General features: G+C 47.4%; 9 protein-coding genes and 2 long non-coding RNA genes across 30 annotated transcripts in view; 7 read left to right on the top strand and 4 right to left on the bottom strand.

The window, feature by feature from the left end:
- UAP1L1 (UDP-N-acetylglucosamine pyrophosphorylase 1 like 1) overlaps positions 1–6336 on the top strand; it is an 18276-nt gene extending 11940 nt beyond the window's left edge. Inside the window, exons 6-9 of the mRNA XM_085239249.1 lie at positions 661–801; positions 2207–2392; positions 3119–3185; positions 3864–6336. Of these exons, the coding sequence (XP_085095375.1) occupies positions 661–801; positions 2207–2392; positions 3119–3185; positions 3864–3950 (481 nt within the window). The 3' untranslated portion in view covers positions 3951–6336. The remainder of the gene's footprint in view (positions 1–660; positions 802–2206; positions 2393–3118; positions 3186–3863) is intronic.
- A 3172-nt stretch (positions 6337–9508) lies between these two features.
- MAN1B1 (mannosidase alpha class 1B member 1) lies at positions 9509–32816 on the top strand. Of its 2 annotated transcripts, none has more exons than XM_085239733.1 (13): positions 9509–9798; positions 10936–11044; positions 11681–11817; positions 12594–12751; positions 14294–14403; positions 16345–16530; positions 20505–20653; positions 21272–21460; positions 22398–22588; positions 23839–23959; positions 26424–26621; positions 26927–27058; positions 27874–32816. In XM_085239733.1, exons 1-13 carry the CDS (start codon positions 9661–9663, stop codon positions 28075–28077), a joined length of 2022 nt encoding a protein of 673 aa, XP_085095859.1. In that variant the 5' UTR covers positions 9509–9660; the 3' UTR covers positions 28078–32816. The 2 variants fall into 2 exon arrangements, with proteins under 2 accessions (XP_085095859.1, XP_085095857.1); XM_085239731.1 differs by having other exon boundaries at positions 9510–9798; positions 12591–12751.
- Positions 32817–33492: 676 nt separating this feature from the next.
- On the bottom strand, positions 33493–53721 carry DPP7 (dipeptidyl peptidase 7). 2 transcript variants are annotated; one of them, XM_085239734.1, is made up of 13 exons: positions 53545–53721; positions 53253–53366; positions 50953–51092; positions 50431–50594; positions 48519–48654; positions 46113–46194; positions 44453–44619; positions 43308–43368; positions 36408–36526; positions 36179–36335; positions 35935–35999; positions 34963–35033; positions 33493–33860 (listed from the first exon to the last, which is right to left on the bottom strand). In XM_085239734.1, exons 1-13 carry the CDS (start codon positions 53612–53614, stop codon positions 33719–33721), a joined length of 1488 nt encoding a protein of 495 aa, XP_085095860.1. In that variant the 5' UTR covers positions 53615–53721; the 3' UTR covers positions 33493–33718. The 2 variants fall into 2 exon arrangements, 1 of the variants encoding a protein (XP_085095860.1); XR_014887355.1 differs by lacking the exon at positions 35935–35999 and having other exon boundaries at positions 33775–33860.
- LOC104913644 (kelch-like protein 9) lies at positions 36780–47727 on the top strand. Its single transcript, XM_010720669.4, has 4 exons — positions 36780–38306; positions 39572–39824; positions 41181–41341; positions 42398–47727. Exons 1-4 carry the CDS (start codon positions 37272–37274, stop codon positions 42773–42775), a joined length of 1827 nt encoding a protein of 608 aa, XP_010718971.1. The 5' UTR covers positions 36780–37271; the 3' UTR covers positions 42776–47727.
- A 7393-nt stretch (positions 53722–61114) lies between the features above and the next one.
- LOC100543691 (dual specificity testis-specific protein kinase 1-like) lies at positions 61115–87566 on the top strand. 7 transcript variants are annotated; one of them, XR_014887273.1, is made up of 11 exons: positions 61123–61219; positions 62521–62586; positions 66244–66501; positions 68626–68747; positions 68889–68937; positions 69354–69503; positions 70558–70731; positions 70888–70971; positions 72590–72676; positions 73320–73518; positions 80942–87566. XR_014887273.1 is itself a non-coding variant. In XM_085239250.1 (10 exons), the coding sequence occupies exons 2-10, from the start codon at positions 62569–62571 to the stop codon at positions 73419–73421; spliced, it is 1044 nt and encodes a 347-aa protein (XP_085095376.1). In that variant the 5' UTR covers positions 61123–61219; positions 62521–62568; the 3' UTR covers positions 73422–77876. The 7 variants fall into 7 exon arrangements, 6 of the variants coding, with proteins under 6 accessions (XP_085095378.1, XP_085095380.1, XP_085095376.1 ...); XM_085239250.1 differs by lacking the exon at positions 80942–87566 and having other exon boundaries at positions 73320–77876; XM_085239251.1 differs by lacking the exons at positions 61123–61219; positions 80942–87566 and adding an exon at positions 61673–61827 and having other exon boundaries at positions 73320–77876.
- On the bottom strand, positions 77857–84946 carry LOC100543537 (ficolin-1-like). The gene is given in 9 exon segments (XM_085239257.1): positions 77857–78109; positions 78826–78955; positions 79305–79434; positions 79881–80001; positions 80475–80526; positions 82448–82483; positions 83374–83427; positions 83956–84069; positions 84868–84946. Coding segments are annotated over 9 exon segments (969 nt in total).
- A 1142-nt stretch (positions 87567–88708) lies between the features above and the next one.
- Positions 88709–115264, top strand: ANKMY1 (ankyrin repeat and MYND domain containing 1). 3 transcript variants are annotated; one of them, XM_085239128.1, is made up of 16 exons: positions 88709–88936; positions 89454–89654; positions 92196–92632; positions 93593–93809; positions 94614–94778; positions 96990–97051; positions 98261–98432; positions 98802–98942; positions 100392–100553; positions 101207–101314; positions 102773–102904; positions 103652–103765; positions 104983–105148; positions 106568–106634; positions 108623–108777; positions 114962–115264. In XM_085239128.1, the coding sequence occupies exons 1-16, from the start codon at positions 88889–88891 to the stop codon at positions 115114–115116; spliced, it is 2502 nt and encodes an 833-aa protein (XP_085095254.1). In that variant the 5' UTR covers positions 88709–88888; the 3' UTR covers positions 115117–115264. The 3 variants fall into 3 exon arrangements, with proteins under 3 accessions (XP_085095254.1, XP_085095252.1, XP_085095253.1); XM_085239126.1 differs by having other exon boundaries at positions 88734–88936; positions 89454–89600; XM_085239127.1 differs by lacking the exon at positions 104983–105148 and having other exon boundaries at positions 88734–88936.
- On the bottom strand, positions 96839–109854 carry LOC104913643 (uncharacterized). The gene is made up of 3 exons (XR_014887214.1): positions 106769–109854; positions 105005–105099; positions 96839–102344 (listed from the first exon to the last, which is right to left on the bottom strand). It is a non-coding gene; the product is annotated as an uncharacterized LOC104913643 (long non-coding RNA).
- Positions 115265–115411: 147 nt separating the features above from the next.
- CFAP119 (cilia and flagella associated protein 119) lies at positions 115412–120251 on the top strand. 9 transcript variants are annotated; one of them, XM_085239131.1, is made up of 8 exons: positions 115412–116600; positions 117051–117082; positions 117375–117435; positions 118204–118349; positions 118430–118500; positions 119036–119113; positions 119200–119314; positions 120085–120251. In XM_085239131.1, exons 1-8 carry the CDS (start codon positions 116305–116307, stop codon positions 120243–120245), a joined length of 960 nt encoding a protein of 319 aa, XP_085095257.1. In that variant the 5' UTR covers positions 115412–116304; the 3' UTR covers positions 120246–120251. The 9 variants fall into 9 exon arrangements, 5 of the variants coding, with proteins under 5 accessions (XP_085095257.1, XP_085095260.1, XP_085095258.1 ...); XM_085239130.1 differs by having other exon boundaries at positions 115598–116600; positions 118997–119113; XM_085239134.1 differs by lacking the exon at positions 118430–118500 and having other exon boundaries at positions 119052–119113.
- An 898-nt stretch (positions 120252–121149) lies between these two features.
- On the bottom strand, positions 121150–124779 carry PRF1 (perforin 1). Its single transcript, XM_010720665.4, has 3 exons — positions 124626–124779; positions 123769–124310; positions 121150–122719 (listed from the first exon to the last, which is right to left on the bottom strand). Exons 2-3 carry the CDS (start codon positions 124299–124301, stop codon positions 121327–121329), a joined length of 1926 nt encoding a protein of 641 aa, XP_010718967.1. The 5' UTR covers positions 124302–124310; positions 124626–124779; the 3' UTR covers positions 121150–121326.
- Positions 124780–131739: 6960 nt separating this feature from the next.
- LOC109370446 (uncharacterized) lies at positions 131740–136455 on the top strand. 2 transcript variants are annotated; one of them, XR_004161642.2, is made up of 4 exons: positions 131740–134961; positions 135238–135576; positions 135806–136011; positions 136328–136455. It is a non-coding gene; the product is annotated as an uncharacterized LOC109370446 (long non-coding RNA). The 2 variants fall into 2 exon arrangements; XR_004161641.2 differs by having other exon boundaries at positions 131740–135576.
- Positions 136456–137857: the final 1402 nt, after the last annotated feature.

Raw genomic sequence — 137857 nt, 5'->3', positions numbered from 1 at the left:
CACTTCAGGGATTTTCAGTAGGAATGTCAGCCATGCTGTATCCCTTTGGACAGTTGGGTGGGGAAGTGGGTGAGGCTGGCAGAGGACTGCACTTTGGAGTTGGGAAACTCCAGTGTGATACCAGGCATTCAGTGAGCAGCTTTCTTCTGTTAGTCATGGCTCTGACCCTGGACTGGAGGTACTGTTTTCTTGTGGGGTTTGTTGCTGTGGGAGGATATGAAACTGATGTAGTCTAAAGGTGTGGGGACAGTTAAGGGAGACCTAATTTCATTTCTATCAATCCTGAGGCAGACAGTATTCCAGAAGAGCTTGATCCCTTTGTGTCTGGATCTGCCCTGCTCCATTTTCATTGTGGTCAAATAACAATTTGGGTTACCTTTTTTCCCTCTGCCTGTGATTGCAGCTGTATACTCCATCACCTTTTGCTTTACCCTATAATGTCATGCTGTGCATTAGGAGTGAAGTGCCTTGGCTGCCTGCCATCCAGGTGTCTGGGCTACTTTGCTCAGTGAAGTGTTTCCTGGACGTGACTTCAAGTCAACATCCACAACAGTTGACATATGACCTGGAATAGTAATAAGCCATCAGCTTCCCAGAGATGTACTTCTCTTTTTTGAGTGGGCACAAAGTAAATGAACTTGTTTGTCCTCCTTTTTGCAGAAAACACGAGTCCCAGCTGAAACACCATGTGGCCATAAAGAAGGTGCCTTACATTGACGAGGAGGGAAATCTGGTAAAACCACTAAAACCGAATGGAATAAAGCTGGAGAAGTTTGTGTTTGATGTGTTCCAGTTCTCTAAGTTAGTGGCAGAAGTGATCTTTTTTTCTCCCTTTTCAATGTCTGTTTGAATGACTTTAAGTTGTAGAAGACCTTGACAGATTGTGTGTAGTTTGTGTTAGAGAGACTGTTGGATCTACCAGGCTTCAGTGTGGCAGTAACTCTGCAGGCACTGACAGAGCGTCCACTGAGTCCTTGTGTGCAGTTCTTTGGGAATCGTTCATTCTGCTGAGGATGGTTTGATTGGCTCTCCCTCTGCTGGCCCTATGAAAGAAAGAAGGCAGGAAACATAGAGCATAGCCAGCATTTAATACAAGAGCGTGTTGGAATGTTCAGATTCTCAGAAATTGGACCTTTCATAATTGTGGTTTCCATGACAACTGCAGCTTTTGTTGGGTTTTAGGTGCATGAGAAGCTGGGGCCGATTTACATCCTTTGTGTTCAGAAAACAGCCCCCTTGGGGATAAGTTCCTGTTGCTGTAGGAACTGGAAAAACTGCCTTGCCAATCTCTAAGACATAGCATAGCTGTGCTGTGGGACTAACACAGTACTTTGTGTTCTGTGAATGTGGACTTTTAATAATTTAGGAATTTACCATAAGTTTATGAATCATCTTTTCCAAGCCTAGAATTCAGCAACAAAGATTCTGTTCTAGGTTGAAATTAACAACAACAGGAAAAAAGAGACCTTAGGCAAACTGAAATATCTTGTTTGGAGATAGTGTTTTTGTTTTAAGAGGATTTACTGTAGGTGAAGGAGATAAGGTTTGAATCCTGGTCTCCATTCCCTGACATGCAATTTGTAAGGAAACATACTTAAAAGCAAAGTCAGCCTGGTGGAAATAATGCAGAGCTATGGATTTTGAAACAACTGCAAACAGTTACTTCATGTTTTTTTCATGTTACTTCATGTACTTTTTTGATAATATGGAAAAAAATTGGCAGATGCTCTTCATGTGTGAAGTACAGAAACACGAAGGTGCTGCTGTGGATTTATTTGCATTCCCTTTTCTGCTAAACTTCTGTATATCCATTTGACTGCATGTCCTCCCGTATTGCTTACTCATACCTGGAAACTGCTGTCCTGAGTCACTGCTTGCCCCCGGGCTCCCAAGCATAGTGACTGTTTCTTTAAGCCAGGGGTGCAGTGCTCTGATGTGAGCAGCACAGCACTGCCATGTATCTAAGCTTCAGGCATTGCACCTCATTCTGTTTTTCTGTCATACAGAAAAAACAGTTCTTATTTGCTTATTTGCTCCTCAGATGGGAGGTGGACTTTCCTTAGCTGCCCCAGGCTGTGTACATCACTGCTTGTTAAAATGTGTATGAGCACTTCCCCATGAAAATTGGTTTTGCATCTTTTTTGAGAACAAAGCTGATAACTAGCTTTGTTTTTCATTATTCTTGTTTTCTCCCCTTTGCTGATAGGAATTTTGTGGCATTTGAAGTTTTGAGAGAAGAGGAGTTCTCGCCATTAAAAAATGCAGATACAGCTGAGAAAGACAATCCTACCACTGCTCGGCAGTCCCTCCTGGCCCAGCACTACCGCTGGGCTCTCAAGGCTGGGGCCAGATTTTTGGATGAAGATGGCTGCAGGATACCAGAGAAGCTCAGGTGTGAACCTCAGTGATGTTCTCTGCCTGTTTTTTGCCTGTGGCTTCCCAAGCCTGATAGCTGGCTGATGGTATGCACACTGTGCTATACAAAACAGAGCATTTGTCTGATCATTTGGTATGAGTTCTGTTCATCTGGCCTTTTCCAAACATCCTCTTACAGCTACTGCTCCATTAGTATTGTGAGCACTTTAGACACTAATGCTTTAACTCTGGCAGAGATTCCTGCCTTGGGGGTCACAAGTCAACTCCTTCTATAGTAACTTGAACACAGTAAGACAACTGCCTTAGATAGAAGCAGACTTTTCTATCACTCAGGATGTTAGCAGCCCAAAGAACTGTAATTTGTGGTCATCCCTGCCTCTTCTGATTGTGATCCCAGTTTTTAAAGCCCAGCAAGAGTCTCAGATGGATATTACAGCAATTGCCAATTCAGACACTTCCTGCTTTTACTACATGGGACAATTACTTCATCAACTGACAGTTCAATAAACCCAGAAGCTGTTCATTTTATTTGGAAAGTACCTTTTAAAAAGCCATGTAATTGTTTTGATGAGAACCTGCTAACTCCCTTTCACTTTCATAGTTTATATTCGAATGATACCTGATGCATGTGAATATGACAAATGTTGTATCCTTCTGGATGTCTTACTCTTGACAAACCTTCAAAGACAACAGTTAGTTTTGTAAGCATAGCAAGAAGTCAACCCGGTGTTCTCTTATTCAGTCTTTCAGGAACCGAAGATCCTCCGGCTGTGTGTGAGATTTCTCCATTAGTATCTTACTTTGGAGAGGTGAGAATAATTACCGATGGAAGTAAAATTTTTAAGAGTATGCAGGAATGCATCTGATTTCTTTACAGAAATGAGATTTCATTAGCCTGTGCTTGCTCAGAAATGGTAAGGTAAAGGGAGCTGGGGGTTGTGTTATGTTTGTAGTTCCATTGTGGCTTATTCTTGAGCAGTTTGCTCAGTCTTCACATATCTCGGTTTTAGCAATTTCTAAAATGAGATATGTAATGAAGTGGTGAAGTTTTGTTAGGACTCATTAGTACTTTGAGATCCATTGAATGAAAACCTTCACATCTTCGCTAAGTTCCTGTCTGCAGGTAGCTGGCTCACCGCAATTGGTGCCTTGTAAGAATAAAACAAAGGTGAAACAATGTGACTTTCTTTGCTAGGCTTGGTGTAGTATGAGTTCAGAACAACCTTGCCCCATGCCTCTCCCTTCTCAGCAGGGCTCGTTCCTGAGGTCCACTGTTTTACAGTTCATCCTCTCCTTCACAAACTCTGGTCATATGGCTGAAGTGCTTTCTACTCTCATTGGGGAACAGTTCTTTGTCTGTCCTTTGTGTGGCCTTTTAACTTTGGGAGTCAGTCATTCTTTGTAAATGTTATAGAGACTTTAAAACAGTACACATGACCAATATGATGTGTTTATGACCCAACCTTACGATTTTCACATGTTCTCAGGGTCTGGAGGTGTACATGAAGAACAAAGACTTCTGTTCTCCGTTTATACTCGATGAAGACAAAGCAGAAATGCTAAGAAGTTCTTGAAGAGGAGGGAGGTCTTCTCCCCCTCAAATCAGATGCTTGTCTGTCAGAGCAATTGTAAGAACTGACCCTACTAAAATGTCATATGAAGTGCCTTATGAAAACTTGCTTTGCAGTATTAGGTTGATGCCAAATCTTTGCAACAGTTGTATATACACATCTGTGCCAACTCACCAGATCTGTTTGGTGACTTTGAAGTCTGAGCCTTTTACCTTAATCTGTTTTGTCAACAATGATATGAATGACAATTAATACTTTCCAGGTACCAGACAGAGTTTATATTTCCTTTCTCTAGTGCATACAGATATATAACAGAGCCAGCTGGAATCTAATCAATCAGCTTTGCATTCATGAAGATTAGATCTCTGCAGTGGCTACTTTTGTACCTTGTTTGTGCTGTTGTTATTTTTTTTGTATGCTTGCTTGTTTGTTTTAAACTGTGCAGAGCTGAAGAAGAATCATTGTGATGCCCCAATCTGAAAAGTATGGAATGACTTTGTGTACTGGACTGTTTCTGTCCAAAGATCAATCTTTGCTGTAATCCTCTGCTGGTCAGGAGATGCAGTTCAGCATTCATATCCTCTAATCAGTGTGTATGGAGGAGTGTGCTGCAGTTGGGGTCCTTCTGTGTTTACGTTTTGCTTGAGATGTGGACCCTGCAGCAGGCAAGACTGGTTTGCATATGTAGGCTCAGTGGTGGCACTCCAAGAAAACTAATTAAATATGCAGCTCAGACTGATTGCTTTTTACAGCTGCAGTGACCTGCAGGGGGGGAAGAGGACAAAGAAGAAGGCTGAGAACTGTTTTCACAACAACCTTCTCTTCTTCTCTTACGATAATCATTTATTTTGCTTTTCATTTTTCTGTTTGACACATATAACATCCCTCAGGGAGGCACTCCTATGAAGTGCCTGAAGGTGACAGTGACAGGAGGAACAAGCTGTGAGGGAGAATTTGAGGCTTAATCCCAACATAAGCAATGTACACAGTAAAACAACTCAGCTTCTACAATTTCTGGCCAAGTGGTTTTCTAGCACTTTTTCAGTTAAGGAAATAACTCTTTAGATGCCTTGCTCTTAACTTAGATTACAGACTATGATATATCAACTAACTAAGGAAGGTAATTTGTAGAATTTCAGTAGCACAGCAGCTCAGCCCTGGTGGAGGGGTCACAGGATGGCCGTGCCTCACAGCTCCTGCTCTGCAACAGCAGATCCTACACACCAAAGTCATTTCACACCTCAGGGGGACTCTTCAGGTGCATTGTTGAGCGGGGTTGGGTTGATGAGCAAACACTGCAGTTCCCCTAGTCAACCGTAAGGAAGGTGATGAATCATAGAATCATAGAATCACAGAATGGCCTGGGTTGCAAAGGCTCACAATGCTCACCCAGTTCCAACCCCCTGCTGTGTGCAGGTCGCCAACCAGCAGCCCAGGCTGCCCAGAGCCACATCCAGCCTGGCCTTGAATGCCTGCAGGGATGGGGCATCCACAGCCTCCTTGGGCAACCTGTTCCAGTGCCTCACCACCCTCTGGGTGAAAAACTTCCTCCTAATATCCAACCTAAACCTCCCCTGTCTCAGTTTAAAACCATTCCCCTTGTTCTATCGCTATCCCCCCTACACTCCCTTCAAGTACCGGAAGGGGAGAAGATGTTTCAGATGAGGCATTTCATGTCTCTGCTTCTACTATAGAATTATCAATGCTGATATTAAGCATTGATCTTTTATATAATTGAATTTCTGAAATTCTTCCTATGAAGCTGCATTCAAAATGTTGGAGAAAATAAAAATAGCTTTGAGAATAATTATCATTTGTAAGTAGGCTCATGTTTTATAGAGAAACTGCCTAAATGCTGATGGCAGAATTTAAAGATATGAAGTGTATCTGCATATACATGAGTAATTAAGCTTTTATATGTGCAGACCAGCTAACTACAGTTCTGGTTATCTCTTGCTGCGTGTGCAACCAGTATTTTTAGCAGAATTTTTAGTATAAATTGAGCATTTGTCTTTGACACTCAGTTCTGTTTTTTTTTATTGTACATTTTTTATGGGTCATTTCTATTCCTGTCAGTTGAGTTTTCCATTCAAGAACTGATTGCATTATATCTTTGAGAGCATTGCTTGTCAGTTCAGGCCCAGGTTGTTTTAAATTGCACTGTGCTATAAAGAAAGAATATTCTTCTATTCTTTCTAGAATGCTTTTTGTAACTGAACTGCAGTTCATTTTCTGTATGCTTTAATCGTGTGAACACTGAACTGCTGATATGTTTTTAGAGATTGTTTTTGAGGAGAAGAGGAATTAGGATGCTGAATGCCTTGTTTTGTTTTGTTTTCCAGAAATTTTTGGACAATGAAGCATTTTCATAATAAAGATGTTACTGTGATTTCTATGTGTCTGTCTGTCTTCCTCGTCTGTGAGGAAATGGAGGTGGTTTTGTCCCTATGCACCACCGTGCTGTCACACAGCTGCAGGACACTGACATGGCACCACTGATGGCACAGCTGGAAGCTGCAGTGGCCATGGCTGATGTACAGGGTGACATGGAACTCAGCAAATACCTGAAGAAGTTTGACACTGTGGGACGTGTTTTTCCATCAGACAGCTAACAGAACACTATTCTCCCCCAAAGTAGTTTTTCCACAGTGACAGGCTGTCCTCTCTTTTGAGGGCTTAGTGCTGAACCCAGCAAAGGTCCAAAGCAGATGTTCTTTCTCCTTTACCTGTTTCATTCCACATTTTTCTCTTGGCACCCATATGAAGGTTGCTGTTGCTGGAGTTTTTTAATGCTTTTTTAAGCTATGTGAATTGGTAGTTTGCTGTGGTAGGAAAATGAATACTAAAATGCGAATGCGTGTGTCAGGATTCTGTTGAATTGTTTCTCTGCTTGTTTGTGCAGTGTTGATACTTACCAGAACAATTTGTTGGGGGCTGTGATTTTTTTTTTTTTAATCTTGAGATGTTAACTTAGTTCTCAGTTTTATCTTGGGGACTCTACCTGAAGTAGAGTCTAAATTTAAAGATTCAAATAATGTCCTTAACATCTAGGCACACCTGGAGGTGAATTCAAGGCCAGCACTTAAAGCTGCTTCCACACCTTTTCTCCCTGTTGGACTGTGAACTTGATGTAAATATAACCTGGTTCCCAACTGGAGGAGATGGCAATGGGTAATACAGAAACACAGGCAATGTGGCTCTAAATGTGTACAGTATTAAATGGTGCTGCCCCTCCTCCTCCCTCATGAAGATGCTCTTTGCAAAGGACATGTGAGAAAGGGCAGAGGGTTTGTGAAGGAGCAGGTAGGGAAGGAATTGTATGGATCCTGCTGTGTACCAAATTAATTTGAAAATCTTTTCAGTCAACTTTGCCCTCTCAGAGTCTCATTCATGCCTTTTCACACCCCTGAGCTCTTAGAGCAGATTTCCCGTGATGTCTGCCCTGGACCACGGCAGGGGGATTAGTGATGCAGGCTGTTAGGATGCATGTTTTAGACTGCTCTGTCCTCTGGGATTCAGCAGAACTTTGGGTCTCCTGTGCCATGCTCAGCTTCCAGGTGGGCTGGAGCAGAGGGTGTGTGCATTGCCCTGGTACCATCCTCCCACCAGGACACTTCCTGACAAGACATGGTGACATCTGCTGCACCCCTCGCACCTACATCCCCACCAGAGCAGCCTACCAGGCAGATGGGAAATGCACCTTCCCAGATGCATTCAGCCTTCTTCCAATTGCTCAGTTACTTTTCTTCTTGTGACTGGTCTGTCCTGTGATCCCACCACACAGAAGAACAGGAGGGCTCTCAGTATCTCCTTTATCTCATTTCCTGTTTAAGATGCTCACATCCTCCTTGGACAAGGTCAGGCCATGTGGTGAGTGAGAGTACGTAGAAGGCAAGGGCTGGCAAGGAGAGGAAAGAAATCCTTACATCCCTGAAGCTCGTCTGACTTGAAAGAAGTGATCATATCAGGGTGACCAGGGGCATTACAGAAAATGGGGGATGTGACAGTAGACGTGGGCAGCAGAGAATCATACCATAGAGTGACCTGGGTTGGAAGGGACCTTTAAAGTCCACCCAGTTCCAAGCTCCCTGCCCTGGACAGAGATACCAACCACTAGATCAGTCTGCCCAGGGGCTCCATTCACATCATTGGGTACCTCCCGGGATGGGGCACCCACAGCTCTAGGCAGCTATGCCAGGGCCTCACCGCCCTCTGAGTAGAGTTTCACCCTAATATCTGACCTAAATCTCCTCTCTTTTAGTTTCAAGCCATTCCTCCTTGTCCAATTCCTATCAGACTGTGTAAAAAAATCTGTCTCTTTATAAACTACTTTTAAGTACCGGAAGGCCACAGTGAGATTTTCCTGGAGCCAGCTATCTCTTTTCACTTATCAGAGAGGGTAGACTCTCCTTGCTCTGTCTCTTCTGACCAGTGTACCTGTAGATTCTCTTCCTGTTATTTTTCAAGTCCCTTGTTCAGCTTCATCTGCACCTTTGCTTTCCTGATCCTAAGTCTGCACATCTGAATGGCATCTATGTATTCTTCCCACCTATCCCTGTTTCCACTGCCTGTACATGTCCTTCCTTCCTCTTAGTTTGACCAGCAGGTCCTTTTTCAGCCATGCTGCTTTCCTGCCTCTGCTTAATTTCTCATGCTGGGGGCAGAATATCATAGAATGGCTTGGATTGGAAGGAACTTAAAAGATTGTCTAATTCCAACCCATCTGTCGTGGACGGGGTTGCCAACCTCTAGATCAAACACCAGCTCAGGCTCTCCAGGCCCCATCCTTGGCCATGAATCCTAGCAATTCCTTATCCACCAAATGGCCCAGACTTCAAATCCATCTCTCTCCAGTTTAGAAATAAGGATGTGGTGCAGGTCCATTGCAAAAACCTCGCAGATCTAGGAAGATGACTCTTCCTTTGTCCACCAATACTGTCACTCCATTATAGAAGGCCACCAGATGGGTGCTGCACGGTCTGACCTTGGTGACACTGTGCTGGCTCAGATACCTGCTCATTCCTCACACGCTCTTAACATGTTTTCTAGGAAGATCTGTAGATCACGGTGCCTTTCTTTTTCACTTTCTCATAAATGGGTGTGATATTTCCCTTTTTCCAGTCCCCAGGGACTTCTCTTTGACAGCCATGACTTCTAATATGATGGAGAGTGGCTCGATAATCATCTCAGCCAGCCTCCCGTGTATGCACGCTGTACGCACTCAGTCTCAAAGTCAGCCTTGGACTCACACTGAGGGCAGACTTTGCTCCCACCCAGAGGTCCACGTATGTGATGGACACAAGAAGCCTGGCTGCCAGTGAAGACTGAGCTAAAATAACTTGCTGAGTACCTCAGCCTGCTCCACGTTGCACGTTTGCAATCTCCCCATTTCTTAACGTAAAGACAGCCTCCCCACGCCGCCCGCCCTGCTTTTCTCTCAGACCCGCACCGCCCCCCAGCTCCCGCTCAGGCCCGGCCCGGCCCGCCGTCGCTATGGCGCGTGCGGCTGTCGCTGGGAGCGCCATAGAGCCCCGGAAGTGCTGCGGGGCTAGAGCGGCACCCGGAAGTGCTGCGCGGTGAGAGAGCGGCACCCGGAAGCGACCGCTGGGTCGTCGCTCGGTGCGGGGAGGCTGCGCGGTGATGGCGGCGGGCGCGTGGGGCGGCGGGGGGCTGGGCGCGGGGCGGACGGGCTGCGGCCTCTGAGGCTGCCGCCATGTACGCTGCCGCCGCCGCCGTCGCCGCCTCGCCGCCCAGGCGGGACTTCATCTCCGTCACTCTTAGCCCGGACGAGGCGACGGGCGCCGGTGGCTACAACAACAGCAAGGCCTGGAGGCGGCGCTCTTGCTGGCGGGTGAGGGCGGCGGGCCGCGGGCTGTGCGGGACGGGGCTGCTGTGCGGGACGGGGCTGCTGTGCGGGACGGGGCTGCTGTGCCGGACGGGGCTGCTGTGCCGGGTGAAGGGAGCGGCGTCCATCGCGGTCGGGATGTCACGGTGGGGAGCTGGAGGCGGCGGAGCAGGAGAAGCGTTCTGTGGGGTGGCATAGTCTGCGTTGGGGCGTTCGCGGCCTCTGGCCCTTATTGAGGGAGGGCTGTAGGAATCGCTGTGAGGTGCGGGGAGGTCCGTAGGAAGCTGCGGGATGTGGCTTTAATGCCAAAGCTTCCTGTTTGCCAAAAGAAACGTTTTGCTTCTGTTTTTAGAAAAAGCAACAAAATGGTAACTTAAGTTAATGTTTAACTCCGACCTCTTTCCCTATGGATTGGAGTTATTGGGTCTGACTTCTCTGTTAGGTTGATGTGGGATTTGATGTCTGGCCCTTAGTGATTTGGTCTAAGTACTTCATTTTTTGTCCTGTTTTGGTTTTGTTCATTATCCTGTTGGCTCACCTTATTTTGTATGGGTTGGTGGCTTTTCTTCTGGTGACAAACTATTATGCATGACAGTTCTACAAATGTGTTTTTTAGATGCAGTGCACCGTGCTTTTCCTGGGCAGCGGCTGATGTGAAGCTTATTTAAAGCTTTTCTTCTTTGCTGCAGTAATATTTTTAGTTTTCCTGCCACGTTTTCCATTTTCATTTTGTGCATCAGTTCTTTAGTATAACTCTGGGCAGGAAGGGATGAGATTTGTGGCGTGTTTCCAAGTTGACATCTGGGCAGATGCTCAGCTCAGCTCAGGCAGGGCTGTGCTGGAAGGCAGCGTGCTGCAGATGCTGCTGCCTGGCAGTCTCAGCATATGGCATTCTCCAGGGCTCTTGCAGCAAGCAGCTCTCCTGTTTCACCATGCCTGCTGTGGTATAGGGCAACATGTTGTATTTCTGTTTTCTCTGTCATTGGAGGAAATAAGCAGTGAACTTCTCCGTTGGAAACAGAGGATAAAATTAAACTTAGTTTTGTGGTCCTTGCTTTGAAGGAACAGACAGGAATTTAGTTTTGGTGGAGTGGGTTCTTAATGTCGTGCTAAATTTTCTTCCTCTTATTTTCTCTCTGGAAGAAATGGAAGCAGCTGTCTCGACTGCAGCGGAGCATAATTCTCTTCCTGTTTGCCTTCTTGACGGTCTGTGGAGCCATTTCATACACAAGTGTGGGGGAACCTTGGAAAAGTACGTGTTCTGTATGGCTGTAAATTATTTGAACATAGTGTTACACTTAAGAGATTTTGGTAGTGCTTCTGAACGGTGTTTATTTTGGTGATAGTGGCTGATTTTGTCCATTGCAGTACAATTATGACGTGTTTCAATGGGCATGCTTAATCAGAAGTATTTTTCATGCCTCTGTGTTATCTTGACTGGAAAACATTTTGTTTTAGTAGATAAGGGTTTGGAGGCTGTGAATGTTCTTTTCATAATGTATGTGTGTAGGTATCAGTAACTCAAACCCAAGCAGCAGGATAAGATGATCCTCTTTTGGTTTTGATTGTCTATAAGATTTGAAGTTCCAAGGTTTTCTACAGTAAAAAGGCATATTTACCTTTGATTTAGTTTTCTTGCGTGTATTGTGAAGGAAGGTTAATGGTAATTACAAAGCATGTGCCTTTCAGCAGCTTCCTTTGACTTCAGGAACTTGTTAATAGTTAATACTTTGCTACTTTGTATCTAAGAATTATAACACGTTCATCCCTGTTTGTTGAAAAGAAACACTGTTTGGAGGAGCTCTCATATGGGAATGCAGGCTGTTAGAAATTCCTAGCCAGAGCCAAAGTTGCTGATTGCCTTTACTGAGCATTTTTATGTGTGTAGGTTTAACAAACAAATCATCAGATGAGCACGGAACAGAACCAGATGCTCCTGGATTAAAGTTGGCGAATCCAGCTGTCCTACCAGCGCCCCAGAAAGCAGATGCCAATCCTGGAGACTATCCAGAGCTTTCACCTCAGGTATGAAGAGAAGAAATGGGATTTATAGACCTGCCAAAGAATTTGTGGAAGATGCAAATAGCGACACTTTCCACTGGTTGTTGTGGAAAGAAATGTTATAACTTTCAGTAAAGACCTGCTGTGGGCTCAGTGCTGTCATCTCAGGAACAGCTTTTGCCATGGTCTATGTCCTGGCTTTAACTTTTTGATCCAACTGTTCAGTTTACTTTTTCATAATCAGTGATACATGTCAGAGTGATAGGACTTTATGTCACGCTGACCTCTAACTTGAGGCTTCGCCTACATGCTCTAATAAATTTGTTTGCACCTGGAGTGCTCTGGATATCAGTGTCACAGCTGTGAGGTGCCTGAATGACGTAGTGACTGGCTGTGACACTGGGTGCAGTCAGTGTCACACTGAATTAGCACAGCTTTTGTGGTAACTGGAAAAATAGCAGCAAACAGAATGGGTGTTCAGTAGGTTTTGAAGGTTTACATTTGTAGGCAGTGTGATGAGAAAGAAACAAGAATTGGCTGTTTGGATTAGCAGAGCAGAGGACTGGTGGGTGCTGCACATATGGTTGTGTTGCTCTTCACATATTTTCCTCGTGAACTGTTAAATGAAGAAATAAACCAGAGCTAGCACCACCACCAACACAAAGATGTTGTAGCATATCTTCCATTCAAGGCAGATTTTGCATGCTGGTATTATACCAGAATTAATGCTTATGGTTTGTATTTTACCATTTGTGTGAAGTACTGAGCACACTTTTTTTCTTTTGTTCTTTTCTCAGAAGAAGCCAAAATTACCACATGGTCGGCGTAATCCTTCCAATTTTCAGATCAAGCCCCCTTGGGGGGATGTGAGGCTGCAAACCCAACATGACACCAGCAAGGCAGTAGAAGAGCCAGTCCAGGCTGATAAACAGGAGAAAACAGAGAAGTCTGTTATCAGGTAGGAGGGTTTCCAGCAAGTTACAGCTTTCTTTTTTCATTCTCTTTTTTTTTTTTTTCTTTTTTAAGATTATTATTATTTAATTTTTTTTTATTCCCCCATTCCCTATTGGTATCCATCAGCTGTTGGAGTGAAAACTGCTTTTTGTTGTCTGTCTGAAGTTGATTTTTTTCTTTCTATGTACTTGTTTGTAAGTTCGGTGTGACAGCTTTTGCTATTGGTAGTTTCATTTATTGAATTAGGGTGAATGTGCAGGTGTTCTTTTTTTATTCTTTGCATTGTAGAACTGCAGGGGATTGGAGCCCCACAAGACATTCTGCATTTCTAATGCCTTTTGACACTGTTAATTCTCTGGAGAATTTTCACCGTGTGTACATTTCTTCCATTCGTTTTACACTTAATGTAACAGCATAAATACAACAACACAACCTCTCTTTTTCTGCAGTAGACATGGGGAAGTGTACAGGTGTCATAGTGTTGGTTAGAGATATTGTGGCAGTCAATAAAGCTAAGCACAAATGGACCTGGTGGAAGCTGTGGATGTGTATGCAGCTGTTTATACGTAACTGTGTTGATATTGATAAAAGGTTATTTCCTAAGATTCCACCGAAATCTTTTGGTTTGGGAATAATTGAAAAGACTTAAGTTGGATGTAGAATAGGCTGCCAGTAGTTCAGCAGATGTGCTTAATTAAGATTTGGGAACAGTAGGCTAGGGTACAGCTCCCAACTGACGCATCCACAGCCTTGGGCGCCTCTAGGGATGGGCACCCACGGCTCTAGGCAGCAGTGCTGGGGCCTCACCACCCCCTGAGGAAAGGATTTCCTCATAACATCTCACCTAAATCTCCCTTGTTTTAATCTAAAATCATTCCATCTCGTCCTATCAGTATCTGCCCGTGTAGTATAGTGAAATCGAAGTTAACGTGTGTACAAACCACAGTGGTTGAGGTGGTTTGATCTTGATGTGGACCTGGCTTGACTTGAAGTGTGTTCTGAAAGACTTTTCCTTCAGGAGATTTTTAATGCAAACCTCTTCCAGTTGATGTAGGCTTCTGTGTTTATGTGCAAACGTGTGTGTAACCCCTTGGTATGAAATGACTGCTGTAAGTGGCCAGTCCCTTGTGTTTATTTGTGAACTTTATTCCTGGTTCTCATTTCTATGGCACTAATCATCAGTGGCTGCTATGATCATTTCAGAATTGGGTTGGTAACAAAATACTTTAATGCAGCAATCTCAAATATCTTAGTGCTTTTAAAAGAAGTTTTTAACTTTATTAAATTCTGTTGTTAAGATCTTAATGAAATTCCAGCAGCCTGTTGTAAGACACTTTTCTTAATCCAGCACAATTTCTCTGGTGCAAATGACTTTTTCTTTTAGTGGAAAAGTTGTCTAGTGGACAACATGGTTGTTTTGACCGTTGATACAAAATCCAACTCCTGTTTTATCAAAGTGTAGTGAAAAATAGTGAGTAAGTCTCATTCATTTGCATGACTTAGTGTGAGTGAATGAAGTATTGATGTCAGCCTCTTGCATTTGCAGCTGGAGAGGAGCGGTGATAGAACCTGACCAAAGCAGTGAACCTCCATCTAGTACAGTAAAGGAACCAGAAAAACCTTCATCTGTGGAAGGTGAAAGCCAGAAAGAACCAGGTAAATAGAGCACTCCTATTCCTGTTCACTTTTACTTTTGAAATTATCCAGTTTCTTTTCTCACATCATTTTTGTTGTCGTTTTTGTTTGGTTTTGATTTTCCTTTATGGAAATAGAATTCTGGCAGAAGGGCACAGGAATGAAAACTGTGGGAAAGATGATTTACCTGTGACATTTACCAAACTTTTCAGTGTCCTCATTCCACCATGACACCTTTCCTGCTCCAATTCACGTTTCAGAATTTTGATTGAGTTGCAAGTCTCAGTTTTCAATGCTGAATAACAATTTTTCTGATGCACATGTAAAACTTAGCTCATGTGTTTGATGCTGTGGCAGGAAACAGACTGCTGTGGCTACAGCAGACAGACTGTATTTGAGTAGCCCGCAGAATTGTATATGTGCTATTCCTTGCAGTTCACTGCTACCTGTGCCTTCTTCAAACAGCCCGTCTGCTTCTGGACATCTTGTCTTTTAGGTGCATAGCTTGTTCTTCGTACATTATCAGGACAATAACTACAGAGGGGCTTATTTACTTATATGCAAACTTCTCCTCCCAAACTGTGTACTTTTGCTGCACAGTTGTTTCCTCTGAAAGTCTGAAGCAAGGTTGTGGTAAGCGAGAGAGGCTTCTGGTTTTGGACTTCTGTATTTCCTTGCCATGAGATGATCCTGATGCACTGAGAGCACTGTGGAGATGTCTCTGGTTTCATCCCTTATCTTCTGAATCTTGGGTGCTTCTCTCTCCCATCAATTTCATCTCAGCACATACAAGAGAAACCAGAAGAATGTACCAAAATATTGGAACTACATGTTTTTCTGCTTTGTTTAGGCACACATTATATTCTTATTTTCTTCCCTAGCTTTTTTGCTTTCCTTAAACAGTTGCAGTAGTATTGAAAACAAATTTTAGTGCCAAACCTTTGTAATCTTTCCTATGGGAGGAGCCAGGAAAGATGGTCCAAAGAGAAACAGCTCGAAGGGGACAGTGTTTTCTTTTCAGCAGTATTTCCTTTTGTTCTGCAAATCCAGGGAAAGTGACTTCCTCCCTGAGTGAAGTTGAACTATTTTTAAGGCTCACCAGGAAGCTGTGGAAGTTGTTTGTGTAGTTACTGTCTTTGTGAAGTCAAGAACCCGTTGTTCTGCTTTCTGAGTTCGTGTAAGGAAGCTCCTGTACGATAAATGTGGCATAGCACAATGTGATGTATTTGGTGTGCACTAATGTGATCTTAATGGGGTTAGTTACACTGCTTGATGTTTCCCACTCTAGAATTTTGTTTATAACTTTCTGAAATTTCAGCTGGTGAGCTTGAAAATTTAGTTGTTCAGTATGGACTGTAAGTTCAATTTTTGTGGCATTGCAAGCTAAGACTTCAGCTGAACTGTGGAAAAAGACGTGGATTTGCCCAAAATAGAAGATATCAATTTTCTTTTTTCTGATTTTAAATGAAAAGCTCTAGAAAAGTGATTTTTTTTCTTCTTTTTTTTTTTTTAGAACTGACTTTAAACGTAGCGGAAATTAATGAATTAGGGAGAGTGAAGAAAAAGTGTGTGTGGTAAATGACATGAGGACTTATTGGTTGGCATACATGTGCAGCAGCTGAATTACAGTTGATTTGAAGTCTTAATTTTGATGTTTCCTGATTTTCACATTTTTTGAGCTTTAGCAATTCTCATCTCACATCTGTGCATGTTATATTTTAACGCAGTATTTGGAGAAATGATGTCAGTGTGTCTTCTCTGTGCCTACTTCACTTGCTGACCACAGATACCGAGTAGTTATCCCACATACAAAAGGTTGTGCTGAAAAGAATAATCTGAGCATGTTTTTTTACAATACAGCTCACAGAGATTTAGAATAAAATTTATTTGGGTAAGATTTAGTGAAATGGTGTTTGATGTTGCTGCAGAAGTCTTGAGCAAGATGCTCTTCTCCTTTTGCAGTGCCAATAAACGAACGTCAGAGGGCTGTGATAGAAGCATTCCGCCACGCATGGAAAGGGTACAAAGATTTTGCCTGGGGCCATGATGAACTGAAGCCATTGTCCAAGTCTTACAGCGAGTGGTTTGGCCTTGGGCTTACCTTAATTGATGCCTTGGATACTATGTGGATTTTAGGCCTGAAAGAAGGTAATCTCTTCTTGCTTCTCTGTTCTCACTCCTGAAATACTTTATTTTCTATTCAAGCAGTGTATGGTTAGAGATCTTTGAGGGGAAGGTTTATTACATGTGGCTGATAGGAGTAGTTTTTCTGTATCATTTCAAATTATCAGTTCAAAACACACACAAACAACATGCGTGTGTGTGTGTGTGTGTGTGTGTGTGTGTATGTGTGTGTGTATATATATATATATATATATAAACCCCACAGCCCTGTATGAACAGACACCATTGCTCTTGGGTTAGTTTTTTTAAACTAGAAAAGAGTATTCAACTATTATGTATAATATGTGTGCTAGAAACTGAGGACTGGGTGGATAGGCCACTTTGTTTTGTTTCTATACTGAAATGCTGGTTCTATCTTGATGCCATTATGCAGCCATCAGCCTTAGGTAGTAAGCCTGAGATCTCCTAGCTTGTGTTTGATCATAGCTAGTATCAGTATTTTGTGTCAGGATTGAAGAAGTTTGTGTAAGGATGGAGGAGGAGGAGGAGTAATTAATACCCCCTTTCTGAACTGCTCTACTGTCTGCATGTTTTTTCTAGGTTATTCTGTAAGTAATGCTGCTTTTATAAGTGTTACAAACAGATTATAAATACTAAGCCAAAAAAACCTGTAATTCTCTTGGAGAAAACATGCTTGATCAATATTTAATTGTGGATGGGTTGTTGTTGTCTAGTTTTTTGTCTTGCTTTTAAGATGGTATTTGAAAATATTTGGAACTGTAGCAATTGAATCTTGGTAGACAGCCCTCTTCGTAAGCTTAGGTAAATCACAGCAATCTCAGTGTCATGGTGGGAAGAGCAGAGCTGCAAGTGAGGGCTCAACAGTGAAATTATACATGGTTCTGTCTTTTTTTCCTTGGAAGTTTGTGCAAAAATACTGTATTAAACAAAGTCTGCATCATATCTGCAGCTGTATCTTGAGCAGATTGTCTTGAAGTTTCATCAAGTTGTCAGCATGCTGCTTTTTCATGAAAAATTAATTGGGAATTGCATAGAGCTTTTAAATTATTAGCAATTTAAATGTGTTGAAAATGGGTTCTCAGATTGCTCTGTTTTACAGCAGTTCTTCTGCTGATTGCCTTAGAAAGCTCTCGAGGTTTCTTCTGAATAACAAATGTTATCTAAATGAATGTTCTGTTTGAGGTAGCTGATTTTTCTTATAGACTGACGGACACTAGTGCCTTTGTGACAGAGGACGTTGTGTTTTTGATTATACTGCTGGATAATAACTGACAGCACAGACTTCTGTGTGATTCTTCTCAAGTAGACTGAGAAGAATATCTACCCCAAATCCCAAACTTGTCAGTGGTAAACACACAAAAATGCTGCATAAACAATTCTGGCTGCTCTGGTTGAAATCCTTTGCTCAATTTAGGTCAGCCCAGGCCTTATTCTAGAACAGAGCACGTGGCCGTTTCACTTTTTTTCTTTTTTCTCCTACTTCCCAAGGACACATAGGTATCCTTTTGCTTAATGGTCTGTGGAATACCTTACATTTCTGGGGAACAGGTTGTTCTGTGACTCATGAGGCACATGATTTAAGATAGCTCAGCCTTTGGGGTTAGAGATGTAAGCCAGCTCACATGGACCATAGAGTCAAACCCTATGCAAAAGCGATCATCAGTTGGTATGGCTGAAAAGCTGACTGTCAAATCCCAGACATCTTTTTTTTTTTTTTTTAATATCTTTCTGAATTAATAGTGTACTAAACAATCATTTTTGTTTCTGTGGAAAAAACTGCAGACAAACTAAAATTCTGTGTGTGGGTTTTCTGAGTTAAATGCTGAGCTAGGAGGCAGGGCTCCCCAGGGTATTGCGAGGCCAGAAGCAGTAATGGCTGTTAATTGGAAAAGTTATGGCTATCTTGATGGATAACAACTTTGGTTTAAAAAGATTTAATTTGAGAATTTCTGAGGATTGTTGGTGGAAGTGTAACAAGTTGTCTGACAAGTCAAGTAGGTGGACTTGAAAGGTCTCAGTTTCAGGACTACCTTGAGCTGGACAGGCTGGAGAAGTGGGTCCATGTGAAACATATGAGGTTCAATAAGGCCAAATGCAGGGTGCTGCACTTGGGTCGGAGCAATCCCAGGTATTTATACAAACTGGGGGAAGATCTCCTTGAGAGCAGCCCTGCGGAGAAGGACTTGGGGGTCCTGGTGGACGAGAAGCTGGACATGAGCCAGCAGTGTGCGCTTGTAGCCCAGAATGCAGCCAGCTGTGTTCTGGGCTGCATTAAAAAGGGGTGGCAGCAGGGAGAGGAAGGTGATCGTCCCCCTCTGCTCGGCTCTTGTGAGGCCCCATCTGCAGCACTGCGTCCAGGCCTGGGGCCCCCGGAGCTCTGGGAGCGGATCCAGAGGAGGCACTGAGATGGTCAGAGGGCTGGAGCAGCTCTGCTGTGAGGAAAAGTTGAGGGAACTGGGCTTGTTCAGCTGGGAGAAGAGAAGGCTGCAGGGAGACCTCAGTGTGGCCTTCAGTGCTTGAAGGGAGCGGATAAACAGGAGGGGAATGGCTGTTTGTGAGGGTGGGTGGTGATAGGACAAGGGGAATGGTTTGAAACTGAGATAGGGGAGGTTTAGATTGGATATGAGGAGGAAGTTTTTCATGCAGAGGGTGGTGAGGCACTGGAACAGGTTGCCCAAGGAGGTTGTGGATGCCCCATCCCTGCAGGCATTCAAGGCCAGGCTGGATGTGGCTCCGGGCAGCCTGTTCTGCTGGTTGGCGACCTGCACATAAAGGGGGGGCGTGGGGGTTGGAACTAGATGACCTTTGAGGTCCTTTTCAACCCAGGTCATTCTATGATTAATAAACTATTCCTCAATTTTTTCAATTTTCTTTTCCTTAAATAATTAGGGTTTTTTATTTTTTTGGCTGATATTTGTCTGTGTATGTCTGTTGTGTGTGTTGAATAAGAACTAAGCTTTTTTGGGCCTGTATGGGAACTGTTGAATCACGGCCTGAACCACTGATTGATCGCCTTAGGCAAGCACTGAGTCAGCCCTGGGAGCACTGGTGATGGCAATTCAGCTGTGGAACAGGAAGGGGTGAGGCCTGGCTGCCCCTCTCCTTGCCTCCATTTAAGGGCTGACTGTCACTAGGGAAGGGTCTCTGCCTGGAGATCGCTTCCTTTGAAGTTTTTCTTTGAGCCCAGGACATGGGTGAACATTTTCATTTATTTTCCGTTATCCCATTCCATCGTGATAATCCTTTTAGTGTTACAACCTGTAAAATACCAGCCTAACCATGCCACTGTGCTAATTGCATATTTGTGGATTGTATATGGCCCCTGATTACAAGAAAGACTTGGAGACCCTGGAGCGTGTCCAGAGATGGGCATGGAGCTGTGAGGGGTCTGGAGCACAAGTGTGATGGGGAGCGGCTGAGGGAGCTGGGATGGGTCAGCGTGGGAAGGGGAGCTCAGGGGAGATCGTATGGTTCTCCACAGTTCCCTGAAAGGAGGCTGTGATGAGATGGGGTCAGCCTCTGCTCCCAGCTAACAACGACAGGACAAGAGGTGATGCCTCAAGCAATGCCAGAGGAGGTTCAGGTTGGGTACTAGGAGACATTTCTTCTCAGAAGGAGTGGTGACTTATTGGCACAGACTGCTCAGGGTAGTGGTGGAATCACCGTCCTTGGAGGTGTTGAAGAACTGTGGTGACGTGGCACTGAGGAACGTTGTTAGTGAGTATTGGTGGGGATGGTTGTATAGTTAGTTGGATTGGATGATCTTAGTGTTTTTTTTCCAACCTTAGCAGTTCTGTAATTCGAAGCTGATGGTAGTCAAACTTGGCCCAGCTCGTGCTCTTTGATTTAGTTTTTCAACTAAATTATGATCACTGTAGACAAATATATAACTGTCAAGTATCATATGCTCATGTCTCTAGTACAGTTGCTGGAACATGCCAGAGATTCATAACTGTACTATATTTTATACTTTGCAGAGTTTGAAGAAGCAAGAAAATGGGTAGCAAACGATTTAGCCTTTGATAAAAATGTGGATGTGAACCTGTTTGAGAGCACTATTCGTATCCTGGGTGGCTTGCTGAGCACCTACCATCTCTCTGGGGATAGCCTCTTCCTGGAAAAAGCTGTGAGTGATTAGTCCTGGAAAGTAAATTGGATTAGTATATCATAGTGGAAGAAGTTGGGGAAGGGTTCATCAGGAAGTTAAATGTTGCCATTTTGCAGCTGTTTCGTAATCAGAATGAGAAGCATTTACCGTTAATTTTTTAAGCCTGTATTTGTTTGCTCTCTGGATCAGCTTAGAGCTCTACTGTGTTGTATCAGGTACTATTTTAGATGTGCCTTTTAGATTCTTCTATTGATGAAGAGCTGACCATTGTAAGGAATTTTATGAAACAAAAGCTTGAATGGCTTTTTCAATGATTTGAAAAGAGTATTTGGTAGATTTTGTCACCTTTTCCCTGCATTTTGGCAGCATCAGCCACCTCCTTAAGTTAGACAAAGTCAATGATTTCAGCATTAAGTCATGTTATATAGGGACTGTAGGCTTGGTTGAGGCATACAGTGCAGGAAGGAGGTAGAAACTAGCTATTCTTCCAAATTAATCTGTGACCATTTTTAATTCTTGTCTTTCTCTCACAATCTAAAGCTAGGCTGCTATTGTCCTCAACTGATTGTTGAAAGAAAACCTGAAAGCTTGCACGTGTCTTTGTTTACTTATCTTTTTTCATCCCGTGTTCTTTAGAAAGACATTGGCAACAGGCTCATGCCAGCATTCAAGACTCCTTCCAAAATCCCATACTCTGATGTCAACATTGGCCGTGGCACCGCACATCCGCCCCGCTGGACGTCTGACAGCACTGTGGCAGAGGTGACCAGTATTCAGCTGGAGTTCAGAGAGCTCTCTCGTCTCACTGGGGATGAAAAATACCAGGTATGGAAAAACCAGTTGACTTTACTCCTATTTTTCTTCTTTTTTTACTCAGTAGTTATCTACGGCATCACCAGCACCTGTAGTCTCCCTGATGTTAAATGAGTTGTGAAACTGTAAGTGATGAAAGGAAAATTCCAATCATTCCAATTATTTTCTTAAGTACCAGAAGGTAATGGTGGAGATAATTATTTTTCTTCCTTGGGAACAGCTTTTTATTTAAAAAAACATCAGGACAACCATCTCCTCGCACCTGTCCCTTCAATCTTAGGATTGGTATTTCGACTTGATGCTACATTATCAAATCTGCAAAAAAATTAAATGTTGGCTCTGAAGCTGTGCGTAACTTACGTTTTTAGAATTCTGCATGTGACTTCTTCATGCCATTATGTAAATTCTAAGAAAAAAATACTCTTGTTGCCCTTCACGGGATTAAAATGGCTATAAATTAGATTCTGTGTCATGGTATAAGCAGAATTTATTTAAAACAAAAATAATGCCATAGAAAAGAATAATTTTCACTGTTATTTTTGGTAATGTTATTCTGTTGTTTTTAAGCTGTATCTGGAGCTCCTGCTTTGAATAGAGCTGTTATTTCATTAGGGATAACGTGGTTCATGCAGTTGTTTTAACTGGAAGACAGATCGTAGTCTCACACTGCAGTACTGGTTTTTGAGTGGGCTTTCTGCACTCAGGAATACACTTGAGCTTTGTATTTGAAAGGGAGAAGGTTTTAATTATTTCAGAGTACTTAGACATACTGAGAACATCAGGCTTTGATAGTCAGAAAGTTTGAAATGCTGTGTTTGTTACATCCTGAGAGCTGAACTTGTGTGCAGAAGGATAACTAAAGATTTGTTACTGGCCAGAAGCTACTGGCCACAGTTTTTTGTGTCATTTGTATGTGTGTAATTTAGGTTTATACTGTTCTTTTTTCTAGAAAGCTGTTGATGAGGTGATGAAGCATGTTCACACCCTTTCAGGGAAAAATGATGGACTGGTGCCTATGTTCATAAACACCAACAGTGGGCAGTTCACTCACTTAGGTGTATATACTCTGGGAGCCAGAGCTGACAGCTACTATGAGTATTTGCTCAAGCAATGGATTCAGGGTGGGAAAACAGAAAATGAGTAAGTTCTTTCTACTTCTCACAGTGATGTGAAAATGATACAAATTGTAAACATTTCTGTTGTGGTTTAATGCTGAAAGAAATATAATTTTTATATATAACAGTCAACTTAAAGTAGCTCACTTTTAGAAACAGGTGTATGATGACCTGTGGTAAGTTGAGGTTAAAACAGCTGGAGAATTGGGCTTGCTCTCAAAATGTCTTCTCCTCACAAATCTTCTTTTCATCATCACATCAGAGGTGATAAATTTTACGGACAGGAGAAGCGATTCAAGTCTTTGCACTAAATATGGAGTATAAACAGGCTGCCTTTGGAAATGATGCTCCCTTTAGAAATTATACTGCCTTTCACCAGCTGTCCAAGTATTCTCTGGGTTTGTTAGGGAAGGACAACTCCTAGATGGTTGTGGTGGGAGGTTTGGTTTATGAGGTGTAACTTTTTAGGAGGTTTAACATTTGTTTAAGCATTATTTGAAGTCTCTTGACTTCCTCCTGTCTGCCCTGGATGAGTGGAAAAGAATATTTTTAAGGAATAGAAAAATTAGGTGTTTGAAGGTTTCCTCCAAAACAAGGGGGGAAAAAAAAATCAAGCAGTTTTTATAAGCTAATTGTGTTGGAAGTGTTTCATATCAATGGGTTCACTTCATCCAGAGAGGCAGTATGCCCCAGTAAGGCACTGTAAGCAGATGTATCTGTCTCTATGTAGTTTGCATCATGACTTTTTACAAGCCATGCCTTACTGTAAACAGAGCCATTGTCTTTAGGCTATGATGGTATTCTGCGAGCCTCAAAAGGGAATTACAAAATGATTTTCTCATATAAAAATATTTAGAACAATGGAAAGTCCAATTAAATACGTGAAGAAGTGATTCATAATGAGTGGTCAAACACTGGAAAAGATTGCTCAAAGTCATTGCCTTGGAGGTGCTCAGAAATTAATGGATAACCCTCCAAACAACCTGATGAAACCTAATCTGCTTCAGAGCAGGAGGCTGCACTACAGATGTCCAAGACATCATTACCAGCTGGGGCTTTCTGTGATTACAGTACTCCTAAGGATTCCTGAAATGATATCTAGTTGTTGTTTGGAAACAGAGTTGGAGTTATGTTTGCTTTATTACTTAGGAGTTTCTTGAAAAACAAACCCAACGTAGCTATGTGATAGCTGTAGCTAATAAATGTACATCATCAGCTGTGATGAAATGGATTCTGTGTGTATGTGAGCCAACTGGGAATGGTTTTAATTTACAGACTGCTGGAGGATTATATGAGAGCCATAGAAGGCGTGAAAAAGCATCTTCTTCAGAGGTCACAACCCAAGAAGCTTACCTTTGTAGGAGAGCTTGCTCATGGCCATTTCAGTGCCAAGATGGTAAGAAAACACCTGCACATAACTACACAAGAAAACAAGAGCAAAACTACCACCACAAAGAAAAAAAAATCAACACATGCAAGTGTGAGGCTGTGATGCTTTCGTGTGAGGCTGTGATGCTTTTCAGACAAAATCTGACCTGCAGCAATCACTTCCTGAGCAAAGATGTTTCCTCTGGCTTTGTGAGCCACTACTGGAAGATGATTAGCAACAGCTTTGACAGTTTACACGTAGCTGAGGTGTAAGGAGCACTGCAGAAAGAGTGGGAGAATTGCTGCAGCTCCACCAGGCTCATTGGCCTGTTTTCAAAGGCTGCAGGCTCTATGGATGTGTGTAGCAATGTAATAACAGTAACTAGTTTGAAGATAATAGTTACCTGGGGACCTTCTCTTTGTCTTATATTTACCCTTTTGAGTTACTCCAGTAAGTGCATTTACATTCATATGAAAGTTAACATTTTGGTGTTGGATTTGAATTCTACCCCAACCCACCCTCCTTTGTCATAGAATCCCAGTGTCTGAAACTGCTGCGACAGTGTCTGTTTTGTTTAATACTTCTTCTCCATAATTTAGAAATTCAGAAATTTAAAAGTACATCTGGCTTTGCAGATTAACCTTGAAAACAAGCAGTTGACCTCATCTTGCTCTGTTAGTACTAAAAAATGAAAAAATGAGAATTTTGGAGGGTTCTGTCTATTCCTGATACTTATTTCTTTTTCTGCATGTATGTTCAGTAGTTGAAGCAGTGTGCCATTTGCTGCTGGGAAAACTTGCTAAGCTGAACTCCCTGCTCTTAATCTGCAAAGTCACGCTCTTTAAAATGTGGTTTTAAAATCTTTCAGTGAAAGATCTTATGCAAATACACAAAGCCTTTTTTTTTTGTGCATTACTGATGTATGTGTGGCCTTGTGTGCACTTTTTCAATACCTGTAGTGAGCTTTAAGGAATTCTTTGGATTGTTTGTTTTCTTTATAGCGTTCAGCTCTGTTTTGCAGCATGATGTCACTCTCCTGTGCTTATGCTGAACCTCAACCAGTACCCATGGAATTGGACAAAGTGTTTAACAGTTCATACCAGTGCTGTCTGAGCACCAGGGCGCGTGTCCTGTGTTCAAGTGGGAAACCAGAGCTTTCATTCCAAATGTTAAGAACCATTTGAAACTCTGTACGTGACCAATAACCTTGTAATAATTTTTACATTCATAATATCAGTGATGGTTTACCCCTGGAAAGAGGACAGTCAAGCTTGTAGTGCAAATTGAAATTTGCTGGAGCTGACTTCTGGGCACTTTATACAGTGCTGTTTTCTAGTGTGTTAAACTGACTTGGGCAACTGAGAAGACTTCGTTGCTTATATACGTGGCTCATCTCTTGTGGAGCTAGCATTCCTTTTGTCCTTTGAAGGCACTGTTTGCTGTAGCGTGGAAAAGCTGAGAAAGGAATGTCCCTGTAATTCTTTCACTCCCATTTTGTGCTGGGGGAGCAAGCAGGAGTGCGCACTCACCCCCAGATGCCTCTCTCCTGTGACACACAGGAGCCAGACGTGCTTTGTTTGCAGAGCCTGGCATGCAGCTAACACTGCAGTGCAGAGGTGGGGCTGGGAGTGGGAGCCAGCTGCTTCCTGTGCTACAAGCATGGTGCTCACCACGCAGGTGAGCATGAAATAACAGACCCCAAATGACAGAAAGGGGTAAGTCTTCAGGCAGAAATACGTTTGAGATCTTGTCTGTGTTTTCCACTTGTACCAGTGCACAGAATGAAGGTGGTTGGGTCTCTGTGAGTGTTGTCTGTGTTGCAATAACACTAAGGTGATTATTTCAGGCCAGGGACTTCTGCCTCTCAGCTCTCCCCATTCCTCAAAGCCTTTTCTTGTGGCTGACTCTTCTCACTCTGTGGTCCCACCTCAGTTTTTGTTCTAAAATATTGACATGTATGTCAATACATGTCTTTACATGTTCTCTATTGAGATCCCTTCAGGTAATCACTGCCTCTCCCCTCCCCCCTACCTGCCACCTTTCTTTCAGATAGTTGACATAAAGACATGGACTTTTTCCAGATTTGGGCTGGTGCTGTCATAATGCTTCCTGTTCTGTGCGTAAGAACTTCTTCACGGTGAGGTGACGGAGCACTGGAACAGGCTGCCCAGGGAGGTTGTGGAGTCTCCTTCTCTGGAGATATTCAAGTCTCGCCTGGACGCCTACCTGTGCGACCTGGTGTAGGGAACCTGCTTTGGCAGGGGGTTGGTCTCGATGATCTCTGGAGGTCCCTTCCAACCCCTACAATTCTGTGATTCTGTGATTCTGTATTGCACTGCAGCAGATTGTTAAAATTTACCCTCAAGATCTTGGTACCTGAAATGTCAAGGGAAAAAAAAATCACAATCTGTGTCTGAGTAGTGTAATATGAATCCCACTTCACTTGATTTATGTGACCTCTCTTCTTAGTAAGAGTTGTCTTGTCTTACAGGATCACTTGGTTTGTTTTCTGCCTGGGACTTTGGCTCTGGGAGCTCACAATGGATTGACTGCTGATCACATGAAGCTGGCCGAAGCTCTGATAGAGACGTGTTACCAGATGTATGCACAAGTAGAGACGGGCCTGAGTCCAGAGATCGTGCACTTCAATCTCCATGCACAAAAGGGCCACAAAGATGTAGAAATCAAGGTGGGCAGCCAACTGGCATCAACTGGAGTTTGATGACCCTTCTTATCTTGATTCTGCTGCTGAATATCCCAACCACACGTTGGTGATGTACTTTGTAAAGTGGCTTGTTGCATTGCTGCATTGCTTTGCAGGTGTACCCTAGCCCTTGTTTTTAATTACCCGTGCAGAGTATTTAGCTTCTAAATTGTGTGCAGAAAACTCTTTTTGGGTTGGATGGGGATGGGAGTTGCTGTTTCTCCCTGTGTGTGATTTTGGAGGAACTACTGGTTTGAATTCTTCTTGGCTTTCTTATTTTTCTCTTGCAGCCTGCAGACAGGCACAACTTACTGCGACCGGAAACTGTGGAAAGCCTTTTTTATATGTACAGATTCACTGGAGATAAGAAATACCAAGACTGGGGCTGGGAAATCTTGCAGAACTTCAATAAATACACACGGGTAAGGTCAGCTCGTAATGCTCTCATTCTTACAGAACTGTATTCACTTGCTCTCTAACAAGAGCTTCTGAAAGCTAGCTTTGTCTCTCAAAGCCACCAAAGATCTGCAGGGCATCTCGTAAGAGCAAAACAAAAGTCAGTTCATGCAGTGTCTTACAGTTGAAGGTTCACAAAATAGTTACAAGTTATTTCAGTGACTGTACTTTTACACTGATTAAAAAGCAAAAGAAAGAAGCTCTGTGCAGACTACCAAAACTTTTCTGTGTCTTCTTGGAAGCTGTTAGAATCTGTGCTGTGATCTTTAGCATTCAGAAGCTGAGAAGGATCTCGTTGGATTGAAACAACACTGTGGTTGCCAGATGCAAACTGCCATGGGAAGTGCATTAATGCCATAATAGAGGTTTTTTGTGTATTCATTCTAATGAGAGCGCTATGAAGAGTCCACTTTGATATGCTGAAAAAGCATAGTGCCAGTGGGGATTAAATATCTTCTTAAGATAAGTGTGGTGTTCTGGCCAACTGTAAGTGCATGTTATTTCCTGTACCTTTGTCCACAAATGTTAGTGCTGTATCTCTTTAAATTGAGCATAAATGGACATTTTGTTTCATTTTGTTCTGGTGGTCTGTTCAGTGATTTGCCTAGAATTCAGTGAATTGCACAGAATTTTTGTAACTGATTTTTATGTGCAAATGAAAAGCAAGAACTAATTCTGCTCACTAGCACTTGTTTTTCTCCAAGAGCACCTGCATGCTAAGAGGTTAAAATAATATTTTAGGTAATAGAAATATACAAAGTGCTTTTTTTTCTTTTTGCAGGTTCCTACAGGTGGTTATACTTCTATTAACAACGTTCAGAACCCCAGTAACCCAGAGCCACGAGATAAGATGGAGAGCTTCTTTCTTGGGGAAACACTCAAATACATGTTTCTGCTGTTTTCAGACGACATAGACTTAATTAATCTTGACAAATACGTATTTAACACAGAAGCTCATCCACTCCCCATCTGGGTGCCAGCATAGACTGGATCACAGCAAGGCTTCCAGTGGTGGTGTTTTTACCTTCAAGTCACTTTACTTTTCAGGGTGTGTGGAGAGATGCTATGTGACACCTTTTCTGGCTTAAACAAAACCTTTGAGAAAGCATCTCTCATTTGGAGATGTCATGTCAGTCTTAAACCTAATCCCTGTGCTTTGGACCTGGGATGAAAAAACTGTGCAATATTAAGCTGCTTTTCCTGGTATTGATGGTGAGGCTCAGAGAACATTCATAGTGTGGACCATGACACAGGGCTCTGGTGGATCAGAACTCCTGTTGTCAGTCTTATTAAATGCTAATTAAATGCCAGGAATGCAGAAAGTTGTCTTAAAGCACAGGAGTGTCTGGAGAGAAGGAATAAGCCTACAGGTTTCTGGTTTATTCCCAACATATGAAGCACCTGGTTATGGCACCACTTGTTCATAAGTGCCTGTGGTGTTTCAGATGGTAAGTGGAATAAACAGTGGATGTTGTCCCAGGTAGAATTAAAGCTGTCAGTGTTGATACTGATAGTCAGATCTCATTCCAAGCAACCAAGCTATGCTGCATCGTGTTAGAAGGAGGAAGGGGCAGCAAAGTGTCTGTTGTACAGCGTCTTAGTTTTATAGAGCACTTTGAACAATCTGTTCAAGTGGTGGCTGAAATGAATGGTGGGAGAGAATTTGCTGCTGGTTTGGCTCAAAATGGTATATAATTTTGTAGACATATTGCAGTTTTTTTAACTTATCTGCAGCAATGCAGGAGACAATGTGAAAAAAGTGAATACACATGCATTTTATGTATTAATTGCATCAGTTAGACTCAGGTATTCTGACTGAAAGCTGCTTTGTGAGGATGGGCACTGGGAAACTTTGTGAGCACATTAGGTATAATTCCATGTCAGCCTCCTCCCATCCCTTCCTGTTCACATCTTGCATTGTGTTTGTTGACTCAGCAGGCTTAGAACTGTATAGCAAACTTCATGTTATTCATCAGTTTTGGACTGTTGAAAAGTTGTCAGGTTTTGGGTTGTTGTTTTTTTTTTTTTTTAATAGGAGTACTTTGGGTAGAAGTATCTCCATGAGGAGCACTACAAGCAGACAGTCTCCACGAGTTATGACAATTTCTGGTCCTAGTAGAATTACTGAAATCTATTCAGTTTGGAAAGAAAGCAGAGCTAGGCTTGCTTCTTAAAGAATCCTATGGGAGCCTTGGGACCTTTTGTTTTTACATGTGCAAGATAGATTTTAAGCCATGAATTTGGAAATCAGTGTTCTGTTTCAGCATTCTGTAGCTTTCTATCTTTTGATTTTGTAACTGTATGGACAGTCTTATATTCACCAATCTCAGAAATGTGCTCATTTGTATTTTTTTTAAAGAGATCCTTCTTTCCAAAACGTCCTTTTTTTCTCTCTAATGAATTAATGGGAGCAGTGGGAAGTATGCAGGTGTGTGGAGGTGGGGGTGAGATACCGTCCCCTCATAATCAAGGGCTTCAAAACAGAACTAATCTCATCTGAGTCCAGTGGTTAATTTCCAGCGGTTTGGGTGTATGCGTGTTTTATAGTCTTTGTAACCTTTGATTTGTAAAGTAAAATACTGCTTTGTTCTGTGCTGACCAATTCTGTTTACTAGATTCAGAACTTGCCCATTGGACCACTCTTAAAGTCCTTTAAAGAACATTTATCATTCCAAGTAGTAACGATGGCTTTTGGGAGTGGGGAAATGGTGCAAATTACACAAATGCACCTTTTTTTCTGTCAGCAAACAGACCCTGAGACTTCCTAGACGGGACAAACCTGTGCAGAAGGTTCACGTTCCTCCTGCTCCAAGGACAGCAGTAACTGTGGAAGGTGTTGCTTGGCCTTGTGCCTCCCACTGCAGCTTGCAGTGATCCCTGAACTGCGGATTTTGCAGTGAAAGATACAAATTCCAGAAGTGGTGTTTTACCTTTGGGGCAAACCCCACAGAGGACGTAAAGATAATTCTTACGATGTGGAATGCATTGAAGAGCTTGCCAGAAGTGAGTTGGTGGAATCTTGTACTAATCTTACCGTAGTTAACTCTACAACTAATTTTCTTTTGTCTCGTGTGAGGGTAACGCTAATCCATTGCAGAATGAGAGGAAGGAATAAGAATAAACATGCACTTTCCCAAACACGCTTCTTGTCTCATAGCTGAGCTTGCTGGTCCAGCTCATTTCTGCTCAGCCTAATTCTTCCTGGGAAACTGAGTTGTCTTTGCAAAGTGTCTCTACTGAACACATCCCTTAAATACGAAGATTGCTCAGCTCTGTTTAGTTTAGAAAGCAAATGTTTGACTTCTTTATCACGCATGAAATGACACAAACCTAAGTAATCTGATAAGAGCTCATCTGCTTCTTCCTGTTCTTTTGCAAAGGTCATTTAAATTGCTTATTTATTTTTATTTCCTTAGATAATATATTGTCAGCCTATAAACTTTGCCCTTCTTACTTCTCCTATACACATCTTCCCTGCTGCCCTCTCTGAAGCCCAACAGAAACTTTGCACACCTTTAAATTCTTTTTCTTTCCCCTGTGGTGTGGGGTTGTACTCTTGTGCTTATTTGAACCAAAGCCTTAACTTTGGGGACTGTAATGCACCCTGGGGTTTTGACACTGTGGTGTGCTTCTGGTGATCAGGTTGAACGTTGGGGAAAAGATATTACTTCAAGCCAAGATTTTCTCCTTTTGCATGAAGAGCTGCCTTGGTTTCTCTCCAAGAGCTTGAGTCCCTTTTCTAATTAAAATAAAGCAAAAAAGTCTAGCCCTTCCCAGTTGTACCATTCACTGAGAAATGGATGGGGTAAGACAGCCATCAAGACCCTCACGTGTAGGGCTGGAGGCATCCTGCTTGCTGTTTAACCTGTTTGCTCAAAGAAAATTCAGTATCTGGATGCGGGCATATTTAGCATCTAATCTGTTCAACCTTCCTTAGCATGGAACTTTCCATATCAGGCATGGAAACTGGCAGCTTGGCAAAGTCCGTGGCATTGGCTTACAGGGAGCTTTCATGTTTCACACCGCTTTCTGATTGTGGGGTTCTCAGCACTGCATGCCAAGCTCAAACACTGCAGCGTTTGCACCTCCCAATACGAGTGACCAGCTTTCTTTCCTATTCCATAGTGTGATGTTGCAGAGATAAGGGATGCATAAAGGATTTATTGCAACTGCCATGTTTGAACAGTTTGTGGCAGTTCTGTTCCTGAAGACTTTTTGAATTATTTATATAACACTTCTTGTGTATCTCTCACACTGGATTCCTTTGGGGCAAGTACTGTCTGCAGGAAGGAAACTGCAGAAGGATTCACGAAGTCCACTGTAAGACTTGAAGTACTTGTATCCCCCTGGAAGGTCAGAAGACACCTTAGGAACCTGTTAATGGGAAGGCTCAAAGCAAGCAACTATCCAAAGGTGGTAAATTGCAAGCTCCTTCTCAAAAGACTGATACTGAACTTGGCTGCTGTAATGCATTGCTGGCTTGGTTTAGAGTGTCTGCTTGCTGGGAGCTGCAATAAGGCAGGGACAAAGGCAATACAGGCAAGACATGATCCTCTGTCTGCACAGACACCTGCTGTTATATGCCTTTTTTATGTGATGCTAATCCTGAACAATTGCTAGGGTAGAGCAGGTCTCAGTGCAGAAGTTGGGGTCTGTGTGCATGGAGGGAGAGTGCCAGACTGCAGCTCAGTGTGGCTGGAGGTGGCAGAGCTGCTTGAGCCATAATTTCAGCAAGACAACCTGAAGCCTGACTTCAATGTGAGCCAAAGGCCTGCTGACAGATCCTAGCAGAGGTACTGCTGACAGATCCTAGCAGAGGTACTGCTGACAGATCCTAGCAGAGGTACTGCTGACAGATCCTAGCAGAGGTACTGCTGACAGATCCTAGCAGAGGTACTGCTGACAGATCCTAGCAGAGGTACTGCTGACAGATCCTAGCAGAGGTACTGCTGACAGATCCTAGCAGAGGTACTGCTGACAGATCCTAGCAGAGGTACTGCTGACAGATCCTAGCAGAGGTAGCAGACTTTCCTACAGCACAAGGGAAAAAAAAAATTCTTACTGAGGTTGTAGTTCTATTAACAGTCATAAAGCCTCTCTGTTTGGGGCTGGTGTTTGCCCAATTGGGTCTTCCGTATGTTGCTCTCCTTTTGTAAATATCTGAATAATTTGATGAATAGGCCATAGGTCCTCGAAGAGAAGCTTTGTCCTTTTGAGCTTAAGAACAGGGAAGTGGTAAGTTGGTCATATGCAAAAAAGCAACAGCAATGAAGAGAAAACATGGACCTTTTATCAGCACCTCAGTATTGTGAAATAACAGTGACCAATAGTCTAACTCTGGGAACCAGTGTACTGTGACAGCAGGGAGGACCTGGTAGTGCAAATACTTGTGTTTAAGCCACATGATGTAAGTTGGAGCAATGCTGTGACGGTGTAAGCAGTGTGGTGAGCAGGAGGCTTCTCCACTAACTCATAAAAGCACAGCACACTGATAAAATGAGGCATCCAACTGATGACCAAAACATGTATTTTTACAGTTCTGCTGGTATTTACTGGCACAGAGTACATCGAGTAGGTGAGAACCTACCCGTTGAAGTGCACAGATAGATGGTTTGCTTCACTTTAAAAAATCAAAACAATCATTTTTTGTTGTCTTCGGTTATACTCACCAAGCCATGAAATTGTCACACATTTAAATAAACTTATTTATTTTGAAGAGCTGAAGCTGTCTCAAGTATAACTGTGCTTTCCTGCTCACTAATGTGTGGCTCCTGAGGGACGGGACAAAACAGGATTTCTGCAAATCAGTTGCTCACCAAGCAGATCTTGTGTCTTCTTATTTTCTTGTGTCTCTTAAGAAACAACAGAAAAAGATAACACCAAAGCCCACAGCACTGAACGGGGCTGAGCATGTGAGGACTGGAGCAGAGCAAAGAGCTGCACAGAGCCCAGCGCAGGGTGAAGAGATGGTGGGGGCCTGGAGCAGCTCCTGATGGGAAAAGGTTGAGAGCCCCAGGACTGTTCAGCTGCAGGAGGGAAGGGGAGAGGGGATCTGATCAATGATTGTCAGTATCTGATGGGCAGGAGTCAACTAAGTGAATGCGGTCAGGCTCTGCTCAGTGACAGGACGAGGGGAGATAGGCACAGACAAACTTGCCTGGATGTCTTCCAGTGCAGCCTGCTCAAAGGAACCTGCTGTAGGATCAAACAGGGATCTTCAGTGGTCCCTCCCAACCCCTACAATTCCGTAATTCTGCGATTTGTGCAGTTGGTCACCTGTGAAGCCACGTATATAATGACCATACCTCTGCTTTTCCTCTAAACAGAGAAAATAAAAAGAGGATGACTAATAATTTACCATCGTCCTACCCGACACATTCTTCAGGACAGCAATGACTCCTGAGCCTTCAGGAAAATTTTATTGTTTCCACTTTCTCATTATGAGCAGGTGAGCATGAAACCCATGCAACGTGATTTGGACTTCAGTCAGTAATTTGCCTTTTTGGTTTTCTTCTGCTGCTTGAATTTCCATTACTGGGGCAGAGGAGGCAACACCTTCTCCAGAAGCAGAGCTCTGCTGCCTCGGGCAGCCCAGCAGCACCTGAGTGTGGCTCCCATGGCTGCACTCACTGCCAGCTGCCGGCTGGCGCTCCGGAGTGCTGCTCCCACGCTCCTTCCATCCTTGCAGATTTCACCCAGCTGCTGATGATACTCGCTTCTAACTTGCGTGCCTCTATGACAGATGGAGGGTCAGCTGGGTTGTGGCCGCTGGGGACAACAGAGAAGCGTCACAAAAACTGAGTATGCCCTCAGCAAGCTTGCAGATGACACCAAACTGAACGGTGCAGTCAATAAACTGGAGGGATGGGAATCCATCCAGAGGGACCTGGACAGGCTGGAGAAGTGGGCCCATGTGAAACATATGAGGTTCAATAAGGCCAAATGCAGGGTGCTGCACTTGGGTCGGAGCAATCCCAGGTATTTATACAAACTGGGGGAAGATCTCCTTGAGAGCAGCCCTGCGGAGAAGGACTTGGGGGTCCTGGTGGACGAGAAGCTGGACATGAGCCAGCAGTGTGCGCTTGTAGCCCAGAATGCAGCCAGCTGTGTTCTGGGCTGCATTAAAAAGGGGTGGCAGCAGGGAGAGGAAGGTGATCGTCCCCCTCTGCTCGGCTCTTGTGAGGCCCCATCTGCAGCACTGCGTCCAGGCCTGGGGCCCCCGGAGCTCTGGGAGCGGATCCAGAGGAGGCACTGAGATGGTCAGAGGGCTGGAGCAGCTCTGCTGTGAGTAAAGGCTGAGGGAACTGGGCTTGTTCAGCTGGGAGAAGAGAAGGCTGAAGGGAGACCTCATTGTGGCCTTCAGTGCTTGAAGGGAGCGGATAAACAGGAGGGGAATGGCTGTTTGTGAGGGTGGGTGGTGATAGGACAAGGGGGAATGGTTTGAAACTGAGACAGGGGAGGTTTAGATTGGATATGAGGAGGAAGTTTTTCATGCAGAGGGTGGTGAGGCACTAGAACAGGTTGCCCAAGGAGGTTGTGGATGCCCCATCCCTGCAGGCATTCAAGGCCAGGCTAGATGTGGCTCCGGGCAGCCTGGGCTGCTGGTTGGCGACCTGCACATAAAGGGGGGGCGTGGGGGTTGGAACTAGATGACCTTTGAGGTCCTTTTCAGCCCAGGGCATTCTATTATTCTTTGAAACTCTAAGAGCTTTTGTATTAGGTTTAAAAAAGGATTCTTCTTGAATGATGCTACAGCATCATGGTATCCAGTTCTGCTTAAATAATATTATCTCCTAGGTCCTTGGCCCAGGGCAGCTGGGAATTTGCTAAAGCAAAGATCAGTACCTCGAAGCTGTCAGTGCACACATACCGCAGATCCAGGTGATGAGCACCTCCTTGAATGGTCACAGCAGTCAGCGAAGGACTCAGGCTGCTATTTATCTGGAATGAGAGCAGCAGAGAGAAACTCTCACCAAATGACCAGGCAAAACCAGACTTCAGTTCTGAAAACTGTCTGTAGGGCTGGGAAAGACTGGGGAAAAGCATGAAAAGAGATCCATGGTGCAGCCGGTACCGTGCTCGCAGGATGTGTGGGCCAAACCCATAAGATAGAAACTGTCAACCTAACCCAGCACAGGCAGGCTGAAACTGCAAGCTCCTCATGGCCTAAGCAACCTGCTCCTTTTATTGCTGGCACTGCTAAGGCAGCCTGCAGCAAGGGATGTCTGCATTATAATTAAGAGCTCAACTAACTATGCATCCTGCTTTGGGTCCTTTTTAACCTGAGCTCAGAAGTTTTGTTGAATCTAAACTGAAGTGCTTCTTGCTTCGGCTGCTGGTTACAGCAATTGCCTGATCTCACAATGTGGAGAGGGGAGAAATCACAGAACACTGAATTGACTGAGACTCTCTCAAAACAGAATTGCAACAGGTTCTCAGAATTATAAGATCGCAGAGTGGTTTGGGTTGGAACAGACCTTAAAGCCCATTCAGTCCCAAGCCCTGCCACAGTCGGGGCACCTCCCATCAAGCAGGTTTCCCAGGACCCTATCTGACTCAGTCCTGAGCATCCCCAGGGTTGGGGCAGACCAGCCAGGCTCTGGGGTTCCCATTGAACCTACCGCTCCAAACCTATCACTGCCACAGCATCATTCCTGGCTGTGGCATCTCACTGCTCCAAGTGCCGTCATTAATGTCCCCAGGGACTGCAGCATAAAACAGCCACATGCAGAAATTCACAAGGGCTAATGCTGACCAGCAGGGCTGCTCTGAAAGAGCCGTGGGCAGCGCCTGCCCCAAAAGGCAGCTCTCTCTGCTTGGGGGCAGCAGTGCGTGCGCTTACCCCACCTCCAGCCCACGGGTCCAAGTCTCCATTTGAAAAGACGATATTGCTTGCACTTTTCAAGTCTGAAATTCAAAGATGACACGTGAGACCCTCATCCCTACCCAGCAACCACAGATGAGAACTTCCTATTTCCATCTCGACCTGTGTCTGTCCCCACAGAGCTCAGCCAGGTGGAGCACAGGGAGAGAACTGCACAGCAACACAAAGGGCTGAGCAGGCGGCTCCTCTGCAGCAGACGCACCTCCTCCCCAGAAGTTGATCTGCAGCCACTGCGCTCGCGGCCTCACTCGCCATCGGCTCCAACAGTACTGCTCTCTCATGGCCTCTGTGAAGGGCATCTCAGGGAACATGTCTGTCACGTTGTTGCTGTTGAAAGTTAAGTTGATCTCGGTACACGCCTGAAACAGAACACGAGCTGGCATGGAGGAGGGGTTGGCGCAGCATCCCTGCTGGCATCCCCAGTGCCTCACCTGGTAGTCCCAGGCCTCAGCATCCGCACCAGTGCCGCAGCCTGTGGGGTCAGCGCAGGGCCGGTACAGCTGGTACACATCATAGCACTGCACGGAGCCGGAGGAGTTGTAGAACACCCCTGCCAAGTGGGAAGAGCACAAACAGACCCGTTGGTGTGGACCCTCTGCCGCTGCATCCACAGGCTCCGTGCAGGCCAGGACCAGCTGGGGAGTGGCTGGGGCTGCGGCAGGCACAGAGCAAAGCACCAGCTGTAAGTCACGGTCGCAGCTTTACACCTCACTGCTGCCTGTGTATTACAGCCCACTCTGCAATGAGCTCTGCTCACCCCGGAAGCTGTGACCATTCGTCAGCCCCTGCACCTCCAGCCCAACTCTCTGGCACCGTGCGTGGGAAGCATCCTGAGACCCAACTGAGATGGGTGCAACTGCTGTGACCGTCCCACCCTCTCCCTGAAAACTGCTGTTGTGTGAACGCATCAAATTGAACACAAGGGCCGATGTGGGAGAGTGCATCCTACACAGGATTTTGTTTGACTGTTGTTTAAAAAGGGAAGGCTGGCATGTGCAGGCTTGCCCCGATGAAAGAGCACCTGCCCAGCAAAGCACTGCTGGGGAGGGCCGGAGGAACAGGCTGCTTTTGTGCAGCGGGGCCGTTACCGGACAGCAGGGCAGGAATGCAGTTACACCAGTGACTGCCTGCTGCTGCAGAGCCAAAGGACCACAAGTGCCGTGCGGCACCCAGCACTCCGAGGAGGTCTGTGTGCAGGCAGCACCGCCTCGGCTGTCCTGGAGCATGAACCTGCAGACCTGGGGCTGCTCCTGGCCTATGTGCTTCTAGGGCAATGCTGTTAGCTTGCAGACAGCATGGGGAGCCTCGGGTCTGACACCTACCTGGAGAAACTTCTGGAAGGCATCAGCAGGCTTCGCACCCAGAAAGCACTGTGCGATGTAACACTGGAGGCAGAAGGGGTTTGCTTTCCAGCACACAAGATCATTTTAGCATCAGCAAGTAATTACTGCAAGATTCTATTTGTTGGGAACGCGACAAGGATGGGGAGCGCAGATGGAAGCATCCGTCTGAACACTGTCAGTGCCGTGGGGCTGAGCAACGTCCTCAGCTTCATTTACTCCAACAAATTGGATCTCTCCTTACAGAACATCGAGGAGACATTCAAGGCTGCAGAAGCCCTGCTGGTTGGAGAGGTGATCAAACTGTGTTTTCAATTTCTGGAAAGCTGCTTGAGTGGTGAGAACTGCATGGACATTCTACGCATTGCCAAAAAACTTGGCCCCATAGAGCTGAGAGAGAAGGCCATGTGCTACGTAGGGCAGCATTACAAACAGTTCCTGGGCAATCCTCAGAGCCTGAAGGATCTTGACAGAGGAGCCCTCTGTGAAATCTTAGACAGGACCACCACAGATGGGAGCAGTGAGCTGGAGCTGCTCAGAGCTGCTGTGAGCTGGCTGCAGCACGACCGCACGCGGCTGCAATACATGGGGGACATTTTAAAGCGCATCAGATTCCCTCTCATTCCTTTCTGTGATCTGCAGCGCTACATCCAGGAAGTCCCTTTGACGAGGCTGGACTGGGGCTGCTGCCGGCTCCTCCAGGACGCCCTGATCCACCACTTCCAGCTCTGCACCCAGCTGTCCCGGCAGACCCCACACACCGCCCTCCGCTCCGCTTCCCCCGCACTGCTCATTGCTGGCGGCAGAACCACCACCAACAGCATCTGCAGGGAGATGTGGGCTGCAGAGCAGAGTTGCAGCACCTGGCGCAAAGTTGGAGACCTCTGCGTGCCCCTATACAACCACTGCATAGTTGTCATCGATGACTTCCTCTTTGTCTTGGGGGGGCAGAGCACATTCGATCCCACAGGAAAGCAGCCATTAAATGAGGTAAGCCAAGAAACTTTTAGCCTTGGAAAGGAGCAGGGGAGGAAGGGGATCATTCTGCTGCTCACTGTAGGTCTCCCACCTTTCCATGTTAAAATACTACAACCACAGAACATCCTGAATTGGAACAGACTCTCAGGGATCACCGAACCCAACCCGGCCCCACGCAGCACCACCCAACCCCCAGCCCTATGGCTCAGAGTGGTGTCCCTGTGCTCCCTGAGCTCCAGCAGCTCGGGGCCGTGCCCGCTGCCCTGGGAGCTGTGCGGTGCCCAGCCCTATGGGGCACAGCAATCCCCCAGCCTCACCTGAGCCTCCCCTGACAGCTCCATGCTGTTCCCTTGCCCCATCACTGTCTCCGGAGAGCTCAGCGGGGCAGCCCCTCCCCTTTCCCGGTGGCAGTGCTCAGCCAGGTGCACCCCAGGGCAGAGTTGGCCCTTTGGGCCGCAGGGCACAGTGCTGCTCACACTGCCTTTTAGAGCCCTGTGCAGTATTAGGAGCCCTTGGGAGCGCAGGTTCCAAACTCTGGTAAGCGGTCAATTCCTGCCCCATCTCATCTGCTCCCACTGTAAGCTGTCCCACTAATCCAAACAGAGCCGTCATGAGCTCAGCATCTCAGCAGTCTATCAAGCAACCACACAAACCTTACCCCCAACCCATCGCTGCTGCGGCAGGCACTGCCATTGGGGGCACAAACTTGAAGCCTCCTGCACTCAGCAGCTGCAAGTGGCATTTCCTTCCCTGAGGCAAAGTCAGGAGGTGGCTCAGCAGCAGTGGCACACATTCAGGGATGCAGCAGGGCCACAGCCCATGCCCAGCTTCAACAGCACCTGGTTCTGCAGACCAGACTCTCCTATGAGCTGGGCTTGCTAATCAAGACAACAGGATGGAGCTCAGGGGATTGTTTAAGGTTGGGTAAGATGTAAAAGCTCAGCTGCCCTCTTCACTACACATTCAAACAGAAGCAGAGGTGTTTTAAAACAAACAAACAAACAGTTTTCAGTAGATGTGTGCTAGCTGGCTTTCATAGCTTAACATTTTTCCATCAAACCAAGTGTTCCAGCTCCTGCTCTTTGCAGGTAGGAAGCGCAGTCTGTTCCCAGCAGCAGAGCCTCGTGAGCTCGCTCAGGGCACACAGGGCTGCAGGGTGTCAGCTCCAACAGAGGCACTGCTGTTCAGCTCTCTTCCAGCCTCGAGAAAACTTGCATCAGTTCCTGAAGCCGGGCGCCTGCCTTCAGTTCATGGCCTCCCACATGCTGTGATTCCAGGTGTTCCGATTCGACCCATGCAATGCTTCCTGGCTCCAGCTCGCCAGCATGCTGCAGCGGCGGACGCGCTTCCACGCAGACGTGCTGTCCGACCACATCTTTGTGGTGGGGGGTGGGACGCTGCTGGGGACCCTCACCCACACCGTGGAGTCATACCAGCCAGCTGCCAACAAGTGGGAGTTTGCAGCTCCCCTCCCCATACCTATTGCTGACCACGCAGGCGCAACCCACAAGGGAATCCTCTACATTTCAGGTGAGAAGTCTATCCCAAACCAGCTTATTGCCAGAGCTCAAGCCTGCACCCACACCAGCAACAGCCACAGCTGACATCCTTTTCCAGCTCCATTAAACACAAACCCACTGCCAGCCTGAATGGCCTGAGCTGTTTTCTTCCCACAACATTAAATGCAACACCTCCTGCTTGCAATTCAGACTCCTGCTTAGCTCTGACCTTGCAGTCCTGCCAAAATCCCAAAGCCTCACTGGCAGGAAGGCAGACCAGGGGCAGGCAGCTGTAGTGCTGCAGATGGGATTAAACTCAGCTGTTAATCCACATGGGAGATGTGGCACTAACCCACTGAGCTGCTGAGATGTGCTAACCCAGAGCCAGGGATGCATCCCCCTGCTGGGGAGGGGCTGGGGCTGCACGAGGAGCTGGAGGGGGACAGGACCGACACAGCAGATCCAGGCTGGCCAAAGGGACATCCCAAAGCATACAGCATTGTGCTCAGCAATAGGACTGGGGGGAAAGAAGGTGGAAGGACAGTCACAGGGAGCGATGGCATTTCCCACCAGGAAAACATTACATCCCCTGCTTTCCTGGAACATCTGCCTGCTGATGGGAAGCGGCAAACAAATTCTTCATTTTGCTGCATCTGCATGCACAGCCTCTGCTTTACGCAGCAAGCTGTCTTCACCTCAATCCATGAGTTTTATCTTTATCCCCCGACCCCACTCCTCTCCCCCATCCCACTGGTAGGGAGTGAGCATGCATCTGTGTGAGGCTCAGCTGCCCACTGGGGTTCAACCGCAACTCACGCAGAGAATGCACAGAGCTCAGGAGATGGGTATGTGCCCAAAATGGAGCATCATCTCTGCTGTTTGCAAGGACTCTCTGCAGATTGGAATTCAACAGGCAGAAAATTAAAGGTATTCACCCTTCCAGAAGCAGCATCCTTGTTCTGCAAGGAGCTTTTTTGTAACACAGCCCCAAAATAGGGAGAACCCAACAGAGACGAAGATAACAACAGCAATGGCAGAGTGGCTCTGATCTTCTGACAAAGGTCTAAAGCTCAGAGAATGGTTTCCTTTTAAAAAAAAAAAAAAAAAAAAAAAAAAAAAAAAAAAAGCAAGCATCCTGTAGCAGGAGAGGGGCTCATGGTTCCTGGTTACACCCTGAATACCCCAACAGAAAAGTCTTTTGTGGAAAACTGTCTTCAGACCGAACTGGAACAGGTTCCTTCCTTTACAACATCTAGGAAGCTCAGGGTTGTAGGTTGTTTTTTTTTTTTTTAATGTCACATGGCATCAGTCCTGCTAGTATTGCAGAGGGTTTGGTGCATGCCTGAGATTGACAGACAGATGTTCCAGCCCTGTGCTTTTCCCCCAGGGGGTTTCTCAGCAGGCAGAACTTTACCAGACACCTTTAGCTTCCTCCCTCGCCTCCGGCGCTGGATGCACAACCGTGCCATGACCTTCCCCCGCTGTGATCACGGGATGGCTGCCACCAAAGATGGGATCTTTTGCATCGGAGGAAGGACGCTGAAAGGAGTAAGCTCATTTGCTCTTGTAATACCAAAACTGATCCAAAATGGAGTCTTTGTATGGCTAGGCCCTGGTGCATTACACCAGAGGGATGGACAATAACTGTGGTGGACTGGCACAGCAGCACATCAGTCACACTTCATTAAGAAAACATGCTTGCCATTACAGCTGTGCACACTAAGAGTTGCCCTGCTGTCACACCCCACGTGCAAGAGCACAAAGCAAAATGCAGGATGCAGATGCAGCCTGCTGCTGCAGGAGAATGCCACATAACTGGCTGTGCACCTGTCCCAGAAACACTACCTGACCTCCTCTGTTTGTGCTGGGTTGGCAAATAGGAGAGAAATGGACTGCAGTGAAGGCACCAGTGTAGATTTTAGGAGATATGGGTTTAAGTCCTGGGAAGAGGCCAGTGAAGCCTCTTCAGACTGATTTCCCATCTGTGAAAGCAGTGCAGCCTGCTGGGGAGGTGACCCACACTCTATGAGGGAGACGCTCCTTCCCTGCAGTCAGGACAAGTGAATTCTGACAGGCCATTCAGCAACGCCTGCTGGAAAACATGAAGGCTTGTGGCTCAGCCCAACATTAATGCTGTTTCTTTCAAAGGAACAAAGGTATCTTAAAGCACTTCTTCACTGAGAATTGACAGAGATCATCAGATGTGATGATCAGATTCTTCCAACCACACAAGCTCAGTTGCCTCCCACAACTCAATGCACTGTAGCTGTCTTCAGATGAGATCCTCAGTAACGTGTTTAGTCTATGCACTGCAGGCAGGACTTCAGTTAAATCACTCCCAGTAGGCCCCCATGGCTCATTCTATTCATTCTCCAAGAAGAACAAAGCTCTGTTAGAGCATTCTTCAGTGGAACTTTGGCATTTTATTTCATTTATTTTGATGCTCTGATTGCAAAATTTGGATTGTAAAATGCAGCACCTTGAGCTTCATTCAGTGCATGTTGAGACACTGGATTCCCCCACCACAAACCAAGTAAGCCTGACCCGACACTGACACCACTTGAAGCACAGTCAGATGGATCTCTCTGGTCTGATTCTTTGCAGGTGGAGCAATGGATTCACGTCAGTGAGACAGAGTGTTACTGTCCTGTAAGCGATCAGTGGACAACGCTCACACTGTCCCCGTTCAGCCGCTGCCAGTTCAGCATCGCAGCCCACGGGTCGGTGCTTTACCTCACGGGGGGTGGATTGCTGCAGCACATGCAAAAAGACGACAGCGTTTTCCTGTACGACACCAAAGGGCAGGTATGGAAGAAAGCCAGCTCCCTGCCTCGAGGTCTGGTTGATCACACCTCCTGCATGATTAAGCTGCCCCAAGCAAACGCAGCTGGTGAGATGGGGAGAGGCACAGAGTTCTGCCTCACCAGCAAAAGGGAGAAACCAAGTCTCAGCTTGTTAGCTGCTAAGAGACAGGAGAAGTAGGATGTGGAAAGCTCAATCAGATGTGACAGCCAAGACCTTAGTATCTTACCTACCTGTCTAGCTCCCCAGCCAAACGGTTTTAGCTGTGATTCAGAATTGATACTCCTGAAAGAATTTTGGAATCAGCCTCTAATATTTTCCTTACAAACACTGCTGACTGACAAATTAAATACTCGCGTAGATAATTAAGACTGTCTTGCCACTCAGATAGGACTGCAGGGCCCTGTGACAACAGCCTTGTCCTCAACCAGCAGAGCAGAGAACCTCCTTCAGCAATCGTGACTCAACCTGTAACTGCTTCAGTCAGAGCATGGGTAAATCCATCAGAATGGAGTACCTGGGACGTCATCTTGTGGACAGTCAGCAGGGGAAGGGGCTGCCATGGCTGAAACTCATACAGTACAAAAGATCCCGGGGGAACTGGAGCCGTACCAGTTCCCACAATACACAATCCACACAACGAGACAACTTTACATGTGCTTCTGGAGAACAACATTTTAAATAAAAAATCCATCTGATAAGATTAACTCACCAACAAGAGCTGCCAGGCCTTGAATTGGGTCTGTGTGGGCAAGGATTTGTTCACAGCCAACCTGCATGAGACACGATAAAAGCAAATTGCAGACAGGACAGACAACAGTCTACCCTGCAGAGGGCTAAGCTGGAATTTAAAAGCATTGCTTGCACAGCTGATGGTTCAGCAGCTTTCCAGTGGCCAAAAGCAACATTTTCTCTTTCCCTCCAGTAAAAAAATACATAGACATAGGGAGAAAACAGCTGTGTGGAGGTCAGTGATAACCAACAGATCTTTCCTCCTCCAATCAGAGTATTTTAAGTCCCTTCTCACGCAAACTTTCAACAATTACTTCCATTCTACCATTTGTTAAACAGCCCCTAGGAAGGGACTGCATGGCAGGGACAGCATCTTCTGTGCCCTGCACAACACAGCCTGTGTGATCCCATGCATGCATTTTGCTCCAGGTAAGATTTCAACCTTCCTCCCAGCTGAACTCTTTGGCACAAGGCCAGAGGCACATCAAGTCCCAACAGCAGCACCAGGCTGACAGCAAAGCAGAAGAGTCAGCCAAGAGTTGCGATAGTGATTGGTGATCAGGGTCCTTTTTCAAAAGAAACTGGTGTTTGTAAGCCTCCCAGGCAGCTTTCCCCACACTTGGCCCTCACAGAGGCAGGCATTTCTCTACACTGCACTCTGACGTACGCCATCTTCCCTGGTGATTCTAGAAAAGGGAGCCTTATTTTCAGGCCTATACCAAGAAAAATGCGCCTATAGAAATGTGTCAAGGTGGGCTACAACAGAACAGTGTTTTTTGAAAAGCTGCAGGTTTTCTGCATTCAAAAGCTGAAGCCAGTGTGGCTGCACAGGCCTTTGCGTTCAAAGCAAACACAAAGCACAGGAGGTATGGCTCAGCAGGCCCTCCCAACAAGCCTTACAGCACTGCATTACAAACAGCAGTCGCTACTTAGAGAGAATTAAGACATGCAGATTTACTGTCAGGGTGGAAGGGCTGTGACATTCACCACTGCTTCTTCACATCACCATCGCCTGGTGCTGCACACCTGGTGCTGTCCCACACCATGCAGCCCCCAGCTCTGGTCACTGAGGTGCACAACCCACCCTGCACACACAGCAATTCTCACCTGTGTCCTGGTACTCACCTTCACTGGATTAGCAGGGAGGTGCCCCATAAAATCGGTCTTATAAGGGTAGTCCATCATGGCAATCATGGTGAAGGCATTTCTAGCAAACCCAAAAAGCTGGTAAACATCCTTCTTGCTAGAAATCTTGTTGCATGTGGCCATTTTGCTGCTGATTTCATCATAAGCTGCAGAAGGAAGGCAAATGAAAGGCACAAACTTCAGAGTAAATTGTGATCAGGCTTCAGCATCTTGTTTCACTTGGAGTAATGTGATATCAGATCACATAGGTGAGGTTTCCAGTGAGGAGGATACATTACACCTAAGTTTACAAACACAGATATTCAGGCACAGTCTTCCCCTGTGGCTTCATGACCCTGTGCTGATCCACAGCTCTCATCTCGCCTTGCTGAGCCACAGTAACCTCCCTGGGGAACACAGTGGCAGCAGCACGCTCCTAGCCAGAATGTTCCAGATGGATGCAGTCAAAGCTGCTCGCTACAAGGCTTTCCTGCCCAGCACCCTGCTTGGCAAGCTCCTTCTTGCTCCCTTGGGCTCTGCTGGCTCCCACCATTGCTCGCTGTGGAGCCGGGCAGGGCAGCTCATCAGCCAGGCTCAGGCAGTAGAGCAGAGTACAGCACAGATATCTCAGTGGGAAAAAGAAGCCCCTTGGGAGCAGGAAGAATTGCCAAGGCAACAATAATCCTCACAGAGCCACCGAGGGCTCCTGAGATATGCCTTCAAAACCTGACGTGATACAGAAAGTTCAGCTGGAGTCAGGAAATCTAGCTTTTAAGAAATTAATTCCAGATGTACTTGGACAGGTTTGCATTTCTGCTGGAAGAAGGTGCTCCTTTCATCTTCCACCTTCCACACTGTCAGCTCCTGCCTGTTCTCATTCTACTCAATGAGCTGTCCCACTGGAGCCTGACTGGAGCTATGTTTGGATACTCACTTGAGTGACAAAACCTTAAATACAACCACCATGCTACAGAAGACACAGTGCCAGACAGATCTCCAGTACCTCAGCCACTGAAGAGTAATGTACTTTCTGTCATGCAAATCTACAAGTGGTTTTGGATTAAGGGCAGCTCAAGGCTGCCCAGCAAACAGATCATGAACTCATCATGCTGCTCCAAGGCCATGCAGGGCTCCCAGGAAAAGCTGCACTGAACCATGATACCAGTCTGATCTAAAGGGACAAAATTTCAGTCTCTGTTCTTGATATCACCTAACTGTCCAGTGCTGGAAATGAGAGAGACCAACGGCTGCTATAAGCTGTACATTGCCTTCCAGATATGTCCAGTAACATGGACCATACTGTGGTCACACTCACCAGAACAATTCACAACAGCATGGTTGTTGAGGACAAGCACTGGCTGAAAGATGAGGCTTTACTGGCATCAAAATGCAGATGTTGTGGATTTTTTTATTTTTTACTGCAGAAAAGCTGGTTTCATTAGCAACAGTCCATAGAGATGCTTTCATTTTGGTGTTACTTACTGATCATAACACTAACCAAAACTATCCATCAAATAAAAATATCAGTTATATGAGCAGAAAGGTCAGATGAGCATCTGCACTAATTCAGCCAAACCAGTTTAAGACCTAACAGAAGCGAAATGGAACCAACTTCATTTCCCAACCCTGGCCTGCCTGCTGTGCGGTTGTTTGTCCTTACCTCCGCTCAGGAACAGATCTCTGATCTGCTGGAAGGCTCTGCGGACAGCAGTGACACAGCCTGGGATGGACTTCTGAAAATCCTGAAAGGACAGAAATGTCGTGGTGTTACAGCTGCACAGAGGATATGCCAGCAGTACTGGGAGGTGGCAGCTTACCAGCCTGGAGAGGACAGACCTGGACCTGCACCTCCAGATGCGGTGACACCACTGCTCCTGCCTGCAGCTCTGGGCAGTCAGCACACCCCAGCATAAGCTACACCTGCACAGCTCAGAGTGAGCAGCAGCTGCTGCACCAGATATCTGCTGTCAGACAGAACCCTGTGTGCCCAGAGGAGCTGTCACACTGAACATGAAGCCATCAGATCACACACGCCTCAGCCAGGACATGGAACAGCCACCAGGCTGCTCGGCCCCAGAGCTGCTGCTTTAAAACACAACCGTCCTCACACCGCCCCATGTCTACAAGCAGGAGCCACATGGGGCTGAGAACCACAACCAGCCAGATGGCCAAGAAAGCTGTGTCATTTTTTCTTGGGAAAACCATTACTAAACCTCTTGACACAGCACTTCAAGGTATGTCTGAAGGGCTGTGGCTGTTGCCACAAGCCATTCCTGTCACTGAAGGCACCAGCAACCCAAACTCTTTCTCTTCTACCAGTTCGTAAGGCAGTTTGCCATCTGCTGGCAACACATGCTTTGTAGTAACAATAGGAACTAGCAGGGCTCTTTCACAGTGCCCTCAGCCTCCAGAGCAATGGAAGGTAACCCAGGAACTTTTCTCAAAATGACACCACCTAAAATGAAAACAGTTGTGGCACCTCTCTTTGATTCCTCTCTCTTTGTCTGAAAGTCTTGCAGAAATCACTTTGGAGTTTACATGGGCATCCCCTTTGCAGCACGCTCTCGCACACATGTTCTTCACACAGCAACCTTTGCTCTGGCTGTAGGGAGGGCAGTGGGCACATAGAACCTGGCCTCATGTAAATGCCATAAAAAATAACATGTATGCTCCTTGCTCACTCCCTCTTCCCCTCCCCAGTGAGCTGTAGAATCATGAAACGTGCTGGAGATACTCAATAAAAGTCACTGAGAAAATTCTTTTGAGACAAGGCACTCTGACTCAGAAGCAGAGAGCAGAAGAGAGCTCCTGCAATGATTCATGAAAGCTCTATGCCTCGATTAGCATTAACATCTCTGGGGCACTCGTTCACTTCTTTCACCAAGACGAGCAGAATTCAGCCTTCAGATGTACAGAGTGCTGCAATTTAAACATGTGGAAGGAATTACTTTGAGAACAGCATGTTTAGGATCCCAGCCCAGGGGCTGAATTACCATTGCAGAGAATATGTTTTAAAATGAATGAGAAACATTTTTTTTCCTCCACACAAAAAGGTCAAAGTCCCAATTTCAGGGATGTAATGACTCACAGCACATTCACGACTGAAGCAAGAGCTGTCAGCTGAACAGGGCTTCTTAGAAGTAATTACCTTCCTCCAGGGAAGAATTCCCACTGCTGAGCCCATTACATAATGGAGCAGTACTGTATGTTTTGTTTTAAAATGTGCAATTTTAAGGCAAGATGTATTTTGTTCTTTAAATACTTAAAAGTTTCAAGTGCTTGAGTTTGTTTTATTTCAACAAAACTCTTCTTCCTTTACACTTACCAGTAGTGCCGTTTGTGCTGTAAAAACCTGCATTAAAATAAGGTTTCATGTATGCAACAAGGTTACAAGGACCACATTTCATAACAGGTAGTTCACACAAAGCCATGTGTGTCACCTGCATCTAGAAATTCATGTCTGAAAGAGGCAAAAGAGGCCCTCTCACCAGCTAGTAAATTTCTATCAACATGAACTAAATGCAAGTCAGTTATCAGCAATACCACCTTCCCAAGTATCCTGATCTCCTCAGAATGTGGAAAGACATTAAAGTTTTGGTTTTGAGTGAATCGAGGACACTTTGCAGATTTTTTTCGTGAAATTAAGATTTTCAAACTCTTCATTGAAAATGTAATTCTGGAACTAAGGACCTGCTGTAAATAATCCATACCAATGCAAAATATATTTTTGAAACAGGGTTTGAAGAATATATTATCAAAAGGCTTCAGCCAGACACAAAGGGAAACTTTCAGACTTGTAATTTGGCTAAGTTACTAGAAATGGGAAAGGGAACTGTTATTGACACTAAAGGTACTGGAACCACTTTGTGCTGCTCGTAGGAGCAGTGGCCCTGAGCTGCCACAAACACAGCAACCATCAGCCATCATGGTTGCAGCCACTGTTCTTCCTTGCAGGTCTGCCCAGCAGTCACACTGTAAAGGTCCGTGTCTGGTTAAAGGCACTGAAAAGAAAAAACCCTGACTTCTTACAGGAAGGATAACGTTCCTGAAAAAAGCTACCACTTACTGCTGTTACATCTCTGAAGAACTGAGTGGGATCTCCAAGTCCAGCCACAGACAGCACAGGAGCACTGGCAGCTAATGCCCCATCCACAACATTTGGGTATTTCATCCTCAGGTAAGCACTCAGCATTCCTCCATAGCTGGCACAGGGGAGAGAAAAGTGTTATTTCCTTTAATAGACAGTTAATGTTATGAAGATGGATGTTCAGGCCTGTAGTCACAAGCTCACTTCACCCAGAGCAACAAGAAGCTTAGGGAAATCCATTCTCATGTGGAGAACAAAAAAAGAACCAGTTATGGCTGATGAGCAGCACACTGTGTTCTTACCATCTGCCCCCTAGACCCTCAGGTCAATTCTTGCAGGAATACAGGAGCCCAATTTGCTTCTGCAGACAAAGGTAAATGCTGCCCCAATTTCCAACACCACTGCATTTCCAAGACCTGACAGCTTCAGCACAGAGCCAGCTGGGGCTCAAGTCAAGTGTCATTGCTTAACGGGGGAAGAAGACACATTTCCCCAGAGGATTATAAAGATTGTCTAAGCAGAGAGCATCCCTGATCACTACAGAATAGGCAACTCTGCAGTGCTGAGGGGCGGGTGGTGATCATCCTGAGCAGCCCACGTAGCAGCAGCACAGCAAATAATGAGAGACATTAACAAAGGTCACATGAAATCTCAGAGCCACCTCGAGAGCTTCAGCCACAAGGCCACAGGTCTGCAGATGTATTGAGGACTGCTTGACAAACCCAAGGGCACAAAAGTACTCAGATGCAAACTGCTGAGGAGTTATTCTGAGGTCACTCCTGGGGGTGTTACAACCCTCACACCCAGGTAACAACTGGTCTGACTCTGAGCTCTTCACTTGCAGTTCAGAGGTATTCAAGTCCCACATCACTCAAGTGTAAAGCAATGGATTCTTCTCTAAGCCGACCCTTGGAAACAGGTTGTAGCTGAAACCTGACAAAAAATTTCAGTTCCACTGATTAAAGTCTAGTAAAGCCATAAGCAACTGAAGGGGGATTTTCTTCCCCATGGAAATGTTCTACTCCAACACTACTATACTTCCTATATTCTTCAGACAGGTTTGGTGCTGTTCAGGGCTGCTGCATATTTAGCTCTGATTTACACAGCAAGAGCTGCAGTCTAACAGCTTGCAGGACTCACTGAACACACTCTTCCCTGCCCAGGACTGTTCCTGACGTGTTTCACACCAGCTTTGTCCTGGTGGTCATGATACAGATACCACCATGGTCTGTGAAGCGTAACCGTGACTGAATCCTTTTTAACTCACTGCAGTGCCTGAGAAGCCCCTCGTATTCACTGAAAACCTTTTAAAGGGAAGTATCTCTCTATATAAACATGGGAAGAGACGTGCACGACCCCAGTGCAGCTGTGACTTGAAACAGAGCAAGCACTCTGGGGAAGGATAGCTGCTAGGAAGCAGGAGCAACCAAGCAGTACAGTGCAGAGCAGGATTATAAAGGAGCCTACAGTGAAAAAGTCTGCATGCTGCTAAAGAGGCTTGTTTTAATAAATAGTCAGCTGATCTCTCAAAAGAATATTTTACCAATTATTACTTTTCTGTATTTTTCACGTAGAATGTTCTGATCCTACAGGTACAATTTCCCACCTTCTGGGGTTCTGGCTGACATTGAAGATGCCTAGAAACTTTCAGTATCCAAAGCAAAGATTCTCAAAGGCAATCACAAGTCAAGACTAATTTTTTATGGTACAGCTGACTGGGCCCTTGGGGATAAGCCCCCAAAGAACTCAGCCACGAGCACATCTGCTCTCTACAGAACAGCTTAGAGCTCTGGCTCTCCAGCAAGCTTTAAAGGCAAGCAGACCTCTAAGAATAACACAGCTGTGTCTGGGAAAGGATGCAGAGAAGGGTATAACTATACACAACATTTACCTGCCTCCAAAAGCAATGACAGGGCAGCCTGCAGCTCCATACTGCTGCTTAAGCTCAGTAATTAGCACTGCATAGTCAGCGAGGGCTTGTTCCACAGTGAGCAGATGAGTATTCTTTATCTGCATTGACTCAAGTCCAAATGGAAGAGATTTCCCATAGTACCTCTGAAAGCAAAGAGAGATAATGCAGAAATGCTGGTGTCTCCCTGTCCTCACAGCTGGGATAAGTGTGCACAGACAGGAAGTGGAAACAGCACACAGTATCCACTAATTCATTCATAACTGAGCAAGTACCTTGTCTCTGAAGCTATCTTATATGAGATAAACAGAGACCTCGAGAATATATTCTCTAGACTCTAGAGAGGACGGACAAAAAAACAGAGCTGCTGCCATGATGAGATTCCATGGCACCTACGCCCCAGCTTCATGGCAAGAGATGCTACTATTCTTCTGGACGTGGAGAAAGCTGAAGTTGGTAATGTTAGCACAACTCTTCAGTGTGCACAATGACTGCCATACTCACGTGCTCAGCAAAAATCACAAGAGCTTGCTGCTGCTCTGCTAATTCAAATATGAAGTCTGAGTTCTCAGCAAAAGTCCAGATGTCGCCTTCATTGCCAGTATAGAAGAAGATTGGTCCAAATCCTTTCTTCCAGAACTTTGCTGAATGAGACAATTGATAGAAGACATGAGAAATGTGTCAGAGCACGAAAGGACTCATTTTGGTGTGTCTGGACAGAAGCTTAACGAGGAAACACTGTGATCCCCAAGGGCTGTGCTGGGAAAGCAGGTGTCAGAGAGAATGTGCTACAGAAACCCCTCCCTTGCCCAGGGGTGAGGGCTCCCATCAGCCCACTACGTGGCTTTGATTTTACACTTCTGCATAAAAACCCTTAAAAGTGTCAGTAGTGCAAGACATTTGGAAACGGTTGCCTCCAAATGAGCCAAAATTTTGCCACCATTTCCATGTACATACCTTTTTTCAGTCCAAACCATCATTTTGACACAGATCATTTTTCCTACAAAATGAATGTTGCAGAACTGCCTGCCTCTTTACATTGCTCTTACTGTGATGTGTAACACAGAGCTGAGCTGTGAGTAATGCTTATTTTAACTTCTGACCTGCCTATAACTGAACACAAACTGAGACCAGCAGGATAAGCTGGCTGACAATGGCGATACTTGCTTGTGTAACACACCACTGTGTTAGTGCCTGCTGATTTCAGGAAATATTTTTAGCTTAGCCTTAAATTGCATACGAACTAAAGGGGTTAATAAATAGCTTTCTTCAACAACAGATCTCAGACTATCAGTTAAACATGGATTTCATCTCCCCAGGGGAACCTCCAACAGGTTATCCTACGAACACAACTGCAGCAAAGATTTTCCTGAACTTAATTCTTGGCATTCTCAATGTAGATTTGCCAGAGTGAGCAGTGGCTTAGAAATGGGTTTGAAATGCTTTGGTAGTGAAATCGTTACTCTTTGTTAACAAAGTGCCAGGTTTTAGAAAGGCAGGAAATGGAAGTGCTATCCTTATTCTGGTATTTCTTGCAATACACTCCGTGACTCCTGTATCATACAACAGAATTGTGAAACCATTGAGGTTGGAAAAGACCTCTAAGATGATTTAGTTCAACAGTCTGCCTGCATCAGTGGTGCCCACTAACCTCAGGGTCAGTTCACACCTTCCTGAATGCTCCCAAGGACGGAGACCCCATTGCTCCCCAGGCAGCCTTTGCCAGTGCCCAAACACACCTATGGAGAAGAGATTCTTCCCACTATCCAACCTGACCTGTAGTGAACAACAACACATGGCAGCAAAAAGACTGCCCAGAGACATGGTGGAAGCTCCATCCCTGGAGACTTTCAAGGCCAGGCTGGATCAGGCCCTGGGCACCCTGATGTAGCTGTGCACATCCCTGTGCACTGCAGGGGAATTGGAGTGCGTGACCTTTAAAGGTCCCTTCCAACTGTAAGGATTCTGTGATTCTGTTACAGCTTGCTTAAAGAGATCCCTATTTATAGGCTGAAATCTGGGGTAACTGCCAGCTAACCTCAAGCCAGTCAGATGCCTGGTTGTGAAACATGAAAAGCCTTGTGTTGCACAAGAAGCAGAAGAGGAGGAAAGAAACTGCTCAGTGTGCTCTGTTTCTCACAGCTGCTATTCAGCTTTGCATTTACAGAATCTGCCCCAGCAAGACATGTAGGTAAAACGTAAGACTTTAAAAAATGACTGCTCTGAAGCAGATGATCCCAAAGTTCCATTACCAAAGGCCATTTGTGAAGTTTCAGCCCTGGGCACGCTACCAAAATCCCTCTTGATGCTTTGATATCTCTGTGCTGAACCGATCCTGGAGCATCATATACACAACCAGGTGTCAGTGAAGACTGTGCTGTGTGACAGGAGATGGGAGGCGGTGAAGTGAGGTACAGTGGGTGTGCTGGGCAGCACTGCCTGAGCTCTGCACCGTGCGCTGGTGCTGCTCACAGCTCTGCTCTCCCATTGCATATCTCCCTTAGGCACACGGGATTCAAGCACATCTGCTACCGGTTAACGACGTTATTATGAAAGCGACAGCGTTTCGTTTGGAAAAGCCTCCTCTCTCCTGTCCCCAGAAGATCGCTGCTCAGGCAGGAAGCCGTCGCTCAGCACGGTGGGCAGCGTTGCAGCTGTAGGGCTGTCAGTGATGGGAAGCACGGAGCGGGGGGGGGGTGGAGGCGCCTCTCCGGGAGCGGAAGGGGGTTTGCAGTGGGAAACGCGCGGCCCCGCCCCCCGCCGCTCGGCACCCAGCCGGCAGCCCGCCCCGGCTCGGCACCCACCTGACAGCAGGTACCGCTGCGGGAAGGTCTCGTTGCCATCGGCCTCGAAGCGGAAGTGGTCTCGCACCTGCGGGAAGAGCCGCTCCTCCAAGCCGGGCCCCGCCGGCCGGGCGGCTGCAGGAGGGAACGAACCGTCAGCACCGGGACACCGGCAGCGCCCGCCGCCGCCCCACGGCCCGGCCCAGCGCGGAGCAGCCCGAAACGCCCGGCGCCGCCCGGTCCGACTGAAGGCTCCGGCCTGGAAGGGGCCCAGGGTTCAGGGGAAACGAGGGGTCCCGGCTCGAGCACCCACCGGGAGCGCCGCGGCCCGGCGGCAGAAGCGAGAGAAGTAAGAGGAGCAGCAGAGGCGAGCGAGTTCCCATAGCAGCGCTCTGCTCCGCTCCGCACGTGGACCTGACCGCCCGCGTGGAGACCACCGGCGGCTGCGCACGTGACTCCGGCGGCAGCACGTGACAACACGTCTTTCCTCACGTGACCGCGCGGGCGCCATGCCTACCGAGGCGCCGTCATGTTGTCTACCGGGGCATCTGCCGGAGTCTTTTTTCCGGCGATCGCCGCCCATGCGCGAGTAGGGAGTCGGTGTGGGCAGACAGGGTGAAGCCAGAGCTGGAGCAGACCCTTGAGGTTCAGGGCTCTAAAAGAAGAGGAACGTAATTGTTCTCCTTACAGGCCTTTATGAAGAGTGTGGGGACATCCGTAAATACTGAGGGATGAAGTTGTCTGGAGTTGTGGAAGGTTTCTTCAGTGAGGCCTTTTGTGTAACTGTCCCAGTCAAAAAGCATCTTCAGAAATGAAAGTTCCTGCTTGTGGGTGGAACAAAAAGCCAAAGCTTTCTGATACATGAAAAGAGAAATAAATAATCCAGTTTTGTCCCTCCCCTGTCAATAGTCGTAGAATCCCAGAATGGCCTGGGTCAAAAAGGCCCACATGCTCATCCAGTTCCAACTCCCTGCTGTGTGCAGGTCGCCAACCAGCAGCCCAGGCTGCCCAGAGCCACATCCAGCCTGGCCTTGAATGCCTGCAGGGATGGGGCATCCACAGCCTCCTTGGGCAACCTGTTCCACTGCCTCACCACGCTCTGTGTGAAAAACTTCCTCCTAACATCCAACCTAAACCTCCCCTGTCTCAGTTTCAAACCATTCCCCCTTGTCCTATCACCATCCACCCTCACAAACAGCCGTTTCCCTCCTGTTTATCCTTCAAGCACTGGCAGGCCACACTGAGGTCTCCCTGCAGCCTTCTCTTCTCCAAGCTAAACAAGCCCAGTTCCCTCAACCTTTCCTCATAGGAGAGCTAATATTATCAGAAGAGCTAATATTGAGCTTTTTACTTTTTTCCCCCCGAAAACACAGGCAGAAGCACCGTGTTAGTTTCAGACTGCCCGCCCTGGGCCGGTTCCTCGAGCACCCCTTGGAGGGAGCAGGGCTGTGTGTAATCTTGTGGCCCCAGCGCCGCAGGCCTGTATTTTAGAAGCCTGTATTTGTATTTTGGCCTTTCACTTAAATTACATCAATCTGTCCTCTGTCTGCCCCAGGCCAATTATTCCACAGCTCTTGCTCTGGAAGGATGGGACGCTTGTTCTGTCTGAACGGAGCGCTGTCTCTGCATCCCATAAGCTGTGGTTCTCCCGTAAGCCGCAGTGCTGCGCTGTGGATCGGCTCTGTTGTCAGCCAAAAGGCGGCTGATGTGAATGAACGGGCTTCCTGACAGCATGGAAATTTGACTTGCAAACCTTTTGAAAATGTGAAGAGGGATGAAAACAGGAAGAGAGGTTGAGCATATAGTCAGATTTAAACAGCCTTTCACGTAGTAATTATGTAAATTTAGGTTCTCTCTTTGGAGGAAGACAGTTCAGCCTCCCTGACTGCACAGCTCCTGTCAGCTCTCCCTCACTTCCCTGCCCTGTTCTGCAGTGACAGCTCATCCCAGGGAAGAGGTGGCTCGGGGCGATCTTATCCACTGCACTGATGGAGGTGGTGTGGTTTAACCCAGCAGGCAGCTCAGCACTGCATGGTCACTCACTGACTCCCCAGGTGGTGTAGGGTAGAGAATCAACAGTACAAGTATGAGAAACCATGGTTTGAGATGAAGACAGTTTACTAGGTAAAGCAAAAGTTGTTGCATGCAAGCAAAAGCAAAAAAAGGAGTTCATTTGCTTCTTCCCATCTGCAGGCAGATGTTCAACCACTCCCAGGAAAGCAGGGCTCATCATATGTAATGTTTTTTTGGGAAGACAAATACCATCCTTCCAAACATTCTCCCCTTTCTTCTTCTTCCCAGTTTTATTGCTGAACACAATGTCAGGTGGCACAGACTGTCCCCCAATCAGTTCATGTCAGCTGTGTCCCCTCCCAGTTCTGTGCACACCCCCAGCAGGCAGGGCAGCACAAGACACAGAGAAGTCCTTGGCTCTGAGTAAGCACTGCTCTGCAACAAGAACAACGTCAGTATTCTCATGCTGTTTTCATGAAAAATCCAAAACACAGTGTCATGTGAGCCTCTGTGAAGGAAATTAACTCTATCCCAGCCAAAATCAGGACAATGGGGTGCACAGAGGATGCAGCTGGGCTCTTCACTGGTGCCCAGTGACAAACAAGATGCAATGGGCACAGATTGCAACACAGGAGGTTCCATCTGAACATCAGAAAGCACTTCTGTGCTGTTTGGGTGCCAGAGCACTGGCACAGGTTGCCAAGAGAGATTGTGGACTGTCAAAGCCTATCTGAACAAGGTCCTGGGCAAGTGGCTCTGGGTGGCCCTGCTTGAGCAGAGGGCTTGGACCAGGCTGGTCTCACCTAATCTATGAGTTTGTGACCATTTTCTGTTGGCAGCAGGGAACAGCATCACTGCTAGCCTGGAGCAGTCTTTCTTGGAACGAGGATATGGTTCATTTGGGCACTGCATCCTTTCCCCTGCTGCATTGCGCGGAGCAAAAAACACGATCTTTATTTTGGAAAAGGGTTCTATATTTCAGCTTGTGGAGTAAGGGAAAAAAACATTAGAGGAAGAGGTCAGGGACTCAAAATGTTCATTGTCTCATGTACTGCAGAGGTGGGAAGCTGGCCCTGTAATTGCAGCAAGGCCATATGCAGCCAGTGGGGTGTAATGCTCTGCGGGAGAGCAAGGGCTTTGTTAATGCACCTTTCCTGATTCTGCAGGCCCTTTTATGACATTTTTCTTATAGCCAACCTAATCAGTTCTTGGTCTGTTATTGGTCTTCTGTCTTTAAGCTTTAAGCAGTTGCTCTTGGGGTTGTTGTGCTAGCTGCAGCTCTGAGCCAAAGTTCAGCACTGCAATGCTGTAAGTACAGGGAAACCAGGTCTCCAAGAGGTGCAGCAAACTGGGAACTGTGTGATGCCGAGGTGAACCCAGGTACAGAAGGCAGTGTGCAGTTTGTGCCAGCTGGATAACAAACTGCTAATGTCAATTCCTGTCCAGAGTGGAACATACATGGATTAGGCAAAGTGATGTTACAGCATTGACCTCCTGATAAGATGCTCTGGGAGGTCAGGCTTGGCAGCATAGTGACCTTGACAAGGCTGCTGGCTGAGCAGCAGTGTTATGAGCTGCAGGTGGGAGGTGCGTGCCTTGGGGAAGGAGAGGAGCTCAGCAGGAACCCTTAGGCTTTTTAAAAGCACCAAAGTAAGTCAGCCCTGCAGAGTGATGCTTGCCCATGGTTTTTCTCCTCTGGGAGAAGAATTCCTGCACACGATTTCTCAGGCTATAAACTTCCCCTTATGGCAGCACCCAGTTCCATGGTGTACTGCTCAGCTGCCAACAATCTCCTGGTTGTTCCATGTTACCCACTTTTGGCAGGAAGAGCTGCAGTAGATGTCTTTGCAGATGTGGGCAGTTGCTGTGCTGTCTCTGGACTTTGTTTAAAGGTTTATTCCAGTTGGGTGCTCTGCAGTGTTGTTTTACTGTCTAAGAAGACGCAAGCTCCTGACAGAGCCTTTCTGACTGCTGGATCTGAAGGCAATTGATCTGAGGTGTGGGTTTTTAAATGCCTGTGACAGGGTGAACTCATGCTGCAGCATCTCCTGCACGAGGAGCACAGGCTTGATCTCACTTCCCTATCTGCTGCCTGTTTTTAGAAAACCAAGCACTTCTGAGGTCATTCTGTCAGATGTAGCTGAAGTGGCAAATGAGCTGCAAAGTTGCCCATGGGGGTTATATCAGGTGGAGGCAGTGTGACTGCATGAGTCTTATTTCTAGAAGGTATCTCCAAAGGAACATAAAGAGAACAAATATCTTGCACAGCATCAACCTACGGAGTGATGCAGGACTGTGCTCTGTAGAGTATGGCCTTCCCTTGAGTTTGGGTTCAAAATTGCATGTGCTTAGACATGTCCAGTCCCTCTCCCTGTTGCCTTGGTGTACAGGCTTGCCTGGGTCTCCCAGGAGTCCCTTACCCTGGTCACAGTGGCTCTTCCATGCAATGAGACACACCTGGGCCCTCAAGTCAGCCCTCAGCAGCAGGATTTTCTATTATTGGACCTTGTTCATCAGGGCATTTTGCACCTTCCGTAGGCTCCTTTTAAGGCTGTTGCTTTGGGACCAAATCTTGTCTCTGCTGTCACACATATGGTTCTGCCCAGTAGTCTTTCAGCATGCACCTGCAGAGATCTCCAGTGCTGACTACAGGCAGCTCTCACCTTGCAGTTTCTTGGGGGCTGCCAGGTGGTGTGGAAGTTCCCACAACCATTTGGTGGCTGTCAGCTCAAGGACCAGCTGAGGCTTAACTGGCTTCTCAGCTCCTCCAGGACACCCTTTGACCTTTGCTTAATCACATCAGTGGCAGCATGCACACAGAATAGAGAGAGCATCCTTGGAAACATTCCAGGATTCGTGATAATCCTAAAGCGATTGACAGTGGGGGTGGAATTCAAGCAGAGTTGCTGCCTGACTGCTGCCACGGACATGCTGGAACCCACAAGGAGCTGTGGGCATACCAAGGAGGCTCGGGGAGATGATCCATTTCTTAAAGCTCTGCTAGAGGATGAAAGGACAAGGGAAGGCGATTCTTGGTAGTGGAAACATAAGTGGCAATTCATTTGGGTCTTGTGTCTTTCTGTTAGGCAGTGCAGGTTCTTCTTGGCCATCAATGCTTTGAGGTTTGCTGCTGGCACTTTGTACTCATGAAAGTGTCATTTCCAGTAGATTTGCCTGTGCAGTGCTCATCTGCTTTAATGATGGAGACATTGGAGCCACGTAGCCATCCGGTTGCTTGTTCATCTGGACTGGACTTGAGCACTGCCTCTCTAATCTGACACCTGCCAACAATCACTGGATAATTCAGTTTCCCTGCAAGCTGTACAAGCTGACAGCTGCTGTCAGGGCTGCTCTCAATGCTGCATTTTGCACAGGGCAGGGAAAGTGGTGCATGCTTATGGGTGAATTTGAGGAAGGACAGCGAAGTGTAGGTGGCCATGAGCTGCTGCATAAAAATATGCAGCCCGTGAAGGCAAGGTTATGTGCTCAGGAAAGCAAAAGAGGGAGAAAGAGATGGAGTTTTCTTTTAACCCCAGGACTGAATAATTTGCTCTTGATGGGCAGTCTGGAAGGAACAGGTAGGAGGTGAGAAGGTGAAAGCACGGAACTGGCTGGGCAGCAAGGCAGGCCTGTAGCCTGTAGTATCTGTAGTACCTGGAGCTCATAGTGCAACAGGAAGGGATGTGCCCGGGATTTACCTCCAAAGTATTATAACATCATAAAATGGCTCAGGTTGGAAGGGACCTGAAAGATCATCCATCCCCACCCCTGCCGTGGGCTGGCTGCCCACCCAAGGTCAGGCTGCCCAGGGCCCCATCCATGGCTTTGGGTACCTCCAGAGTTGAGACATCCACAACTTCTTTGGGTAACCTGTTTTGGTACCTCACCACTCACTGAGTAAAGAATTTCTAACATCTAACCTAAATTTCCCCTCTTTTCATTTAAAGCCATTCCCCCTTGTCCTATCACCATCTGCACATGTTAAAAATTGGTTCCCCTTCTGCTTATAAGCTCCCTTCAACTTCTGGAAGGTCTCCCCGCAGCCTGCTCTCCTCCAGGCTGAGCACCCCCAGCTCCTCAGCCTGTCTTTGCAGCAGAGGTGCTGCAGCCCTCTGAGTGTCCTGGTGGCCTCCTCTGGACCCGCTCCAACAGCCCCACGTCTTTCCTGTGCTGGGGGCCCCAGGCCTGGACGCAGTGCTCCAGATGGGGCCTCACGAGGGCAGAGCAGAGGGGGACAATCCCCTCCCTGCCCGCTGCCAGCCCTCTGTTGGTGCAGCCCAGGGTGCTGCTGGCCTTCCGGGCTGTGAGCGCACACTGCTGCTCGTGTGCAGCTCTTTGTCCACCAGGACCCCCAAGTCCTTCTCTGCAGGGCTGCTCTCAAGAAGATCTTCCCCCAGTTTGTATAAATACCTGGGATTGCCTCGACCCAATGCATCACCTCACATTTGGCCTTGTTGATCCTCATTAGGTTTATATGGGCCCACCTTTCATACCTGCCCAGGTTCCTCTGGATGGCATCCCTTCCTTCTGTTGTATCAGCTGCACCACTCACCTTGGTGCTGTCTGCAGACTTGCTGAGGGTGCACTCAATCCCATCATCTAAGTCACTGATCAAAATGTTCAAGAGTTCTGGTCCCAAGGCGGACCCCCTGGGGAACACTGCTCATTACTGGACCATTTTCCCTTTCTTCTTTATCAGAAGGGATGCACTCTCTTTGTCTTTAATTTTTTTACTAATGTACCTGCAGAATCCCTTCTTTTTACTCTTTGTATCCCTTGCATTTCTGCTGCTGGCTGCAAGGATGATGTACCCCAAATGTCGCTGATTGGTAGGAACAGTGTAGCCTGAAGCTGTAGCCTGGTTTGGCTGAGCATGGTCACACTAGGCAGCTCTGCTTTTGCTGCTGCCCCTGACTCTCCTCTGTGATGGCAGAGCTGGCTGCTCTCTGGTGCTGCAGCAGAGGCACGCTGCTGGAGATGTTACTTACAGCTGCTGCTTAGCAACCAGGTTTGCAAGACAGCAGTAAATGGGCTTTAAGCCCTCTTCAGACCAGATATCTAGAAGCCTTCAAGAGTCTTAATTACCAGTTAAAGCACCTTTGCTCAGCAGCAGCTTTTGGTGGTGCGTTCTGCAGAATCACATGGCTATGTGACCCCTGGACAGCTGCTCAGCATCCTGCAGGAAGGGGACTTCTGTTGTTCCCCTCGTTAAGGATCATTTTATAGGGACAGAAGGGGCTGCAAGATATGGCTGGACTTTGGGGAGAGCTGGGCAATGCCGTCTTGACATCTGTAGTGGTGAGATGTTCCTTTGCACATGTCCTTGTGCCAGTACCTGCCCCCATTGCCACAGCTGCGTCCCCAGTCCCAGCTGTCTCCATCTGGCGTCTGACCCAGATTTGGTCGGCCTGCCCTCACGGATAACCCCAATGGCTGCTGGGTGCTCTGCCCGCGGGGTCTGCAGTGCCCACTGCACAAGGAGGGGGGCTGCCCTGCTGACGCCCTGCGGGTCCGTGGAGAGCTGGATTCTTGCGGGGCCGGGCCGGGGCTGGGACAGGAGGCAGAGCCGGCTGAGGGGACGTGAGCTGCTGCCAGAGACGGGAAGAGAAAGCGCTCTCCTCAGGTTGGGGCTCCCCGGGCTCTGGCTTCGTGCAAGTGCTGGGTCGTCCCGGTCAGTGTCCGTGTACCGGTGGGGTCCGACGACGGCGTCCTCGTGAGACAGGCGCGTTACGAGCACGGCCCGTCAGTGTTTGCGCTCCTCGTCCCGGGGCGACCCGCAGCCCCAGCGCGGTGCGGGGGGAACGTCCCCCACCTCCGGGGGGCTCGGAGGGAGGAGCCGCAGCCGGCAGCGCGCGGGGCGGGGCGGGGCGGGGCGGGGTGGTGCCGCGGGCCGCTCGGCCCGAGGGAGCGGCTGCGGAGGAGCTGCGGGCCGAGCGGGTGAGTGCCGGCCGTCACACGGCTGCGGGTGGCCGCCGGTAAGTGATGCCTTGCCGTCTGGCGGCCTCGGGAGGGGGCGGAGCTGGTGCCGGGCTCGAGAGCCCGCTTTGTGCGTGGCCCCGGCGGAGCTGGGCTGGGCTGGGCTGCGATTCCCCGGCTGCAGCCCCTCCGTGCAGAGCGACTGCTCTGATACAGCAGGGGGTTTTAATTTAAAGACAGGCCGTGGGCGGTTTGGAAGGCTGGGGGAAGAAAGCTGGTACAGACGAAGGCCGTGGGGTTTGGGTTTTCTGGAGCAGCAGCTCTGTGGCTCCTGTCCCGTCCGATGGTGGCTCGGAGGGCCGCGGTGGCGGATGGAGACCTCTGGGCACCGAGTGAGCGATGGCGCTGCCGGCACTGCCCCGTGATGCCAGCCGCACTGGCAGCTCCGACCTGTGTCAGTCTGCTGTGATGAGTGGGTGAGTTTGGAAAGAGTCTGTGTGCTGTGAGTCTGCATGGGACGATTTGCCTTCAGTTTTCCCATCTCTTAGCAGTAGTAAGGTCTTTGCAATCCAGGGCTAGAAAGGATGGAGCACACATCTGTGCAGAGCCGGCATTGCCTGAGGATTCGGTCTACTTCACTGTGTTGCTACAAAAATGGTCATCTGAGGTACAAGTCTGTTCTCCTGTTGAGTTTCCTTGGTCCTCTGTGATGGGTCAGCGCTCCTGGTGTTTGCTGCCTCTGCTGCTGCATGCAGAGCCTGGGAAAGCAGCTTTCTTGCCTCGAGAAATGTGTTCATGTGTTCTAGTGCAAATACTACTTGTTTATGGATGGAAAAATTGGTTCAGTCGGGGTCAAGAGCGATTGGTTTCCCTAACAGGGGTACCTGCCTTCTTTAATGCTGCTGCTTGGAAAAATAACGTTTGAGATGTTTAACTGGATCTCAGCTTTATCTGCTGGATTTTTACTGGGGTCTTTTGTGGTCTGCAGAGTGGAAAATATGCTGGGGGGAACAAGTTTGGCACATTTAGGGACCCTAATTAAAGGCAGATGAAGTGCAGGGGCAGGGAGCAGATGCATTTCGGCATGCTTTACCACGGGGGGAGCTTTGCCCTTCCTCTCATGGTGGATCAGGCTTATCGCTTGCACTGGAGCTGCTGTCTCAGGGTGGCACATGCATCCTGTGGTGGAGGCAGGGTTAGGAAATGCGAGTCCATTTCCCCTGGCAGCGCTGAATTGGGTTTTAACATTCAGTCATCTGCTGTGCTGTGTGTCTGCTGCTGCTGCTGGGCTCTGTGTGGGCAGACACAGCTTTCTGCCTCCTCTCTGTACACCTTTGGCCTTTTTTTTTTTCTTTAACAGCTGCAAATGTGGAGAGAGGAGGAGTGGTCTGGGAAGGGAACAGAGTGAATGACTGTCACAGAACAGGTGCGTTGCTTTTGCTTTAGGTTTTGCAGAGCTGAGCAGGGAAGGGCAGTGGTGTCATTGGGGCACATGACAAGGCTGCTTGATATCCCTTGGTTTTGACCAGATCCAATGGGTTGCTTGTTGATGTAGGCTCTTGAAAGTAAAGGCATAGATCATTAAGGTTGGAAAAGACTTCTAAGATCATCCAGTCCAACCCAGTGCCACCAATCCTGCCCACTAACACGTTCCTAAATGCCACGTCTCCTCAGTTCTGGAACACCTTCCGGAGTGGTGACTCCACCGCTCCCTGGGCAGCCTGTGCCAGTGCCTGACCACTCTTCTGGAGAGTAAATGTTTCCTAGTATCCAATCTGAACCTCACTGGCACAATTTGAAGCCATCACCTCTTGTCCTGTCGCTGGAGGATGTAGCATGTTGCACCCTGCATTGCTGCATCCTGAAGGCAATGGAAAATCATAATTTCTAAGTTGATGTGGGGATGAAAGGCCATCTGGAGTTAGAGATGAGGTTTGGCAGATGCTCTTGCCCTGATGCAAACATACCGGTTCTAGAGGGGCCCTGCAGGCACCAGCACCCTGCTTTCCACACCCATCTCAGCTGTGGGGTGCTACTGTGTGGCTTTCCTATAGAAACAGGACAGTGACATGTCATGGAAAGCTGTCTTTCCTTCCTGCCCATCCTGATGCAAATAGGGCTTTGGGCTAATGTCAGCAGAGAGCCCTTTGTCAGGCACTGGGGATGGTGCAGTGCTGTGAGGAACAAATGAGTAATGAATGAATGATCTCCTGGAGGAGAACAGTCACAGTCATAAACATATCTGCCCACCCACAGGTTTCAAAGACCTTGAAAGCTTTAACTTGGCTTATCATGGTCGAAATTCTCCCAGGAACGGCCTCAGAAGAGCAGGGTTCCACAGTCCTTCCCATCTGCCCGTCCCCAGTGCAGCCAGCAGCTGTGTTGGCCCCATGGGGCCCTTCTTCAATCACCCACCAGTAGAGGAGAAGCGGCAGTTGGTGTGAGGTGGGTCCATGTCGGCTGTCTGCTTCGCCCGTCCTGTTTCCCCATCTCTCAGGGACAGATGCAGGTGGAGCACAGGGCTTAGGTCCTCTCCAAAGCAGTGCCTTGGGCACTTCTGTCACCAAACCCTTTGCTGATAGCTTTCCACTTGTAAAATTGAGTCACTCCCCACCTGGCTCCCAGAGTGCAGAACTCTGTACTCTGTTTTGTACCCCCTAAACATTCCCCAAATGGGGCAGGGTGTTTGGTGGTGCTCCTGTTCAGTGTTTTTAGAACGAGTCATGTGGGATTGGCCTTGTGACTGCCAAGCTGTTATGTTTTTTCTTCCTTCTGCACCATTTCTGTTTCAAAGGGATCTGTGCGCCTCATCAGTCACCATTTTGCAAAGCAAGCTCAATCAAAGCCTTTGCTGCTGACTGTCTTGGGGAGTGTTTTCCTTTGATTTTTGTCACATTTCTCTTCCTTCAAACCCCCCACAGGTTTCCCATCAGACAGGCAGCAGTTTGACACTTTGTGAGCATGGGAAGTGCTGCTGGGAGTCGTCTACACAGGGACCTCCATAGGTGGTTTGGTGAATCTCTGCTGAAACTTGCCAAATTCTCCATGAAATGACACTGAAATGGTGCCTGAATCCTTAACCTTGCTGGAAGCCAGACTGGCCCAAAATCTCAGTAACCTGAGTGGTTTTGTGGAAACCACTTAAAGCGGGACTTGGTTCAGTGTGTGTAGTTGTGTCTGAGCTGGAGATTGGTGGTCCTTGGAGGTGCCCAAGGCTACACACTTGGCTCCAGGCAGCCTGATAGTAGGGGGCACCCAGCCCGTGGCAGGGGGTTGGAACCAGATGGTCTTTTAAGTCCTTTCCAACCTGAGCCGTTCTGTGATTTCATGATTGCTCTGTGGAGGAGGGGAGCATCCTGTAGCATCCTCTGCAGGACGTCTTTGCATGGAGCTCCTCCCTACCCACGTGTCTGGACAGGGGATTTGCAGCCTGGAGTTTGCACCCTTGCAGGACAGCCTGGGTCTGTTGAGATGCTTGGGTGCCCCAGCACCTGTAGATGGAGAAATCCCAGAGGAGGGCTGTGCCTCTGGTTTGCTTTTCAAAATACGAGCAACTGTGCCCGTGTAGTGCCCACTCAGCCAAGCACACAGCTTCGGGTGCTCCAAACCCTGTGGGGATGCTCTCAGCCCTGCTGCCTGCAGCCGAGGGTCCTTGAGAAAGACCTCAGTGCTCCACATCCCCTCTCCCCTGGCTCCAAAGAAGCCATGACAAAAATCTTCGCATTTTGGAAGGCCATTTTCTTCCCCAGCCTACTACTTGTCAGCCCTCATCTGGGGACAAACACATTTCTGGGAAGAAAATAAAGGCTTGGCTCCCACTCGCTGGCATAACATTTAGGGCATCCCAGCGTGCCGAGGGCATTGTGGGGATTCTTCTGTGGACAAAGGGACAATTGATGAACTGGGTCATGGCAGGAGGAGATGGTACGTGGGAAAAGCAGGGAACAGAGGGAGCTGTGGGAAGGAAGCCATTCCTGTTGCAGGGGCAGCTCCCCACAGCCTATTTGACTGGAGTGGAGCTGTGTGCGCCTGTGCGGGCACCCTGCAGGCAGGGAGGGCGAGTTCCTGCCCCCGTGCTCCCTTGGCAGCTCTCCATGCATCTCGGCTGCAGGGCTGTGGGAGGGTGGGGAGGTTGGTGCAAGTGTTGTGGTGCGAGACCTGGGACAGGAGCTTGGGGAGGGCAGAGCTTCCTTGGCTTCAGCTGGAAGCTTTGGAGCGTCCTTCTGCTGACTGCTGTCTTCTTTGGTAACGGTCTGAGCATGTGCTGACAGAGGAAAATGCTCAAACAGCTCTGTTAAGCACCAGTGGCTTGCGAGGTACCCAGAAGTAGTGCTTGCTCAGACATCAGTGTCAGAAGCCATTTTCCACTTTTCCTGGATTTGCCTTCCCTGCATCTGGGAGAAAGCGATGCTACATCTGGGAAAGTAGGGGTGGCATTGCTTTGGAGGGGTCTGAACATGGTCCTAACAATGGCAGAAAGAGCCTGGGGGGAGAGAGCTGTCGGGAGAAGTATTAGTGAAGAAGCGAGACAGTTTAATAAAGGGATCTGGGGAGTTAGACAAAGATTTGGGATACATAGAGAGGCAGAGAGTTGCTGGGGCATTTCCCCCATATGTCATTCTTCAGGGCTTCTATTGAACAGAGGGCGCCTGCTGAGCCAGGACCCTTTTAAGGTGGCACATTTTGCATTGGCACACTCAGAAGGCTTGTCTGGAAGCCTGCAGTAAAGAGTATGGTGTTAGGCAGTGCCAGGTGAGCTGTGTTAGGAGCAGTTCTGACATGGTGGCTTGTAGCCCAGTGTGAGCTGGTCAGGTCAGGCAGTTTTCCCTAGGTTTTCCTTGGGGTGCACTGTCAGGCGGTGAAGGCAATGCACCCTACCTGTCCTAGACCCACAGAAGGTAGAAGCGAATGTACATTAATGTGACATCTTTACATGCTCGTCTGAAGGAGTCTGAATGCAGCCTACATAAGGCAGGTGTGCCTCATCACAGAGATAGTGCCCGCGGGCGACGTGTGCTCCGGCACGGCGTGTCTGCTCTCCCGCTGTTCTTGCGGCTTCGTCCAGCTCTGTTTCCCGGTGCAGGAGCTGGGTTGGACCACACGTGCTGCTGTCGGCTCCCTCCGGAACGCGCTGCGTTTCAGCTGCCGCCCCGCGATGTGCGAGGCGGGGCTGCTGGCACCGGAGCCCTGCGAGGCGGCGCGGCGCTACGGCGAATCGTCGGACACCTGCTGCCATATGGACCGCTGGCAAAGGCTGCGCACCGCCGTCCGAAGGCTGGAGTTCTGGGAAAGCTTCAGCGCCGAGCTGGTCGGGAGCGGCTTCTTCTCCAAGGTGTACAAGGTGAGAGCACTGGGGCCGACCCGAACCGTGAGGCTGCTGCTCTGGGAGAACTCAGAAATGGGGAAGAGCGACTCTACTGGTCTGAGAGCGACAGGACAAGGGGGGGTGGCTTTTAGCTAGGAGGGGGTGATTGAGGTGAGATGTGAGCCAGAAATCCTTTACTCAGAGGGCGTTTTTAACCGTCTCTCAAGAAGCGCAGAACCAGCGTCCCGCTTGCTGTGCTGCTCTTTAGCCCAGAAGTGCTGTAGTGTCGCACCACTGCTGGTTTTGGGGTGGGGATGGGGCTTGGAGCTCCTTCCCTGCAACCCTCAGCAACCCTCAGCAACCCTCATTTCTTTGAGCAACAAAAGGAAGGGAAGACCTGGCAACTGAGGCAGCATCTCAGAGAGTACAGCGCCACCAGGTCTGCCCACGCCATCCTCCTCCCCGGTGTGGCTGCTGGCACTGAACTTGTTTGCTAGGCTGTGGTGCGGACCCAGTGGAGACAAGCTGGGTCTGGCTGCACTGATGCCTTTACCTTGGCCAGCTGCAGCTGGAGATATGGGTTTTGAGTGAAAATGCAATGAATTTTCTGCAATAGAAGGTGAAAGGGAAATGTCAAAAAATAAAGCTGGAGTGAAATGTTGTGGCTCACATAGAAGACGGTGGAGGAGGACTTGGAACAAGGCAAGACCTTTGTTGGGACTTGACATTTGCTGGGAACTCGAGCTGGATGCTCTGGTTACTGGCGTTCCTCTGGGGTTGGGCAGTCTCAGCCTTGAGCAGTAATAATGCTCCTGCTGGGAAGCACCACAGGGATGGATGGCCACAGAGCCCTCTGCCCACAGCTGCTGTTTTCCAGAGTGATCCCCCACACAATCACCAGCTCCTGGCCCTGTGGTGCTGGCACAGAGGGGCTGTGTGCTGCTTGTGCTGCCCTTGTCCTCTGATTCAGCCTGCGCTTGGGGTCCCTAGTGTGCAGGCTGGCTGTGCACAGACTCACTTGTGCACAGGGGTTCAGGCCGAGAGGTCTGGCATGGCCTTCTGCGTGGGGAACGATGTGCTGCATGGCTGCTGTTTGGGGCAGGCTGAGGAATACTCTGAGTGGCAGGAACCAAACGCTGGCTGTGTGCCTGGAAGAGGCATCTGCAAGAGGCTGGTATCACCTGAAGTCTGATTCCCAGTGACTTGGGCTGGGCCTCCGGTTTGGAAAAAGGAAAAATGGCTTTGCACCCCACTCAAGACACACACTGTGTGAGACCTCGAGGGCTGAACTTTGGCTGTGATCCAGAGCATCTTTTGTACTTACAGCTGTGTGGTTATGACTAATAATTGATGACACCTGAGCAGCAAGTCGGTGTGGTTACAGTGTCCCATCAGGGGATGCTGTCAGAGCCCTGCTCTCTTTTTGGCCTCTGCAGACTGCTGCCAGGCTGTGTTCTATCAGGAAGGAGGAAGCAGCTTGCGTTACTTCCAAGATGATTTGTTTTGTGGTCCTGGTGGTAACAAACCTTTCTCTCCTTTTAGCTCAATGAGGTCTTAACATGCATCTCTGTGTTCTCCTCACCTCTGCTGGTCACCTTAGCCATAAAGCAGCCATAAAGAGAGCAGTGGGTGATGCTATGGGACTCAGACTGCTTCTCTGAAGCCATCTAAGACTGTGTTTGAGCTATTTCACTGTCAAAATAAACAAAAAAACCCCAAAGCTCTAAATGAGAGAAAGTGAAATGTAGGCTCAGGCGGCAGTGGGAATGCGTGGTGTGAGCAGCAGTGATGAGATCCAGGCAGGAGGGAGAGGGGGAGATGGACAGATGAGGCACTGAAGTGAGGGGAGGGGAGAAGGTCAGCTCTTCAGTAACTCAGTGTGGGCAGAGAAACTGCTCCACCAAAGTGACTTAAATTTTGGCTGAGTGTCCTGGTGTGCTGAGGCAGGAGGGAGCTGGCTGTCCCCATTCACCATGCCAGGTGTCACAAAGTGGAACTGGTGTGGGAAGGACAGCACCTTGCTCTTGCTGGTGGCTGTCCAAAGCTCTGGGCAGCAGGGAAACAGGAGCCAGGGCTCTGGCTGGGAAGGGGTGCAGCTGTTTGGAGGGGTTGGCAGACACCTGGAGGCTGACACGTGTCCTGCTCCACCCTTGGCTCCAGGTGACCCACGCTGCTGCTTGTAAAGTGATGGTGGTAAAGATCTACAAGAATGATGTGGATCAGGAGGTGATAGTGCGTGAGATCAGCCTGCTGCAGAAGCTCTCCCACCCCAACATCGTCAGGTAGGCAAGACGTCTGGCCATGGGCAGGGGCACTGGTGGGGGCTGGAGCTGCCTCAGCGTCTCTGTGGCAGTTCTGTGGGGAGGGATCGAACGGAACCTTGATGGCTTGTTTTTTTTGTTTTGATGCATCCTTCTGCTTAGGTACCTTGGGATATGCGTAAAGGATGACAAGCTGTACCCCATTCTGGAGGTAAAAGTTTATTGCCTTTAATTCTGTGTTGGGCAGGCAACGAGATGTGAGTGACTCTGGATGAGCAGACTGCTTTGGGGAGGCTTCTGGTCTGCTCTGCCCCACAGCCTCTCCTGGCTGGAGCTGGGCACAGGTGCTGTGAGGTTCAGGCAGAGTGGCCATGAAGGGTTTCGTGGTGGCCCAGTACCACCAAGGACCAGGACAGGCCAGCATGGTGGAGCAGAGGAGCAGGATTTTAAGAGTAGGCATACTGGGATGCAGCCTGGCAGTACCTTTGAGTTGGCTCTGACACCGTGTTGTGGCTGAATGGGAAAGCCTGGGCTGGCATTGGAAGGCCTTATTTTGTTCCTACACGTGGGAGGCTCCAGGAGACTCTGCGTCCAGCTGCACAGGTGCTGCCTTTTGTCTCTTTACAGTATGTGAATGGGGGCTGCCTGGAGGAGCTCCTGGCCAGCAAAGACATCGCTTTGTCATGGAAGGAGAAAGTGGACTTAGCTTCTGACATCACCAGGGGCATGATCTACCTGCACTCCAAGAACATCTACCACCGAGATCTCAACTCCAAGGTACACAGCTGGAGGGGAGCTGTGTTAGGGGACCCTGCAGAGGCCATGTAGGGCAGTGACCTGGAGACCTCAGGTTGTGGGTGCTCTGCTCCTTCTTGTGGAAAGCAAGGAGTGCTAGCAGGCTGCACCTTACCTTTCAGTCTCACTGCAGAGGTGCAGCCCTGGAAGAAGTTTGTGCTTCTCTGGGGAAATCTGGGAAACCTGCTGGGAGGGTGGCTGAAGAGATGGGAGCCTTTACCTGGTGTCTGGCTGTTAGTGAGAACCGGAGCCATCTAGGCTTTTTACACAGACAGATAGTGATAGGACAAGGGAGAATGGCTTTAAGTTAAAAGAGGCAAGATTTAGGTTAGATGTGGGTGAAATCCTTTACCTACAGGGCAATGAGGTCCCGGCACTGCTGCCCAGAGCTGTGGAGGTACCCAAGGCCGTGGATGGGCCCTGGGCAAACTGAGCTGGGGGACAGCCAGCCCGTGGCAGAACTGGAGCTCAGGGCTGTGAGAGCCCTTCCAATTGGAGCCATTTTCTGTTTGCGGTTTCTGCTGGCTCCCTGGGAGCAGGTGCCAAGGAGTACAATCCTGGGATCTGAATAGGTTACAGTCACTGGGGTTTTTGAGAAAACTCAAGACAATTTTGTAGAAATTCCTTCAGAAGCCATTATTAGGGATGTATAGCTCTGCACAGTGAGTAGGGCCGTGGCTGTGATTTGCCTGCCTTGGGCTATCTGAGCAAAGCTGATGTGCATGTTTCTAGGTCTCTTTCAGATGAAAGGATGTGGATCACCGTATCCATATTGAGTGCCTTTGGGAATCTCGGTGCAGATGTGTCAGGATGGGACAGTGCTGAGGGCCGTATGGTGCCAGGCAGACTGCACTGTGAGGGCACGGGGTGGGCTGAGGAACAGCTCCTTCCCACTACTTCTGGCTTTGGATGTGATCAGCCCAACCCCAGCCTCTGCTGCACGCGCAGGTTGCAGCCTGTCAGTGCAGCAGGGCTCTGTAGCAGCTGGCCCCTTCCTTGCCACATCCCATGCCACATCTCCATGGTCTCCTTTCAGAACTGTCTCATCCGAGTGACACCGCGTGGCCGCGAGGCGCTGGTGGCGGACTTTGGGCTGGCCAGAGAAGTGGTGGAGCTGCCCGTGCAGTATGCGGAGAGGAAGCTGTCCATGGTGGGCTCTGCCTTCTGGATGGCTCCTGAGATGCTGCGGGGAGAGCCCTATGACAGGAAGGTACGGCACCACTTCCAGCTCCTGGCTCATCAGCAGAGCTCCTGCACGAGATGGCAGGCATCCCCTAACGGAGGAACCTGCTGCTGTTGGTGCTCCTCTTTCCTGTAGTTTGCCTTCCATGCAGGCCTGAGCCCACCTCTCCCACCCTTCTTGCAGGTGGATGTGTTTTCCTTTGGCATTGTGCTCTGTGAAATCCTGGGCAGGATCCCAGCGGATCCCGAAGTACTTCCCAGAACTCAGGTAATAATTCCCACAGCCAAATTTAACAGTATTTTCTCCATGATTCTGGACTGCAGCTTCTCTCTGGGCCATGCAGACTTGCACGCATATATGTGTGTGCACTGAGGTGTTACTCCAGAGTTTTAATTGTGAGAAAATATGATGACAAAATTTTCAGTACACGAATGGAATCATCTGTTTATCAAAACTTTGGTTGCACCAACAAAATGAGAAGCGACCCTTTTGTTTACAGGTCTTAATCCAAATGCTCCATTTGGCATTGGCATTTCAACATCTACATTGAAGCGGCAGATGAAACACAACTATCATCAGAAGAGTATGTAGGTTGATCTGAAAGTAATGCCTCCTATTTATTTCCATAGAAATTTAAACACATACAGTGAACATAGTAACATTGTTTGATAGAGTGAATTCTCAGCTACAAAACACTATTTTTCAACGTAGCAGCACCATTAGCTCTGCATTTTTGCCAGTGATGAGCAAGAGATGCATACTGTGCTGTACAAAACCATACCAGCAGAGGTGACCACTGTTGCTGTCACCACTGATGAAATGCACCACCACTCCCTCACTGTGCTCACATCCACTCTTTGGTCTCCATCAATGTTCACAAGCATCAATGAGTGGCACTCACTGGCATTTTTTCTGCATGGAGGAATTCAATTCCGCATGTTTGCTCCATACACACTCCCATGTCATGCACCATTCTGTCACACTGCCCCTCTGCTGCCATCTGTCACACAGCAGCAACACAATGGGATATTGGTGGGAAGGTTTGGCCTCTGCTGCCATCCCATCAACATCTGTTTGTGGTGTTGCGGGCAAACATCATAAAATAGGAGGCAATACTTTCAGATCAGCCCAATATATTTTCAGATTCATTGAGGCTAATTCACAGGTTATTTGAAGACAGTTGGCTTCTCTAGAAATGTGGCCTTTTTATTTCCATATTTACAACATTTCCCTACTGCAAAGTGAAATAGGGAAGCATTTTCCACAACAAGAGTGAAAAAGCCAGTGAGAAAAGAGCGGATTGCTGCTTTCCATGCAGAGCAAAGGCTCCACAGTGCTATGGAAACAGCTGCTGAATCCGGTGGTTCTCAGCAGCTGTTGGAAGCCTGGGTGGTCCTCCACATGTTGGTTCTGCTTTGTGCTGCTTGTTGCTGAGCTCTTCCCGGAGAGTACGTTGCTCTGCAGGAGAGCACAGAGCAAGCAGAAGGGTGTTGCTACATCTCCCTGTTCTGTTAATGACGACCTGTGCCCTCCTGGCAGAGCTGATGGTTCCCTGGTGCCTTTGCCCTTGTGCCATCAGGAAGACAGCTGTGATTGAGACCCTAAAAGCTTCAATCCATGAATGTAGAATCATAAGCAGAGGCTTAGGTGGCAGAGGACCTAAAAGATCATCCAGATACTCCCCCCCACCTTTTATCCTGGTGGCTGGGAGGTGAAAGAAAGGCATTCCAGCTTAGAGGAGTGTAAAATCCGGACAAGGCCCATCTCCATAAGTCAGGTGGGACACACGTTGAGCAGGAGAGGAGCTTGTTTTCCCCCTTTTCCTGGGGAGGTCCCATCCCTCCTGCCAGGCTGGCTACTGCCCCGCTCCCTCTCCTTCCCTCAGGACTATGGCCTGGATGTTGCTGCCTTCTGCAGGATGGTCAGCGGATGTCCCCGGCAGGTGCTGGACCTTGCTGCCTGTTGCTGTCGGGTGAGTCCTGCCTGTTTCTTGTGAGTAACTCACCCCGAGTAGAGCACAAGTGATGCAGCAACTGGCTGTGATTTGTGTGGGGGTGTTCTACCTCTGACAGACGTCCCCTAAAGTGAGGTGTTTGGCGATGGCTCTGCTAAAGTGTTGCTGGGACTGCTCTGTGCCCAGGTTGGAGCGGGGGCTGGGGCGCCTCTGCCAGCGCTGGACAGCCTCAGGGCAGCACAGTGGGGTGACCTGGACTAAGGGGTGCCCCCATCACGTTGCTGGGTTTTCTCTTGTAAGGAGCGCGTGCAGATCTGGACCTCACTGTCCTTCAAAAGGAAAAGGAATGAACTCCAGCTTTGGGAACACCCCAGTGGCACTGGGAGGACTGGGGAGGAGACACTTCCCCCTGTCCCCTCTAGCTTTTCCCCTGATTCTGCTCTGCTCAGGCTGCCTTTGGGCTGAGCAGTTATCATACCCCACTGATGTCAGGAGATGTCAGCTTTCAGCATGTGATGCCAGAAAGCTCTGTGTGCAGGTGCACAGTCTGGGCAGTTCTGGCAATGAGTGAGTGCTGTTTGGCCATGGGGGACCCAGAAGAGCTGCTGCACTGTACCCACCTGTCCGAGATGTCCTCTTCAGTTCTCCCTTCTCATTCCAGGTGGAAGCATTCAAGAGGCCATATTTTTCCGATATCCTGGATGAGTTGGAAGACGTTGCAGAGAGCCTGGAGCCCAGGAAGGACAATCCACTTTTGAGCTGAGCTGTGGGCCCCCTGCAAAGCCCGATGGATGGACTGTAAATGGAGGGTCAGAAGTGAAGAAAGAGGGTGGAGAACGGAAGAACTAAGTGAACCACTGGTATTTATTTAATCATAGTCTCAGTCTCTAATTTCTGAGATTGAAAAATGGACAGGAGACTTAACCAAGGTCTTATCTGAGGTTTTTAACAGATGTAATTCAGACAGCAAACAGCCTTTGTTTGCTTGTTAAAAGTAAATGATCCTGGATGGCAAGTCAGGGACCTGGATTCCCTTGGAGGTTGCTTTCCAAATCCTCTACAGAAATGCAGCCCTCTCTTGCTTCTCTGTGCTCCCTGGGCTCATGGCCTTCTCCTTCCACGTCCCCTCTGTGCTTGGGGAACCTCTGTGGGGGCTGAAGCAAAGCTGGGGGCTTTGAGGCACACAGAGAGCCTCAGAGTTGCCATACGCTTCTAAGCCTTACAACCCTCTTTGGGTGGCCGCACAGGGATGGCTGCATTGTGTACTGATGCTGGTGGGATCCCCTGACATGTGCGTGGGGCATACCAGCATTCAGTGAGGTTTTGGGGAGCAGTGTGGAAGGTGTGCCTCACCAAGGTGTGAGCCAGCCAACCAGTATCTCCTCTCAGAAACTGGTGCTGTGCTCTGTCCCAGTGCTGTGGCTATCTGGATTTCTCCCCACAGCCCTTTGTCAGGGTCGGGAGGTGGGAGAGGTACACCTCTTATCCTTCCACAGGTACCTGTCTCCAGTTCAGTTGGTTGCCAGGCCTCATTGGGAGGGATGTTTTCTACTTAGGACCGAAATGTCTGTGGTTGTCAGTAGGTGTGATGGCTGTGTGGCAGTGGAGCTGTGTCTCTCTTCTTGTACACTGTAGACTCTTGGAGTAGGGGCCCTTTGTGCACCAAAAAGCATTTGTAGATTGTATAATGAGGTGTGCAAATAACATTGCAGACCTACATGTGGACCCTCGAGATCTTGGGCAGAATTTGGTGTCACATGTGGCCCAGTGTCTCTGTGCCCTGGCACCCACACAAAGGAGTGACAGTAGCGTGCCGAGACAGACGCTGTGGTGGAGTGCAGTGTTTTCAGCAGAGATTCCTCATGATAAGGAACATGAAACACACTGAATGGCACCAGGATCATTGGCTCAGCCACATGTCCAGAGAATCCTCCATCTCTGGAGCTACTGTTGTGCTTTTCTGGGTTGTGACAGTTGTGCACAGGAAATCTGCTCGGCAGCAACACACCAGCAAACAGCTTCCTGCTGGGGAGTGCTGCCAGTAGGAGGAGTGAAGCCTTGGGAGAAGGAGATGCAAAAGGATGGAAGCTTTTCAACCTGATGGAAGGCAGAGTTCCCACTTTTTTATTTGACCAGTGTAGTGAAATGGACTGCAAAGGCAGTGGAAACAGCACTGATATACCCTTGTGTCTTCAAGGGCAGCCAGCCACCACCAGCACTGCAGCAGTTGGTCCCTCTGCTGTTGGCTTGCCCCAGACCACCAGCACTGTCCCCAGTTCTTGGACATGGTGTGAGGGTCATTGCAAGCTGGGAACCATCCCTCATGGACCATTAGGGTCTGCAGGCTTTCCTGGAGGCAAAGGGCAGCGGTTGGACATAGGTGGGCTGGGTTATGCAGTTCAGAGCAGGGAATGACACTTTCTATCTGCTGGCATCTGTCTGGCTGTGAGACTGCATCTGCTTGGCATCCTGAGGGCAGCCATGGGTGGATGCAGAGCTGTGTTTCTGTTGGGCTTTCTGTCTGCCCCATCCGCTCCCATGGAATAGACATCTAGCCTAGTGATGCTGAGTCACAGGTGACAGAGGAGATCTTTGTTAGAAGGACTTGTGGTTCTGCTGCTGCCTGGCTCCATGGCCATTTCATCCTGTGCAGAGCGCTGCTGCTGAAACACAGTACCAAACACAATGAACATCTTCATGCTCTGTTAGCAGAGCTGGCAGGATAAAACCTTGGTGAAGATAGAGCACTGTTAGCTGTGAGAAAGTGGTGCTTTGCCTGTGGTGCCACTTGGTGCCCATGGCGTGGGGCTCCTTACAGCATCTGTTGCTTCAACTAGGGGCACAGCAGCAGCACAAGCACCATGCAAAGGGCAATGGGTTCACCTTTTCCATCCCTGCAACCCATGATGAGCTGAAGGGACCAAAGTGCAATGAAATAACTTCTCTTCCCCTGATGCAGCTTGTTTTGTGCTGACTCATAAATGGCACTGGTTATTTTTCAATGCAGCTGCCTTACAAAAACAGCTCAAAAAATCAGAGGGAGATGTTTTCATTTTGACCACCACATCCAGTGCATCCAAATGCAAATTATATGGAGGTGCTGAAGCTGTATTATTACATTCTCGTATAAGCAATTGTTGGTGTTAGGTAGGAAGGAGATCTCCTTCCAAAGCTCCATTCCATAAAGTCTGTCACCTTTCAGTTCTGGCTGTGAAATTTTGGGTGTGTGGAAGAACTGCCGTGTTCCTCCCTGCAAAGAACTGCTGCAGGGCCCCTGGGTGCTGGCAGCAATCCCGCGGGTGTTGGGCTGTCCCAGACACTGCACAGGAGTATCTCTGAAAGTGGCTCTTGTTGGCCACAGGGCTGCTTCCCCTTTTGGCAGGTTGTGCACCAGCCAGCCATCAGAGCTTCTTCCAGCTGCTCACCTCCTGGCTTCCTGCCCTGCAGTGAAGCAGAAAGCAGGTTCTCACTTCAGCCCCTGTGCTTGCCCATCGTGATTTACAGCAGGAGGAACCCAGGGATCCTGTTATTCCTGGTCTTCAGGGCTGCTTCTTTCCAGAGCTGCTGAAGAGCAAACAGAAAATGCAAACCTAATTCTTGAGCTTTCTGGGACACAGAAAAGCTGAAGTGAGCAGTGACCACCGGGATCAGTCAGAGACTGACGGGTTGTTCTGCTTTTCTTCTGGAGAGACTCATGGGAAGGACAGCTAGCAAGAGAGAATAGATGGCATGCTGACAGTTTGGAGGTATGTTCCTTTAGGGCATGTCCTTTACAATGTCTCAAGACTCCTCCCTGCATCTTCCCACACTATCAGGTGTAGGAGCTGATGGAGGTGTGAGAACCACTCTTGGAAAAGTGAGATCTCTGGGTTGGGCACTGTGACAGTCACCAAACCTTGGAGGCTGCATGGAGGAAGGTGCTCTTCCTCAATCTCCAGTTACAGCAATGCCCTGTGTGCTCGGGGTCTGCTTCCTTCTCCTGCAACTCCAAGCAGCAGGACCTTTGCTGTGTGTCTTCTTTAGGGTCACTATACCCCAGACTGCATCAACTTCACTAAGTTCCAAGTAACTACAGAGGAAATCCATGTGGACTAGTGTATATTGGACATGACGTATGTCTCCCCAGGGAAATCCTGACCTAATGCTTCAGTTCTTCCTGGCTGGAGTCTGTGCAAGCCCTCTCCATGGCTGCTGTAGCTATGGGACTTGGGGAGGGCTATCAAGCCCTGAGGACCTGCTCCTTCACACAGCTGTATCACCGCAGGGAGCGCTTTCTTGCCTTGCAGAAGAGGCTGCAGTGCCAACTCACTGTGCTGGCTGAGCGATGCAAGAGAGCATCATTCTCCAGCCAGGTGCCACCCATCTCCCCCAGCACTGGTGGTGGTGTGGGCACAAGGAGCTGGGAAGGGACAGCTCCAGCTCAGTTGACCTTGGGGGTCAGCTTGCTACACACTTGTGCACTAAGTGTGATAAATATGGGATCCTGCAGAACTCACACAAAGAAATACACTGTTTCCACTGATATCAATCAGTGTCACTGTAATGCAGTTAGCACTTGGTTTACATGGTGTCTCCTGCAAGGCTTAATTTGGGACTGCTGTAGTGTCCTAGTATCACACGCTGCTGGAGAGACTGTTTTTTCCAGCTCTTGGTCCACAGTAGCAAAAGAGAGATCCTGAAAACACGGGAATGGCTGGAGCTGGCTCTGGGCCTTTCCAGTCTGTTGTGGGATTTGTTGGGCAGTGGGGAAGAGAATTTAATGCCTTTCCGACAGCTCTTGGATCCAACGGGAAAAAAGGCTACAAAAATACTGAAGGTTTCGTGTACGTAGATTAGAGACAAAAATACCAGTATGTGCCATGTAGAGTAATACCATCTGAGAGTTTTACTGAAAAACAGTAGCCTTACCACCAAGGTAGTCTTTACATCAAATCTTTACATCAGAGTAATGCACTTTTCAGAAAAGCTTACTTAGCATTGGTAGGGTTGCTGGAATAGAGCAGGATTAAAGTCAGGGCTTACAGAAGCTCAAAGCAGTACTGTTCTGATCTCCAAAGGCTACAGCTGCTCTGGGCCAACGACACAGCTTACAATGTTCTTCTTGGTCTGATCTTGCCCTCAAACAATGTGATGTTTTCTGTATTCTATTGGCTGTTGAATGGCACCTGCCAGTGCCAGTCAGACATCCTCCTGTGCTATTAAATTGGCCTAAATTTCATTTCTGTTTGTTTATGGGAGTAATGGTATTCTTTGCCCGTCTTCCAGTTGATGCCATCAGCATAGCTCCCATGTGCACCCAGCCAGTACATGTGGTTGAGATTAGAGTAGTGGCAGTCATTGTACCACCACGCTCCCTTGTAGGCTGTGGCACAGCTGAAGGAGCTCATGTCATTGTCCATATCTGCTGTTGAAAATGACATGTCCTTGTGGTATGATAAGGAGTCTCCTGCAGGGAGAACACACAGTTACTGCAGTAATGCAAAAGGGAACCTCATGTTCCTGAGCACCAACTGCAGGGCAGCAGGGGCCTGGCTGGATGTAAGGTAGTTTGTATGAATCCCATTCTCTTGGTTGCCTGCACAGTCTCCTTGGTCACCCAGAAAAGGAGCGGTATCCTGAGTTCTGCTAGGACTGCTAACACACGCAGCATGGCTGTGCAGCACATGGGCCAGATTCTGGCTGCAGTCACACAGGTGTCCATTCTCTTGCACCACTTGCATTCTCTGCACTTACTGAGGTCTGGACCAGCAGACAGTGTAAAAGCCTCATAAACCCAGAGCACTGCTATCTCACTTGTTGGTTTCACTCATTCCCACATGAAGGATATTGAATTTTGCAGAGGATTTGTATGTTTTTTAAGAAGAAACAACAACATAACCCCAATATACCAGGAATTCCTGGTAACCTGATTCTGCATTTGTTGCTAAAGTATGTGGCAGGGCTTGTAGGTAGCGCTCTGGGTCATATATCTGCAGGGGGTGGATATCCCTTTCCTTCCCTGCACCCAGAGGTCACTGCACCTGGGTCACCATAGGCAGTTTTTAAATACTGACCCAAAATGTAGGTTGTGCAAGGACTCTATGTGACACTGCTCTAGGCTGTAAATGCTGAATGTTTCTGAAACACTTTGGTAAAGTCCTTCCCAGTAAGTTGCTCACTTAGCAGCATTGCCGTCAAGGAAGTCTCCCAGAACCAGTTTGTATTTCTGAGGCTCTCCTAAAACTCAGAAGGAAGCATACTTGGCAAAATAGTAGTTGTTGTCAAAGTCTCTCAGGTCAATGTGGAGTTCACAGGCTCCTAAAAGAGGAGGACAGTGGTTCTGTGGGGGTGGTGAACATTCAACTAGGATTCAGAAGCAAGGGGTAAAGGAGCCCTCAGCTGACTTGAGAGGAGCTGCCACTGCTGTAGAGATTGTAATAGACTTCAAATTCCTGCACAACAGCCTGTCCTGCACATCATTGTGAATCCAAGGCTGTCTGTGGGCATCATGACTGTCCTCGCAGTCACAATAGGGACTGCAGGAGCCTGCATGCTGGTTAGGATTACCTTTGGGGTCCAGAAGGAATGTGGGATGCTCAAATCTGTTATTGGCAGTGCTGTGCAGTGATTGCATTCTGCCCCAGTCCAGGGAGCAGGCAGCCCTTACCCAGAGAGGTGAGGAAGTGGAGGTTGTCATTCCCCAGCCAGAACTCTGTCAGCTGGTTGCCAAATCCTCGTTTGTATGAATTCCAATCTCGCAAAAAATTCACTGACCCATCCAAGCATCTCTGGAAAACCTATGGGAAATGAGAATTCCATCCCTGCCAGTCGTTCTGCCCCAGAAGAAGCCCCACTGCCTGCCTGCTGGTGCATGGCCTCAGCAAAGCCCCACTGCATACACCACTCCAGAGGGCAGCTGGGAGTGCTGAACCAGACTGGAGATCTCTCTCGCAAATTCCCTTCATCATGTGCTTGGAAATGAGGAGTTTGCTGGCTGAACAGGAATGGGTGGGTTTGGGGTGCTCAGCCTGCTCCCAGAGACATCTCCCCAAAGAATCCCCTGCTTTCACCCAGGCTTGGTCACAGGAACTTCAGTTGCCCTCTCCACCTGGCTTCACGGTGTGCTTGCCCTCTCTCTCTCATGCCTTTCTCCCTTTTTATTGCTATTCTAGTGCTATCATTTGAAGTATCAATAAAAATAACAGTAGGGAAATAAAAGCTTCCTTTTCCCCATCCTACTCACAATCCATCCTCCACCATCCATGTCCATATCGCAGAAGACAGTGGTAGCATTGCAGCCTTGGGGGTGGATGGTGTACCATCCACTCAGGATCTTCCCTTTATCCAGCAGCTCTTAGCAGTTCCTGGCTTTTGAGCAGACTAGGGAGAGTGGAAGTGAAAGGAGTTACAGTGTGCTCACTGCAACAGAGAGCACTGCAGCCCCATGCCCAGAGCTGTCAGCCTCACGGGTGTACACCTACGTGAGACAAATCCCGCTGCTCCTTGAGCCACTACATCACAGAGTGCTGGGCAGTTTCTAAAAGATAGATGTGCTCAGATCCCTCTCATCTGCAAGGAGGCTTTGGAGGGTCTGAGTGATGCGCTTACCAGATGTAGGTGTCCTTACCTACCCCAGCCAGGAGGAATTACAAGGAGGCACACAGAAGCTGCACGTGGCTGTGAGAAGCAAACAGGTTAACTGCTATTTCCTTACTCTGCCTTTTGGTCTCACTACAGATTGGTTACTGCTGCTGCCTTGGCCTGACCTCTGGTGCAGGGCTTCTGCCTTGCTGTCGTCACTGTGTTGTTCCACAGTGCTGATGGTGGCACAAAAGGCCCAGGACGGAACTCATCCAAAGGTTCTGGAAATCCTGGCTCTCCTTTTGCTTCTGTTGGGCAAACAACACCATGGATTTCTCTGCCTTCCACATCTGGTCCTTCCTTCTCCCACAACAATGCTGTTTGCTTTTCAAGCCAAATCCTGAGCCCCAGCCCCACGCCCAGCCGTGACACCCAGCACCGCCAGCACCAGCCCCCGCTCACCCCATAGCACAGCTGTGCAGGGATGCAGCATGGTGTTGGATGCAGAGGAAGGGGATTTTGAGACTGTGCAGAACTTACTGTGGGATGTTGAGGGTGGGATCCAAAGGTGCAAAAAAAGGATGGATTTAAGTGATTTGTGAAGGAAGGAGAGGAGTAGGGGGATACAAATGGCGGGTGGAGAAGATAGATAGCTGATCTGTACTTGTGTGGCTATGCCCTGTCCTGATAACCACTTCTATCGTCTTTCTAACATTGTCCCAGGTGAGAGCTGTCTGTTCTGTGTGTCTGTATGGGAAGAACACAGCACTTTGGAGGAGGGCTGCCCAGGTGCCAGCAGCCAGTGGGACAGAGCCAGGGCAGCTACTGGCAGTGTGAGTGAGAGTCAATAAATGTGAATAGAAACATTCTCTATAGTGGGCTGCTGTCCTGCTCAGCTGTTGCTGCTTCCTGTGCTAATCTGAGTGCTCTGAGTGTCTGTGAAGATGGACATGTATATATGTGTGTTTGTGTATATATTTGTATATATATGTACTACATGTATATAAGTTCCTCTGAAAGTAATGCCTCCTATTTCCTTGGAATCTACAACAGATACAGTGAGCACAGTAACACTGTTTGATAGAACAAATTATCAGATACAGATCAGATTACAAAAGACAGATTTTCAACATAGTCACCACCATTAGCTCTGCTTTTTCAAACAAAAACCTGTATACTGTGTTTATATAAACCTGCGCCGGCAGAAGTGACCCACTGTAGCCATTGCCACTGCTGAAACACACCACCCACCCCTCACTGTGCTCACATCCACTCTTTGGTCTCCATCAATGTTCACCAGCATCAGTGAATGGCACCCATTGATATTTTTTCCGCATAGAATAATTTAATGACTCCCTCTGCTCCATACACACTCCCATGTCACGCACCATTCTGTCACACTGCCCCTCTGCTGCCATCTGTCACACAGCAGCAACACAACGGGATATTGGTGGGAAGGTTTGGCCTCTGCTGCCATCTCACCAACGTCTGTTTCTGGTGTTGCGGGCCAACATCATAAAACAGGAGGCAGTACTTTCAGATCAGCCCTTGTAAATTATCTATATTTATTTAAAGTGTATGTATGCCTACTGGGAGTGAACCTTCAGCCTCGCTACCAGTTGGACCTGGGGACATGGAGCCTCATTGTCCTGGGGCTTTTGGACCCCTAATGAGATTTTTTCCTCCGCCAGCTGGTTAGGGGCCAGGATATCCATAAGGCAAGGCTGACATAACCCACATCTCTATTGGACCTGTATGCTTTGCCTACCCACTGAGTGGGGTGCAATACTTTGTGCCATAGACTCCCATTGTGATGGGACACACGGAACAGGAATAGGTGGGAGTGGGAAGGAGTTGGAACACACCCAAGGAGGGAAGCAGGGTCAAAAGCTCCAACAGGGGAACAGTTACTGCTGGGAAGGGCTTTAGGAGGTGTTCTGGGAGCAGCTGTGACAGCTGGAGCAAACTAGTGACCATGCTCCCATGCTGTGGGCAGCTCTTGTTGGTGACAGATTTGGAGAGGGGCTGCTCACATTGCCTGGGGCAGCAGCAAGCTGTGAGCCCCTGCAGCCCAGGCCCTGCAGTGCGGGGTGGCTGTTGTCAGACAGCTCTGCCCACTGCCATTCAGGGTGCCTTTATTTTTCTATAGCTGCTCCCACCTGGTGTGTTTTTCCAGAGTGACTCAGAGTGGAAGCTGACACATCATAAATTCAGCTCTGCATTGTTTACCTTTTGGTCCTGGCAATCCAGGGTCTGCAGCTGATCCTGCACGAGACAAGAGGAAATGTTCATCACAGGTGGCTCAAAGAGAGTGAATTACTTCAGCTCCCCAAACAGCTGTTCCTGCCCCTCCAGGTATATCCCAAAATGTACAGGGGAGACTGCTGGAAATGGTGCAAAGCCACACTGCTCTGCTAACTGCCTTGGCTGAAGACAGGGCCAGCAGTGCTCCCTATATCAGCAGCAGGTTGCAGGCAAGAGGTAAGTGCCTGTCCTCCCTCTTGTGTAGGCTTTCTGTTTCCAATCTGGGATCTGTGAGATTTCAAGCAATAGGTGCTGTTTGTTTTGCAGGAGGTCACCCACCTCCTGCTGGGAGTTTCTGCTGAAGTTTTCGGTTCATTTGACTAGGAAATATGCACATATTCAACATGCAAAGGGACTGCTTCCCCAGCTGTTCACTGTGCCACACAGTTCTAGGTGGCACCTTGTTCTGGGAGCTGGAAGTAGCAGTTTGTTTCCAGAGACTGGGCATGGCTTTGAACCCTTCATGAAGCACAGTCCAACATGCTTTCATGAAGTTGTGCCCCCAGCTTGTGCAGAGCCAGAGGTGAAATAAGCCAGCTCCTCATTTTGGGGATGGTCAGCCAATTCCTTCCTTGCTTCACCCTGTACCAGCCATCTCCACTCCAGAAATAGGAGAATGGGGAGGGATCTGATTTTAGGGGATTGATAAGAGAAACTTTGTAAAGAAGAGTAATATCTTCCTCTGAGATGTGGTCCCACCCAAGGACGCAGTTCCCAGTACCCTGTGCCAGATCCACATCTCAAATCTGTCCGACCTATACTACTTCAGAGCTGTTTCTTAAGAGTTTCATTTCTGTAGATCCAGTTATCCTATGTACACCCTGAATATTTTATGGATTAAAATGGGTTACCTTTTGTACCAGGTGGTCCTGCTTTCCCAGGGGATGCCTTGATTCCCATTTCTCCTACAAGAAAAAACAAAGTTCATATGTGTGCACTGCAGTGTGACCAGAGGGAAGGTAATACAGAAGTGGAGACAGCTGGGCCTCAACTTCTACAAAAGGAAGGAAGCTGTTTTTTTTTCCCATCAGATCATACTTGACAACATATCTCACTCCATTTCTTCTGCTAAAGCTATATTATACTGGTACTGGGCAGCCTGATCTGGTGGTTGGCAAGCCTGCCCACAGCAGGGGGTTGGAATAACGATGATCTTTATGTTACCTTCCAACTCGAGCCTTTCTATGACTCTATGATTCTATGATACTGCCAAAGTCCTGGTTTACAGCTCACATGTGAATTCCTATGAACTTTGCATACCCTGGAGCCAGTCTGTGGCTTCTGCTGCAGCGGAGCTGCTCCCTCTACTGATGTGATTCACTTTCCCTGTGAGTTGGCTATGAAAAACTCCAGGGACCCCTGTGGGTAGGGGGTGTCCCCTACACATATCTTTCTACGAACGAAAAAGCGGTCTGATATCTTTGGAATCTTACCTTTTGTTCCTGAAAGGCCTGGTTTTCCCTTTGGGCCAGCTGCACCTGGGATCCCTGGGCACCCTTGAAGAACAGCAAGTCGGTCTGCCTCACCAAGTCCCACTATTTTTACCTCTGCGTAAATGCACACATTCATCATGGAGATTATTATGATTCTGAAATATTTGGTATAAGAAGTTGAGCCCTTTGGGCTTCAGAAACAGTGCGAAAGGCAAAGACAGGCAGAAGTCATGTCCTACCTGAGGATGGGAGCTCAGCATGATTGTATGAGTTAGAAGAGAAAGGCATGGAACCTCTCTAACTTCAGGGGAGTTTACTGGGAGAGAAGGCTGTTATATGGGACATTACATGCATGACAAAGGTACTATAGCTTGATAAAACAAAAGATGTGAGGTGTCCTGTGGTGTATTGATGGCAAAGAGTTAATGGCATTGACGGGTCTGGACTGTAAATGTCCTGTCCCATTTTATGACACCAGCTCAGTTTCAAATCACACCTTTTGCCTTCCTGGGCAACACAGACAGAAAACTGCATTGTGTGGTGTCCCTGAGCTGCCAGGTTGCAGGCACACAGCACACACTGGATTGTCCCTTCACACAGCTCCGCATCCGGCAGAACTTGGGCAGATCCACAGATGGACATCTTGCACTGGGATGGAAAACCCAGAATCGGGAAACCTGTTCCTGGAGACCCACTGCTGAAGGGACCTCTGACCAGAGCCAGCAGCTTTGTAAGGCCGCAGCTGAGGCTTTATCACCCACTCCCAGCCTTCCATTTACAGCTGAATTAAAAAGGTGCACAGAAGGAAAAATCCCCCCCTCTCCTCCAGGGCCTTGTAACGGCCCTTGTGCCAGGTGGGCAGACTGAACAGCCTGCCCCAGGCACCGGCAGCAGGACTGGTGTGGCACTCACCTGGACAGGTATCCTGGGTGCTACAGGTGGTGGCTGATGCACTGAGCAGGGTGAGGAGGATGGGGGCTGCCCTCCCCATCACCAGCACAGCGCTCTGCTCTCTGCTCCCCTTCTCTGTGCCCCAGGAGCTCTGGTTGGTACTGAGCTGTCTCAGGCTTTTACATGACCAAAAAATCCCGTGTAAACTCCACCTCTGTGCTTGCCCATTGCCTGGGTCCCCAGTCTGTGTCTGCAGAGCTTCTTCCTCGATCAGTAGCTTCCCATGGACCCACGGAAAGCTCTCAGGCAGATGTTTCAGTTTAGACATGATTCAGGACTAATTTGGCATTAAAACTCGGCATATCTGGGACAGGTGAGGGTGGGAAGAGGATGGCTGATGTCTTTTTCCCAGCTTTTATTTTCCCCAGCTCCCAATCAAGGTTAAAGGTGAGGTGTTCAGTTTTGCTTTGCTGTTTCTACGTTATGCACATTTGTGGTAGCACTACACGAGGCACAGACTGCCTCTGTCTGAGCCTCTTATTAGCTTTGGATACAAAGCCCTTAAAGTTTATGAATATTAGCAGAGGGTTTAATTTAAGCTTTTTCTCCTTATTCTTCCATCCCATCAGCAGAGAGAGTGACTTCTTGGAGTTTTTCACAGCTATCAGGATATCAGAGGTAAAACCTCAAACTCTCCTCAAGCATTCCCTTTTGCAATGAAGCCCCTTTAACACCCCAAACTCAAAATGTAGATGAAAGCCTACTTTAATACTAAGCAAATGGGAGAAGGCAGGGGAGAGACGAGAGAAGTATTTGGTTCTTTCTTCAATTCGGTATCCCCAAATGGCTCATATGCTGCAGGAGACACAGTCACTTTTGGAAGCAAGGGAGAAACTGCCAATGTATCATTGGCCAATGTAAGTTCAAAGTAGGTCAGGTCCCTGGGGGTAGTCTCTGAAATTGGCCTAGTGATCAATATGTCCTAAATTGCTTCTCTTCACCCTGTGGCCCAGTGAAGATCACACAGTGCCACTGTTTACGCCATCAGAACTCTTTTTTTTCCTGTTCTCCTTTGAGCCCTGGGAAAAGTCCTGTCAACCTTGAAAGCCCCGTATCTCCTTGGAGATGCAGAAAGGAATTTAAAGCACGTTGCATGAATAGGGACTGCCTCTGAACACTGCCAGTCATCTCTTCAACTCCAGAGATGTGAACATCCGGAGTGAAGTCTCCAGAACTGACCTGATTTGCAAAGCCTCAAGAAAACAAGCTTAGCAAATGAGAAGGCACAGATTGACAACAGATCTCCAAAAGTGTGTGTGGGAACATGAAAACTACGCAGCAGAGAATTTAGCACTGGTTAATGTGAAGTCATAGGTGAAATCCTGGCTCCTGCTTGGGTCCTACTCTGTACCATAGCTAAGGATATTGCTATGCGACTCCTAGAGCTGCCAGAATGGCTGACAGTTGGTACTGGGGAGCTTGAAAGAGCAACTCTGTCAGCTCTAAGTCAGCACACTTCAGGCAGTGTGGGATAGCAACTCACCTGAGAGCCAGCCGCATGGCAGGTGCCTTTGGGGAGCTTCGAAGACTTGCATTGCTAGGATGGTGTGCTCTGATCTTCGAGGGTAGTGTATCATCCAAACCAAAAAGGGGAGATCTGGGTTCCCCTTGCCTGGGCTATGCTATTTACACCTCTTCACTATGTGCCAGTAAGAAAGTTTTCAGGTGTCTTTTCGTGAACACTTACATTTCCAATGGATAATTTCTTTAGTTCACTACTGATCTTACCATCTGTGCTGGGGACATTTGCCCAAACTAAGCAATGTTTCCAAAGGATGTTGCTTGATTTTCCCTTTCTGCTTCTGAGTTTTGTAACTGCACTGTGTTTTCAAGTGCTTGAGTGCCTCACTTCTAAGAGCTGTGCTGTGCCTTTGGTTTGCATATGATGTGCAACGTAGCTTCCAGGAGATCCTGAGGCTCCAAAAAGGCACAGGTAAGTGGCAGAGTTTCTCAAGACAGTTTTCCTTACCCGGGGGGAGAAAATGTAGGGAAACAAAGAGAGAATTTCCTCCTGCCCATACCCTTGCTGTGCTGCTGAACAAAGTGTCACTCTACTTTCCCAGGAAAGCTTCAATGGAAGTTCTGTGCTATCAGAAGAGTGGGCTGGTGGTTTCACTGGTCTTGACTGGTGCCCACATAACCACCCTCCGATAACGTCTGCTGTAGCATGTCTTTATACTGAGCAGCCAGACAATGCAGTGATGTAAGAACATAAACATCCTCTTGAACCTGCATCTTCCTTTCCTCATATTTCCATAAATTGTTTATTCAGGACACAGTGGTTTCCTCATTTCAAGAGTCAGTTAGGACACATATCTATCAGTTATTGCATGCCAGCTGCGTGGCCTTGCTGAGCATTTGCTTTGCTTCGTTTCCTCTGAGAGCTGCTGTCATGGAGCCGTTGCTTAATTCTCCCTGTGGTGATAAATGGAGGTTGCCTACAAGAAAGGCTTTCGAGTGGTTTCTTTTCTACCAACCTCTCTGTGAAACTCTGCTTCAGCCGGGTATTTTCTGCTTAGGATAGGCAGAGGCAGCTTTTAACCCTTCCTGCTATGATGAACCCCGAACAGTGGAAAGGTAACTCCCAAGCCCTTTTTCTTTGCTGATATTCTGGAAACTAAAAGTGTATATTTTTCATTAAAAACAGAGGAAATACAAAAGCTGATAAAGAGCTTAAGTTTTTTGTTTAAAGCTTGTTTCACAGGTTTAGCGCTCATTGGAGGCTAAGGAAAACCTCCTGTTTGTTTTACTGTAAATTCATTTCAGATTGACTGTTTTCACAGAAAAATGTATGAGCTGGCTTCTCAAATAAGATAGCCCATGGCATCCTAACAGAAGCATTGCTTAAGACACAGATGACATACGTTCTGAGTCACTGTGACCTCTCCAGGCAAAAAGCCTGCAATCCGGTGATCTGCAGTGCTTGACTTCCATGCTGCTCGTGTTCACCTTCTAATACTGCCACAAAAGGATCTGTTTAATTAAAGAGGAGACAAAAGGTGTTCTTCCTCTGCTTGCTCTTCAACAAGAGGAAAAATTACTCCACTTCCAATTTTTCCCCCTCTTGCCCTTAAGTCTCCGCTTAGACTCACAATGCCTAACATCACTAAAATCACCTAAAATACCATCCCTCTTTGGGAGACAAAGAAGTGTGTGAACAGCTCTCTGGTTTCTGAATGCAGTGAATGGATTACAAATTTAAAATGTGTCACACAAGTCACTATAACTCAGAATAACTCAAAAGAATAAGATGAAATATGAACAAAACAAGCCTATGCTGCTGTATTCAGAAATGGGAAGGCAGTCTCTTCCAGCAGCCCCAGCCCCAGACCCTCTTGCCCGGCTGCTGCACCAAGGTTTCTGCCCATGCCAACTTGTGTTGCTGCACTCACAGCACACTTGCACGTCCCCCCAAGGCACACCCAAAGGCCTCCGACCTCCCGATACCTTGGCCCGGACCCACAACCTCCCTGCACACCAGCTGGTCCGGCCCAAAGGACCTCGTACAGCAGGCCGAGGAAGATGGACAGGCTGTGTGAGACACATGGTGCTATTCCAGCTGCCGCACCTTGGGCACCTTACAGCCACCAGGTCCCCGCCCTGCAGTGCGCAGGGACACCCAGAGCTCAGCAGTGCTCACAGCCCCAGCAGCCTGACCGTGGCTGTCTGCAGGGACGGGGCATCACCGCCTCTCTGTGCAACCTGTGCAGTGCCTCACCGCCCTCACATCAAAGGACTTTTTCCTTACATCTGATCTAAAATCTCCCCTCCTTTATTTTGAAGCCATTTATTTCCTTTTGCGCGATCACACACAGACGGCTCGGGCCGCCCCGCCTCCTCCCTCTGCGTCGCGTTCCCCTGCACGCTTCCCGCAGGACCGCCCCGCGGCCCGGCCCGGCCCCGCTCTGAGGCTGACGGGCCGGCACCGTTCCGGACCCCCCGCCGGTCCCCGTGGCAACGCGCCGTGCCGCAGCGGGGCGCCATGGCGGACGGTCCGCGCGCGGCCGAGGAGCGGCGGCGGCACTGCGAGGTACTGCCGGGCCGCGGGCGCTGCCGGAGCTGCCGATGGCAGCAGTTGGCCCCTTTCGTTCTATGATTACTGGTCACTCGTGATGTGAAATTTCATCACTGCTTGCTAATGAGGAGCAAGTGCTGTCCTGGAATAGCAGTTGTATTCATTATAAAGCACGTGGTATCTAAAGGTTTCGTCTCCAGCGGCTTCACCTGCAGCTGGCAGCTGAGGACTTCGTGCAGGGTTGGAGGTGCAGATGAGCAGCAATCATCTGTGCTTTTTTAAAAGTCTCAAGTCGTATCGTGATGACTCTGTACAGCATGCTGCTTGGTGGAACAGCTAGCTGCTGGCTGGGGCAATTCTGGCAAGTTCTGCCTGAATTTTGAAGCTTGTGAGTAAAATGGACTTGAGATCTTGAAATCTCTCCGTGTATCAGTTCACTGCCCCTTGTTAGTCCAGTAAGAGCTAAACAATTACTTATTTCTGTCCTCTAGGTTAAATCATTCTTGCCTTTTTCCTCTGTTCTGAATTACAGAGATATGTGGGGCAGTTCTATGTGAGCCATCGCCATGGAAAGGGCATTTGCTACTGTTCCGATGGCTCCCAAATCCAAGGAATGTTCTATCTTGGCCACGTAGAAGGCTATGCGACCCAGGAATGGAAGGATGGCAGAACATTTCAGGTAATGGAAGAAACGCTGTCCTACCATTTGACTTCTGCTCTTTTCAAAGTCAGTGTAAGTACAGGAAAATTGAGTTTCTTTTTTCTTTATGTTTCTCTCTCTCTTTTTTTTTCTTTTCCAAACATCTCTCTGAACCTCTTAGTGTTTTTCTTGCTTAGAAGAAAAGCTTCATGCTTTGATCTGTGAATTACGGTGCTCTTTTCAACTGCTCACCTTATTTTGTACTGAACTTTTGCATAAGAAAATCTTGAAGGAGAAAATATGATGTTTTCTAAAATCTTACATTCCTTTGTTTTCTCTCAAGGTATTACTGAAAACCCTCAAGTGGAGGGAAATAATCCTCCTGTTGTGTAGTCTTTTCAATGGGAGTTGATCAATAATAGCAATACATTTTTTTCTGAATATTGACTATGTATTACTAATTATGGATTTGGGAGAGTTTTAATTTCAATATATAACATACCATTTAAAGAGGCAAATAGAGAAGCTTCAGATCATAGCCATTCTTAGTTTGTACATACATACAACATACATATATAGTACTTTTCTCATGTTTCTTTACAGTTAGACAGTTTGTTGTGTTTTACTCCAAATAGACGTTTTGGTATTGTGGCAACTCAGGATGAGCCTGCCTTGAGCAGTATGTATGATGCAGAGGCACGAGGCTGCTTCAGTTTGGTAATGCTGTCACAACCCGATCAGATCAGGATTGTTGAGATTTTGAGATTCTCTTGGGCTAAATTAAAGGGAAGTCATAGACCCATAGAATGGGTAGGGTTGGAAGGGACCTCAACAATCATTGAGTTCCAAACCCCCAGCTGCAGACAACCATTAGACCAAACAGTAGATCAGGCTGTCCAGGGTCCATCCATGGCCTTGGGCATCTCCAGAGCTGGGACACCCACAGCTCTCTGGACAACAGTTCCAGGACTTCACTGTCCTCTCAGCGAAAAACTTCCCTGATGTTTAATATAAATCTCCCTTCCTTTAGTTTAAAATCATTCTTCCTTGTCCTGTCACTGTCTACCCATGTAATGAGTTCATTTCCCTCCTGTTTCTAAGCTCCCTCTAAGAACTGGAAGGCTGCAGTGAGGTCTCCCCGCAGCCTGCTCTCCTCCAGGCTGAGCACCCCCAGCTCCTCAGCCCGTCTTTGCAGCAGAGGTGCTGCAGCCCTCTGAGTGTCCTGGTGGCCTCCTCTGGACCCGCTCCAACAGCCCCACGTCTTTCCTGTGCTGGGGGCCCCAGGCCTGGACGCAGTGCTCCAGATGGGGCCTCACGAGGGCAGAGCAGAGGGGGACAATCCCCTCCCTGCCCGCTGCCAGCCCTCTGTTGGTGCAGCCCAGGGTGCTGCTGGCCTTCCGGGCTGCGAGCGCACACTGCTGCTCGTGTGCAGCTCTTTGTCCACCAGGACCCCCAAGTCCTTCTCTGCAGGGCTGCTCTCAAGTTCTTCTCCCATCTGTACTCATATCTGGCATTGCCTCGACCCAAGTGCAGCACCCCGCACTCAGCCTTGTTGAACCTCATTAGGTTTACATTGTTTTCAAGCTTGTCCAGGTCCCTCTGGATGGCATCGCTTTCTTCTGTTGTATCGGTTGTACCACTTAGCTTGCTGTTGTCACTGGAATCAAGTGCTGAGGGTGTACTTGATTCCAGTGTCTGTCACTGATAAAGATCTGCATCTGTAGTTTGCATACAAGGTAGGAATAGGGGGAATTCAACTTTTGCACTTGCATGGAAGTGTAGCATTGACCCTTTTCTCCATTTGCGTCAGAGGTCACAGAGGCTCTGTCCCTTATCACGTTGGTCATGTAAGTGTCTCTTGGAACAGGGGAATTTGCTCAGGTCTGCATGAGGGTAGAGCCATCCACATCCTCTGATGTACTCTGCGTGCTCTTCAACAAGCACTTCTGGTTCCCTATTGCAGCTGCCAGCTAAGAACATAGTTTCTGTTCATTCTTCTCTGCTAAGCAGTGCTCCAGTGATGGAGACATTGAAACAGTTCTCGGAGATTTTCCATCAGACCTTACACTTCCCTGCCATAGTGTCACAGCCAAACTAAGGTACCGTTGTAGGAAGATTAAATATCCTCTCCTCTAGTATTTTGTGATCAAGTCTGTTCTGTTGGTATCTCCTACCATGTTTGCAAGACTACAGTTAGTTACCACTGTAAGAAAATAAACTGCTATCAGTTCTATCTTCCATGTCAGTGCAGATGTGTATCAGATGTGCTTGGTTTCTGTTTGGAAAATCTAAATGAAAATCTATCCTGGCCTGGCTAATGGATCCCCATTTACTCACTGAATAAATTAAAAGAAAATCTTGGCTGGGCACAAAGTGGTCAGGAAGTTTAGTCTAAACATTGTATTGCACTGTTAGGGGCCTTCCATTGCTTGTGAGCTTGTAGATTTGCTTGCCACTGAATGTACCCAAGTGAATGTGGGGGCTTTGAAGTTCAGAATGGCTTCAGCTATTATTGCTGCGTCAACAGGAACTGGTCCAGCAGGGTCAGAACTAGTCAGATCAGTTGTACCAACAGACTGTTGTATGATGTGTTTGATCTCTGACTGATACTAATGAGCTTACTTGTTTCCCAAGGGGCTGTACAAATCTGATGAGCGATTTGGACCAGGGATTGAGAGCTATCCAGATGGCTGTCGGGACATTGGCTTGTGGCTTGCAAATCATCTCATTAAACTGTGTACTGAAGTACCTGGTTCTTTTTCTGTCTTGGATTATCCGGAACATTACAGATATTTTGATGACAGTTCTCCAAAGAAGTGTATTTCTGTCAAGGAGGATCCTTTCCTCCGTAGCTACAAACATCTTCCTTTTGATGACAAGGATATTTTCCCTGAAGGAGTTCTTGCATATTCTTGTAACATGGATCATCTTACCTTGACTCACTCTTTCCTGGAAGATTGTGATGCTCATTACTTCGAGAACACCAAAGAGCTGCCTGAAGAAGACCCCTGGCCTATTGCAAATGGAACTCCTTTGCTAGTTAGGATACAAATGCATGCTTATAAGCACAGGTAATACTTGATGATTTGTTTATTGTATGCGGATTGTTAGCATTTTTTATCTACAAATGTTCATTATTTTCAAATTTATATTGCATGAATACAGTGCACCAGATGTTTTTTAATGGCCTTGAGATTACAAGTTGAATTCTTAAACAAAACCACAAATAATATATTCATCTCTTAACTCACAAATTAAATTAAATGTCATTCATTTAAGTTAAGCCTTGATTTTCTTCTGGCTATTTTGTAAAATTAGTCTCATTACTTGCTTGTGAAGAATCCCTGGAAGTCCAGTTTTTATAGCAACAGGGAGGCAAAGGCTGTAGAGACCTGCGAGAGGCGACCACATCTCTTTTGAGAGCACAGTGTTTTCTGCAAAGATGTAAATATGAAGGAGAACGGCGTCAGATTTTCAAAAGAACTGGAAATCTGGCCACTGATACCTTTTAGAGGTCATCCTGACTCTTGTTCTCCTCAAGGCAATACAAAATATGCTGCAGCTAGGCTACAGCTAGCAGCTAACAGCTAACTTTGTATTGTACATGGGAGTACTCCATGGGCAGGCAGAGTATCTGCTTTTTGCTTTGTTGATGGAAACACAGGCTGCATATGCATATTTCATAGTCCTAGTTACTGCAAGTGATGGAAATTTAATTGTAAACTGATGTAATGAGTGTGTATAACTAATTGGTTCATTGAAATAATTGGGAGTTAGATTTTGTTTCCTTCTTTTAGTAGATGTTTGATGGCTGGATATTTGAACTCCTCTTCAGTTACAGTCTACATGCTGCTACCAGCATCCTGTACTCTGGTTTGCATTCAGCAAGCTTATGCTGTTTGAAATAGATCTTAAAATGATTGCTGGTCTGATTTGTCCATCTTTCTTACCACCACATTTTGAACTGCCCTTGTGGTCAAGGAATACCTACGTGCTTAAATGTGCAGTGTTTTTTTCACTCTTTTTTCTAGGCACTGTCAGGCAGAGTTCTCTTCAGATATGAGGCTCATTCTCAGAGGAGTCCGCAGTGATTATGGACATCCAGGCCCCAGGGAACTTGCCTCAGAGCAGTTAATTCAGAAGGCAGCAAGAGGAGATTTTGATGGAGTCTGTACAGTTCTGAGGAATGGATTTGCTCATCCAGATGTAGCTGATAAACAGGGATACACTGCACTTGCTGCTGCTGCTGTAAGACCCAAGCATGGTTCTACTACACGATAACATTCCTGCTATTGTAGGCTGAACAACACGTGGGTCCTGTTTTGTTACAGAACATGAAAGGAATGCTCAGTAAACAAGAAAAACAGAAAAGAGGTGTGGCATGAGTAGTGCCTGTAATGATTGGTATCATGCCAAACCCCACTGTAAATAAATAATCTAAAGGAAGCTCTTCATTAAGAGGGCTTATTAGAGGTGGCTTCAAACGTTAGGTTTTATTTCAGGTTATGACCATGTATTGGACCTACATTCTTGGATAGAACTGTGCCCTTATTTCTTCTCCTAGCTGAAATCAGAGTCAGGTGGAGTTGTTTTGTTTTTGCTGAGAAGTGACAGTGGCTAGAATCCATGCATGCACAACTTCAATTGTAGGAAGGGCATGAAATCCACCCCTAATCTTTTTATTCATGCCCTTTTCAGCTACTGGAATATTTGGCATTCATTACAAATTGCTAGCAAAATCAAAATAATAATGGAGAACACTGTTTTTCTGTAGATATCTTGGTCAATTTTAGTCTCCTTCTTTACATAAATCCTCTCTCATTCTCAGAAAGAAGGAAGAAAAAAGGGGAAGGGTGTACTTGAGGACAGAATTTAGCTGAAAGATGCATAATTTGAACTCTGTAACACATAGTTCTATATTGTATATGTTATTTTGTGGGAAATATACATTTGAATTAGCTGAACAGTGTAAAGCACTACTTAAAAGCTATTGTCAATTCTTTCAATGTCTAAAGCTGGAATTGTACAAGTATGGATTTTTCCCCTCCACAGATTCATTCTCACTGTGATATTGTGAATCTACTTCTTGATAATGGGGCTGATGTGAATAAGTGTAGCGATGAAGGACTATCTGCTCTCTCCATGTGCTTTATTCTCCATTATCCAGAAGAATCTTTTAAGGGTAATATTGCTGAGAGGACCTTGCACAGTTACCAGGTTTGTTTCTGTCTAATCTGACAAAACATAGTGTATTACATCCTCAGGCTGTAAGCTTGCTTTTTAAAGTTTTGTGTAGGAAAAATGATATTATTTTGCACTCTAATGATGCGTAGTAATCTTTCCTGTCACTGCTGACTCTGAAGCTAAAGGGCTTGGCTTAGTAACAAGCTTTCTCTGCAAGCAAAGTAAGGCACTGTATCAGTAACAGATATGTGAGGCCATGTTTGCTTGGTGTTTCAGACAATGAAGATGCAGTGAAGTAATTAGTGGGAATTACGAAAATGTAATTAGAACAATAGGAGACAGATGGGTTGCCTGGTACTACGGAGTCATGCTGACATCACTGAGATGGCAAGTAAAAAGCTCATCAGAAGTCTGATTGCTATGGGGTGGATCACAAAACAAAAACTCCAATCCATCTGCTGCAAAGAAAAACACCTGCTCTGAATCTTCTTATCTGGGAATATGCTTTTTGTAACAATGCAAACCTGGGAATAAAAAAGAAAATGAAAACAGGGGTGTCTGTAGTCACCAGCCAGGATGAGAAAATGGATAAGAAGGGGGACTAGGCAAGTAGAAACTGTGTGGTGTTGGAAGTATTTCAGTGGAGGCCAAAAATGGAAGAGTAGTGCTGAGATGTTCAAATTAAACTAGAGAGGCACTGGCCCATATCCTGTGGAAACTTCTCGGAAATCAAACACCTACCTGTGGCATTCTGTGATGGACAAGGGGAAAGACACTGATACCATCTATCTGGACTTCAGAAAGGCCTTTGACATGGTCCCTCGCAACATCTCCAGATTGGGAAGATCTGGATTTGGGGTGCGTGCTGTTCAATGGACGAGGAACTGTTTGTGAGATTGTACTCAGAGAGTGGTGGTCTCTGCTCAGTATCTGGATGGAGATTGGTGACAAGTGGTGTCCCTCAGGGCTCAGTACCAGGACTGGTGCTCTTTAACATCTTCATCAATGGCATTGACAGTGGGACCTTCAAAGGCCCCTTCAGACTCAAATGGTTCTATGATTCTATGATCTTTGGTTGTTCTGAAGTCCCTGTTCCAGTTACAAGAGGATGTCTAAGTGGTAGTTGATTGCTAAAGTCGCAATATTTTTATGGGAAAGGAAGAAGGAAGTGAGAGATGAATATACAACAGGTGCTCAAAGGTTCACAGAAAAATAAATGTGAAACTATTATCTCTCATTTTAGAGATAACACCAGGTAATTTGGGATAGAGAGAGGATCTTCCTGTGTTTGTTTGTGCCTGTCACTGTCTCTTGAGATTCAGCAAGAAAAATGCACACTGCTTTCACTTCTTTTTCTGTGTTGAATCATACAGTGGTATGGGTTGGAAGGGATCTTAAAGATCATCTAGTTTTAAACCTGCTGAGAACAGGGTTGCCAACCACCACATTAAGTTGTCCAAAGCACCTGGAGCATTGTGACCAGTTCTGGGGCCCCCAGTACAAGGGAAACGTGGACATACTGGAAAGGGTTCAATGGAGAGCCACCAAGATGATGAGGGGACTGGAGCAGCTTTCCTGTAGAGAGAGACTGAGGGAGCTGAGATTGTTCAGCCTGAAGAAGAGGCCCAGAGAGAATCTTCTCAACATATACAAATACCTGCAGGGAGGGAGCAGAGAGGGCTGATTCCAGGCTCATGTCAGTGCTGCCTGTGGACAGGACAAGGTGCAATAGGCACAAACTGGGACAGAGGAGGATCCATATGAACATCAGGGTGCACTTTGTGGTATGGAGCTGTCAGCCACTCAGCTTGGTGTCATCTACAAACTTGCTGAGTGTGCGCTCAGTCCCACTGTCCGTGTCACTGACAGAGTTGTTAAATAAATGTTAAATACCTGCAGATTTGGAAACACAAGTTTAGTAGTTCCTAGTTTAAAGTTTTCATGCAAACAAATGCATGTTGAAAATCTGTGTCTTTTTTTATTTCAAAGAGTTTTTTTTTTCTTTAGAGCCAGGTGATGGATGGTGGAGGAAGCTTTATCTCTTCTAAATGTACTTGAGTCACCAAGAAAGTTGAGCAAGAAGAATACTGAGCTGTTTGAGTATTATTCTTAGTTTTTAATATTAACTACAAATTACTTCTAAAAGATCTCTCTGACCATATTCCATTATAACTCTATGCTGCCCAGCTTTTATTTTATTTTTGTAACCTCTTTCTTTTCTCTTTTTTCTTTTTTGATCTGTAGAAGTGGAACGAACGATCAGAATCCTCAGAAGCAGTCAGTGTGGTTGAGAGCGTAACCTCAGAGTAAGTCTTGCACTTACTGTGTAAGCAGACAAATTCTCATAAACCTTTTTGTACAAAAAGGTAATAGTATTTCACAGAAGGGTGCATCCATTGCAGGGAAAGCTATTTTTTGTGTGTGTATAAATGGGTAAATGTTGTTTTCATGCTGGTAGAAGACACTAATTGTTTATACACTAATAGTTCAGGCTGGCAGTGGGAGAGACTGCAGTTGAAAAGTGTTGCTGAAGCAAAGAGCACCGTGCTTGGGTGAGACAAGGTTTCATGTTAGCATAATGTGAAAAGCTGCTAAGTATGCAATGGCCATGTGCAATGTAGTGCAGATGTGAAGAAGGAAAATAATTAATTCACTCGAAGTCTTGACTCTGTATGAACTTAATGGTTGTTTTATGCAAGTGTCTGTTCATTTGTACTGACTGAAATGTGATCCAACTATTTTTGCTATGTGTATCCTGGAAAAGGCCACATTCTCCTTTCTGTTTTGCTGGCAGTCACCAAACATGACATCTTTGTGCTGTGTTTTATGTTGCTGTAGATAATTCTGCTATCTTAAAAATCCCAAATTGAAACTTCCTGATTGACATTGACCATGACTCCTTCCTTTTGTGGCACGTCTTTCCATGAGTCTTGTCTGAAATATTGCGTATATTACCTGATGTTGATTAGCATATAAAGATCCACTGAGCTGAGCAAAACTTATTTAATACCATGAAAAGATGAGTCTTTGCTGAGAATGCTTTGCAATAGAGTTTCTGGGTGACTTCCAAGTGATGTTTGCCTTTCTTTAAAAAAAAAAAAAAAAAGATGTTTTTGGTGGTGTCAGGCTTTTTTGTGGGATCTACCTTCCAGAACCTTCCAGGAAGCAGGAATCTATTTCTGTGATTTAAAAAAACTCCAGTGTTTACAAGTCACAAGTGAGTACCTGATGGAGGTGGAAAGAATCTTGCCTAGTTTTGCCTGTCTGTCCCCATGCAAGACTCCTCATGATCACAGGGACTGCTTTTGCATACTGCTCCTTTAGCTCAGAGGGCTGAGGTACACCTCTTCAGGTCATAATATTGGGTGTTGGTGTAGGGCAGTTGTGATGCCATGTCCTGCTTCTGCAATGTGGCAGTTTTCATTTCTATTACCTGTGGTTCATCTTAGTGTAGTAGCTCTTAAAATTTTTCTTAGGAGGTGCTAAGTTATTCTGGTATTTTATGTCATCTTTAGGCAACAGAAGAGATGGGAAACAATCCAACTGCTGCTTCGACGAGGTGCAGATCCGAATGTCTCCTGGGTCCCGTCACACCTTCTCTTCTTTGCTGTTAAAGCTGCTGATGCAAAGGCAGTGAAACTCCTCTTAGAAAAGGGAGCCAAGACTGATGCGCGGCTTCCATCCAAGGTGTTACTGGATTGTAATTCACAATGTTTGTGACTGTTAGTGAGACACAGCATGGGTGAAGAGGGAGCTTGGATTGTTCTTCAAACAATGGTTTGAGGAACAGATTGTTCTTCAAACAAAAAATTGTTTGAGTCCCGCTTGTGACTCACTGGAACAGGTTGCCCAAGGAGGCTGTGGATGCCCCATCCCTGCAGGCATTCAAGGCCAGGCTGGATGTGGCTCTGGGCAGCCTGGGCTGCTGGTTGGCGACCTGCACACAGCAGGGGGTTGAAACTAGGTGATCATTGTGGTCCTTTTAAACCCAGGCCATTCTATGATTCTATGATTCTGTGATAACCAGGAGTCTTAATGCTATGTTTGTGTTTTCAGTTCCGGGGCTTATCTCCTCTCCACATAGCTGCCTCTATTCCTGGGGAGGAAGGAGTCCAGATAACGGAGTACCTCCTGAGTTCTGCCCTAGATCTTGATGCAAGGGCAGAAGATGGAAATGAGGTATATGGTCCAGACGAGGTAAGTTTCTCTCTCATCTCATCTCCTTTCACCTGTTCAAGTTCAGACCGCAGAGGACATAAGGAAGGAACTGAGCCTCCTTTCTTCTTGCAGAGAAGTCTTTGCATTTTACTGGACTAGCTTTTAAAAAACAAGAAAAAGTCATGTGAAGTTGATAATATTGATTTGCATTTGTTATTTGATATATTACTTTAAATTCTGTGATTATGTGATTTTTATTACAAGAACAGTTGAAAGATTGGAAGGGATCTCTGAAGACTGTGTAGTTCAATACCCCTGCTCAAATCAGGATCAGTTGTAGCAGGTTACTCAGTATCTCGACCTGTTGTTTTTTGAGTATCTCCAGGGGCAACTTCTGTGGACAATCTGTTCAGTGGCAAGGTTCTTTCTAATGCAGCCCAGGGTGCTGTTGACCTATGCTGCAGGGGTGCGTGTACGCTCAAGTTCAACTTGTTGTCCACCAGGACTTCCAGGTCCTGCTCTAGAAGGTTTTATTTCCATCTGTTCAGCCTCCATGGTGTACTGGTTCCCTCTGCCCAGTTCTCCAGACTGTCCAATTCCCTCAGAACAGCAGCAGCACTGCCTGCTGCATCAGCCACTCTGTCCCAGCATTGAGGTCATTAGGGCATTATTATAGTATCTACCCTAGGGGTGTCTATAGTATCTGCCCTCGTATCTCCCCTGGGGCACAGCACCGCTGGATGTCATGCTGCTGATCACAAACCACCTCTCTGTCTCTAAGGCAGTATTGAATCCTTGCTAAAGTCAGGGTAAAGAACAGTGAGTGCTTTCTCATCTTTCACTGAGCTGCTCATCTCATTGTAGAAGGATGTATTTGTCAGGTGTGATCTCCCCATTGCAAAGCTACTTTGACTGCTCCCAATACTGAATATGTTTGGAGATGGCCTTTCAGATTTTTCTATCAGCTTCCCATATGCTGAGGTGAGGCTGTCCAGCCTGGAGTTCCCTTCAGCCTTGCTCATAAGATAAGAGTGGTGTTTACTTTTTGTAAGTCCTCAGTAATGTCTCTTCAGAGGTAAGCAGGGTCTTGTAATGACATTGTCCAGCTTCTTAGCACACCATCAGGTCTCATTCACTTAAAAAGGAGTCAGCTTGTGTAACTAGTCTGATAAAATTTATTTGGCTGTGACAAGGACTAATATGAATGTGTGTAGCACAGGGAGATTTAGATGGCTTTTTCAGTTTGTATTTCTACACTTTATCTGTAAGTAGAAATATTATTCAATTGCAGAATGCCCAGACATTGTGCAGGTAAGATTTGCTTTCTCGAATCTAGATATATATATAAGGGGAGCAGTGGATTTTGTAGGGAGCGAGTCTTATCTATATTTAAGATCAGACCAATGAGTTACCAGAGAGGCTTACTTTTGTTAACTTGTCTTTAAGCTCTGTTACAAATAGGCAGATGATTTCACTTTGATTTCTCAGCCTCAAGACAAAGAAGCCAGCTTGTCAGGTGATGTCACTTGGCAACTGAAAAATGAAGCAGGACCACCACAAGAGTACTTTTCCTCCTATAATGGTCCTGTTCCAGAAGAAGGTGGGAGGAGTGCTCTGCATATTGCATGCGAAAGAGAGGGTAACAGTGAGGTAAGAGCACAGCATGTGAGGTTCTGCTGTCTTAAGTAACAAACTTTGGCAGTGAAGGTTGGTGATTGAGTTCCAGGAATAAGTTCTTTTCCTACTGAACTATCTGTATTGTACAGATCATAAATCTATTCATGTGTAAGGTGAAAAAGTTTATTTACAATGGTACTTTGGAGTACCATTTGACAAGGGAAACTCCTTTACTCAAATTACCATTTCTTATTGGCCATAAACTTTTATCATCCACAGGGCCAATTTGAAGTTAGGCAGTCTTAGTTTTGGCATGTGCTAACCTCTGTGAATTTGATTTTGTAAGATTCTTGTCATCAATTTAGGATGCATGCACTTGGAGAATGGTTTATGAGAGAGGAGATGTACTTCCTCAAAACCAAACCTACATATTCCCTCTGGTGGCAGAGTTAATGACATTTAGGAATCTGGTTGTTTATGTTTGACACCACTGTGCTTGGGCTCTCAATCATAAGAAAACAGATATGTAATTCTACTATAACAGCACAATTTATGTGAAAGCTTTAAATGTGTTTTTTGCTGCTTGTTTGATTAATTACACTATTATTCTGATGCTGATCTGATATTAAAAAGTTGACTTTACTATGTTCTATTTCTACTTTTTTCCATGCCACCTACCTACAAAGGATGCCAGAGATGTTATCCGCCTCCTTTTAATGCATAAGGCAAATCCAAACACATTGTGGAGCGGCCATTCGCCACTTTCCTTAGCGATTGCCAGTGGGAATGACTTGGTGAGTATTTCAAAGTATCTTCAGTTTTTGATGTCTTCCTCGTTTCTGTATGCCTTCTCTGATAGCCTAACTACACAGAGCTTGCCATTTCTAGCAAGAATAATGTTTTTATTTTCTTTTAAACCCATGAGTGTTTCATGAGCTGAAACAGAGGAGTCCTAAATGACTACAGTATGAGGTAGCCATAAATACTTGGGTAGAATTCAGAAGGACTTAATATTTAGATAAATGTATTCATGTTTATGAATTCGTGAGAATCGTCTTACATGTGATCTCCCTGCCCAGGGTGACTCAACCAAATATCAAAACACTTCTTTTTGGGTAGAAGACAAAAATGTAGCCATATGTGAAATATGGTGATAAGTGAAAAGATCAATGATCAGACTTCAAAATGATTTTGGTTGTAATGAGACTTAGCACTCCACAAATAAGGTTTGTAGTTCACACAGTAGAATTCAGTGTCTGAAGTTAGCAGCTATCTTCCCAGAGCAAGGAATTGACTTTCCTCTGCCCATTCTGGAGCAGGTCCACAGCTGACACCGTGGTGCAAGAAAAGATGCACATCCAAAACAGGTAATGAAGCAGGTATGTGTGTTGACACAGCATCCACATCTGTAAGTTGGAGTGCAATGGATTTGAAAGGTTGACTGTACAGTGGATCAGGAGTCAGCTGGATGGCCACAGTCAGAGATGTGGTCAGCAGCTCTGTATCCAGGTGGCCATACAATCACAGAACGGTTAAGGTTGGATGTGACCTCTGCAGGACATCTGGTCCTGCCTCCCCGCTCAAGCAGGGACACACAGAAGAGGATACCCAGGACCACCTACAGATGTTTTATGAAGATCTCTGAGTGGGGAGACTCCACAGTTTCTCTTGGCATCTTATGCCAGTGCTCCAGCACCTGCACAGCCCAGAATTACTCCCTAATGTTCAGATGGAACCTCTTTTGTTACAATTTGTGCCTGTTGCTTCTTGTCCTGGTGCTGAACGCCACTGGATCCATCCTCATTGTGCACACACTGATAATGTCTAAAAATACATTGATAAAAGATATTGATATTATTGTCTGTAATGTCTATAGACATTATCTATTATTTATAGATAAATACATTTAAATTATAATAATAATAATATAATAATATAATAATACAACAACAACATAATAATATAAATTATATTTGTATAATAATATAGATATATCTATTATTAGGTACACCTTGAGCTTTGTGTCTCTTATAATGGGGAACCCAGAACTGGACTTTGTGTGGCCTTACCAGTGCTGAGTGCACGTCCCAGCTCAGTAACAAATACTAGTAGATGTTCCAAGTGTACTGTAAAGCTTTAGGGCCTTGGTTGATGTGGCTAGGATCTAACTTTCCTACTGTCGAACTGTCAAAAATGGTTACCTCAGCAACTAATTTGTAACATTTACATATGTTACATATGTTCATTTGCAGGCAGTGGCTGAACTCCTCAAACATGGGGCTGACCCAAATCTGCCACTAAGTGGAGCAGTGAAAAGTGCCCTCTGTGCAGCTGTCAGTACCGCATATGAACACCAGAGAACAACAGCACAGAGGATTGCTTTGGTGAGAAAATGTCTTTTTTTTTTTTAAATTTTATCTTCAGAAAAAGCAATGATATTTATCAGGTGCATTTAATTCCCTTTCTCTTTAATGGATAAGCAGTTTTTTTTTTTTTTTTTTTTTTTTTAAAGAACAGTTAATATATACGTATTCCCAACACTGCCCATTTCTGTCCTGTGGAGCAGGGTATTTGTGTGGCCATTTGTTTTTATGTTTGAGTGAAGAGGATGACAACCTTTTGGTTTAGAAAAGAAAAAACTCCATTAAAGGTAAATAGGATTATTGTAGAACCCACAGCTCTGTAAGATCTGACTGTTACCTTGTTTATAAACACACCATTCACGTGGAGAGAGGTGTGTTGTGTTACTGTGGGTAATGGAATCCCACTCAGGGTGAGTTCACTTTCTCTCTACGTTAAGGTCAATGGCAGTGTTTGGGTGTGTGAAAGTTGGAACTTTTCTTCTCACCCCAGAAAGCACAGAGCTGATCTCATTCAGAATGCAGGACTTTGAGATATCCAGAAACAAATAGTAACTGCCTGCAAGAAGGCTTTACTTAGAAAACATGTTTAGATCATCAGTTGATGAACAGCTTTAATAGAGCAGAAGAAATGTGTGGTTTGATGCACAAAGCAATCTCACAAATAGATGTTAAGCTCTTAATCAGTCCTGTCTCTTTAGACAAAGCATGAAGGAGATTTTTTTGGAAGCTTTGTTTTTGCTGGGATGTGCAATGGTTTCTTGTCTTCAGGTTGATAAGCTGCTTGAAGCTGGCGCAGATATCCTTGCACCAGTGACTCTTCAGGAGGGAAAGAGAAAAGCTGTGGGAACTGCTGTTGACTTTGCCTATTATAAATATTATCAGGTATGACTTATGTTTCTGTCTTGAAAAATGCAGTGTTCTTTGTATCCATTCAGATATGTGGTCTGCTTCATCCTCACAATTTGCCTAGGGCAGCCTTCAAAAATGCTCATTGGAAATTTGCTTTCTCCTTTCATTTGTCGTGAGACACCTTTCATTGCTTCTGAACTATTCACCATTTCAAGTCTGAGTGTCTCTTAAGCATTTTGCCTGTGCAGGTAATTATAGCAACACTCCATTTGGAACTGAATTGGAAAAGGTAAATGTAATAATAAATTGAGAAATTAAACACAAATGTCACATCTGTTTCTGTGAGGCTACAATGAAATCAGGAGAAGGTATTGTGATGTACTATATATATATGATTATTATATATAACATGATATTATATGTATACATAATAATAACATATAGTATATATTCATGATAATAATTTGAAGTTACAAGCTATGAAAATACCTTATCAATCAAACCTTAAAATAATGAATTTAAAAAATAAATTAAATAAAACATATGTTAAAATATGTATGTTGTATATTATCTATAACATATTTTAAGTATATTTGCTAAACAAAATGAATTTATTTTTTTTACTACATACGTGAAATAGAGTGAAACTCAGTAATTCATTAGTTCCTTTCAAAAGGGATTTTACGTAGTAAAAGCTAGCGGTAACTAATCTTGCTGTGACACATTTCTGCCGGATTCTTTTTTTCCTGGACTTACCTGTTTCAGAATACAAGCTTTGAAAAAGCCAAGGATTCTTTGATGGTTCCAATTGGAAGCAATTCTGCCTTTATTCCTATGATATGTATATATATACACACACACACATATATATATGTATATAGCTTTTTTATGGAGAAACATTGTAACAGTGGGCAAGCAGCGCCCTCTAGATGTCGTTCCATTTCCAGGAAGCTTCTCAGCACTTTGACAGGTGCTGGGAGAGGAGCTCTGCAAGATGAGGGCAGCTTCCACCTTAAGGAAACGTTTGAAAACTCTTAGTTGACTTATTGAGTACTCGCCAAACTGGTAAGCACAACAACCACAACTTCAGACCTGGACATGTCCCGTGCCCCTTATCACAGGTGAAGCTCCTAGCCAGGATCTATTAGGGACAGTGCTGTGCTTTTGGAATGGCTTGGTTTAACTTTGAGAAAATTGCATTAGATTTAATGCTCCCATACTTGAGTGGATTAACTCATACTATGTTTCAGGACAGGAGAATTGCTAACACACCATACCACATGCTGTCAGCATCTGAGCAGGAAGTTGTTCAAACACGCCAGGCACTGCTAGAGCACATTACGGCAAAGCTCCGTGAGCGTGTCACTCTGAAAGAGAAAGAGTGGGATCAAGAAGAGCTGAGAAGATCCAAGAAATGTTAGTTCAAGCTTTAAGAGTATTTCAAGATTAAGGGTAGCATCAACAGGCGTGAAGAGAAATTTATTTCCAGTTTTGCTGTCTGAAAAAGGAACTCGGTGAAAACTGTGCTTACATATTTGGTAAAGAGAATGTTTGGGGTTCCTGCAAACGCCAAAGAGAACAACAAAGGCACGGAGAAAGAAATTTCAATATGAGCTTAGTGCCTGTCTGTTGCTACCTGGTAGATTCCTATAGAAGATCTATTACCATTTATTAACAAGTGATTGAGGGAGCTTGCTTTCCTAGCGTCTCTTTTGTTCTAATGCTCTAATTAATGTATTAATTAGAGTAGTGACAATGAATGACAAGTTATGATGATCTAAGTGGTCTTCCTCAGTAGTTCTCAAATGTTTTCTGAGGCTTATAATCTCCTGATACCAGTCTTTGAGGCAGATGTATCACACTTGGAAAGTGACATCTGAACCTTTGCAGTAACAAACTTTGCAGGGAAGGCCCTACAGGGAGATCTGGACTCAGAGGCTGACTCAGAGGCTGATTGCTGGGCTGAGGCCAGTGGGATGAAGTTGAACAGGAGGAAGTGCCAAGTCCTGCACTTTGGCCACAACAACCCCATGACCCCATGCATCGCTACAGGCTTTGGGCAGAGTGGTTGGAAAGCTGCATGGAGGAAAAGGATCTGGGGCTGAACGTGAGACAGCAGTGTGCCCAGGTGTTCTCCGTACTCAGCACTGGTGAGGCTGTGCCTTGAGTACTGTGTTCAATTTTGGGCCCCTCACTACAAGAAAGACATTGACGCCCTGGAGTACGTCCAGAGAAGGGCAATGGAGCTGTGAGGGCTCTGGAGCACAGTTCTATGGGCAATGGCTGAGAACTGGAATGGGTTAGTTTGGAGAAGAGGGGGCTCAGAGGAGACCTTATGGGTCTCTACAACTCCATGAAAGAAGGTTGTGGTGAGGTGGGGGTTGATCTCTTTTCCCACACAGTAAGTGATAGGACGCAAAGGAAATAGGTTCAGGTTGTGCCAGGTTTGGTTTAAGTGGGATATCAGGGAGAATTTCTTCATATGAGGGATTATCAGGCATTGGAACAGGCTGCCTGAGGAAGTGGTGGAGTCACTGTGCTTGGAGGTATTAAGAACAGTGCAGTGATGTTTAGGACAGGGGTTAGTGATGGACTTAGGAGTTTAATTGGATGGTTGGACTTGATGATCTTCAGGGTCTTTTCCAACTTAAGTGATTCTGTGATTCACTGACAGAAGATGCATTGTATTCAGTATCTTCGAGATCTATGCAGTGGACAGTTCACCTAGTCGTGTGTGGTGCCCCGAATTTTTAACGAAAGTTGATTTTGTGACTAATATTCTATTTCTCTAGTTGGAACACTGATTTTGGTCTCCTCTCTGTTATGTTGTTGTAGTGGATTCAGCCATTCGTGTGTGTGCTTCAAAGAAAAAAGAGAGGAACCATGATGAGGAACAGGGAAGGTAGGACAGAGATATGCATGCAAGTATTTACTGTTCTTAGTCAAAAATAACAAGGCCTGATATTTTCCAAGCACTGCCATTTTTGTCTTTTATAATTTTTCTCTCATCTAACCAGTCTTATCAGCTGCAGTTACCTTCTTTCTCTGTCCTGATCACATCACTCCATCTTCAGACTCCACCGCAAGAGTTGGCATAATATTCAGTCATCTTGTGGGAAGCAGCATATCTACATCTTTTAAACTGAATCATCAGTACCATAGAGTACCATGCAAATGCTAAGAAATATGCAGCCATGCTTTCCATTTTGATACAGGAATTTGAGATGTTTCAAGAGTCAAGAAAATTTTTTTGTATATTTGCAACTCCATTTTCAGTTGACATGAACACACGACATGCAAATTTTCAAATGGAATGTGTAGATTTGCAATCAGATATTCAACTGAAAGAAAAATCTGATCACATCTCTTTACCAGAATGTTATAAGCCCTCTCTTACCAGAGAGAAATACCCCCCACTTCATAATCAACCTTATTGATGTCATTGCTTTTTGTCAGTACATATTTGAATAGCTATTCTCAAGGGTACAAGAAGAGTAAAATGGGATTAAAAATTTCTGACGACCAAGAGAGCTAACTGAGAACTGCAGCCACTGCTACTGAACCAAACTGACGTGTTAGTTTCAGAAAAACAAGATCATATGTCCCACTGGTTTTACTGCTTTGTAGCTTTTTCATTTTATGATTTAATAAAAAAACCAAATTCTGTTGCTCATATACTTTAGATTACATCTGAGTACTGCTCCGAAAGTACTGCCTCCTGTTTTATGATGTTGGCCTACAACACCAGAAACAGACGTTAGTGAGATGGCAGCAGAGGCCAAACCTTCCCACCAATATCCCGTTGTGTTGCTGCTGTGTGACAGATGGCAGCAGAGGGGCAGTGTGACAGAATGGTGCATGACATGGGAGTGTGTATGGAGCAGAGGGAGTCATTAAATTATTCCATGTGGAAAAAATATCAATGGGTGCCATTCACTGATGCTGGTGAACATTGATGGAGACCAAAGAGTGGATGTGAGCACAGTGAGGGGTGGGTGGTGTGTTTCAGCAGTGGTGGCAGTGACAGTGGTCACCTCTGCCGGTGCAGGTTTATACAAACACAGCATACAGGTTCTTGTTCATCACTGGTAAAAATGCAGAACTAATGGTGGTGACTATGTTGAAAATTTCTGTTTTATAACTGATAATTTGCTTTATCAAACAGTGTTACTGTGCTCACTGTATCTGTTGTAGATTCCCAGGAAATAAATAGGAGGCATTACTTTTGGAGCAAGCTATGTATTTTATATGTGACCCCAAATAATTCCTCTTCAATCAGCGTGGCCCAGGCAAGCCAGCAGGTTGGACATGTGTGACATAAAACGAACTAATAGAAAATCTGGAAGGTTAAAGCACACAAAGATTTTACAAATTCAGCAATGACTGACTGACAGAGGTGAAGTCTTAGAGCAGCCTGCTGCTGCTGTGCAGCGATAAAGCAGTGTATCTAATAGAGACTGTATCAAATAGCTGGAAGGCTGTAATAATTTGGTAGCATATAAAATATATTCAGTATTGCCTGTGAAAGCTATGATGTATTCAGATGTATCTTAGCTTTTAAGAAAATTGTATCACAGGAATGAAAGGTTTCGCATGAATAGTTTCGGCTTTATCTTACATCTGGTCCTGTCAGATTTCACAAACACAGAACTGTTTGGCTTGGACAGGTCATGCTAAGGAGTTCTGTGCTGTAAAGAGTTCCTAAATTTTTAAAAAACCTGTAAGAGCAGAGCCCAGCTTGCAATTAGATCTAACAGTCTGCTTCCCAGTCCCACTAGCAGCCTTAGTCCAAGTATTCTTTGTTTTATATTTCAGCTTCAGAATAATTGTCAGGAATAAGGCTAAAAAGAACAATAATGTACTTTTTTTTGACAAGTATCTTTGTTGCAGGCTGCCCATCTTTAAATACTGCTATCAGTGCGGACGTTCTGTTGGTGTCCAGCTGTCACCTTGCAAACATTGTTATGAGGTCTTTACCTGCAGTGAGGCTTGCAGAAGGAAATCCTGGAATGAACGACACAGTCGTGAGTGCTCAGGATTGCTGGGTAGGTTTAACCACCATTGCTGTGTCAGCATGGTGGTTTGGGTATATGTAATAATAACCTGGGCATGCCTTCCTTTGAATGAACTATTCAAATGAAAGAATTTAAGTAAGAACATTCACTTGAATGTTTTGGAAAACTACAAGCTTTAAGACTACACAAACCCACAACAGAAGCAGTAGAAGGTTGGCACAGAATCACAGGGTGGTTGGTTGGAGGGGACCATACAGAACACCCAGCACCAACTCCTGTGCTGTGGGCTGGCTGCCCCCCAGCAGCTCAGGCTGCCCATGGCCCATCCATGGCCTAGGGCACCTCCAGGGATGACAGAGATGAGCTCATTATCTGTATATATGAAATTGTTCTGCTTTAGCAGACGCTCACATTGAGTGAATGAGGAAATATGTCAAATATGAGGATAAATACAGAATTACTGTCATCCTGTGAGTGATCTGTCTTTTAGAGGCTGTCTAAGATGAGACTTTTAAGTAGTCTGAATACAGTTAAAACCTTTGTACTAGATATAAATAACATCAGATGGATTTGCTTACCATGATGGGGCTCTGGGTATCTTTTAGCAGTTTTTGTAAGATAGTGGCATAACTTGACAAACAAAATGAGATGGTCAAAGCAAGAGAATGGAATGATACTACAATCAGTGAAATTTTTTCTTCATCCTCAAAATAACGATGAAGAATAATTAAATGATAATGAAGAAAAGTGGTGTTCAAAGCAGAATGTGCTGTGTTCAAAGCTGCTGCAGTGGTAGCAAAGAAAGTTGAAGAATGCTGGGCAGGTCTGATAAATTACAGCCAAGGCCACAAATAACAGATTTTACCAATTAAATGGGAATATGTTGCTTCTATTTAAAGATTCTGATTTGAAATAAATAAATAAATAAATAAATCAGAATTTTCCTAAAATATAAAAAGCTTAAATGTTTGCTAAAGCTCACAGACTAACAAGAAGTTTAACCTTTCTTCATAAATGAAGTCTGCATCCATACCTTTCTGCAAAAATGTATTTGGCAAAGTGCTGCTAAGTCTAATTTGTTCAGTGTTGCATTATTGCTTAGACAGCATTTCTTACCCTCAGCAGCTGGAGGCTGTATGAATGAGATGATGGGTCTTCACTATTGAGTTGTGACTGTTGGCTCCCCTGTAACCCACTGACATTCATTTGGCCCAAGTTCTCCCTGTTTCCTACAGTCCTTCTTCTTTACTTTTGATAAAGCAAACAGAAAATGTTATTGAAGAAAATCGGTTACCTAAGTTGATGGGTTTTTCTTGTTGTTTTACTTTTGTCATATAGATATATATAATGGACAGTTTGGCATAAGGAAAACTACAGTGCAATGTGTGATGCTTACAGCCATGTTGGGGGGGGTTTCTTCCCATCCGAGATCAATGTATTGTCAAAATATGTGAAAAGAAGACTGAGAGGGGACCTGATACAGGCCTATAAATATGTAAGGTGTGGGGGGCAGAGTGGCGAGGCCAGACTCTTTTCTGCAGTGTGTAAAGACAGGACGAGGGGAAACGGACATCAGCTGCAGCATAGGAAGTTCTGCACAGATGTGCGTAAGAACTTCTTCAGGTGAGGTGACGGAGCACTGGAACAGGCTGCCCAGGGGGGTTGTGGAGTCTCCTTCTCTGGAGATATTCAAGTCTCGCCTGGACGCCTACCTGTGCGAACTGGTGTAGGGAACCTGCTTTGGCAGGGGGTTGGTCTCGATGATCTCTGGAGGTCCCTTCCAACCCCTACGATTCTGTGATTCTGTGAACATACTGAAAGAGTTCTCAGTGGAGAGAATAGAGGGTAATATGGGTGCTGTACATTGAAGGACTTGAACAGGAAAAAATACATTAATTAATTTAGAAAACAGAGTTGTATTACTTTGTCTTTAAAAATGTAGTGTGTCAGCAGTAGAGCTGTATGGCAAACATCAAATAGAGAATCCTGCTAGAAACAAAGGTGTTCTGCAGAAAGGAAAAGTGGGAAAAGACAGGAAATGAAAGAGAACCTAAGAAAAAAAATAATCCAGGAAGAAACATCAGGGTATAGAAAGACAAATAAATGGCATGAAGTAGAAAGGAGCAGAATACAGGCAGTAATGATAGGAAATGAACATAGAAAGAAATGGTAGAGGAAAGAATGGCAGAGATGATAGGGAATGCTATTTAATGCACAGAAATAGGAAGAAACATCAGACAGTAAATAGAGACAATAGGAAATGACAGAATAAAAGGAAATGGCAAAGAGTAGATAGGAATAGAAAAGAGTGATGGGGAATAGAAAGAAATGCAAAGAAATGGCAAGAAATAGCAAGGCATGACAGAAAGTAAATGTGTTGCACAAAGAAATGTGGAGCTGAAGCAGCTGGCAGCCTCTACTGGGCTTCATGTCAGTTCACTAGCAACAAAAGGGGTTCAGTGGATCACCAGGTGGGATGATGGAACAGCAGATGGGATCCCATCTGTTCAGGAGAAATGAGAGTCTCATCAAGTAGATGTGATGCTTAGGGACATGGGTTAGTGGTAGATCGGGCAGTGCTGTAGGTTGGAGTTCATGATCTTCAGTTGTAACACAATGGAAATGCAATAATGATAGCAGAGCAGCAAATTCCCAGACTGCAGAAAGTGAGGATTTGCAACAGCTATGAACACAGAAATAAAGGAAAGAAGCTGCTTACCTTCAGATAGCCTCAAATATGCAGGGATCTCCAGCAAGATCTTAACTCCACTTCCAACCCTTAAATGAGGTCTGGGAAGGGGTGGGTCCCGGCTTCATCTCTTCTGTCACTCAGGTGCACTGCGTGCAGTTTGAGCTCCTTTGGCCCTGCTTTCCCACTAGCTGCTCAATCACTGCTTCAGGCTGTGACTCAGCATTTCTACTGTAGCAGTCTTTTCCAAACTAAGCTATTCTGTGTGCATTCTTGCCATAGATAGAAACGCATATGCAAAGATATGTGGGAATAAAAGATTATGGGAAATAGGGAATGATAGGGAATAGATTGGGATTAGCCAAGAAAAAACAGGGAAATTAGGGAGAAGAAAGGGAGGGGAACAGAACACAACAGTGAGAATAGAAGGAATAATGGCTATTAGGGCTGTAGTAATAGAAGCAGAAGAAATACTGGTAAAGGCAGATAGGATTAGAAAGAAGTAACTGACGTAGAAAAGAATGATGAGGAATAAAGGGAATGATGTGGCTTCAGGGAGGAGAGTACTGGTAGTCACCCTCAATCCCCGTGAAGCTTGTGGAGCCAGCTAATGCTGGAAAATCTCCAGATGTGTGGATTTCCAGTCAGCAAGGATTTAATGTGGGAAATCACACCTACCCAGCCTGATAGGTTCTTACAGTGAGCTTGAGAGATGGACAAGAGGAAAACAGAGGAGGTTGTTTACCTCACCTTTATTAAGGCTCTTGACACTGTCTTCTGTAGCAAACAGTCTTCTCACAGACAAACTGTTGAAGTTTGGGTTAGAAAAGTAGACAGCAAGGTGGACTGAAAACTGACAAAATGACTGGGTTTAGAGTGTGGTGACCAGTGTCAAACAGTCTGGATGGAGCACTGTACCCCTGGCATAGACACTGGGGCCAATAGTATTTAACATCTTTGTTAATGGCACCAGTGAGAGTGTGTGCCTTCAGCAAGTAGATGTAGATGATAAAATTGGGAAGAGTGACTGCCAATCTAAATGGGTGCATTGCTAGTCAGAAGGACCTGGACAGACTACTGGAACAGGAAGAGAGGGACTTCATGAAATTCAACGAAGGAAGATGCAAAGTCCTGCATCTGGGGGGGGAACAACTCCGTGATCCGATAAATGCAGAGGGGTGACCAGATGGAGAGCAGCTCTGAGGACATTGGGGCCATTCTGGATAAGCAGACCAGGAGCTAGCAGCAAAGAAAGCCAAGAACATACCTGGGCTGCGTTGGGAAAAAATGCATCACCAGATGTTGAGAGAGGAGAACCCCCTGCTCAGCATGGCTGAAATCCTCTTGGGGTGATGGTGTCTGTGTTTTGAGCTCCTCTGTGCAAGAAGGATGAGCTTAGTGGAGAAAGTCCAGCAAAGGACCACTAGGGTGATTAATGGCTTGGAGTGTCTGTCATGTGATGAGAGGCTGAGAGATGAGAGATTCACCATCCTGAACGTGAGGAAGATGTAGTGGGATTTCATCAGTATGTAGAAATACCTGATAGGAGTGGTTAATGAAGATGAAAAATTCTTCACTGTGACAAGACCAGACGTGATGGAAACACAAGACACATGAAATGACATGTGAACACAAGAAAACACATTTTTACTGTCAAGGTGGACAAATGGTGATACAGGTTGTGTGGAGAGGTTGTGGAGTCTCCATCCTGAGAGGGCATCAGACCCTGACCTGGACAGAGCCCTGGGCAGCCAGCTCAAGTGGCCTCTTCTGACCTCAATCATACTGTGTTTTGTGATGAGAAAGAAATGAGATATGAATGGGAGTAGGAAGACAAGAAAGCATACAGATAGAATGGTGGAATGAAGAGAAATACGAAGGACAGGTCCAGGTTTGATGTACTGTAGCAGCAGAGTGTGAAATGCTTGTTGTTCATAGTTTGATAGTGACAGGTTGATACTTTCAGTCTTTTATCACCTTGGGAACACTTGAAATGGTGACTCTGGTGCCACACACTAGAGCCATTTATATCTAAAGAACTGATTACTGTTATAAAATGTTCTGAAGGAGATGCAGAAAAACAGTTGCAAAGCACACTACCCCCAGTTTGAGAGGTGAATCCTGGTGCTGTACAAACCTGAAATAATCCATCCAACAGCAAATTACATTTTCAAGGAGTAGAGGAGCAAGAACTCTCTAGTGAACTTGTTACTTTCCCCACCAAGAAAAGGAGAATAAGATCCAGAAAATTATTTCAACATTTTTCAACTTGCCCAATAATGTTTTGTTTGGAGCGGTTCTTATAATTGTCCAAGACATTGTAACTGAAATCAAAGCGGAACAACCCTCTCCTACCTCACAGAGTAATTACAATTCATTCTTAAAAAACAAAACAAAAAAAACTAAATTTTAATACATGTATAGTAACAATTCTTAAACATTGGAGCTGTATAAAGCATTTTCCATCTGCCATGTTTTTGGTAAAGGTGTCCACTCAAATGCCCAACCAAATAGACCTCACTGCACACAGTTGTTTGGCATCTTTCTCATGATAATTTGTAGATTTATGTAAAAGAGAATCATCCCCTTTAACCATTGACAGTGTAGTCCATCCCCTGTGTATCCTGAAGTGCCTTTACACACTGTTCTAGTGGTGCTAAAGAGGATGTGACAGCCTTACTTATGGCTGTGACCACTCTCAGTAAGAAATTGAGGGAATGTCAGTTAATGGTCATTTTGATGGGAAAATTACAGCTGTATTTTTAAATGTGTTTGTCCCAGATCTGTGTTAAGTAACAGTGATAATTAAAACATACAGGCTTACTTAGATGAGAGGACTGCTAATAAAAACACTTTTCTTCTCAAACACTGTGTTCCTTTCTGGTTAATTTCAAGGTTAAAAGGTTTATTTATTTTTAGTTTTGTTTGTTTCTTTGTTTTGTTTCTTCTCTCCAATATAAAAAGACGTGAAATTCCCTAACTTACATCAGTTTGAGCCATTCAGTCTGTTGCTCCAAGAGCCTCTGATTTCTGCTCCCTTTTTCTGCTTCCTGTGCATCTAACTGTGGGATAATACAATTAGCATTTATTTTGTACCTTGTGAGGAAAACTCAGTGTTCAACAAAGTCCTGAATTAATTAGCAGTATTAGCAGCAGCTTTAGCAGTTTCTAAGATGCTTACAAGAAGCAGCAAGTTATCAGTTGCATGTGGTCAGTTTGCTGGGAAGTTTATAGGTATATAAGTAGGTACAGTGGACTGACAGTTGTCTGTTGACAATGCACTTGGGCCAAAATAGGAATATTCTCAAATCTTATACCCAGTTTATTGTTCCAAAAGAAAAAAAAAAAAAAGAAAAAAAAAAAAGAAAAAAAAAAGAAAAAAAAAGAAAAAAAAGAAAAAAAAAGAAAAAAAAAAAGAAAAAAAAAAGAAAAAAAAGAAAAAAAAAGAAAAAAAAAGAAAAAAAAAGAAAAAAAAGAAAAAAAAAGAAAAAGCAAAGCTCACTTTGTTTATTTATTTATTTTCAGAGAAGAGTACAGTTCAGATGTTTCCATCTGCAAGCACTGCAGGACAGAAAAAGAACATCATTTGCAGAAATGGACGAGAAGTTAAAGAAAAGAGAGGTAGAAGAAAGGGTAAGGTTAGGAGTGGTGTAAGAGAGACTCACCAGAAGAATGGCTGACTCGTTTCAAGTATCACTTACTATTGTGTGGCCAAGTTTGAATGCCATTTTCTTTCTGCCACTTCTAATAAGATTAAAAGTGACACAATCTGACGAGCTTTGAGGAAATAAAGAGAAAGCATCTTTCCATGATGCCACATGAGCTCAATACCATCAGAATGGGCGCGTGTGGGATGTGGGTACATCCACGTTATGCTTCACAGAATCACAGAATGGCCCGGGTTGGAAGGGACCTCAAGGACCATGAATCTCCAACCCCCCTGTCACAGGCAGGGCCATCAACCTGCACATTTAATACCAGCCCAGGCTGCCCAGGGCCCCATCCAACCTGGCCTTGAACACCTCCAGGGATGGACGGGGCATCCACAGCCTCTCTGGCAGCTGCTCCAGCACCTCACCGCTCTCATAGTAAAGAACTTCCCCCTGACATCCTACCTCAATCTTCCCTCCCTCAACTTAAAACCATTTCCCTTTGTCCTGCTGTTATCTACCCTTTCAGAGAGTTGATTCCCCTCCTGTTTGTAGGCTCCCTTTAGGTACTGAAAGGCTGCAATGAGCTCACCCCGCAGCCGCCTTTTCTCCAGGCTGAAAACCCCCAGTTCCCTCAGCCTGGCTTCATAGGGGAGGTGCTGCAGCCCCCTGATCATCTCTGTGGCTCTCCTCTGGACCCTCTCCAACAGCTCCCTGTCTTTCTTGTACTGGGGGCTCCAGACCTGGACACAGTGCTGCAGACGGGGCCTGACAAGAGCAGAGCAGAGAGAGACAACCACCTCCCTCTCCCTGCTGGCCACCCCTCTGCTGATGGAGCCCAGGAGCTTTCCGAGCTGCCAGAGCACACTGCTGGCTCATGTTCAGTTTTTCATCCCTCAAGACCCCCAGTAGCTCTCTGGCCAGCTAACCAAATGAAAGCACATTTGTTGGCCTTGCACAATCTTACATTTGCCTCTTTCTATTATGGATACCAGCGATATTCCATCATCTTTCAAAGAGAGAATTCTTAGATGAGCATATATCGTGGATGCACCTACTGGTTCTGTTAAACAGCCTCCTCATATTTCTGGTGTTTGTTCTTCCTTATAACCAATGACGGTAGATGAAGGCCCCCTCAGTTCCTCTGTTTAGCATCTCCAAGTCACGGGGAAGGAAGGATGGCTGCGGTACCGTCTGACTGCTGCTCCGCGAAGTGCAATGGAGGACCGAAAGCAGGATAGTGCTAAGAAGTCACTCTGTGATTGGTTAGAATCCCTGCCACCTCGGAAGGATGGCGGTGGGGATTGGCTGGCGTCCTTTCTCCACTCGCTATATGATAGCAGTGAGAGCTTCTCTGATTGGCCATCGCTTTCAGCACCTTGCAGGAAACCTCCTGCCGGGTGGCTGCTTCCTCTGGCGCGGCGGCGCGGCGGCAGCCATGGCAACAGCAGGGAGCAGAGAGGTGGGAGCGCGCGGAGCGGCTCGGTGCGGCTGTGGCCGTGCAGCCGATTGCGGTGGGTGGGCAGCGCCGGCCCCGCACTGCAGACCTGCCGGTGTTGTGTCACCGTGGCAGCCGTAGTGCGGCTCGCGGGCCGTGGTGAAGGGCTTGCGGTGACGGACGATAAGGTCCCGCCAGCGGTTTGGGAGCTTCCCGTGTCCTCAGGGTCGGGCTCTGAGGCAGATGTGCTGAGGCTGGCGGGGCCCCGGTGCTGAGGTCGGCAGCTCGTAGGCGCCTCGTCGCTGTGCCTAAGTGGGCATGGAAGTGGCCCTGCACGGCGGGGTGGGGCTGCGCCTTTCCCCGGAGCTGTGACGGCGATGGCTCTGTCGGTTGGATTGCGGATGTCATGTGCCCATCCCTGCCGCGGATGGTGCTGGCCTTGCTGGGGCTCCCTCGTTCCTGGACTTGGGGTTGGGCGGTGGCTTTGATAGTGCCTGTGCTCAGAGCCCTGTTCTTTTTGTCCCAGCCTCACAGCTGTGAAACCAGGATCAGTCTGTGGTGAGTATTGCCCTATCCTGAAATATCCACCCTGAATTTGCTTTACTCTCTTGTCCCAAGCCATGCTCAGGTCTCCTATTCTCATCTGTCCACAGTTGCCCCTTCCTCCTTTCTGTCCCTTATTCTTCCTTTCAGGACTGTTCATGTCAGTGGGTTCCCAATTGCATATCTGGATACCCACATCCCCAGCTGTCTTCCTTCTCTCTCAGATTTCACCGTCTCTATCTGTCCCCATGTCCCTTGTCCTCTCCTCCCTGCCACTCCCTAGTTTAGCTCTGTCTCTGCAGGACAGACCTGGATGTAGTGGCCATGGAGCGACTTCAGGCAGCCCCAACCCAGCAGGATCGACGTGCGTAAGTGAGGGGACAGGGTTGTCTGTAGGAGTCTTGGACACCTAACACACTCTAGAGCACCCTGGGCTACCCTGAATCACTTGAGACATTCAGGAGAAAAAGCACCTGAGGGCTCAAGCACCAGAACAAGAACAGACACTGTGTCTGGAGACACTGTAGAACCATTCTGGAGCACTTGGGACATGCTGGGAACATATTGGGACACTGTGGGGATTCCAGACACTTTTGGGACAACCCCAGAATATGCTCTAGGCATGTATAGGACACTTGAAAAATGCTTCTGGGAATCCCTAAAAAAACACCATGCCTGAGACTGCTAAGACAACCCTGGTACCTCACCTCAGGATACCCAGGGATGTCACCGGGTTAATGCCATTCATCTTCATATTCCTGTAGTCTTCCTCTCATCCATGTGGTATCCTGGTTCTCTGTCAGTTCCAGTGTCCCACTCAAGACACCTTAGAACCCAACCCTGGATGCATATGTTCCCTCCTAAGATGCCCCCATCTCTCTCACTGGTGTTGCTGTTCTACTTCACAGCCTCTAGGTGTCCTTGTCCTCCCCATAGGCTGTTACCACTATATCCTACCTCTTGGAGTGTCCCAATGTATCCCTGTTCCTCTTCCTGAAAGTACCCACATTGCATCTCTGAAGGGTGTTCTGGTCCCTTTTGGTTTCCCTGCTGTGTTGTCCCAAGTTGTCCCTTTCATGTCCATGTCCCCCTCGGTATCCCTGTCAGACCCTCTAATGGTATGTCTGTTCTTCCAGTGTACTTGCAGAGGTCCTGCCAGGTCCCCCTGTCCTTCTGGATGCCTATGAGGCAGCTGTGGAACTGGGCCAGGAGTTAGAGCTGTCCTCAGGGCCGCTCTTGGCCCTGCTGGGCATTGTGCGTTGTGCCATCTCCATGTGCACCCGTGAGTGCAGGGCCAGGGGGGAGTGGTGGGGGGCACAGATCTGCAAAGGTCTCACTCACCTCTGACTGCCCAAACCCCAGAGACACCCCTGCCTGATGTGGAAGAATGCTATGCCTACTTCAGCGAACTGCTGCTGTGCCATGCTGTGCATGTGAGTCTTCACCCCTCACACGCTTATTGGCCCCCAGGTGCTCCTTGCACAGTCCCTGCACGCTCAGTGGTACCAGTGTGCTCTCTGCACACTCTGCATATTTCCCAGCATCCTCACAGCAACCTAAATATGTCTCATGAAGTTATTGGCATTGAAACACTCCATCTTTGCTTACTGAAGCCTGCATGGTCCTCACATCCTCCCCACGCACTTGTAGGGCCTCCTGTGCTCCTTGCGTGTTTTCCATATGCTTACTTATGTCCCCAGCACTCCTGGTATTCCTGTTGGTGCCTTCATGTTCTGTACACTTTTGCCTTGTGCTTGATTGAGCCAGCACACTCTTGCACACTTCCTGCAGCCTCACTAGAACCTACATGTTCCTTGTGCTCTACACCTTCAGACTCCCAACACCCTCCCCTCCTGTCCCACTTGCCCTGCATGCTTCCCAGCCACTGACTTTCTCTTGCCTGCTGCTGCCATGGTGCCATCGCTGTAGCATCCTCCGGTCAGTGTGGCTGTATTTGGGCTGACCCAGGTTGCCCGCATCGCAGCCCACCTCTTTGGAAACGTTCTTCGGCACACCAAGCTTTATGCCTACGTCCTTACGCCTCAGGTGAGCTCAGCACTGTTGAAAGTAAATGTGCAATGGAGGTGAGACCTGTCCTGATTCCACTGTTTGTCTTCTGTCCCTGAGCCCAGGCTTGCCTTGACTTGACCCTGGTTTATGTGGATAGCCCTGAGCATGGCCCAGAGGGAGAGATGCCCACCACCCTCTCCAAGGAACAAGGAGAGACCTCTGGGAATCCCAGCACAGGTGGGATCTCCCTGGCTGAGGGGTTATGAGGGAAATGCTGGGATTTCAGGTCTAGGGGACTACAGGGTAATGAAAGGGACCATAGGGTAAGTGGAGGAGCTCCCTCATATCTGGGATATACCTTAGGGTCTCAGGAGGCTGGAAGGTCATGGGGAGGGTAATGGGAAGCCCATGGGTTCCTGGGGGCACGCAGTGGTCCCAGTGGTCTAGTGGGATTAAAGGGGCATCTTGTGGTTATGATTATGATAAGGTCCTACAGCATGCAGAATGATCAAGGGGAGTCCTTAGGGTTGTGAGGTTCTGGGAGAAGTCTGGAAGGCAACCCAAGACCATGGGTGGCTTTGGGAACTCCCAAGAGCAGCCCGTACATTGCTTCATTCCCATGGTTCTTCTGTGGTCTTTTTTTGTCCATCAGCAGCTTTGTCTTGAGCCCTGTCTTCTCCATGTCTTGCTATGTTTCTAGTGACACAGGTCCCTTGTGTTCCGAGTCTCTGCTGTGCCCTGTACCAGGTTCTTAACATGTCCCTCCTGCCCTGTGTTCCCAGGCACTTCCTTGTCACTGGTGTCAAGCTGTAGCTTCTGTCATCCTATGTGCCCTGTTTGCATGTCCCCCCAGCTAATCTGACACTAATCTGACCTCTGCTTGCTCATATCTCCTCTTTATTCCCAGGGCCTCTTGTGTCATCTGTTCCCCTAGTGTCAGGTCCTGAGCCCTGTCTTCCCACATTCCTATGCCCCCATGCCTAATGCCTGTGTGTATCTGTTCCTAGAGCCTCTGTTACAGGAGGCAGCAGTACCTGAGCTAGTGCAGGTTCCTGCAGAGATGCATTTGAGTAAAGAGGATGTCTCTGTGTCTCCCCGGGCCTCTCCTAGGGGCAAGAAACACCTTCGAAGACCTCAGGGATCCCACCAAGGAAATAAAAGGCGTTAGATTGTGCCTTAGCATTCCTGTTATCTCTGGAAACCACTGTATGTGCATTGCTTATTTGACCTGTTTTTGTGTCATTGCATAAACAAATGTCTGCAGAACTGGCATGAAGAACCGCACACATCAGTATAGGTTAGAGGATGACCTGCTGGAGAGGATCTCTACAGAGAAGGACCTGGGTGTCCTCGTGTCCAGCAGGGTGATCATGAGCCAGCAGTGGGACCTCAGGGTGCATTGCCCGGAGCTGGGCAACTTGCTGTATGGAACTGCTTTATTAGGATGGCCTAATGTGGTCTCCGGAGGTCTATTCCAACCCTACAATTCTGTGATTATGTGATCAGACTCTGGGTCTCTATGGGGCTCTGTGGGGCTCTCTGTGCTCTGTGGGGCTCTGTGGTTCCCAATGCCTCACACCCTCTCTGCCCAGCCCCGTCAGGCTCTGCCCACCCACTTCTGTCCCTGCCCCTTGTCATGGTAGTCCCGCCCCTTAGGGGGCAGCTTGTGGGGGAAGGGAAGTACATGGCACTGCACCATGGCACTGCCCACACCTCCCCATGATCCCTTGCCCCAAGTCTCCCCATAGACCTTATAGTGTTCCACACCTCTCTCAGCCCCATAGCACATGCAGACTGCTTCCCCACAACACTCCATAGCAGCCCCATAGGATTCCTTGGCCCCATAGCAGCTCCACACCTCCCACAGTCCCATGATCCCACCCTCCGCTCCACAGCCAATAGGAGGAGAGGTGGTGCCCCAGCCACCACCATAATTGGGGATGGGGAGGAGCATCGAGGGGCTCCATGGAGGGTGAGGTCAGAGTAAAGAGATCCATAGCCCACATAGCCCTGTAGAGTCCCGTAGAGACTCGTAGCGTAACCCCCAAGAAAGCAGACCAAGTCAGAGGGGATGCTGCAGCAAAAAGCATTTAATCCTGTACGTAGCTGTGGAGCTGAGGGGAGAGGGAAATGTATACGTCCCACAGATACCAGAGGTGGGGGGACACTAGAATTTGCAGGGCAGGAGATGGGGCTGGAGGACCAAAGGCCTCCATGTGTGGGTCCACCATCAAGATGAAGGATGGATGTTATGGGACTGGAGGAGCTGCCCCATAGCGTGGAAATGGAATCTGTGGATCTGGACCCTTCTTGAGACCCGCTGATAGATTTTGAGGGATGAATGATGGATTTTGGAGATCTGGTGATGGATTTTGGTGGTCCTTGTCCTCAACCATCGTCTCATTGTCCTCAGAAACCCCCGGTACCTCCCAAAAATTCTCTTCCTCTTCCTCTTCCTTTTCCTCTTCCTCCACCTCCTTCTCTCCCTCCTTGTGCTGTGGCCACGCCACAGGGCCACCACCTCCAGTCTTTGGTGGCCACTGTGACAACCTATAGAGCCCCCCCTGTCTTTTGGGGGGCTGTGGAATGTATTCTGAACATTCAGAACCCCCCAGATTTGGCCCACATGTGGCGCTGTAGCTGAATCTCAGGTGACCGCCTCCCGGAAAACACACAACGTTGCGCTGCTGTGTGCCTGTGGCCTTCACCGGTACTTCACACACCCCTAAGCGGTCATCATTCCACTCATCATCCTGATCCCACACCTCCACCTTCATCTTTTGATGCAGATGCAGTGTCACCCACCCCAAATCGAACTGTGCACCCCACTTGGGCCGATTGTTGTTCCACACCGTTGCTGTCCGTACACGGTGACCACTGAAGTACAGCAGCACATACGCATCGGTTGCGGTGAAAATGTCACCGCGCCACCCACTGCCCTCCCACACTGTCACTGTCACCCGCGCCATCCCACGGTGTTTGGAACAGCAGTTGGCATTGACCACATTGTTGGCTGCACACCCGCACTGACACAACCCAACTGTCCCGTGACCGGCACACTGTTGGCTGCAGTTTGCCCTCAAAGCTCTCCATGTGATGTAGTGACCGATGGCTGCCTTCAGTGCTGCCTGGCGCGGGTCCTGGCGGGGCAGCAAGGTGTGCAGAGGCCTGACGTTAGAGGCAACCAACCCAGGCAGACGTTGCAGGGAGCTTAACCACTCAGCATAGTTCTCTGGTGCACCATAGAGGAGGTCGCCACGTTGCTCGCCACCTTCCACCTCCACCATCCGTTCATTAAAGAGTTGATTGAAGGCACTGTGGGCGCTGTTTTTTGATTTGGCTTTGCGGCACGCATTGGACATGGCACTGGACGTGATTGACTTCACTTTGGCTGTCATTTCTGCACGCAAACAATCAGCCACTTCTTGACTGCCGGCACCCATCATGGTGGCGTGGCACAAGCGGATGGCAGTGATGGAGCGGAGGAGGCCGCCCAGTTGGGCCGAGTGAATGTAGTGGGTGCCATATGCAGCCAAGAGATCAGCATAATCTGGGGCAGTGGCGGGGGTGAAGTGGGGTGGGAGGGATCGAACAGCATGGAGGAAGTGGGGGGACGGTCTGGGTTTATGTGAAGCTGAGATCCTGAAGGGGGGGAGAGAGAGAAAAAGTCATTGGGGCTCTATGGAGCCTTTGTGGTTAATGGGGATCTATGGTGAGGCTATAGGGTGATTGAGGGGTCTATGGGGTGTTGGAGGAAAGCTGTGGAGTGACTGGAGGGGTCTATGGGGGATTCTTTGTTGTCTGTGGGGGGACTATGGGATGCTGGAGTGGGGTCTGTGGGGGGCCTATGGGGTGACTGAGCCATGTGTGGGGTGATTGGGATCTATGGAGTGTCTATGGAGGTTATTTCTGCACCCAAACAATCGGGCACTTCTTGGGTGTCCGTGCCCATCATAGGGCACAAGTGCATAGCAGTGATGGAGCATAAGACGCTCTGTAGACAGGGTAATTGAAGGGATCTGTGGGTGAGTTCTATGGGGTTCTGTGAAGTGTCCGTGGGGTGTCCCTGGAGTGGTTTGAGAATCTATGGGGAGGCTACAGGGTGATCTGGGCATGTCTATGAAGTACCAGTGGGGAATACGGGCTGTTTATGTGACGATTACAAGGGGCTGTGGGGTGATTGGAAGAGTCAGTGGGGGGGCCCTTGGGATGCTGGAGGGGGTTTATGGAGTGATTGTGAGGAATCTGTGGGGAATTTGAGGGGAATATGGGGTGTTGTGGGGGTGTTGGAGGAGTGTTGTAGGGATCTGTAGGGTGGAGGTGGAGGGATGGAAGAGATATAGGAGAGGAAAAGGAGGAAAGATGGAGAACATGGAGGAGAGGGAAGAGAGGGAAATGGAGATGGGGGAGATGGAGGAAAGACGGAGAACAAGAAGGACAAGGGGAGATGGAGGAGAGGGAACAATGGTGGAGGAGATGGAGAAGAAGGAAGACATAGAAGATGAGGAGATGGGGGAAAGAGAAGAGAGATGGAGGACAAGAAGGACAAGGTTGAGATGGAGGAGAGATGGAAGACAAGGAGCACGAGGAGAACATGGTGGAGAGGGAGGAGAAATGGAAGAGCTGGGGGAGATGGAGGAGGAGAGGAGATGGAGAAGCAGGGAGAAAGGATGAGGGAGCTGGAGCCCCACCAGTAGTGCACGCAGCGTAGCTCGGTGCTGGCAAATGAGTAGCGGTCCTGCTGCTCCTTCTGCATCCCAAACTCTGCCACGCGTGAGTGGGACCCGGCCATGGCCAGGGTGACCCCCATCCCCGGGCTGAGGGCTGCCTCCAGCCCCACTCTCCAATTCTGCGCCATCTTCTCTGTCTGGGCCACCAGCTTCCTCATGGATTGGCTGCCAGTGGCCAGTGAGGACCTCTGCTGGCACTTACTCCCTGCTCGCCACTTGCTGACGCCATTGTAGAGGAGGAGGGACTGTCCTTTGTGGAAGTGGTCCATGCAGACAATGCAGTGCCTGCTGGTGGGTTTGGTGATGGCCAACACTTGGCCCTCGGTGAGGGACATGGTGGTGACATCCAGACCTGAACCCAGAATGTCGGTACCAGGAACAGGGGGGACGTGGCAGGATTTGCCAACAGCACGATGGCACTGGGGGCAAATGGTGTGGAGATGATGGAAGAGGAGGAGGATTGAGAAGGCAAGACAGTGGGGAGAGGACTTCATGGTGATTGGCTGCAGGGGAATGGAAATGTGGTGAGTCCATGGGGGTGTGGGCATGGAGAAGGTGGGGGAGGTGGAGGAGGTGGGAACACAGGGATATGGGAATACAAAGACTTAGGAATATGGGAATATGGAGACGGGAACATAGGAACAGTGACAAGGAGATGTGCACATGGGGACATAGGAACACAGGGACATAGAGACATAGAGACATAGAGACATAGTGACAAGGGGTCGTGGGCAAATGGGCACACAGAGATATGGGGACACAGGGACATAAGTATATGGGGACAAGGGGACAAAGGAACATGGGACACTGGCACTCACCTGTCCTCTCCGCTGTGTCTGCAGCTGTGGGGTGTGTTCCAACACCTCCTACCCCAACATCCCCACCCCCACCGTCACCCTTCACACGTCACTGCTCCACAAGCTGAGGGGTGATACTTCCTGTCCCCTCTAAAAAAATTATATGTGAGGTTCCCGGCAGCTATGAGTCACCCCGAGAGGGAGTGACATACAACCTCCTAACCACGGTGATACAGGATGTGGGTCACAGCATAGGGGGTGACAACGGGGCTGGTGCAAAGTGCTTTTTTGGAGGGGGACAATAGGGATATTGTGTGCAATGGGGGCAATGGGGACATTGTAGGCATTGGGGATAGTGGGGGACATGGGGACATTGGGGACACTGGGGACAGTGGAGGCATTGGGGATACTGGGGACACGGAGATGGCACCATAGTGACAAAGTTGGGGGTGAACTGGAGAGACAGCTGGGGAAGGGGAAGGGCAAGAGCGAAGAGTAAGGGAGAAGGGGAAGGGGAATGGAAATGGAAGAAGGTGGAATAAGGGGAATGGGAAGGGAAGGGGGAGGTGAAAGAGAAGGGAGAAGAAGAAGGGGGAAGGGGAAGGAGGCAGGGGAATGGAGATGGGGAAGGGGAAAGCATGTGGGGAAGGAGGATAGGGAAGAGGGAGAAAAAGGAGGAAGGGGAAGTGAAAGGAAGGGGATGGAGTAGGGAAAGGAGGACGGGAGAAGAGAAGGAGAAGGGTGTAGGAGAAGAGTGAAGATGAAGGATTCATTGAAGGGGAAGAGGAAAGTAAGAGGAAAGGAAGAGGAGAGTGAAAGGGTAAGAAGAGTGGAAGGGACGGAAAAGGAGGAAGAGAAAGGGGAGAGGGAAAGGGAAACAGAAGGAGGAAGGGGGGTGGGGGAACTGGAAAGAGAAGGAGGAATGAGAAAGGGAAAGGAGAGTGGAACAGAAGGGAAAAGGAAAAGGAAAGGAAGGGTGAAGGGGAAGGAGGAAAAGGAAGAGGAAGTGGAAAGAGAAAGGGGAGGGGGGAGGGAAGGGGAAAAGGAAGTAGGAGGGAAAGAAGAAAAGGGAGAGGAGGGAGAAAGGGGTAAAGGGCAGGGAGAGAGGATGGGGAAGAAAAGAAGAGGAAAGGGGAAGGGCAAGGGCAAGAAGAAGGGAAAGGTTAGAGGGGATCAAGTAGTGGAAGGGAAAAGAGGAAGAAGAAGGAAAGGAGAATGGGAAAGGGAAAGGGAAAGATGGGAAGGAAACAGGTAGTAGAAGGGGAAGGGAGAAGAGGAAGGAGAAAGGGAAGGTGGAAAGGAAATAGGTAGGGGAGGGAAGAAGAGGAAAAGGGAAGGGGAAGGGTGGAGAGGAAGAAGAAAGGGAAGGAGGAAGGGGAAATGGATGGAGAAAGAGGAAGGGAAAAGGAAAGGGAGAAGAGGAAAGTGAAAGAGGATGGGCAGGGGAAGGGAATGGGGAAGGTTAAAGGGGAAATTAAAGAAGAGGAAAGGAGAAATGTGGGGGGAGCAGGTAGGGGAGGGAATTGTGGAATAGAGGGGGAGGGAAATAGGAAGGGGAATTGGAAAGCAAGGGGAAGGAGATGGGAAAGGGGAAGGGACATGGAAGGAGAATGGAAAGGGGCTGGTGTGGAGGGAAGGGGAAGGGAAAGAGGAGAGGATAGGTAAAGGGGATGTGGAAGGGCAAAGGGGAGCAGAAGGGGAAGGGGAAAAGTGAAGGGGAAGGAAAAGCGAAGAAGAGGAGAAAGGAAAGTGGTAAGTGTAAGAGGAAGGTGGGAAAAGAACAGGAAGGAGAAGAGAAATGAGAACTGAGGGAAAGGTAAGGATAAGGCGAAGAGGATGTGGAAGGGGAAGGGGAGAGGAAGGGGAATTGTAAGGGAAAAGGGAAGGGGTTAAGAGTCACAGGAAGCAGAAGGGGAAGGTAAGGGGAAGGTAAGAGGAAAGGGAAAGGTGAAGGTGGGAGTTGAACAGGAAAGGGAAGGAGAAAGGGGAAGGGGAGGGGAAGAGAAAGGAAGAGAAGGGAAAGAGGAAAGGCAGAGAAAGGGAAGAGAAAAAGAGAAGGGGTATGGGAAGGAGAAAGGGAAGGAGAAGGGGAAAACAGAAGGTAGAAGGGGAATGGGAAAGGCAAGTGAAAGGGGAAAGGGAAAGGTGAAGGTGGGAGTGGGTAGAGAAGGAGGCAGTGGAAGAGGAAACAGAAGGAAAGGGGAAGGGAAGGGGTAAAGGGACATGGGAAGGGGAAGGCATAAAGGAAGTTGTGGGAATGAAGTGACGTTTTGCTTTCTGGCACAGGCTCTATGACACCATATGGAACTGTAACATAGTGATTTCTCACCCTCCTGATTGGTTAAGAGATGGACTTGCAGCTAACTGGTGACTAAAAACAGCCGTAACAGTTCTGTGAAGGCCTCAGAACAAAACCTTAACTGTCACACTTTTGTGAGAGCTGCAGAACAAAAATACACGTTGTACGAAAGCATGACAGAAGCCAGAGGTGAGCTGTCCTGCTGTTGGTGGTGTTGGGTCTCCCTCTCCCCAGACACAACCACCATAGAAGGGAGAAGCACAGTGGTGCAGCTCGTGGCAGTGTGTGGCACTGGGCATTCTCTGCCTGGCAGCAGGTCCTGGCCCAATTGGAAGGAACCATCACAGGCAAAGCCAGCCCCACAGCCAGCAGTGCTAGCCCCACCACATCCTGACCACCCTAGAAAGAGAAGCAGGAAGACGGACCCTCAGGACATCATGTGATCTGCAGTGGTGACTTGCTTTTCTTTCCTTTTTTTTCTCTCTCCTCTTCTTCTCTTTTCCTTTTACTCCCTCACTTGCCCACCTTTTAAGAAGAAAATAAAACACACCCTTGCTCAGTCAACAGCTTGACTTTGTTCTGACTCTTAATTTGGAGGGATTGAGATCAATATAACAAACCATAAGCCTCTTTGACCTGCAGCACCATGTCAGTGCTATCAGCTCCACCTTTGAGCTGAAGTGTTGGCTTCCAGGGCTTTTGCTTCCACCACTTTGGTGGTTGTACCTATTGTAAACTCATCACCTTCTGCTGTCCCTCTTGGACAAATCTACTGCCGGCAGTGAGCAATGTTATATCTGGTTCGGAGAGGTGCTTGTCCTTCAGATCCTGGCAGCTGGAATATTCTTGTTCAGTGTTCTGCAAATAGTCATCATTCAAGTCCGCGTTTCCCTCACCTTCCAGGATGAGAACCTTGGCCAGATTAGTTGCCATTGTGCTTTTAAGCTCCACATTGTTATGACTAATTCCCCCCCTTATTTATCCAGCCCTGAGATAACCATATGTGGTACATACAGCCTCTGCCCAAGACCAACATTTGGACTTCCTGTATCAGCAGGACCATCGCTGCTGCACTCTCAGAAATGCAGGCCATCCTTTGCTGATATTATCTGGCTGTTTACGGAAGTGCCCCCCACTCTTTTCCAGGGACATAACTGTACACCCAGTGCTGGATGCTGTCTTTTATGAACAAATGGCTCAAAAGCTTTGGGTAAGTCTGGTACCCCTGGAGCAGGGGGCTGACATTAATGCTATCTTTAACTCCTTAAAGGCTTTCTGTCTCTTGGGTTACCAAATGTTTCTCCCCCAGGCTTATTAGAGTTTCAAAGAGAGGTCTTACTGGGAGTCTGCAGTTTGGGATCCACAGTCTGTACCAACCTGTCATCCAGAGGAAGACTGTAAGCTCTCTGAAAGTTGAAGGTTCCAGAGTCAAGCAGATCTCCTCCTTCCCATCCATCCCTAACAATTGCTGTCTCTGCAAAATCTTGAGCCCCAGATTTAGTAAACTGACTGTCATGCACATGCATTCCTCACTGGTGCCTGCAGCCAGGACTGTGCAACCCCCATCTTGCAGTAACACCAAGCCCTCCTTGCAGGGTCTCTCTTTTCATACCTCCACCTCTTGGTTAATTGGTTCCTGAACGTACTTGGGCTATTCTTAAAACCTTGTGGCAGAACTGTCCATGTGAGTTGAGTCTTAATTGGTCTCTGGATTTTCCCATTCTACTGTGAAAGTTGCCTCACTTTCCACATTCAGAGGTATACAGAATAAATCATCCTTGACATCTAACACTATAAACCATCTGTGTTGCTCTTTCAAAGCCATTAACAGAGTTTGGGGTTTGCCACTGCTGGATGTATATCCTCTGTGATCTGATTAGCTGCTCTCAGATCCTGCACAACCTGTACTCTTTCCCATGTGGATCCTTAACCACTAGTATAAATGTGTTGTACTCAGATTTACATTCCACTAGTAGACCAAGTTTCACAAAATTTGATGTCAGTTCTGAAAGCCCTTGCCTGGCCTCTAGTTTCATTGGGCTCTGTGTAACTGGTTTAACCTCTGATTTCAAGAGTATCTTCACTGGAATAGCTTGTTTTGAGCATCCTGGGACCTCACTGCCCCAATTCAGAGGCACTACTGCATCCTCCACTTCCTTTGTATTTCCTCTGCCTGTGGTAGGAATTCATCAGCAACAAGGCTCTTATCTCTTCTGCTTTGCATTCGGGGAGCTGGAATAGAACTTCTCTGACCTTGAAGCTCATTTGTGCCCCTAACTTACTCCACAAGTCCTCCCTAACTGATGGACAGGGCAGTCTGGCATGTCTAAGAATTAATGCCTTAGCCTTTGTTTCCCTAATCTGAATTTCAAAGGTTGTGAAAATGGGCGGTTCTCTTGCCCTGTGTGTCAGCACATAAACAGTATTTACAGTTTTACTACTAAAATTACCTCTATATGTATTTAAAACTGAACATGTGGCTTTGGTGTCCACCAGAAAGTCCACTTTTCTGTTTCCCAGGTGTATAGTAACCAGGGGTTCAGCTGGGAATGATTTCCCGTCCTTCTCATTGCTCACTACGGGGCACAACTGCTGCTGGAGGGATTGAGACTTTGGTGAGTGGGCATTCTCTGTCAGTGAGCAGTGCCATGGCATCTCCAGCACTGTCTTGCCTATATGTATTTTTCAAGGGAGGTGAACCACCCCAGCCCCTCCCTCTCCCTCTCTGGGTCCTCCCTGAGCCTGAATCGAGGCCGTGATCATCCTTCCTTCTCAGTAGGCCTGTCTGGTCTCTGCTCTCTCTCCCAGTTATTATACAACTTCCATGCTCCATTCATTAACATGCTTAAATCTTTTGCTTCTAGTCCATCCAAATCCTCCAAAATGTACAGGGACCAACAATGACTGCAGTATTCCCCCAGCTGTCTTTTGGTATATGGATCCTCTCCTATCTCTTTCCAGTGCTTCAACAAGCACTCCAGAGGGAATCTCCTTGTGAACCCCTAAAAACACCTTCAGCTTTTCAACTCAGAGATCAGAGGCTCTCCCCGAAAATCTCCTCAGTGCCTGATGGGGCTCCTGCGACCCCGGAATCTGCTGAAGCTCAGAAGTGATGTCCCACCTGGGTCACCAAAACTGTTGCCAGACAAACTCCAGCCCAAATTAAACTCCTTAAAACCAATGTGATATTAAGAAGCAGGCATTTTTTAATTTGTCATGGATGAATAGGGAATCCTTCCACCTAATCGTGCACACTAATAGAACAAAGGCACATTCCTTATGTACATTTGGGTGCACTATGTCTACATGTTTGGAGAGAGGTCTGCAGAGGCCATGACGTCTTGACCCCCCCTCTCCCATTCAAACACATTTGGTTAGTTAACCATTGGGTTAATCTCCCTTTTGACAGGCTAGATAGATAAGCTAATTTTCAAGATGCTCCTAAAAGACGAGTCATACCAACAACAAGCTCACATCCTCACCCCATCCCTGTGTACTGGGGTCTCCCCTGTCAGATGGGGTCTGATGAGGAAACTGAGGCAGAAGCGATGCCACTGGGAGGACACAAAGCACCCTGAGCCAGAAAGGGGCCAGGCACCCAGGGGGCTCCTGATGCACATGGGTACAGCTCCAGCACTGGAGATGGAGCAGTGGGGTACAGCACATGAATCAGTGTCCCCAAGTGCCTCTGTGATCAGGAACTGCATCACCTCCATTGCTAGGAAGGGGATGGAGAAAACCCTCTTGGGAGCTATTTCCATGCAGAGGATAAAGAAGCACATCTGCAACTTCCCCTGGCTCCTGATTCTGAGATTGGCCTCATTGAGTGTTAAACCCACTTTCCTGCTGGTGTTGACCATGGAGGTAAGACGGGGAATGATAAAATCTGCATTAAGGCAACACATGAAGTGTGTATATCAACAGCTGTACCTGTGACTGTTACAGTTGTTCCTACAGGTCAGTGCCTGTAGGACAGCCATGTCCTGGGACTGGGTGGTGCTATGGGAGGCACGCTGCAATGTGTCCCTGCTCTGCAGGGATAGCAGCACCTGCAGATGCTCCGTTCCTGCAGTTCCCTATTCCTCAACAATGGGACAAACAGACCCAGCACCCCACACCCACAGCCCTACAGATCCCTGAGCACTGGCAGCAGTCCTCTTCTGTCCCCTCTATGAGCTCTTGCACTCCCAGACACCCTTAACACCCTGCCCTCCCTGCGTACCCACAGCACCTCCATACCACTTCACAGCTGCTTGTACTGTCCTTGTACTGTCCCTGCTCCTACACCTTTTCTTCCCCATCCCTATCCTGTCTCCATCCCTACACCTACACTTTTCCCTATACTGCCCCTGTCTCTGCCTGTCCCTTTCCTGTTCTTTCCCGCCCCTGTCCCAGTCCTGTCCCTGTGTTACCTCTGTCCCGGTGCTGTCTCTGTCCCTGTACTGTACCTGCTTCAGTCTGCAGATAGAACCCCCTGGCAGCTTCCCTCAGAAGCTGACTTTCCCCAAACCACACCCAGCTGCACTTCAACCCTCTCCTCAGACTGCTACGCTGGGGGCAACCCGGTGACAGATTGGGGTGCTGCAGCTCCCACCATGGCAGCAGAGGGAGGTGGCAGGTGGTCCCAGCTGCCCCATCCCACAGAGCCCAGCTCCAAAGGGGCCATGCAATCCTGCCCTGGCATAGAGCCGTGGTGAAGGGACACCTCGTGCAGGGCTGAGAGCCAGGAGCCATCCGGAGTCCCACAGGGCCTGGAGCCCTCTGCTGCCTGTGCTCCTGCAGCTGAGGGCACTCATTCCCATTTTCTTTTCTTACACCCTTTGTACCAGCCTGTGTGGGTGAGCAGTCCCACTCAGTCCCACAGTGACCCTCTCTGTGCTATTTGTCGTAGAATGGCATAAAGCCAGCATACACCCCCCTACACTCTACTTGCTCTACCTGCCAGCCCCATGCTCTTCTCTGGTGTGCTGAAAATTCATTGGAACCAAAGTAAAAGTGCTGTGCTGTGTTTCTCCTGCACTGCAGAGTCAAGCAGGCGGTCTATGATGCCGTCAGAGCGTTATTCACCAACAGTTACAAACACCTGCAAAAAACAAACAAGAACCACATTCTGTTGTCTTAAGAATGCTCAGCTGAGGAGGCAGAAGTGCAAGACTAAAGAGAAAATTGTATTTTGGAGGTTGGTAGGGAATTTCACATCACACAAAGGCATCAGAACCAGTTTCTAACCACAGTGTTATCCAGCAGTCCCACCAGGCAGTGCTGGCATGATCTGGCATGTGACTCCAGAACAAGGCAGCTCAATATAAGGCATTGGGCAGTGCTGATGAGATGCACATTATGGACAGGTCATTCCTTCATAGGTACTGTTCCAATGACAGCACATTGTCCAGAGTAAGGGCTTGGCATACAAACCACAATGATTTATGCTCCCACCAATCAAGTCAGACAGACCAAGACTATGAGGCTGACCTGTAACCCAGCACAGCACTGCTAAAGTTCCTTCTGCAGTCACTGGGGCAGCTTCCCCACCTCCAGATCCATAGGCAACATACACACAAAGTGCAGCACAGCTGTTCGTGCTCCACACTCACAGAGAACAAGTTGACAAGTTGGAGCTTTACAAGGACCATGAAGGTGTGGCACTGAGGGAAAAGATTAGCGGGCATGGTGGGGATAGGTTGGGGTTGGACTTGGTGATCTTAGAGGTGTTTTCAACCTAAATGATTCCATCATGCAGCAACATCTAAACATGACTGTGCTTTTCATGATTTTTCTTGAGCAGGAGGGTGGGTTCATTATCTTGAAAAAGCTGAAGCAAATCTGAACTCTCTCCCTATAATGACAAAGTTCATTTTTCCCTCTGCAAATTCCCACATTGTGTCCAAATTTACTTCATTTGATAGGATTTACTGCTAAGTGCAAATGCAGAGGGACAGCTTGCAGTGAAACAAGAAAGCTTGTATAGATTTGGTTGAAGCATTCTATTTAAAAAAGGCTTTACTGGCTCAATTAGTGTACAAATGGGTGTTACAAGGAAGAATGCATGTTAAGTGTAAAATGGAACTGCCATTATCCAATCAGAGCATTAATTAACTAAAGTCAACACTCATATCAATTAATATGCTATTTGGAGAAAAAGAAGAGTGAAATCCTCACGACCTTCTGCTTCCTGTGACCCAGGAAATACAGCAGGCATCCCTTCATCCTCACCACTGACTTTCAGGAGTTCCAGCAGTGTCTCTGTCCCCAGTCCTGCCTCTTTTCAGTCCCTATCCCGTTCACTACCCAGCCCTATCCACTCCTCCTCCTGTTTGGCCCCATCCATTCCCATTCCTGCCCCTGTCCCTGTCCCGTCCCCCTGCTCCGAGTTGCAGACAAACCCCCTGGTGGCCCACACCGAAGTTGAGAAGAATTGTAAGATGGAAGAAAAGAAGAGCGATGAATGAGAGGTGAGGACAAAGAAGGCAGAACAGGAGAGAGGATGTAAGTAAGAAGAGCATAGTGAAGAAGGCAGGGGAGAATAGGCAAGAGGGAAGAGCAGAATATGAGAGATGAGAACAGAAGAGGGAAGAACAGAGGAGAAAAGAGCAGGAGAGGTGATAACAGCTGTAGATGAACAAATACAAGATATAAATATGTAGGTAAGACAGAAGAGTAGAGATGGTGGGATGACTGCAGCTGGGTTGAACGGTGGGATCTTTTCCTGGGCCAGATTCGTAGTGCTTTGTCTGCTGGAGCGGGAAACAAAAAGTCCCAGCTGAAGGAAGAGCACTGCTAATCCAGGAGGTTAAAAAGCCCTCAGAAACACGGCACGCACCGAGGGACGGCCTGCACGAAGCACAGCAAAGGCTCCTCTCACAGACCCTGGCTCTCTTCATTCTGAAAGCCGGCGTGCCGGCCTTGCCCCAGTCCTCACAGGGCAAGCTCTCACGTCAGTTTCGGCACAGCAGCTGTCACCATCGGGGGAACTTTGTCACGGCCCTTTGAATGGCCGGCAAAGCCGCCGAGTGGGGGCAGGCAGAGGAGGAACCGCCGGGAGGAGCGCCTTGGAGACGCGAGAACGCGCGAGCGTCCTCCGCCCGTCCGCCGTCCTCGTCGCGAGGCGCGTTAAAGCGGCTTTAGAGCTCCCTCCCGAACTGGGAAGAGCGACGCTAACTCGATCGCGCCCGCTCCTGCGGGCGGCTTGCCGGCGATCTCCGATTCGCGGCTCGCTGGGAGGTACGCAACCCGTTAGAACGCGTGCCGTTGCTACCAGCTTTCTTGCCGTGACGCCGCTGAGCGCCTCGCGTCCCGTCCGCCCGTACTGCGTACCGCCGGCCACCTCTTCCCGCGGCGCCGCCCGCATTGCTGACGCGCTCCCCAACGCCGGAGCCGAGCGCTGGTGTGGCGCCACCTGCCGGAAGGGCTGGAAAGCGCACCCGCGCTGCCAGGTGGGGAAACGGGGCGGGCGGGCATGAAGCGCTTCGAGCCGCGGAGCACCGGGCGCTGCTGTCCTCCCGAGTGCTGGCAGAGCCTCTCTAATTAACGCGATCGACAGTTTTCGTAGGTGCCCGCCTGCTTTTCCCGTCGCGGTTAATCCATAGAGGAAGAGATACCGGGCGCGGCTCGGGGATCGCAAGCTTAATCTCCGTCCCGTGTTCCTCTTCATGAGCTGTGACACCGCTCGTTTTCATGGAAAGCTTCTCTCTTTCCTTTGAATTACTGGGATTGCCCGCTGTAAGATGCTCCACGTAATCAAATACAAGAGAGTGAATGATGGCAGAAATCATATTCTGGCGTCGGTGCCCACAACATACAAAGAATGCTGCGTGTGATGCCAGCGCATGAATGTTAGCTGCCATTCAGTCAGCGTGTGCTGTGCTGGTCAGTGAAGCCCGTTCTCCATTTCACAGAGTTAACGTTGGCTTTTAGGTTGGTGCCAAGATGCAACATTCTCTGCTCCTAGCAGTACGGAAGGATGGCTTTTTCAGGCGCATTAGCAGCAGTTTCTGCAGGAACTCTGCCATGCTTTCAGCACTCGACTTCTGCTGCACACTTTAGGACTTCATCCTATGGGTATGTATGCAATGTCAGTGTATGCAAGTGAGCAGTCCCGTGAGAAGCTCCTTGTTTGCCAAGTTATTGCCATCAAGTGCCCTCTTTACCACACCGCTACAGAGCAATAGAAATATTTGATGCTTCTGCAAACGTAGTAGAGCTTGCTGTGCTCTGATGTTACCAGTGACCGTGGGGATTTGGCTGGGAGGAGATAGATAGCGATGTCTGTAGGTTTCCTACTTCAAGGAAATAAGCTCCTGCTCTAGCTCACCCAATTCTTTTCTTCTCTCCTAGAAAGAAGTAATTCAAGATGTTGAGAGGCACCCATCCTCCACAGGACGGGAAAGCAAGTTGGGGAGAACAGCTAGAGGCAGGTCAACCTGTGGAACGTGTCACAGCGCTGTTAGAACTCCTTAAAGGAAGATTCTATTGACCATAATGAAGTTTCCCAATTTTCAGCCTCTAATCCTGCAGTGGGAGTGTATTTCCTTCAATCCAGATTGCATGCAGACAACGGCTGACGCACACTGAGCAGAGCTGCAGCATTAGCATTCAGATGTTCCAGACTGCAGATTTCCCACATGCTGTATAAACAGTTTCTCACTCCAAAGCTGTAGAACTGCATGCCCCCAGGTTAATTAATGTTTTCATTTACATGCAGCGCACTCCCCTTATCATCCATTGCAAAAATATAGTCAGTGTGGTAAAATCATAATTTTGTCAGTACTGGCAAAATAGTAACTGTAAGCTGAAAGAAAATAGATATGGGAGGGGATGGGCTGAAAGAAAGATGCAGAACCACATAAGACAGAAATTGCTAGAAAATAACTTGTGGTTATACTTCTTTTTACCTAAATATAAGAAAATAGAACTGAGAGAGCTTGCAAAACAGAGGATCTTGGAGACAAAGCGCAAGACCAGCCAGAAGCTCAGCCAAGGACACCTGCATACTGCCATCAGCCAGCAGATGGGCATGAAGACGACGCAAGCAGAGAAAGACCCTAAAGAACGGCAAGGCCACATCAGATAAAGAGGAGACAGCGGAACCAAAAAAACAACTAACACCAGGTACCACAGATACACACTCAGGGGAGAGACCCTTTCACCAGGGGCTCCTACCTATGCACAGGGTCCCCACATCACCTGGAGGGCACCCCAGTTCAACCTACATGCGAGGGGATCCCTTGAAAACTTGAGGGCTAAGCCCCATCTCACTCCCATGCACGGGGTCCCCTCCTCAGAGGGAAGTTACCCCAGTTCCACCCCCATACAAGAGCCCCCTTGAAAACTCGAGGGCTAAGCCCCATCCCATCCCCACACACGGGGTCCCCTCCTCAGCCAGAGGGCACCCCACTCCCCACCTCCTTTCTTTTTTCCTCATCAGGAAGATGTACAGTAATGTCTGCCATTCCCATCGTTCTCCCAACGGCTTCTTCTGTAAGAAGATGTGCAAGAAGACAAACCGAGCACAAAACTGCCGCCATATCTGCAGGAGCACCTGGAAAATAAAAAGTTCTGGTCACCAGAGAAGTACTGCTCCTCTTTGTACCCCAGAAAACAGGCTGGAGGGGGGAGGGCGCTGGGGGTTTCACCCTGCCTGTGGGAGAATGTATGCACTGCCAAAGGGCAAGGAGCACCACTATGGGAAGCCTCAGCTTCAGCCAAGAGCTGGGGGACAAACAGGGACTCAAGTGCTGAGCGGGGCCCAGGGGAACAGAGAACTGGGATGGGGGCACTGGGGGATTCCACCACCAGCTGGGGAGCACCGACACTGCGCTTTCCAGAACAGAGAACTTCACACTGCTGGGCAGCTTCTGCCATTTCTTGCTCACAGCCACCAGCAGAACCCAGCTGCATCACTGCACCTTCAGTGCTGGCGGAGGAGGGCAGGCAAGATGCACCTGCCCCCAGGATGCCACATCCCCAGGATGCCACGTCCCCAGGCACCCCCACCCCCGCAGGAGCAGGGAGGTGCCCCACAGGAGGAAGCAGCACCAGGACCCCAACTCCTGTTAGGAATGAAGTGCTGCTGGCACCCCAGCACCCCTGCTCCCTGTACTTCTTTGTTCCCATTGCAGCCGCTCCATCCTCCTGGAGGATGTGTGTCTTCAGTGCTGAAGAGAAGAACAAAGCTGCAGGGTGGGGGCCCAACTCCAGGGGGGAGCCTGGCACCGGGCACCCCATCACCCTGAAAACAGGAGGAGGGATGCAGGAAGTGCTTTCGTCCTCTATCTAGCACCCAGCCTCAGCCACAAACCCCATCCAAAGGGCTGAATACAGAGGCGGGGGATGCAAGGACAGGGCTTACCTCACTGCAGAGCCAGGAACAGCTCTGCTGTGCTCTAATCCTCACTGCAGCCCCAGACCTGCAGGAAGAAGAATTCTGTGAGCCAGCTGCAGAGTGATGCTGGGCTGGGAGCTCCTGCACCAAGTTATAAGGGGACAGGCAGGCCCACTTAGCGGGGGGGCCTCACACCCCAGCACTCCCCATCCCCATGATCTCCTCACTGCCAGAACTGCTCCCAGGTTTCGGCTGATCCTGGCTGCAGCCCTTGCTCAATCTGTAACAGGGTACAAGCAAGAAAGATAAAATGACACAAAACAAGCTTCAAAGCAAGCCAGAGGCATTGCTTTTGTTGCAGCATCTGTCTGCACTGCTCCTCACCCCCACCAACACTGGGCTGGCGATGCACGGCCTCACCCTGTCACCGCAAGCATTGGGGCTGTGGCACCCCTGCTCCCCCCACCAGAGGCTAAAGGCACCTCAAGGCATTGCCTGGGATCAGGGAGCTGAGCTGACACCAAAAAAAGAAAGGCAGCAGCCCCAAAAAGTCAGGCTAAGGGAGCACAGATAGCAGGCACAGATAGAGTCCAAAAAGTAGAGTGAGAACCCCCAGCAGCTTCCTGCTCCTGC

The sequence above is a fragment of the Meleagris gallopavo genome, chromosome 19, assembly GCF_905368555.1.
Source record: "Meleagris gallopavo chromosome 19, MGAL_WU_HG_1.1, whole genome shotgun sequence".
NCBI lineage: Eukaryota > Metazoa > Chordata > Aves > Galliformes > Phasianidae > Meleagris > Meleagris gallopavo.
Note: the sequence above shows the minus strand (reverse complement) of the source record. Positions and strands in the feature narration are given on the sequence as shown.

Coding starts and splice junctions, on each gene's coding strand:
- MAN1B1 (XM_085239731.1), top strand. CDS start 9,661: ATGTACGCTGCCGCCGCCGCCGTCGCCGCCTCGCCGCCCAGGCGGGAC. Junction 11,045..11,680: donor TGTGGGGGAACCTTGGAAAA/GTACGTGTTCTG, acceptor TTATGTGTGTAG/GTTTAACAAACAAATCATCA. Junction 23,960..26,423: donor GCCATTTCAGTGCCAAGATG/GTAAGAAAACAC, acceptor CTTGTCTTACAG/GATCACTTGGTTTGTTTTCT.
- LOC104913644 (XM_010720669.4), top strand. CDS start 37,272: ATGGGGAGCCTCGGGTCTGACACCTACCTGGAGAAACTTCTGGAAGGC. Junction 38,307..39,571: donor GAAAGCAGCCATTAAATGAG/GTAAGCCAAGAA, acceptor CTGTGATTCCAG/GTGTTCCGATTCGACCCATG. Junction 39,825..41,180: donor GGGAATCCTCTACATTTCAG/GTGAGAAGTCTA, acceptor CTTTTCCCCCAG/GGGGTTTCTCAGCAGGCAGA.
- DPP7 (XM_085239734.1), bottom strand. CDS start 53,614: ATGGGAACTCGCTCGCCTCTGCTGCTCCTCTTACTTCTCTCGCTTCTG. Junction 53,367..53,544: donor GCCGGGCCGCGGCGCTCCCG/GTGGGTGCTCGA, acceptor TCCCTCCTGCAG/CCGCCCGGCCGGCGGGGCCC. Junction 43,369..44,452: donor TCCCTGCTAATCCAGTGAAG/GTGAGTACCAGG, acceptor TGTCTCATGCAG/GTTGGCTGTGAACAAATCCT.
- LOC100543691 (XM_085239250.1), top strand. Junction 66,502..68,625: donor TCTTCTCCAAGGTGTACAAG/GTGAGAGCACTG, acceptor CCTTGGCTCCAG/GTGACCCACGCTGCTGCTTG. Junction 68,748..68,888: donor TCCCACCCCAACATCGTCAG/GTAGGCAAGACG, acceptor CCTTCTGCTTAG/GTACCTTGGGATATGCGTAA.
- ANKMY1 (XM_085239128.1), top strand. CDS start 88,889: ATGGCGGACGGTCCGCGCGCGGCCGAGGAGCGGCGGCGGCACTGCGAG. Junction 94,779..96,989: donor GGACCTTGCACAGTTACCAG/GTTTGTTTCTGT, acceptor TTTGATCTGTAG/AAGTGGAACGAACGATCAGA. Junction 98,943..100,391: donor AGGTATATGGTCCAGACGAG/GTAAGTTTCTCT, acceptor TTGATTTCTCAG/CCTCAAGACAAAGAAGCCAG.
- CFAP119 (XM_085239129.1), top strand. CDS start 116,305: ATGGAGGACCGAAAGCAGGATAGTGCTAAGAAGTCACTCTGTGATTGG. Junction 116,601..117,050: donor TGGCCGTGCAGCCGATTGCG/GTGGGTGGGCAG, acceptor TTTTTGTCCCAG/CCTCACAGCTGTGAAACCAG. Junction 117,083..117,374: donor GAAACCAGGATCAGTCTGTG/GTGAGTATTGCC, acceptor TCTGCAGGACAG/ACCTGGATGTAGTGGCCATG.
- PRF1 (XM_010720665.4), bottom strand. CDS start 124,301: ATGAAGTCCTCTCCCCACTGTCTTGCCTTCTCAATCCTCCTCCTCTTC. Junction 122,720..123,768: donor CTACGCTGCGTGCACTACTG/GTGGGGCTCCAG, acceptor CCCCCCCTTCAG/GATCTCAGCTTCACATAAAC.